The following is a 142,182-nucleotide window of genomic DNA, read 5'->3' on the forward strand; positions in this document are numbered from 1 at the left end:
AGCAAGGAGATTCTCTTCCCTTCCCAGAAGGCTGTATCCTGTTGGAGGCTTCATCCTTCATACTGACCAGGGAACACGCTGCTCAGATGAAAAGCCCATCTTCCCACAGCAGCCAAAGAAAACGAACGCAGAGAAAAAGCCACCGAAAACCGAGAGGAAGTAGCATTCTGCATCCTGGCTGATAACATCCACAAAATCTAAGCCACGAAGACACGCGGCCCTGGCCTGGCCACTGGGGGGCCTGGGGGCCTTGGGGGACACTCAGGACCAGACTGGCCGGACATGAGGAGGGCCCTGGTCCTCAGTGTCACTGGCCCAACTCCACAGCTTTGCTCTTGACCTCAAAGGGACCAGTGTCCTTGACCTCAAAAGGATCAGTGTCCTTCCTGTATACAGGTAGAGGACAGCGGACTGTTTGGGTCATCTCTGCGTATGTCCCCCTGAGATACACAGGCGGACGGACAGTCCCAGCTGGGGGAAGGCCACCTCACTAGAAGCGATGTGGGAAACATTAGACGTCCGTTTAACCTGCGGCCCGTTGACAAATACTGGAGGCAGACAGAGTGTAACCTTCCTCCAGGAAGCTCCTAACTGTCTCAGCGTTAATGCCTTGCTAGAGGGAAAACCAACCTTCGTTTGACAACAGCAAGGCCTCCCGCATCCAGTGAGTCTTCTTTAAAAGAGGAAAATCCTTTTGGAACTTCCCTTGTCTTTACTCCCCCCCCCACACCCCAAAGTACAGAATCAGTTGCCCCCACAATGCTGGGGACGGCGGGGAGCCGCAGGGAGCAGAAGGCAACAGCTCTTTTCTGTCCTCAGGTCCCGTCCCCATGGCTTAATGAAATCACCGCCATTTTGCACCGAAGACGTCTCAAGAATTTTTCTTGGCCGTGGCTCTGGACGCGCTCCACCAAACCTCACTTATGTTCCAGAACTACATCAGGAGGACTTCTGCTGAGACAGGCACATCTCAGCTTCTTTCCTGAGGCCCCACCTTTCTTGTGGGCAGGAATGGTGGGGGCACATGTTCGTGGCACCCTATCTTCCTGCGGACTGGAAGTCTGTCCTCCTCTTCCTCTCCACCAAGGAAAGTGTGCGGAAACCACCACCATGGGGACCTGCTTCTTTCTTGCTGGGTGGGTGCTCTTAGGGGAGGGAGACAAGAGACCCTGAGCGTCTTGGCTAATGCAGGAATAGAGCCCTTTTCCTACTTTTGACCAGGAACGCTATAAGGACCCAATAGCATTCTGTGTCCGACAAAGGTTTATGGACTGCAAAGCAGTATTCAAATGTCTGGGGTAATACAGAGTGTGGGTCTGTTTCTCCCCTTCTATTTCGAAATACTTGGCCTGCAACTGGCTCTTAGTCCTGACCCTTGCCTGGGTTGGGCCAAGGGAGGCTGAGCCTTAGGACTTACTCTCCAGGAAGGAAAGGAGGGCCTCCTTCCGAGGCCCGTAGAACCTGCTCCCAGCACTTCCTCCCCGCGCTGCTCTCCAAGACGCTGATCACAGCGCTCCCTGGTGGAACCTCTGGCGGACCCAGGGCAACCCCAAAGACCCAGAGGGCTCAGGTTGGACTGGGGAGCGCAGGGACCGGGGGATGCTGCCTACAGAGACAGGTTCCAGTCAGGTGTCCCCGGCTGCTGTCATGCAGAACACAGACTTCTCATTACCTGATATTTTGATGTTTCAGGACAAGCTAGAAACTGCCCTATTGAAAAACCAAAACCAAAACTGAAAACTGATTCCACAAGCCAAAGAAAACAAGCATTGGGAGGTTTGGGCTGCAAACCAACAGGAAAGCTTGATTTTTGTAGAAGAGACCAAACACTGATAACAGTGAATTCCAACACATAAACAAAGAACACTCTTGGTAATGGAAATATTTTTCATAAAATATAAAAATCACCACTATGAACATATTTGACAAGGAGAAAAAAAGAAGCAAGCTTATTCACTTGCTTCTGAATTTTCCCCTACATTTGCTTGTTATGCCATTTTTTTAAACTTCTTATATTAACCAACAGAAACTAGGAAGTTTCAATAAAAATTATGGGAGGAAAAATACAAAATAGAAAACAAAATTTATAAGTTATTTTTTCCCTGCCATTTGGGAAGAAAAAAACAATTCATCCTAAAGGTACATATTCGCCAGCTTCCAGAATACCAAGGTCTGTGTGGGTTTATTCGAACTTTTTTAGGAAAGAAATTCATACAACGTGCAATTTTTGCACAATTTGGCCTCATCCTGCCTGATGGCTTCACCTGCTACTATTTCCTGTGCTGCTCTGATCATCATGCAAAACTTTTCCTCCAAAACCACTTCAGGGTTTTTTGAGAAGCTTTCTTTCTCTTTGAGGTCTTCTCTTTTCTCTTATTTTTATTTTTTTCTAATTTTTTTTTAAGATTTTACTTATTTATTTGAGAGAGAGAAAGAGAGAGAATGAGAGGGGAGAGGTCAAAGGGAAAAGCCGACTCCAAGCTGAGCAGGAATCCTGATGTGGGACTCGATCCTGGGGCCTCCAGGATCCTGACCTGAGCAGAAGGCAGTTGCTTAACCAACTGAGCCACCCAGGTGCCATCTTTTCTATTTTTTAAAGCTCCTATGCATTCTTCAAAATCCAGTTTACATGTTGCCACCCACCAACACCCAGATTACACCATGTCTCCGCAGGCCTTCAGATGCAGAAATGGATGAACAGGTCATACATCTTCTGACATTGGAAGTCTACCCAAAGGTGGGCTGTGTCTCTGATGAGGCATAAAGCATTGAAAACACCTCATAGGTTAGAAGCTGGTAGGATAGGTTTTCGGTCTGTTTTGCTCCCCCAGAGTTTGGTACACAACCAGACTCATGTAAGTAGGATAATTTAAAAATATACTGTAAAAATACTTTTATTTTTGAATTTTTGGAGCTTTTTTGAGTAAGTATTGATTTTCATGGTTCAGAATGTGGAAGATATAAATGTACATATACGTGAAGTTTCTGTCTCTTCCTTGTTTCCAACCACTCAGTTTCTCTTATCAGTAAATACTAATTTTTAGATATCCTCTGGATGAAGTTCACGTTCTTTTACACAGTGAAATCTTTCTATGACCTGGACTTGTTTATCTTCCCAGACCTCTCCCCACACTTTGCCTTTGCCCTTTACTTTCCAGCCTGTACTAAATTTAGCTGCTCAGAATGCTGTGTTCTGTGACCCGCTCCTGCTACCCTTTCATCAGTTAGCAGAATGTTTCTGGTCAGTCCGGCCCCAGCTTCTCTGTCGCAGTGGGGACCCGCTGTCCAGAGGCTCCAAGAGCCCTCCATCCCACCCCGCCCCCCGTTCTCCTGATCGCCCCATTCCTGAGGTACAGTCCTAGTAGGCTCCCGCTTCCCGGAGATCTGAGGCTCCTTAATCATCATTAAAGGCTAAAGACCAGAGGCCAACACACAGCAGGGCTGGATGAAAGCTGCTGTCTCCTGGACAACACTTGGCCATTGTCCTTGTTCTCGAAACTGCAGCCTCAGGAAGTCCTGGGACTGGTGATTGGAAACTGAGGCTTCACCTTCCTGGTATGCGTCCCCAACCCCACCTCTAACAAAGGGGACGTGTCTCCTCCTGGCAGCCTGAAGGAGGTGCTCGGCTCACACACAAATTACCCCTGGAGCTGGTGGTTCCCCTCCTTCCATTCTCCCTGGGCACGGTTGGTCACACTGGTGTGCACGCTTGTGGGTGTGAGGCGGTATTTCTTACTATGAATGAGTGAAACAGCATTTTTGTTTCATTTCATTATCAGTCTCCTGTGACTTTTACTAGCAGAGGTTAGTGTCCCTGAGTCCAGTCAACACGCAGACACTGAAAAGCTAGATTTTCTCCTCTAAACCCTTAAAGGTCGATTCTGAACCATGATGAATTTGCCTTGATCCGTCCTCTCAGCGGGGCTTTATAGACCACCGGCCCCTACCTACGCCTGGACTCTTCGCCGCCCCCCCCCCCCCCCGGCCCTCCCAGGGCCACGTGCCGCTGTCTCTCAGACTTCAGCCCCTACCTCACTGGATGCCAAATCATTCTGTAAATCGTGAAGTCCTATAAAATGCAAGGTGTTGTAAACATTAGCATTTTTATAATTATTACTCAGATTCTTACTGACACAAAATTCACATATAGTGACTCCAGGGTGTCACAAATGCCCACTATGTATGTATCTTGAACAAGAACCCAAAGGCCCTAAAAGAGGCTACTTTTTTTTTTTTTTAAAGATTTTATTTATTTGATAGAGAGAGCACAAGCCATGGGAATGGCAGAGAGAGGGAGAAGCAGGCTCCCCGCTGAGCAGGGAGCCTGATTGCGGGGGAGCTCCATCCCAGGACCCCGGGATCATGACCTGAGCTGAAGCAAATGCTTAACTGACTCAGCCACCCAGGCACCCCTACTTTTTTTAAATCATTTTATTTACTTAAGTTTCAAGTTCAAAAATCTCCTTAAACTTTTTAGAAGATTTTACTTTCTTTTTTTTTTTTTTAAAGATTTTATTCATCTATTTTGAGATAGAGCAAGATAGAGGTAGAGGGAGCAAGATAGAGAGATAGAGCACGAGCAGTGGGGAGCAACACAGGCAGAGAGAGAAGCAGGCTCTCCACTGAGTGGGGAGCCTGATGCACAGCCTGATCCCAGGACCCTGGGATGAGGACCTGAGCCAAAGGCAGACGCTCAACCAAGCCCCCCAGGTGCCCCAAGATTTTTTACTTTTAAGTAATCCCTATATCCAATGTGGGGCTTGAACTCACAACTCGGAGATCAAGAGTCACAGGGGTGCCTGGGTGTCTCAGTGGGTTGAGTGTCAAGACTATCGGTTTAGGCTCAGATTGTGATCTCAGGCCAAACCACCCCTGCCCTTAGGCTCTGTGCTCAGTGGGGAGTCTACAGGAGTTTTTCTCTCTCTCCCTCTCCCTCTGCAGTTCCCCTGTCTCCCCTCACATTTGTGCTCTTTCTCTCTCTCAAAATAAATAAATAAAACTTAAAAAAAAAAGTCACGTTTCCTCCTCTGAGCCAGCTAGGCACCCTTAAAAAATCTCCTTTTATACTCATTTTACATAGTTTCTTCTTCTTCTTTTATTTTTTTATTTTTAAGATTTTATTTATTTATTTGACAGACAGAAATCACAATTAGGCAGAGGCAGGCGGGGGGTGGGGGAGAAGGCTCCCCGCTGAGCAGAGAGCCTGATGCGGGGCTCGATCCCAGGATGCTGGGATCAGGACCTGAGCCGAAGGCAGAGGCTTTAACCCACTGAGCCACCCAGGCACCCCTTCTTTTATTTTTTTGGATTTTATTTATTTATTTGATAGAGGGAGAGAGAGAGACACAGTAGAAGCAGCGGCAGCAGGGCAGCAGCAGGCAGAGGGAGGGAGAGAGGGAGAAGCAGTTGGGAAGCTCCATCCCAGGACCCTGGAATCATGACCTGAGCTGAAGGCAGGTAACTGAGTCATTTTTAAGTTTTTTTAAAAACTTAAAAAAAAAAAAAAAAAAAAAAACGTTGGACAAATATTTTGCTTGAGATCGGCGCTCTGGAGCTATGGACACTCCAAAAGATTTTTCTTACCCCTGGACTAGCAGGTGGAGGGAGCCCTTTTTACCAGCTATTATGCCAATAAAGAACTTCAAGTCCACGTCTTATTACTGGGGTAGCCTCTCCCTTATTCCACAGGGTTCAAGGTCTGTAATAGCTCATTCTTACTACTGATGATTTTGCAGTTTCAGCCAGGTTGTCACAGGGCTTGGCTGAGCTCAAGCCGTCAGTATACTGCTTCATTCCATTATTCTATTCTTTTTTTTTTTTTAAGATTTTATTTATTTATTTGACAGAAAGAGAGATCACAAGTAGGCAGAGAGGCAGGCAGAGGTGGGGGGGAAGCTGGCTCCCCGCTGAGCAGGGATCCCAATGTGGGGCTCGATCCCAGGACCCTGAGATCATGACCTGAGCAGAAAACAAAGGCTTAACCCACTGAGCCACCCAGGCGCCCCCCATTATTCTATTCTTTTAGGGGCGCCTCGCTTGCTCAGTCAGTAGAGTATGTGACTCTTACTCTCGGGTTATAAGTTTTTTTTTTTTTTTAAGTTTTATTTATTCATTTGACAGAGAGAGAGATCACAAGTAGGCAGAGCAGCAGGTAGAAAGAGTGGGGGAAGCAGGCTTCCCACCGAGCAGAGAGCCCAATGCAGGGCTCGATCCCAGGACCCTGAGACCGTGACCCGAGCTGAAGGCAGAGGCCCAACCTACTGAGCCACTCAGGTGCCCCTCGGCTTATAAGTCTGAGCCTCACATTTAGGTGTAGTGAATACTTAAAAATAAGTAAAATCTTAGGGGCACCTGGGTGTGCCCCTAAAAGCGTCTGACTCTTGATCTTGGCTCAAGGTCAGTGTGCACAACAGACCTCATCATCTTTCTCCCCGGATCATCTCCTTCCCTTGAGTATTTTTTTTATCTCAGAGAATGACACACCCTACCTGTCCCCAGCCAAGCGGGAGAGCTGGGATTCATGGCAGACTCCTTCCCTCCTTCTCTCCCTCCCTCTCTCCCTCTCTCCCTCCGTCTGTCACCACCTCTTGCTAAGTGTCTCCCCACCATCTCTCATGTCTGCACCCCCATCTCATCTCCACTGTTATTTCCCCCAATTCAGGATCATTTTGGCCCAAACTACAGCCTTTGCTTCTCATCAACTCACCTTTGGGGTTACCCCTTCTCGAAGTGGTCAGTGTCGCCTTCCAGCACCCACGTCTGACCATGTCTCCTGCTGTTCAGAATTCCGATGTGTCTCCATATGAAGGTGAGACACGGAGCATCTCGATTTGGCCCCTGCCCAGCTGTCCTGCCTCAACTCCCAGCCCCAGCTGCATGGGAGGTACCTGCTCAAGTTGTTGAACAGCTGCTCATCGCCACATCCTCACGACCCTTGCATTTCTCCGAGCGTGGTGCGAGCTTCTGCTCTGGCCCAGAATCCCCTCTTCTGTCCCCTCCCAACCCTTCATGTGTTCCAGGCTCAGCCCAAAAGCTCCCTCCTCTGAAGACACCACTGTCGGGAGGTAGAACTCCTTTTCTGTCTCCACTGCATCTTGTCCATGCCTCCTCTTCTGAGCAGTCTGCCAGGGGCTCCCTAAGCTCCTGGATGGGCAGCTTCTTCGAAACTTTACATGGTCAGTGCCAGTCTAGGGCAAAGCCTGGCGAATGACCTATAAATGTGCGTTAAGGAACAGATGTTTTAATAAGGAACCTTTTCCCTGTCGGGGAGCTCCCATCTAGCGAGGAGGATGGACTCACAGACAACCTCCACCTGACAGCAGGCTCCGGTTGGGGAAGGGCTCTGGCTGTCTTCTAGAGTCTGGGGAGGAAAAGGAATCAGGGCACTCCTCATTCACAACAGCGTGCTCGACACAGATATCCAAGACTTGCTGCTGAGCGTGATGAGACTGTGTAGTTCCTGAAGAGGCTAATTCTGCTGTCGGGTTTCCAGCAGGGGCTGTTTGTGGTGGTGGTTGGCGGGGGGGGGGGGGGGGGGGGGGGGGGGGGGGGGGGGGGGTTGGAATTCAGGTGGGTTTTGACTTTCACTTTTTCACAAGGAGCCCTGGAAGGGAGCTTGCCTCTTCTGGCTCCTTCCTCCAGGCCCTTCCGGCCCTGGAGGGTGACCCTCCTCTCCAGAGGGTGATTGATTCATATTTGGGCGGTGGCCCACTGGTTGCCTTAACGTTCCCAGAACAGTGCCCCGATTTAAAGAACTTTTCTTTTTTCTTTTCTTTTTGTCTTTTTTTTTTCTTTTGCAAAATAAACTTTAAACCTGAACTTGTCTAAGAAAATGCCCTGTTCACCACAAAGCCTATGTGAATGGAGCCAGCCGGTCCAGATGAACAAAGCTGCAAATTGAAGCGGTGAAAACAAATTTTATTTAGTAACTAGTGACAGGAAGGGAAAGAGCTAAGCTCCAGTCCCATTTGTGCAGAGGTGACTGGACCCGTTAAAGGGACAATGGTGTGCCGGTGGGGAGCTCAAGTGAAAAATGACCAAAGTTGGCCGGTGGAAACGTGGTCAGGCCCTTGAACCTGCTAGGGGCAATTACGGAAGGTAGGATCCCATCCTCCCGCAGAGACAAGGACACAAGCCCTTTTCCTCCTTGAAGGAACGGCTCTCAGGTCCTTGAACTAGAACTGTCCTGGAACTAGTTCTAGTCGCCGAAGATACATAAACACATCTCAGAGGTTCCAGAGGAAGGCTGGTAATCGTGAGCCCTGCTGAGAGCATGCTCTAAGAGGAGGTCGGGGGCTCAAGCCCCAGATGATGGCAGGAGCAAGCCCTGAAGTGTCCCGGCAGCGGCGAGCTCGCCCAGGCAGGTGTTTCAGGGGAGTTGTGGCGGGGGTGGGAGAGGGGCTGCGGTCATCCCGGGGACCCGGCCAGAAGCGACGCTGGCCTTGGGTCTTCTCTTAGTGCAGATGTTTCCATCGCGCGGCTTATGGGCCCCCAGTGCTGCGGGTCTCAGCGGGATCTGCCGGAGCGAGGAGTTCCCGAACACCTCCCACCCTGCAGCCCGTGATCCGCTTCCCGGTTCGGTTCGGAACGCGCGATCCGGCAGCCGGGGGGGCTGCGTCAGAATCGGGGCGTAGGGGGAGCGGCGGGGGAGATGTGGGGGGCAGAGGGTGGTCCCGCGAGGGGGATGCCGGCGCGGGGCCCACGACCAACCGGGAGAAGGCGGGCGGTGCGGGGGCGGTGGGCCCGGGCGCTCTCCGCCCCACATCCGGTGACCGCGTGGCCGTAGGCCTTGCGCGCGCGGGCCGCAGGGAGGGCAGGGCCGCAGGGACGACAGGGTCAGCCCCGAGCCGCCGCGCCTCTTCCCGCCCGCCGCCAGCCTTGAGCGCCCCCGCGCCCCCGCGCCCCCCGCCGCCCGGGCCGCCACGCGGGGGCTGCCGCCGCCGCCCTCGTCTCCGCCGGCTGGGCCATGGGCGCCGCCGGCTCGTCCGCTCTGGACCGCCTCGGCCTCCCCACGCCGCGCCTCCCCGCGCCGTCCCGGCCCGCCTGGCTCGGGGCGGCCGCGCTGGGACTGGCCGCCGTGGCGCTGGGGACGGTCGCCTGGCGCCGCGGGCGCTGCAGGCGGCGCCGGCGGCTGCAGCAGGTGGGCACCGTGGCGCAGCTCTGGATCTACCCGGTCAAGTCGTGCAAGGGGGTGCCGGTGAGCGCGGCGGAGTGCACGGCCTTGGGGCTGCGCTGCGGCCACCTGCGGGACAGGTAGGGCCCGGCCGGGGCTGCGCGGGACCTGACCGGGACGGGGTGTGGGGGGGTGCTCGCGGGAAGGAGTAGGTTTGCATGTTGCGTTTCCTGGGTTGTTGGTTGGACGCTTTGCCTTTGATCCTTTAGCTGGGAAGGTCAGTTCGTGTCTGGTTGCTATTTGGAAAGGTAGGTAGGGTGAAGGACGGGGTCTGACCGGGTTATCGCCAAGTCTCCTGCTAGTTCTACACTTTCTGATTCTTAGTCTACGGCACAATAGTAGAAAATAAAATGCTGTGGAGGAGCACACGTGGGCAGAAGGCGGCAACGCTGAAACCAAATCTCCTTCAAGGACACTGGCTTTGGTCTCCTGAAGTTTGCCCCTCCCACGTCGCCCGTCCTGGAGCAAGTGCCTGGGAGACCCGGGAAGGGAGCGGGGGAGACTTGATCCACTTTCATAAGTAATGAGCCGGTGAAGGTTTCTGTTGGGAAGAGGGGGTATCTAGGGCATTACAAATGTAGTATTCGCTGTGAAGAGAATACTGTGCCCCTCTCCCCAAAGGCAGAGTGGTCCTCGATGAAGAATTCTGGGTAAATAAAGTCTGTACTCACATAAGGACCAGCATATGGAAGTTCCATTCACTTCCCTTAGAGAAGAATGGGTGTCCTGTCGTTGAACTCATCCCAGTCTGAGGCGGCAGACACTCTCAGAATGATGCAGCTGGGTGTCTGGAAGGCTCACTTGGTGGTGCGGCCGGCAACACTGCAGAAGAGTGAGCAAGGAAGAACAGAATCCCCTTCTTTGCCTTCCTGTCCGGCTAGGGGGCTCTTGCTGTGGTCCTCTGTATACAGAGGGTGGGGACGTTTGCAAGTTGGTCATTCAAAGAATCTTCTAGGAGGCTATCTGCTGCCCTGAGTTCACTCTGGGACACATGCATTCGCTCTTCTCGGCTGTCTTCTTTTAAAAATGTGGACTCTCACAGCTTTGAAAAACTTCAGCTTGTTTTAGAGAAATGTTGTGTATGCAGACTATGTAACTGTTGGGGATTTTCCATCCTCCTCCACTCCGGATTTCTAATCCTGGAGAGACTTTCATGTTTTGTGTTTGTTTTTAGTAATCTCTACCCGCCCCCCCCCCCCCCCCCGCCGTGGGGCTAGAACTCAGGACCCTGACATCAAGAGTCCCATGCTCAACCAATGAAGCCAGCCAGGCACCCCTAATCCTAGAGAGGATGGATGGATGGATGGATGGATTGATACCTGTACTTTATTCAGATTTTCATGGTTTTCCCGTAACAGCCTTCTTTTTCTATCCTAAGATCCCCACCAGGATACATTTATAATTACATTTGGATGTTGTGACTTCTTGGGCTTCTCTAGACTGTAATAGTTTCTCAAGCTCCTACTGTTTTTTGATGATCTTGAGAGTTTCGAGGACTCCTGAGTGGGCATTTTGTAGAGTGTCTTTGAGTTTGGGTTTGTGTGGTATTTTCCTTATGGTTGACAGGGATTATGGATTTTTAGGAGGAAGAGCACAGAAGTAAAGTTCCATTCTCCTTGTATATCAAGGGTACACAACTTATCAACAGAACTTTTAAGTTTTTATTTACATTCCAGTTAGTTAACATACAGTGGAATATTAGTTTCAGGTGTACAATATAGTGATTGAACACTTCCATGGGGACATCCCGTGGTCATCACAACAAGTGTTCTCCTTAATCCCCATCACCTATATAACCCATCCAACTTCCCCCCTCCCCTCTGGTGACCATCAGTTCTCTATAGTTAAGAGTCTGTTTCTTGGGGTGCCTTGGTGATTCAGTCAGTTAGGCATCTGCCTTTGGCTAGGGTCATGATCCAGGGGTCCTGGGATCAAGCCCCACATCAGGCTCCCTGCTCAGCAGGGAGCCTGCTTCTCCCTCTCTGCCTGCCACACCCCTGCCCCTGTCTGTGCATGTTCTCTCTCTGTCTGTGGCAAATGAATAAACAAAATAAATAAAATCTTTAAAAAAATTTCTGTTTCTTGGTTTGTCTGTCTCTTTTTCTCTTTGCTCATTTGTTTTGTTTCTTCAATCCCACATATGAGTAAATCATGTGGAATTTGTCTTTCTTTGACTGACTTGTTTTAGGAGAGGAGTGAGTGACCAGAGGAACTGTAACATTTAATGAGCCACTAGAGAGATTTTTTAAAAACTTTAATTTCCTGAGAGTCCTATCCCAGACCTGTGGAATCAGAGACACCCAGAGGGAAGCCACCTCATGTAGTGTTAAGATCTCCCCGGGTGAACCTGATGCTATCATTAAAGGGTGGTATCTGGGGCATTAAGAAGGAAAAGAGCATGTTTAGAGCTTATTCAAGTATGAAGGATTAGAAAAGCCTTCCTACTGCTGGGAAAACTTTAGGTGTAGGAGTACTAGACACCCTCCCCAAACGGGGAGAAGCAAACAGAGAGATTTCCAGTTCTTACCTGTGTCTCTTCAGATCATCTGAATGACTATTTTCCTGCTTCTCATTGTCACTACTTTGCTGTGATTATTGCTTTTGTGGGAAGAAAGGATGTGTCCTTTGCTTTTCTGCTTCAGTGGGTATCAGAACAGAAATGGAACTGTGTCCACTTCCCCTTGTGTTGAACAACACATGCTTGGTGGGGGGTGGGGTGAGGAGACTTGGAGGAGGCAGGGAGAGGCAGTGGGATGACCGTGGGTTCGGTGCCACGTGTGCCTCATACACAGTGACCTTACACAAGTGCTTCAGCACCGTCCTGTGGCCTAGACGTTATCTCCACTTTGCAAATAAAACCCAGCAGGATCAGAAAGGGTGAGTGTCTCACCTAAAGCAGCTGTGTGCTGGGGTGTGAACGCGGATCCCTGTGGGTCCAGCAGTCATGCACTTTCTGTGAAGCCAGTGTGATTTGCAAGGGCGAGGATTGCACGGATGGGGAGACCTGCGCATGGTCATCGAAACTTTCTGAGCCTCATTTTTTGTTCTTATTTACCGAAGGAAGGGCTTGGACTTGGTGAGCTCAAAGACACTATTTAGTCTAGGTTTTATTTATTAAAGGATAGTTGAAACTCGGAAACAAACTAGAAAGAACTCTGCTGAATGACTGCTAGTCTCTCAATGATAACGAAACTGAAAACAGCCTGGAATGCAGGAAAAGCCCTTTCAGATTTATTTATTTATTTTAAGGTTTTATTCATTTGACAGAGACACAGAGAGAGTACACAGGCAGGGGGAAAGGCAGAGAGAGAGGGAGAAGCAGGCTTTCTTCTGAGCCAGCCAGGAGCCCGATGTGGGGCTCGATCGCAGGACGTGGAGATCATGACGTGAGCTGCAGGCAGACACCCAACCATCCGAGCCGCCCGGGCGCCCCTAGGCCTCTTGGAGTTAATTCCATTTTGAACCATTCTTAGAAGCTGGGCTCTTCCTCCATAAGGGTTCTGTCCTCAGATTTCTAGAACTATTTTGTTCAAAGCTCTTGACAAATTTGTGAATGTTTGGTTTGGGCACCCTGGACTTTGAGCTGGTTCAGAGTCCGTCTAGCAGAACGAACTGATTGCCTGATTGGCACAGAAAGTGGGAGGGTTGGCTGCCCTCCTTGACTTTGTAAATCCTGCTCTCCGTAGTGGGTGTATATGACTCCATCGGTCCTAAATCTGCCCTACCCTTCCGAAGCTAGCCCTTGATGCTCTCTGCACAGACTGTGACCTCCTGGAAAAACGAGTTCTCTGAGTTTATCATCCTGAGCGTCACCGCCCTGTGACTGTCTGTGGCTGGGCCCTGCTCCCCCTCCCCCACCTCCCTTCAGGCTCAGGCACTTCTGCTCGCCAGACCAGTTTCGAAGTTTAGACATGAGGTTTTCCAGCTGCCTTGGGCTCTGCTCCGCCACCCCTGTGATCACCCCGGTCACTGTTGTTCTTTTGGAGAATCTGAGCTCTGGCTTCTGCACCCATCCTCACACTGCACACTCCTGCTTTAGGCGTAAAAGAAGGTGTTAGTTTGGGGACCCCTTGGTCGTGAATAACTTTCTTTCAGATCTGGCAGGACAGAGATAATTATTCATTCACTGGGCATCGTTTGTATGCAAGAGAGGACAAAGGCTGTGACCCCTAACCCCTGGGCAGGGCGTGTGAGCCCCAGTGAAGGGCTGAGGCGGAGGTGGACAGGGGACAAGGAGACTCAGCTCAGGGAGGGACTGACATGTCAGAACTCAACATGCGGACTCCTGCTGGCACGTGCGTCTGGCTGGGTGCAGATCTCCGAGGGAGTCCTGTCGGGTGCTGGGGCATGTCGGAAGTTGAGGGTGCAGGCTTTGGCAGGATTAGCCAAAGCAGGGTCATCCAGAACTCTGCACGCGGGATGAGGCTGCAAATAGGAACAGGGCCCAGCCCTAAGGGAATGAAGCAAAGTAGCAGGAATGCCCTTGGTCGCAGAACCCCATAGTGAGCAGGCCAGACAACCCCGGGAGCCCAAGACGCTGGGAAGGAAAAAGATGGCTTCTCGGGGATGGAGGTTTGGAAAGCCCTTGTTTTCAGCAGCTGCTCGGAAGCCAGTGCCTTCCTCATGCACTGCCCTGTGCTCTGTGTCGATGGCGTTGGAACTTACTTTCTCCAGGGGGAGCAACGCTTTTTAAATATCTTTTAGTCATCAGATCCTTTGTGTGGTGTAACTCCGGAATGTAGATAAAAGCGTAGCGGACTTCCCCAGGCCAGGCTCCCTTCCCCTTCCCAGGAAGGCTTAGTTCTCCCCCTAGATGTGATGTGGTGTGAAGGCAGAGCCTAGAACAGCGGAGGTAAGTGGCTTCTGACCCAGCCCCTGGTTTGTGGGGGGCTTCCTGCTCTGCATCAGAAGATGCACATGGAGAGGGGAAGAGGTTTTTCTGACTTGTTCCTGTGTGTTCCTTGGCAGGTTTTGGCTGGTGATTAAGGAAGATGGGCACATGGTCACTGCCCGGCAGGAGCCTCGCCTGGTGCTGGTGTCCATCACCTATGAGGGCGACCGCCTGATCCTCAAGGCCCCTGGCATGGACCAGCTGGCTTTGCCGAGCAAGCTGCCTTCCTCAAACAAGCTCCGGGACTGCAGGTGCTCTTTCTGGGGTTTTCTGTAGGCTCCTCCCTGCACCTGTCCAGCCGCAGTGTGCATAGTAGGTGATGAGTTTGCTGAAGGAAATACTGAAGAGAAGTCCGGCCAGGGCTGGGATCGATCCAGTGGTCAGGGCTAGTGGGCGAGGCAGAGTACTGTTTTCAGGTCCCTGGGATTTCTTTTCCTCCGGTGTAGTGAGGCAGGCAGAGGTGCAAATGACTGTGATGAAGAAAGACCTTTCCCGTGGTCAGGGGTCCTTGGGAACAGGAGGCTTGGCCTGTCATGCGGGGCTGCCCAGAGGAGTGGCGGTGTTAGTCAGGAGGGGGCTGATTTGATTTATTTATTTGAGAGCGAGCAGGGAGAGAGAGCACATGCACATGTGCAGTGGGGAGGGGCAGAGGGAGAGGGAGAAGTGGACTCCCTGCTGAACTGGGGGCGGGCCGATGGGAGACTCGATCCCAGGACCCCAATATCATGACCTGAGCTGAAGGCAAATACTTAACGGACTGAGCCACCCACGTGTCCCTAGGAGACAGGAAGTACCAGGCGAGGCGAGGTAAAGAGCCTCGGGGTCGGCTATTTGAGTCATTTCAGTGGGCTCTGGGGCCTAGAGACTGTCTGTGGGTGGCTGGTACCTGGCCCTGGGTGGCTAGGGCCGGGGGACAGTGGCCTGGGCTGAAAGAGCCCAGAGTGGAGGTGGTTGGACTGGTTGGCACCATGGGAAAGGTAAGTTTCCTACCTGTCAACTAGCCCTGGGGGGGTGGGGTGGTTCCTTCCACATCAGCAAGGCCCCAGGATACAAAGCATTAAGAATGTGGGAAACAGGGGCGCCTGGGTGGCTCAGTGGGTTAGGCCGCTGCCTTCGGCTCAGGTCTTGATCTCAGGATCCTGGGATCGAGTCCTGCATCGGGCTCTCTGCTCAGCGGGGAGCCTGCTTCCCTCTCTCTCTCTCTCTCTCTGCCTGCTTCTCTGTCTACTTGTATCTCTCTCTGTCAAATAAATAAATAAATAAAATCTTTAAAAAAAAAAGAATGTGGGAAACACCCCCCCCCCAAAAAAAAGAATGTGGGAAACAGGGGCACCTGGGTGGCTCAGTGGGTTAAAGCCTCTGCCTTTGGCTCAGGTCATGATCTCAGGGTCCTGGGATCGAGCCCCATGTGGGGCTCCTTGCTCAGCAGGGCTTCTGATTCTCCCTGTCTCCCTGCTGTTCCCCCTGCTCGTGTGCATCACTCTGTCAAATAAATGAAATAAAATCTTTTTAAAAATGTGGGAAAAGGTGGGTTTTGCATAACATTCTGAGAGAGTGGAAGAAGCTGGGGTGGTGGAGGGGAAGGTGGCCCCTGTTGCCGGGATGAGGGAGTAAGGACTAGTCGGGGGGCGGCGTCCAGGAGTGGGAAGGGCGCTGCAGACTTAGCATTCCCTTACCCACTGGCTGCTTTCTGGTTTTCAGAGTGCCAACAGGAGGCTCACCTGGCAGACGGAAGCTGGGAGCAGAAGTGTGTGCCCTAGAACGGGTGTTGTTGTGAGGGGTTGAGGAATGTTCTGGACCCGGGAGCGGGTGCTTCAGGAACTCGTGAACAGTGGGGTCGAGTCTGTCCCAAGTAGTCGGTTGTGTGACGAGACTCCTAGAGGAAAAGCTGAAGGCCAGGAGGGACCATGGGGAGGCTTTGGGACTGAGCAGGGAATAAGTCAGGGGTTAAGCAGGGGCTCCACAAAGAGGGTTTAGAGAGAAGGAAGAGGCCCAAGACACTTGAGGGCAGTGTTGAGATTTGACAGGAGATGGGAGAGGCCATCCCCAAAGGAGGCGAGTCTAAGGGTCAGAGCGGGCCTGGGGGCATCGGGGAGCCCAGGGCTTCATCTGGTCCAGAGTACCTCGTAAGCGCACATCGATTCCCTCCCATATGTCGCCCCGGGAGGTCTCAAACTGGGGTAGCACTAGAGGAGGTGCAGACCCTCTCATGGTATGTGAGGGTCTCTGCGGGCAGGATGCTTGGAGAGAATCAGATCCTCCAATCCCATAAATGCTTGTCTCTCACTGCAGTCTGAGTTGCACCCACAGTGCAAGCCTCCTCCTCTCCCACCTCCCCTCTGTACGCACAAAAGGCTTGTCCACCCGCGTCTTAATGGGGAGCATTGCTCTGGGGGAGGAAACCTGTGGGCCCAAATAATGGGGAGCGTTGGTGCTGATGAAGAGAAGGACTCTAATGACAGGGACGATCATTCTACGAGTCGGGGGTTCCACACGCTACAGCGAAGGGGCCACTGATCAGACTGTCACTCACAAGGAATAAAGTTGATGCTGAACCTTATCTTATTCCGGCAATAAGTAAGAGTCATGCACAGACATATTCATATACTATAGGAATTATTAAGAAATTAATTTTAAACAAAATTTTACTTTTTATGCTAATCAAATTCTTGTTCATAATTACTTTTTTTTTCAAAGTAGACTCCATGCCTAAGATGGAGCCCAGTGTGGGGCCTGAACTCATGACCCTGAGATCAAGACCAGAGCTGAGACCAAGAGTTGGACTCTTAACTGGCTGAGCCACCCAGGTGCCCCCAAAATACTTTTTGATGAATGGTTACTGTGTAGCAAATACTGCTTCTGAAGCAGAGTCTGCATTTTACCCAGATCTCAGTCATTGGTAGGCATGTTAGGGTTTGCAAGGCCTTTCCCTGGGGCACGTTCTGCTGCCTCCCCTTCTGTTTCTGTCGGCCTCACGCTCTCGGCCTGAGGACCACGTCCTGGCGCTCCAGGATGGGCAGGTCGCAGTGGTCCGGCGGTCCCATCGTTGAGGCCATCTCTCAGCGTGCTGCGGCAAGACGGTGACCTTGGCTCTCTGGTGACCCTTCCAGGCTTTTTGGTATGGACATCAAGGGCAGGGACTGCGGCGACCAGGCGGCTCAGTGGTTCACCAGCTTCTTGAAAACAGAGGCTTTCCGGCTGGTCCAGTTTGAGAAGCACATGAAGGGAAGACCGTCCAAGGACATTTTCTCTACTTCAGTGCCGGATTTCCAGGTGAGCTTTCAGGGAACGGCCCTTTCCTTCCACCAGTCCCCCCCTCTGTGTCCGGCGTCCTTCTTACCCCCCAGGACCGCCTTTTTTGGGGCCCCGGTTAGGAAAGTGTAGGAATGCCCAGGTGAGGGGGTCTGAGGGTGCGTCCCGGGCAGGTATGGGGGTGGAGGGGAAGCGGCTCCGAGCTGAGCTGGCTCTCCAGCACTCGTGGAGGATGGATCGTGTCCCGTACTGTGGAGGCAGAAGCCGGGGTGACCCCCGGTGAGATGGGGACTCAGGAGACACGTTGGGAAGGGAAGTGAAAAGTTCGTTTGGGACCGAACGAACGTTCCTAAAATTACCGAGGCCGACTTTCTCCTGGGGTTCCCCTGGCCGTCTCGCTGGTGTGGTTATTCCAGGCACCAAAAAGCCACCTTTGGAGCGAGCCGGCTGCAGCCCAAAGGCCAGAGCCTTGGATTCCGTAGCGAGCTAGGGTTTAAGATGCAGGCTCCTGGGGCGCCTGGCTGGCCCGGTTGTTAAGTGTCTGCCTGCGGCTCAGGTCATGATCCCAGGGTCCTGGGATCCAGCCCCATGTAGGGCTCCCTGCTCGGCGGGAAGCCTGCTTCTCCCTCCCCCACTCCCCCTGCTTGTGTTCCCTCTTGCTAGGTCTCTGTCAAATAAATAAATCAATTGAAAAAAATATATAAAAAAAAAAAAAATCAACAACAAAGTGCAAGCTCCTTGGGCAGCTCTCTCTTTCCTCCCCGAGCCACAAGCTGTTTGAATGCGGGGATGACACCCCTGGCCCTCCCCGCACAGCCCTTCTGGCCTTTGCTTCCCTTCCAGCTGGGCCAGGGCGTCTCACGGGGCAGGGAGGACTGAGGGTGCCACGTTCCTGGTGCAGGTGGCCTACCCGGACTGCTGCCCGATCATGATCCTGTCGGAAGCCTCGCTGGCGGACCTGAATACCAGGCTGGAGAAGAAAGTGAAAATGGACCAGTTCAGACCCAATATCGTGGTGACAGGCTGCGATGCTTTTGAGGAGGTAAGAGGCTCCCCGCTTTTGTGCTCGAAGCTCAGATGTGCTGTTCAAGGTGCTCACTGACGGCTGCCCCCTTACCCAGCCCCAGCTCAGACCCGCTACTGTCAGCTGTGAGGGACACTTGTCTTCCCCGAGTCCCCTTAAGCTGGCGGAGCAGGCTGCTTGGTGTGGCCGCCGTCCCCTCGCTGGCCCCAGGAGGGCGCCGCTCACCCTTTCCATCAAGTCTGGAACTAGGCCAGACTGTCCTTCTGGCTCAGAGATAACTGAAGGGAAATGGAGAGAACAGCCACGTGTGCATAAGGATTTGAGACTTCTGGAAGGCCCAGACCCTAAAGCGGTGGCCTAGAGGTACAGGAGCTCTGCCTGTGAACAGGGCCCCAGAGACAGTCCCTGCTGTGGCCGAGTTCTGTCCCGGAGGACCCACGTGCTCTCCTGTGTGACCAGTGGCTGGGATTTCCACCCTCTCCAGCCACAGCCCCCGGTAGCCCTAACAGGACACCCACATTAAACCCCAGTTGTCCTGCGATCTGTATAGAAAGACATAACTGGGCGTTGCTTTGTGCTAAGAAACATGGAGAGCTCTAGTGAACGTTGGGGGTGGGTTAAACTCTATGAGCCCTGGAAGCAACCACAGCAAATCCATGGACGCGTGTTTGCTGGGCATCAGGCACCGAACTAATGTATTACTTCATACAGATTGTTCTATTTGATCCCGATGACAACCCTGTGAATTCTTGTATGACTGTCTCCTTTTTGAAAGGAAATTGAAGCTGGAGAGGGGGGAGGCTTACGCACCTGTTGGACATATGATTGGCCGTTTGTGGGATTAGAACCTCCAGCTTCTGAGGGGGTGAGGATATGCCTCCAATTTAGAAATTCCAAGTAGCTAAGGCCGAGGGGAGAATCTCCCCATTCTTTGCTCCCTCGTGTGGCCACATTTCCTTTTGTGTGAGTAAAATGTGCCCCTATTTGCAGAGAAGTGTCATCCTTTAGAGGAAACCTTTGCGGGGGCCCCCTGTGTGGCTTAGTCAGTTAAGCATCAGCTCAGGTTGTGACCTTGGGGTCGTGGAATTGAGCCCCGCATGCTGGCCGTGCCTGAAGGAGCACTGACTGAGGAGGGGGCAGCACAGGCAGGGGCCCTGACATTCTCAGGCAGTCAGCACCTTGAGGAAAAGGCTCGATTTTTCTCCCCAGGAATAAATCCAGATTTGGTGGGACTTAGCGTTTATACAAGGTTGCAAGGGCTCCTTCAGAAAAGACAGTAACACAGTCAGGTGCAGGGCCTAGAAGGGGTCGGGTGGAAGAGAGGGGACTATCCTGTCCCCCCACCGTGTGGTCTACTAGTGTGCATAAGCGTGCAGTCCTCAGACACTCGCTAAAGACAGAAGAAATCGATACTTTGTGTTACTGATGCAAGTGGTTGAGATTCGGATTAGAAATTAGTCCGTGAAGCAAATACACTTCACAGGAATCCTGTAACTGCTCCAGTATTTTCTGAATAATTTTCTTTTAGGAAATACAGTTTTTCTTGATTTGTCTCCATGGAAGGGCCTAATTTAATAAGATTTTGAGCCAAGAGGAGTAAGAAGAAAAGCTACTCCTTAACCAGATTCCTGGCAAAAGAATTTTTGCTTTCCTGGAATTTGCCGAGTACAAGTTTTTGCTCCCCTGTAACTTGCCAAAGTGAACCTGAGGCTAAGGTGAGCTGAATTGTATTCTCTTAGGTAATTTGAGTGGGTGGAGTCTTTTTTTTTTTAATTGAAAAATGTTCAGTCACCTTGAGCTCTCTGTTTTAATTCCTGCATCATGATGGGCTTAATGAAATAGTAATGTAAGTAAGGCAGAATGCTCTTATTTTTCTAGAAAAGTCCCCTGTTTGTATACATTAAAAAAAAAATCCTTCTATAAAACGATGCTAATGTTGCTGATTTATCCTCCTTGAACTTGGGACGGCCAGTCGTTAAGGGCTTGATACTATGAACCTGTCTGCCTGGCATTGTTGCCCAACTTTGACCTTTTCAATTAGTGGGACTTTATTAAATATTGATGTAAAATGCTAATGTATGTAAATATTTAATAGACCCACTAATAATAAAAAAAATAGCAAATCTAAGCATGGTGCAGAGAGGCCATCTGTTTATTGCAAAAATGTGGAGCGATAGTAGAACGCCTTGTGTCACGTTTGCTCTTTGTGACCAGAGTACTCGGTCCTTTTTCCAGGTAACCCAGAATGTTAAGCAAGTTTTAAAAGCTGGTTTCCCTCGGGCCGGTGTGGTGTGTGTGAGTTCGGGGAGCGCAGAGCAGTGGAGTTTAAAAATAATCCAGTTGACAATGCTTCTTGTCAGTGTGCTTGGCGTTGCAGGAGTCAGGGATCTGGTGTTTCCCGAATTTTGCTCATTTTCCTGGTACGCAGGACTTGACTTCTTCTTTTTTTTTTTTCTGGGCATATCTTGTTTGTATCGTTTCTCACTCCACAGTATGAAAGAAGAAGTATGTGGAGAAGCTTGCAGAACACCTTGGGTGTGTTATCTGTCCCTCACTCAGGAAGTGATGGTGGGTCTTGAAGCCAGGCAGCTGTGGTTGGACTCCCAGGCCCATCACTAACTGGCTGGGTGAACTGGATCCTTTCAGTCCTATCCTTTGCACCTTTCGAGAAGCAAAGTTTTTGCAAACCATTATCACCATGGTCTCAGTCCCCCAAATTGGAGTGGGGACGAGTTCGGATTTTACTTGGGTGTATACATGAGTAGAAGTCTCTGTCCTAGAATAAGAACATCATCTCTGCCGGGCTGCAGGGACTTCTGAAGAAGCAGGGCCAACAACAGCATATAAAACAATAACAAAGTAACAGTAACAGCCGGGGCTCCTGGTTGATGAATGTGCGTTATATCCCAGGCACTGTGCCAGGCATTTCTTGTGCAGGATCTGACTTTATCCTCCTACTCACCCTTTCCCAGCTGCAGCTCGTAACCCATTATGGGGTTAGAATTTCAGTTCTGTGGGTCCTGACCAGCATTAAAAAACAAAACAAAACAAAACAAACTGGAATAAAAAGTACTAGAATAGACTATAGGTAATATGGTGAAGGCTTGCTCTGTGGGCTCGTGGCTTCAGCAGTTCTTGTCATCCTCTGTGCTCACCGTGAGAAGCGGGATCACCATCGGTCACCATACAGCACTATGACTATCTTTTTTTTTTTTTTAAGACTTTATTTATTTGAGAGAGAGAGTGAGTATGAACGGGGGGGAGGCAGAGGGAGAAGCAGAGGGAGAAGTAGACTCCTCACTGAGCAGGGAGCCCGATGTGGGGCTCTATCCCCACATGACCTGAGCTGAAAGGCAGAAGCTTATCCAACTGAGCCCCCCAGGCGCCCGCATTATGACCATCTTCTTGACTGTATTGCCTATGCCTTACTGTAATCACTTCATAACTGGAGTTTGTACCTCTTAACTGCCTTCACCTGTTTCCTCCATCTCCCGCGCCCCCCACCTCCCTTCTGCCAACTACCAGTTTGTTCTCTGTATTTAAGAGTCTGTTTTTTTGTTTGTTCACTTATTTTGTTTTTTAGATTCCACATGTAAGTAAAATCGTATGTATTTGTCTTTCTCTGTTTGACTTACCTCGCTTAGCATAATACCCTGTAGGTCCATCCATGGTGTGGCAAATGGCAAGATCTCATTCTTTTTTATGACTGGGTGGTATCCCGTTGTGGATGTGTACCATGTCTTCTCTGTCCTCTTTCCCATTCGTGGATGGGCATTTGGGCGGCTTCCATATCTTGGCTATCGTAAATCATGCGGCAACAAACACGGGGTACTTATGTCTTCTTGAATTAGTGTTTTCGTATTCTTTGGGTCGATACACAGGAGTGTGATTAGGGGATCGTATGGTAATTCTATTTGAATTTTTAAAGGGATCTCCATATTGCTTTCCACGGTGGCTGCACCCGTTTGCTTTCCCACCAGTGGTGCAGGTGTGTTCCTTTTTCTCACGTCCTGGAAGAGTGGCCTTTTGCTTTCCAAAGCTGCCCTAGGGATTAGCACATCAGATAAAGATGTTGAAATCTTGATGGAAGAGTAGCAGAGATAGGAGTCGTGTGTGGGGAAACCCCCCACCCCACCCCCAGCTCTCTCATTGTCTTCTGGAGGACTGTGATTCTCAGCCAAGGGTACCGGAGAGCAGCCCAGAGCAACCCAGACTGCTGCCTTTGGGAACTGACTTGACGGCTGCTTCTCCCAGACTCTGGCCTTGGTGGGTGTGGGACTCCTTCGCATCTCAGTCAGGAGCTGACGCCCAGGGGAGCCTGGGATCTCTGTTCACGAGGCTCCAGATTCCTCGTGGCTCCAACTTCCCTGTGAGTAGCCCGGGAGAAATTCAGCCACCTCAGCCCCACAAAGAACCCAGCTCCGTGAATACACATCAGAGATGGAGAAATGGGAGAAATGGTTCAAGGTCTCTTTTTACCCTTTTTGTAGCCTGATCCTGGAGTTCTTCACCGCAGGTGGCCTCCAGGGACCGGAAGCAGCTTTGCAGAAAGCCCAAGGTTTCTGTCCTTCCCTTCTGCCTGATTTTCCCCAAACACCCAATTCCTCCTGGCACATTTATTATGCACTTAGGTTTACAGAAACAAGTCTCCTGTGATTCTGTAGAAACATACACCAGCCACTGTGTAATGGGACGAGACTTCGGCTTTACAGAGGAAGTATACAGCGTCTCCACACAGTGCTGTTAGCACAGAAGCAAGAGAAAGACTCAAGAGAGAATCTGGGACCAGGGCTCAGGGATATGGCAAGCTTTTTAATGATTCAATTCAAGAATCTTTCAGATAGTTCATTTTTTATTATAAAAGTAATTTTTAAGAAAAGATTTTATTTATTTAAGAGAGAGAGTGAGAGAGCAAGAGAGAGAGAGAGCGAGAGCGTGCACAAGCCGGCAGTGGCTGGGGCTCAGGGGAGAGGCAGAGGGAGAAGTAGATTCCCTGTTGATCGGGGAACCCGATGGGAGACTCCACCCCAGGGGGCTGAGATCCTAACCTGAGCCAAAGGCAGATGCTTAACCAACTGAGCCACCTAGGCACCACTAAAAGTAATTTTTTTTTAAAGATTTTATTTATTTACTTGACAGACAGAGATCACAAGTAGGCAGAGAGAGAGGAGGAAGCAGGCTCCCCGCTGAGCAGAGAGCCCAATGCGGGAGCTTGATCCCAAGACGCTGGAATCATGACCCAAGCTGAAGGCAGAGGCTTTAACGCACTGAGCTACCCAGGTGCCCCAAAAGTAATTTTTTTAAAGTACCACTTCTGTGTGAAGAAAAACTTGAAGGAATAAAACTCCTTCCCTATCCTACCATCAAAAAGTAGCCTGTGGTAACATTTTATTGTGTTTCCCGTATTATTTATGTGATGTTGTACAGGTAGTATTGAATTCCTCCATTTTCACTTAATGGTAGATGGCACACAGCTCTGTCTGTACAGATTCTTCATTAGCATAGTTTTTATGGTCCGTATTCGTCCATCTTTGAGCTGTGCCTTTACTTACTTAGCCATTTCCTTATAATTGAGCGTGTAGGCTATTTTCCATTTTCCCTTACATAAGTAATGAACAGCTTTGTAAAACAGTCTTTATCTACATTTCTCAACTTATTCTTAAGAAATGCAAAGTCAGAATTTTAAGGGCTTTTCATATTGTCAAATGGATTTGCAGAAATCTTGTACCAATTTGTGTTCCCATGAGTTGAGCAGAAGTGCGCCCTTCCTCTCCGACCCCGGACAGCATTGATGCCCATAATCTTTCCTCAGTCTGATAAGTGCAGAGTCCTGTCTCCTGTAAGTTGGTAATTCTTAATGTAAGGAATCTTGCGTTAGTTGATCTGTGAGGGAAGTTTGGCCTCAGGTAGAGTTTTACTTCGGTTAAGGAAACTTAATTGCAGCGTATCAGCAAGGTTCTAGAACACTCACGCTTGCAACAGATGTTTATTGCGAGTTTTCTGGGTGCTGGACTTACAGAAATGAACTCGCTGTGTCCGCCTGCAAACGTCCCAGGATGAAGCAGGACCAAGGGCTCAGTAGCCAGAGGGTTGAGGGACGTAACCTCACTGGTGGGAGCCTGGAGAAAGGAACACTTAGCACAGGGTATGTGTGTGTCTTTGGGAAGAATGCCACGGGTTTCTAGAAAGGGAGCACATTTAAATTTTGGAATTTTGCATGTATATCTTAAAAACAGAAAAAGTTTTTGATCTGAGATAGTTGAACTGTGTGGTGTCATGGGAAATACATATTTGGTGTTTGTCCCTTAAAACAGCTCCAAAAACCCTTGGAGTTTCCTGAGTGACAGGAGCGATAGGGACACTTTTTATTATTAATAACAGGCTCCTTTCATAGCATGAGTTATGCTGATGAGGCCAGTGGTTGGGGGTGGGGTGGGGTAAGTAGTTTCAGGTTGGAGGTAGGTCACCAGCAAGACCGTGCCTTGACGGGAAATTTGGAACTTTTAGCCCCACTCCCTGGGCTCCAGGGAGGGGAGAGGGGCTGGAGGTTGAGTTCAGTTGCAAGTAGACAGTGATGTGATCTTCCGATAATAAAACCTCCACTAAAAACCCTTTAATGGGGGCGCCTGGGTGGCTCAGTGGGTTAACGCCTCTGCCTTCAGCTCAGGTCATGATTCCAGGGTCCTGGGATCAAGCCCCTCATCGGGCTTTCTGCTCAGTGGGGAGCCTGCTTCCCTTCCTCTCTCTGCTTGCCTCTATGTCTACTTGTGATCTCTGTCAAATAAATAAATAAAATCTTTTAAAAAAAACAAAACAAAAAAACCCCCAAGAAACCCCTCTTAAACTTCTGGTTTTGGAGCGCTCCCGGGTTGGTGAAGACATGGAGGAGGGGGAGCTGGGACCGTGGTTTGGCAGCTCTGTGCTCCTTCCCCCTTACCTTTCCCCTGCATCTCTTCCACCTGACTGCCCCGAGTTGTATCCTTTATAATGAACTGGTAATAGTAATTTCCTGAGTTCTGTGAGCTCTCCTGGCAAAATACCCACCCTGCGGAGGGGTCCCGGGAATCCTCGATTTATAGCTGGTCGACCAGAAGTGTGGGAGGGCTGTACCCTTGGCATCTGAAGTGAGGAGCGAGGGAAAGTCTGTGGGGCCGAGCCCCTTAACCCAAGGGGTCTGTGCTCACGAACTATGGCTGGTTAGCGTCAGAACCGGGTTAAATCACAAGACCCCGGGGCGCCTGGGTGGCTCAGTGGGTTGAGCCGCTGCCTTCGGCTTGGGTCATGATCTCAGGGTCCTGGGATTGGGCCCCGCATCGGGCTCTCTGCTCAGCGGGGAGCCTGCTTCCTCCTCTCTCTTTCTGCCTGCCTCTCTGCCTGCTTATGATCTCTGTCTGTCAAATAAATAAATAAAATCTTAAAAAAAAAAAAAAATCACAAGACCTCTCCTGGTGTCAGGGAATTGCAGAACTGGTGTTGGAAACACACCATGTGTTTGCTGTTGGAAAGCATCTGAGAAATTTCCTAGACCAAGATGATCTTAAAAATGTGTTGTTGACATGATATGTTTCTTCTTCTTCTTCTTCTTTTTTTTTTTTGAAAGATTTTATTATTTATTTGAGAGAGAGAGAGAGAACATGAGAGGGGAGAAGGTCAGAGGGAGAAGCAGATTCCCCACGGAGCTGGGAGCCCGATGCAGGACTCCATCCTGAGACTCCGGGACCATAACCCGAGCCGAAGGTAGCTGCCCAACCAACTAAGCTACCCAGGTGCCCCGAGATGATATGCTTCTGATTAAAAAAAAAGATACACAAAAAAGGAAAACAAAAAAATAAAATTATTATAAAAATACTGTTTAAACTTGAGGAGCCTTCCAAATATATTGCTCTCAATATATACACAGAGTTGCATGTACAGGTCGTTGGTTTTTTTATTTTTTTTACATGAACAGCCTTATCCTACATATCGTGTATATATAGATGTGCTTTCTTCACTTAGCAACATCTTGAACCTTATTCAGTCGATAAATAAAGACTCACATCCTCCTTTCTGCTGCTTGAACAGTAATCCCTCTCTGTATGGGCCACGTGTAGTTACCAGCCCTAGTTCATGGCTTCTCACACTCACTGGAATCTTATGGCATCATTGATGCCAAACCAGAAAAATAGCAAAGGATTTCTAAGCAACAAACTTGTTTATTTACCTGTTCATCCCCTCAGTGTGTGTGTGTGTACAGAGAGCGAGAGAGAAGGGGACGGTGGTGGGGGGGGAATCTCCTGTCATGCATTTAATTTGTTGCCTCTCTGGACTCTAGTGACGGTCTCAAAGAAGCAGACACCTTCGTCTGCACTGTGCTGTGTGCTCCACAATAATTGCCCCAGACTCTTAATTTATGTCTGTCTTTGGACGCTCCTTGTCACGTGAAACAACGTAATCTTAATGTAATGTTTGCCAATATAAATGGTAAATTCATCGTAATTTCTCAGGCTGATTCCGTAGAGTTGAGCCCATTGTGTACAATGCTGTCTCCTTTCTTGTTGCTTTGCTTTCTTCCTGCCCCTCAAAAACTGCATGGTTTTATCCCATCGCGGTAAATGTAGGTCTTGGGGGCCTGGATTTTGCCCGACTGCAGAGCGGCTGCGGGCCAGCAGGGGGAGCAGTCAGCTCTTCCGCTGTTTCCTGGGTTTACGGAAGGCTCTGGAACTTCACGTGTGTCTGATAGAACCTAGTGGAAAATTTAATTTCGTGCTTTCTTAATTCAAATGAACTTTTAATAACTTAAGGTATTTTATTATTTTCTTCTAATAACTGAATTAATAATTACATTTAAACGTAATTCATATTCATGTAGTGGTTTTTTGTTTTTGTTTTTGTTTTTGCTGCCAATAACACTCTGCACCAAAATGCCAACTGTGATCAGATTAGGGTGAGTGACATTATTATATAAAGTGATTAATATTTTCGGAGGTCATTAGAGCTGCCATTTGGGGAGCTTGAGACAATTTCTATGTACGCAGACAATTTGTTTCTCTAAACTGGGTGCTGTCCAGAGAACGGCAGTATCCAGTTTAGAGAAACAAACTTGTCTACAGAATAAATCTGTGTTGTTAAGCTAGGACACCTAATTGAACTTTTCAGACTTTCCTGCTTCATGCCACAGTCACAAGGCAGCATTTTCACAGATCTGTGGCTTTGAAGTATGAAATTCATCATCATTTGCGCAAAGACCGTGAAAGGAAGGGAGTTGGAGAGCGGCGGGGCGCTGATGGGCTCACATTCCTGTGGCCGCAGCGCCCTCGTGTGGCAAAATGCATCAGCCTTTTCTGCCGGCCCCAGGCCAAGGCTGCAGGTGGCCGACCTGTCACTTCCCCTTGCGGGATCCCAGTTACATTCCGCCAGCTGAGCCACCTGCTCTGGTTATCTTGCATATTTTTCCTGTTTGCACAAAGCTTGTAATAAGTTCTGGCTGGGATATAGAAATCCCACTTGTTACATGGGGGTCCTTGCCTTTTGCAAGGACAACGTGATTTGTCTGTCAACTGGCTGTTTGGAAAGAGCAGTGTTCTCCTAAGTGGTGGCTGGGAACCCCGGGCATCCACAGAGACCTTTACTGCGGCTATGCGCCTGTTCCGGAGCAGATTTGTGAGCTGGGAAGACCCAGTTAGGAACGGGAGTACCTTTCCTGTGTTTGTTAAGTCACCGCTGTAGGCCCTGGGGGTTCGGGCACCCCTGGAAGAGAAGTGGGGCTGGTCATCGGAGGTGGAAGGGGAAACATGATGTGTTAGTGTCCCCCCTCCTTCCCCCCCCCAATCCTGCCTCCCTCTCCTGTCCCCGAAGTGGTGGTGGGAGGGGGGAGTCCAGGACCACGTGAGAGGAGTAGATGTTTCATTTCCTCTCTTGGGGACTGACTACTCCTCAAACCCCTTAGACCCTCGGCCTCCAAACCTCACTTGAGTTGAGATCAGGTTCAGTGGCTCTGGCACGCGAGGTCACTCCCCCCGCCCCCTGCCCCAGGCTGCCTCTCTGTGGAGCTGGGAGTGATTGTTGAATGTGTCTATCTCATACCTGACTTCCCCGTGGGTGAAGACATTCAACAAAGAACTATCAGATTTGAACTTGGCTTCCATTGTAACTTAGCTCTAAGGACAAAGTGGGCTTGTCTTGCAAGCTGTGCGTTTCTCATTATATGTCAATAAATTGGCCTCGTAGTTAATGTATGATTCTCACGACAAACGGCCCCGCAGAGGAAGTCTGTTCTTGATGTGCTGACGGGACGTGGGTTTTGGAGACACTGCATCAAGAGTGGCTGGATCCTGGCCTCGCCCATGTGCCATCTCCCTTTGGTCCCTTTGGGAGATGCTTCTGGGTGACTGTCTCTGCTTTCCTATGCTAGCTTCATAGTTAGGACTAGCTGAAGAGTAAACTGCTTTAGAGATGAATGAAGCCTTGATTCAAAAGGTAACTTCTTTCCTCCTAGGATACTTGGGATGAACTCCTGATTGGCAACGTAGAAATGAAAAAGGTTTTGTCTTGTCCCAGGTAAGGATTCTGTGAGAGTCAGCCTTTTGGGGGGTGGGGGGAGGTGGCCCGTTCGATGGTTCCTAACCACCGCCTAATCGTTGGTTCTTGAATAACAGGTGCATTTTGACCACTGTAGACCCAGATACCGGAGTGATAGACAGGAAGGAGCCACTGGAAACCCTGAAGAGGTAAACAGCCATGTGTCCGCTGTGTTTATAATATTATCCCCATCCCAGAGCTACCTGTGGGGGTAGGTGCCCCTCCTGAGCACCTTTCCCTCTGCCTTCTGGTTGGCATGTGTGTGGGTTAATTGCTTCCTCTTTTTTTGTGGATGGATCTTCGAGTGCTTTTGACAGATTTTTCATTGTCTAATGCTGTGTTTGGAAATTTTCAGATCTCTCATGTCAATTTTCAGTACGTCACGTGGGCATGTCCAAATGAAGACCCCAAATGCTGTGGTTATTTTTATTGTACCTTGGATCTCTTTATTAGATGCAACATCAAGGATTATGAGGCTAATTGAAGTTGCATAATGAAATATGAGAAAAGCAGAAATGGAACGAGTTGTCAGAGTTTATCTGGGACCACCTTTTGGGCCCGGGTGTTGTGTTTTCTTATTAGCTGACTTTAGTTATCAATAGAGAATGTGTTTTTAACACGAAGTCAACATTTTTGGGAGATAATTCTATTTTATTTTCTTTTTCTCTGTCTTGTTATTGGTCTCCCGTGGTTTTGAGTTAGAGAAGAGGTTATTTCTTTCTTTCTTTTTTTTTTTTTTCTTTTAAGATTTTATTTGTTTATTCGACAGAGAGATCACAAGTAGGCAGAGAGGCAGGCAGAGAGAGAGGAAGGGAAGCAGGCTGCTTGCTGAGCAGAGCCTGATATGGGGCTCGGTCCCAGGACCCTAAGATCATGACCTGAGCCGAAGGCAGAGGCTTTAACCCACTGAGCCACCCAGGTGTCCCGAGGTTATTTCTTGAAGCCTTCAGATATGCAATTGTGTTTTGTTTTTTGACTTTTGAGATGAGGTGAAGTTAATTTTTTTCTGTTTAGACAGGGCTTCTAAAAAAAGATTAACTTCGTCAGTCGTCCTGCTTCATGCCTGTTGCATCTGTATCTTTATTTTTGTTCACCAAAGAGCCTCAGCTTTGGGCTGATAAACCTGGGGGGGGGAAGCGTATTATCTACAAGCATTGAACAGAAGGTTTGGAGGGCGCCTGAGTGGCTTAGTGAGTTAAGCATCTGACTCTATTTCAGCTCAGGTCGCCATCTCAGGGTCCTGGGATCAAGTCCCGCATTGGGCTCTGCACTCAGCAGGGAGCCTGCTTCTCTCCTGCCCCCAAATAAATCAATTAACTGATTAAAGAAAAAAGAACTTGGCGAGTACAGGCAGTTCCATTTCGAGACCGTGTGGGCATTTGTTTCCGGGAGTTGTGAAGTCCGAGCTGCACATGCGAACATACCACTTACTATCTTTTTTAAACATACCACTTATTTTGAGTAACAAAGTTTTTTCAAACTAAAACCATGGAAAAATTGTATAGACCCTCAGGATGCTTCAAGGGAAACAGGCTCCTGGCCCACAGACTTCTCTGTCCACGCTGCGGAAGAGGCTTGCTACTTATGTATAGGTCATCTGGGAATGAAAACTTGAATTCCCTTTTTTTTGAAAAATTTTAAAGATTTTATTCATTTATTTATTTGACACGGAGATGGGGGAGTGGGGAGCAGGCTCCCCATTGAGCAGAAAGCCCGATGCAGGGCTCGATCCCAGGATCCTGAGATCATGACCTGAGCTGAAGGCAGAGGCTTGACCCACCGAGCCACCCAGGCGCCCCTTGAATTCTCTCGAGAGCACCTAGATTCTGACTTCCTTTTTGTACCTGATGATGAATTTTTGCTTCTTTCAGCTACCGTCTGTGTGATCCTTCCGAGAAGCCAACATACAAGTCGTCCCCACTTTTGGGGGTCTATTATTCAGTGGAGAAAATTGGCAGCCTGAAAGTCGGTGACCCCGTGTACCAGCTGGTTCAGTGACATGGTAGGTGAAGGGCCAGCTTTGGCGCTGGAATGCATTGCCTCGAGACTAGGGCCACATTTTCTTGTGTTGAGATGTTTTTACGTTTTGCTGCTTTAACTCTTGGGAGAAAGAGTGGTTTGTGTTCTGTTCTTTGAAGTTGGAAAATGGCTTTTATTTTTCTTCCCTCCACAATCTGATTTATTTCGCCCAGGCGGCTCTCCCACTTCCCCGGGCGGTTATAAAATGCTGATGCAGGGGCCCCAGCAAAAGACAGGGAGGTGTTCTCAGATCGTGGAAGGAATAAGGAAATGAAGGTGAGCAGGTCTCGAGTTCTAGGTTGATTTTTTTCTGTCTCTGATAGAAAAGTGAGGGGAGGGGCGCCTGGGTGGCTCAGTGGGTTAAAGCCTCTGCCTTCGGCTCAGGTCATGATCCCAGGGTCCTGGGATCAAGCCCCGCATTGGGCTCTCTGCTCAGCAGGGAGCCTGCTTCCTCCTTTCTCTCTGCCTGCCTCTCTGCCTACTTGTGATCTTTCTCTGTCAAATAAATAAATAAATCTTAAAAAAAAAAAAAAGAAAAAAGAAAAGTGAGGGGAAATGTTTAAGTTATGCAAAATCAACTTGAAGAAAACGTTAAATACTTTTTATAAAATTTATTTTTAAAATGTGATTTAAAGTTTGAAAAATATTAGTGCATCAGGGTGCCTGGATTCTGAATAATAAGGTAGAAAATAATGCTCTTACCTGATTTCATCGGCCAAATGCAACCTGACACTTGGAGCATAATGTCCACCCCCCAAATTATAGAAATAAAATCATTTGGAAGACTTCGAACTGAGGTTTTTAAGCAACTCTTTTTTTTTTTTTTTTAAGATTTTATTTATTTATTTGACAGAGAGAGACGCAGCGAGAGAGGGAACACAAGCAGGGGGGTTGGAGAGGAAGAAGCAGGCTTCCCACTGAGCAGGGAGCCCACTGCGGGGCTCGATCCCAGGACCTTGGGATCATGACTTGAGCTGAAGGCGGACACTTAACCACTGAGCCACCCAGGCGACCCTTAAGCAACTCTTTTCATAAAATCTATAACCCAGTTCCGAAAGTCACCTCATGTCAAATTCTTGACTGACTTCTTTCTTCACCTTCTCACTTGAGCAGCCTTGAGGACAACATGGGATACCAGTCCAGACTGCCTAGATCCAGCACCTGGGACATGGGTCCCAATCCTAGCAGATCCTTTTCCTAACTTGGTTGAGTTATTTAACCTCTCAGCCTAGTACCCTCTCTACAAAGTAGAAATACGGCGGTACTCAACAAAACAGTCATCGTAGTTATTTTGAGGATTAATTTAGATAAAGTTGCCGCATTGCCAGAGAAATGTGAGGTGTCCCGATTGGGTGGGGGCGGGAAGCATGGGCGGAGAAAGAATTCACCCAGGGCAGAGCAAAGGAGGTGGTTTATTGACTACACTGCCGGGGAGCAGTGGGCAGCACAGAGAAGAGAGACTGTCTGTTAGGAGGCGGTGGTGAGGGGCTATAGTTATAGGGCAGAGTGAGGGGCTTATGGAGACTTGGGGAATTTTCCCATTTTTGGTAATATTAGAACTCTCCCTGGTTATAAGTAGCCCACTGATTAGGTAGGGCCTGTGGATTAATGAGCCTGTTTGCGCTCAGCTCTCTGGTCACTGTGGGCCATTTTGTCTTGCCCAAGCTTCCGTAGCTCAAGCCTATTGCCTAAGAACAGCCTCTACAACCAACACAGAAAATGCTCAGTAAATATTGGCCACGATTTTTGTTGTCACCATTGCAGAGTGGCTCCTAGGAAAACTGGTGGAAACCAGCAAAAGGTAAACATTCTTACCAGAATCAACTCTTGCAAATCTCTGGCTGTCGTACCCAGTTGAGAGAGAAAAATGGAAGTCCACGTCGTCCCTTCCTTTCCAAATCCAAATGCATTACTTACGGATTCTTTCTTTCCCAGAGGGAGCTGTTGCTTTTGCTTGTCTCATTTTGCATAACTGGGCTTGGCTTTCCGGCTGTCTGGAACTCACAGGTTCTTGGTTCATTCTTCTGGCTTGTTCTTCTGGCTGTCTTCGGGAGTGACACCAGCCTTGAGGACGTTAAGATCCTTTGCACCCTCGTTGAGGACCTGTCTTATGTCCAAGGGGAGGTTATTCAGTATTGCCAAAAATATTTAAAATCGGGGGTGCCTGGATGGCTCAGTTGGTTGAGCGTCTGTTAATTTTGGCTCAGGTCACGATCCCTGGGTCCTGGAATGGAGGCCCTCTACGGGCTCTGTGCTGAGCTCAGAGTCTACTTGAGATTCTCTTTCCCTCTGTGTCTCCACAGTGGCCCTCCTCCCTGCCCCTGCTCATGCATTTTCGCTCTAAAATAAAATAAATAATAAGATCTTTTTTAAAAAAGAGAAACATTTAAAATTTGAACCATATACCAGGAGGGAAAGAAGCAAATTGAGGATAATACCTTTGGACGGGTGGGTCAACCCAGAATCTAAATTTTTTGAAGAATGTAGAACTACTGTCCTTATCTGACAGATTTTTTGCAAAACAAAAGTCAGCTCTTGAGGCAATTCACAACTCATCTGTTCCTTTAGCAAACACCAAACTTCCCTTATCTGTCTGCAAAGGCTTGATTGGCCTTAGGAAACAAAAGCCCTTCTGGGAGGAGCTTCCATTCTTTCTGTGTCCCTTAGTTGTGCATCTTATCATGTCTTTGAAGTTTCAACACAGCTCACAATCCAGTATCTGAGACTAAGGGAAAAAAGGAAAAGAGGCTTTTAAAAATACGAACTACTGTTAAGGGCATTTGTGCCCAGCCACCTGCCTGCAAGTCTTCTTCATTCCAGAGACAAATGCAAGTCTTCAAAATCTTCTCCAGCAATACGAGTAACTATAAGGTTTTCACATCTGTGTGTTTATGTGTTTGTTAGAAGTGTGAGGCATTTTTCTCACTCTGGATGGTATTGCTAAAAGTAATTCGTGAAAGAGCTCTGTTTAGTTGGTTGGAAGACAAGCATTTGTGGGTTTTTAAAAAAAAATTTTTTTTTCTAATTTCTTTTTTAAGATTTTATTTATTTATAGGCAGAGAGACCGGCAGAGAGAGGGGGGGAAGCAGGCTCCCTGCTGAGCAGAGAGCCTGATGCAGGGCTTGATCCCAGGACTCTGGGATCATGACCTGAGCCAAAGGCAGAGACTGAACGCACTGAGCCACCCAGGCGCCCCGGAAGACAAACATTTGTAAGGCTTGGACATTCTAGAACTCTGGAAAAGATAGAAATTAACCCAAATGTTTTCCAGCTTCATGAGATCTGAGGAAATGTTTTGTGTTAAAGCTAATTTAAGTTCGTTGATTTAGGGCGTCTGGGTGGCTCAGTCAGTTAAGCATCTACCTTATCAGGTCTTGATCCTGGAGTCCTGGATTGAATCTGGCGTGGAGCAGGGAGTCCGCTTCTCCCTCTCCCTCTCTCCCTTCCCCAGCCTGTGCGCGTGCTCTCTCTCCCTCACTCTCTTTCAAGTAAATATATAAAATCTTAGAAAAAAGTTTGTTAGTTTAATTAAAATAGACACATTGTTGGGCCCCCCAATAATGGGTCCATGGTCAAAGGAACGAGACTGATACAAAGCGAAGGTCAAGCAAAGCTTTATTTTGTGCCAAGCATCAAGAATCAAACCGATCGTCAAACAGACCAGTCGGGGCCGCTCCTTACAGAGAGGGCCACCCCTCCCTGCCCCACAGACCAGCCTTTAAAGGCAAAGGCCATGTGGCTGGGCCTGGCCACACACAAGTGGCCAATGAGATTGTAGCACACAGAGAAAGCTGCACAGTCACGTTAGGTCACACGTAAGTGACCAATTGAATTACAATTCACCCTAGTAGATATTTGAACTAGCCTATCACCTTGGCCAGAATTGGGGCCCAAAAGGCATCCAAAGGGCGGGGCCCACACTCCTTGGTAGCTAGGGAGACAGTATGCGCCCCCCCCCACTGATTGGATGTCTCCCCCTGGCCTGACCCACCCTTGTATTTGGGCTTTGTTACCTGGGACTGGTTTCCTGGACTTGATTTTAAGCAAGTTCCCGTGGGGGGCGGGCAGGGTCAATTTAAGTTCTACTGCATAAACAACAAAATGGCTGTTCAACCGAGGTGGGGCTGCTCTGGCTAAATAGGCCCTTACAACATCTTTAGAGTTATCAATATTAAACGTAAAACTTTTATTCTACTTGAGTTTACTAGCAAATAAGTATTTGCTATCTCTTGCAATTTATATATATGCTCCACACACACACACACGCACGCACACACATACACACACACACACACACACACACACACATATGTATATATGTAGACTACACACCCAGTGTGGAGCCCCGTGTGGGGTTTGAGCTCACTGAGATCAAGACCGGAGCCAAGATCAGGAGTTGGATGCCCAACTGGCTGAGCCATCCAGGTGCCCCCTTCTAAGAAAAAAATAATAGCTTGGGAGAATGACTCTGCCTAAGTTCTCACAGTTTTTTTGGTTAATCTATACATCATTGTTGGGAGCTGTTAAAACACAAAATTCAAATAAATTTGAAGATATAACTGGCTCTAGTTAGCAGTTCCTGAATCTGGCAGCAAACCAGCCAGCCAGTAGCGGGGAGCTTTGAGGAGTTGTACGAGGTTTTTCTAGAAATAAGGGTGGGCAAGAAGGTTGTCAGCAAAAGAAAAGGATTGTTCCAGGCAGGATCACCTTCCTTTAGGGAAGGGGGGGGGGGGCGTCTCACCATGCAGATTACACCATCTTCCTTTGGGAGATGGAGAAGGCCCCGGTGGCCATCTCATTGGTGCCCATCAGAAAATTCTTGACTTCGGGCACCTGGGTGGCTCAGTCAGTTAAGCATCTGCCTTTGGCTCAGATCATGATCCCAGGGTCCTGGCATCGAGCCTCACCTTGGGCTCCCTGCTCAGTGGGGTGTCTGCTTCTCCCTCTCCCACTGCCTCCCCCCTGCTCATACTCTTTCTCTCTCTCTCAAGTAAATAAATCAAATCTTTAAAAAAGAATAATAAGTTGTAGAAGGTTTGTGGAAAAGAATCCTTGAAAAGGAATTTTAATGTGTGGTCGAGCTGGCTAAGATTAAAATGAATAGAATTAAAAATAAGTTTTAATATCAAAAGTAAGCTGGTGAAAATTATAATTTGGGTTTCTCTATTAAAAAGACAAAGTGGGTTTTCTTGTTTTTGTTTTTCTTGCACTTTTGGTCTGTTAACTCTTTTTGACCTTGAACATTCCAAAAGATTTGTTGAACTCATTAGGCTTATTCGGTATATCAAATTACATGAGAAGCATCGTCAGACAAGGGGTAATACCAAGCCTTCTTTTTGTTGCGTTGTAAAATTGTGGCAAGTGGATTAAGTCCATTCTTCTGAGAAAAAAAAAAAGGCTGCTCGTTGCCAGGCCTTTGCCATATGGATGTCCTCCCACCGTGGCCACAGTCACGCAGGTGGGTGAACAAGTCCTGTAAACGAAATGAACCGCCGGGGTTAGAGGAACCCCAAGAAAGCCACCTGGTTCTCCCTGGCGAACCCCATTTTTCAGGTTTTGCCTTTTTTCACGCACCACGGTACACTTAAGATGACTCAAGTTACGAACAGACACAGACAGAGAGACGTTTGTAAGATCGCTGAAACAGTCTACCAGCAACGCCTGACGTGTCAGGTCCATAATCCCGAGACAAAACAAAACAAAATAAAACTGTTTTTATGCCCAGAGTCCTCAGACCTCCCTCTCCCTAGACCCTTTGATCACCTACACCTGGAATTCATTCAATGGCAGTTAGTACTGGTTCTCAGTATGTTCCTGTGGTTGTAGCCTACTTTCCCGATGGGCTGAAGCCTTTCCCTACTGCAAGGCTGATGCCCCCCCATAGTAGCAAAGACCCTGTTAAAGAGTGTGTTTCCCACTTGGGGTCTACCTTCATGATTTCCAGTGATCAAGCACCACGTCACTAGACAGACCATACGAGCCTTAACAATAACCTTGAAAAATTTTTAGAATTCTAGTGGCAGAGAATGAAACAACCTTCTTCTTTTATTTTTTAATAAAGATTTTATTTATTTATTTGACAGACAGAGATTACAAGTAGGCAGAAAGGCAGGTGGGGGGTGGGGAGCAGACTCCCCGCTGAGCAGAGACCCCCCCCCCGATATGGGGCTTGATCCCAGGACCCTGAGATCATGACCTGAGCCGAAGGCAGAGGATTAACCCATTGAGCCACCCAGGCGCCCCGAAGCAACCTTCTTCTGATCGTCATGAGGTTGAAGATGCTTACAAGATCCCAGTTCGAAGAATCCTGTGGGTCGCAGCGTAGAGCCTGGTGACTAGGTACCCTGGAAGTGTCATCAGAGGAAGACAGCCATTCTAGCCCCATCAAAAGAGACGTTTCCTGGTGCTCCTGACCATGGACACTGCTGCAAATCTAGAAGGTGTTAAGTCTGGGTACACATCACAAAGCAGGAGAAGGGCTGTCCATGACACCTGGTCCTATGCAGACCGTGAAGACCTAGAAATTAAATTGAGGGGGAAGAGAAATCATGGACTTGATGTCAGCTGCTTCCACCCAAGACCAAATCAAGACTTTATACTATGTACATCCTTCTCCTTTTCCTTCTTTTCCTTTCCTTTACTCTACTCTGGTCTTAGCTTGGAAAGACAACACACTCGTTCTATGTTGCAGGCCATTGCTAAGGCTAAATTTACCTTGTTGAGTTAAAAGGGACCTACCAGTGTGGGGATTCACTCCTTTTGACAGATTCCCTATTTCCCCAGTTAGGAATAAATGTTGATGAGGCTAATTTTCGGGGCGCCTGGGCGGCTTGGTCAGTTAAGCATCTGATTCTTGATTTCAGCTCATGTCATGATCTCTGCATTGTGAGATTGAGCCCTGTGTCCGGCTCTGTGCTGAGCGTGGACCCTGCTTGGGATTCTCTCCCTCTGCGCCCCACCACACCCTGGGTTCATGCACAGAGACAAACACACTTTCTGTCTCTAAAAAAAAAATGGGGCTAATTTCTGAATTTTTTTTTTAAATATTTTATTTATTTATTTGACAGAAATCACAAGTAGGCAGAGAGGCAGGCAGAGAGAGAGGGGGAGGCAGGCTCCCTGCTGAGCAGAGAGCCCAATGCAGGGCTCCATCCCAGGACCCTGAGATCATGACCTGAGCCGAAGGCAGAGGCTTTAACCCACTGAGCCACCCAGGCGCCCCTAATTTCTGAATTCTTATAATGATTACAGAGGCTGCTGCTGAAGCAGTAGCTGCTCAGGGCAGATCCGCAGAGTCTCTGCCAGAGTAGTTCTTGATAAAAGGACCCCTCTTGATTACCTTTGAGCTGAGCAAGGAGGTATTTGTGCTGTGGCCAACACCACCTGTTGTACCTGGATTGACACTTCTGGGGAAACTAAAACTCACCTAAGATCACTGAGCAAGCCACTTGGCCTAAAGGATGACCCCTTCCGTGGAGAGGTCTGTCTTTGATCAATTTGACTTGATTGGTTTGGGTCTTGGGTACCAAGGCTTCAAAGTGAACTCCAGACACCGGGGATTATCCTGCTTATAGTGATTATAATAATCTTCCTACTGCTTTGTATCCTCTCAAAACCTTTTTCTATTTCTTTCTTTCTTTTCTTTTTTCTTTTTTTTTTTTTTTAGATTTTTATTTGAGAGAGAGTGAGAGAGGGAAAGTGAGGGAGGAGCAGAGGGAGAGGGAGAAGCAGAGTCCCTGCTGAGCAGGGCGCCTGATGTGGGGCTCGATCCCGGGACCCCGGGATCGTGACCTGAGCTGAAGGCAGGCACTTAACCGACTGAGCCACCCAGGTGCCCCTGTATCCTTTGAAAAACTTTAAATGTCTGATCCTAACCACTAGCCACCAAGCACATGATCTCCCTAAGACGACGATGAAAGGAGAAAAGGAACAGAGAACAGACTTAGCGAATGCAGACCTTGAGTCGTAACCTGTGAATTTCACAGAGATAAAGCAGAAGCAGCAGGACCTGGGAATGCCACACAGACGATCAGGAGAAGCTGCAAGCCCCACACAGCAGAGCTGAGACTGATGCCAGTGCCTTCGATTTTGAGCACAACTCTGTTTAGCTGAGAGTCTGGTCCAGAGGGAGGAATTACTAACAAGAAAAGTGTCTTCACTCAGTTAAGGCTTCAAGCCAGTAAACCAAGACTTCCTATCTGACCTGACTGCGGTTCCCGTTCCCCTAGAATGTACCCTTTGACCAGGCAACATGGAGCTTTCTGGTGAGAAAGTAGGAAGCCCACTAGCAGACCATTCTCCCGAGGGCAGCCTTGCCTCAACAGTGCGTTCCTTGCTAATGAAGTCCGTTCTTCTTTTTATGTCTTTTCTCTGCCTTGAAAAACTTTTGTTTAGCTCAGTGGAGCTCCCCTGTCCTTGCTAGAAGGGATGCCGTGTGACTCATGAACTGGTTAATAAAGTCAATTAGGTCACACCTGCATGGGATACTGGAGCTGGGAGGGGCCGTGAGAGGCCAGGTGCGGGTGGCAACACGGGTCTTAAGCGAGGTGCCAGCTGTGGCACGGCGAGGGATGCCTGAGTGCCCAGACGGTGCACGTGGCTGAGATGCTGTTGGCCACTGGGCCCGGAGCAACTCTTAGCCTTATCATCCAGAAGTCCCCCATCCAAACCCAGGACGCTTGCCCCGAGGCCCACCCCCTAGAAGCATGGAGAAGTTTCCTTTCTGGCCCGCATTGCTGCTGGGCTTTAAAAATCACGGTGATGTTACTCATCTCCATTGTGAGCCTAGTCTGGTTTCTGCATTCTGGATTCTCTATATCAGGTTGGTTAAAGCCGTGCAAAGGTAGCAGTTAATATTTGCACGGGGGTCACTTATTCGTTTAAATTTCATTCTGTAAGAGTTCATCTGTTCCACTGTTGATGCAGTACACGTTCCTCACGGTGAGTTTAGAAAATACCAGCGAGGTTGGGGAAAGAAATTACCCACTGTCACTGTTAAAGATTGTATTCTGGTTGCTTTTTTGTTTGCTTAATGTAGCCATGATCTGTGTGACATATGTAATATGTACATGTGTATATCATATGTACCATATCCAGATAGATGTTGTGTATCATGTGATATATATGGGATCTGTGTCATCTATATATCAGATACATATACGCAGAAGTATGTATCATACACACTTTTGTAGCCCTCCCGGCTTCTCAAACGTCATTTCTGATGGGATAGCTTCATAACATCACATGTAGAAATACACACCGTGTTCTAAACACCATTTTATAGTATTTGACACTTGGAATATATCCAATTTTGTTGCAAATAATAGTATAACATATATCTTTGTATGCAGAATCATGTTATTTTATTATTTTTTAAAGATTTTATTTATTCATTTGAGAGAGAGAGAGCACACACGCACAGGCAGGGGGAGGGGCACAGGGAAAGGAACAGGCAGCCTTCCTGCCGAGTGGGGAGCCCGTGGTGGGGCTCGATCCCGGGACCCCGAGATCACAACCCCAGCTGAAGTCAGACCTTTAACAGATGGAGCCACCCAGGTGCTCCCAGGGCCGTTTTACAATAAAGTGTTTTCTGTCAGTTAGATCGCTAAAGTGGAATTATTGATGTGCGGGATAAAGACATATATTTCAGCATCTTGACCAACGGCTTTCCAAGCGTTCTTCCCCTGGGCCCCCCTCATGCCCCGTGGGAGAGATCCTGGCTCTGGGCTCTTGCCAGACCTGGGTGGGCCTCTCAGTCTTGATGGGCTGCTTTTTCCCGTGGAGGTAATTTGGCGCAGGACGTAGTTTATGTGTCCTGCATTTTATCCTCATCGAGGCACCGTTTTGTGAGTGTTGGAGGTATTTATGACCTGTAGGAGAAATAACCAAATAATCAGAGGTCCTTGTCGTTGATTCAGGTTTCAGGGTCCGGGAGGCCTCCATAGGATTTCACCCACAGCAGCGACAGCACCGCCCCGGGCCATCCTCAGCTGGAAATGAATCCCCATTTTCAGCTTTTTGAAGTTACGCGTGCTCTGAGTGAATGCAGGAAAAGTATTAAAGGCCGATTCAGAAATAAGAAGATAAGTAGATTTAACGTAATGAGGACTTTTGAAATAAATCACACGGTCTGTGGAATTGTTTTGAATGTTACTATGGTGATTACGCTTCTGGATCCCTGATGTTAATATTGATGAGTGTTTAAGAAAGCTCGAAGAATCGTGTTTTAGGGGGAATGGGAAATGAGATCACCGTTTTCTGAGGTGCCTTTTACATGTTAACACAAATTCCTGTTGTCGGTCTTTACGTGGCTGTTGAATCCTGTCAGCCTTTTGCTCACGGGTTTTGGAATCGGGTTGTACGTGAGTATGGAAGTTAATTTATAGATCTTGTTTTTATTTTCAATTAAGCCTCTGTGAAGCCATCTGGAAGTAATGTGTGTGTAACTGCCAGATACACTGCCTGGAATTCCAAGTATGATGAAGAAAAGATGGGATTTTAAAAAGAATGGAATTTTGAGAGCAGGAGAGAGAGGAGGAAAGCATGAGCAGGTTTTTTTTAGGTGCAAATCATTTTTTTTGTAACAGAGAAATGAACTATTTTGGTATGACTAACCAAAAATCCTCACCGAAGAAATATGTGAACAAATTAACCAACTTATAATTTTGTGGTTTCTTTAATATTAATAAATGTGAATCTTAGTTGTACTTTTTCTCTGGTATTTATGAGTGTGCTTTAGGGCTTCTCTCATTTTATATTAGAATGTTGTTACTGGCATTTATTTTTCTTTACTCTTTTCTAGTAGCCTAGCAAGAGGGCTTCCTTCCAGAGTTAGGAGTGGACTCCGAAAACATTACCTCCCCTGGTGGGTGGGTGGCGGGGGTGGGCATCATGCACGACACAGAAGGCCCACTGAGACAGGATGGCCAGTGACCTTGAGGAGACTGTCAAAGGAAACTTTGAAGTCAGCCATTGAAATAGAGAAGCAGATTCTTTCCTTTTAAATTTCTGAAGAGAGCAGCTCCTGGCTGGCTTAGAAGAGCATGCGACTCTCGATATCGGGGTCGTGAGTTCAAGTCCCACGCTGGGTGTCGAGATGACATAAATGAATAAATAAAAACTAAATTTCTGAAGAGAAATTACAGAAGGAGATAAACACAAAGACCGAGAGCCCAGGAGCTGTCTTTCTGTGGAGAACATGGAGAATACGTAGCTCAAGTCCTCTGTCCTGCTGAGGTGTATCGCTCTCTGCTCTGTTCCCAGGGCACACATCACCATCGATCAACGTTTGTCTGTGAGAAGCTAGGTTTCTCCTGTTTCACCTGTGAGAAGCTAGATTTACCCAAGCCCCTTCTCTCTCCAGCTTATTCCTGAAAGAGGGGGTCACTGATGTACTAGGACAGTGGAAGTAACCTTGACCCCTGTGTTCTGAACACAGTTCTTGGCTTTCACAGGACAGGGGCAGGGAAAGGGGGACCTGGGGTTGGATGAGAGAATAGAACAGATTATATATACATATATATATATATATATATATATATAAAAATCACACATATATATTATATTATATATTATATATATATATATAAAACACATAATATATATATATTCTATACATTCACAACACAGCACATAGTTAACACATGTTAACTATAGTCAACATGCTGTACATTACGTCCCTAGAAACTTTTTCTCTTACAACTGGAAGTTTGGGTCTTTTGACCACCTTTATTTATTTTGCTCACCACTCACCTACTGCCCCTGGCAAACTTGTCTCTTCTCTGTATCTATGGGTTGTTTGTACTTCCATTTTTGTTCTAGATTCCGCATATAAATGAGATCATACAGTATTTATCTTTCTCTGACTTATGTCACTTAGCATAATGCCCTCAAGATCTATCCACTTTATCTTGAATGTCAGGATTTCATTTTTTTTCTTAAATAAAGCTGAATAATATTACATTGTAGGTAGACACCACATTTTCTTTATCTGTTCATCTGTCCAGTGGACGCTGAGGTTGTCTCCATGTCTTGGCTGTTGGAAATAATGCTTCAGTGAACATGGGGTGCATAAATCTTTTTAAGTGAGTGTTTTTCTTTGGATAAATACCCAGAAGTGGAATTGCTGAATCCTATGGCAGTTCTGTTTTTAATTTTTTTATTTTAAAGATTTTATTTATTTATTTGACAGAGAGATAGAGAGTACAAGCAGGCAGAGCGGCAGAGGGAGAGGGAGAAGCAGGCTCTCTGCTGAGCAGGGAGCCCAATGTGGTGCTCAATGCCAGGACCCTGGGATTATGACCAGAGCCGAAGGCAGATGCTTAGCTGACTGAGCCACCCAGGCGCCCTTGTTTTTAAATTTTTCTTTTTTAAATATTTTATTTATTTATTTGACAGAGAGAGATCACAAGTAGGCAGAGAGGCAGGCAGAGAGAGAGAGAGAGGGAAGCAGGCTCCCTGCTAAGCAGGGAGCCCGATGCGGGACTCGATCCCAGGACCCTGAGATCATGACCTGAGCTGAAGGCAGCGGCTTAACCCACTGAGCCACCCAGGCGCTGTTTTTAAATTTTTGAGGAACCTCCATACTGTTTTCCATAGTGGCTGCACCAATTTACATTCCCACCAACAGTGTACAAGGGTTCCCTTTTCTCCACATCCTCCCCAACACTATTCACGGTTCCATACAAATTTTAGGAAATTTTTTCTTCCTTTTTTTTAATTTTTAAAGATTTTATTTTTAAGTGATCTCCACACCCAACATGGGCTTGAACTCACAGCTCCAAGATCAAGAGTCACACACGTTCCACCAACTAAGCCAGCCGGATAACCTAAGATTGTTTTTTCCTATTTCTTTGAAAAATGCCATTGGAATTTTGATAGAAATTGCATTGACTCTGTAGCTTTCTTTGTGTTCTGTGGCTATTTTAACAATATTAATTCTTCCAATCCATGAGCACGGAACAATTTTGCATTTATTTCTGTGTTCTTTAATTCCTTTGATTAATATCTTCTAATTTTCAGTGTACAGATCCATCATCTCCTTGGTTGAATTTATTCCCAGATATTTTCTTCTTTTTTATATATATGGGATTATTTTTCTTAATTTCCCCTTCTGATGGTTTGTTGTTCTGTATAGAAATGCAACTGATTTTTGTATATTTTTTTTACTGACTTCAGTTATTCTAATAGTTTTTGGTGGTATCTTTTGGGTTTTCCAAATATATGATCATGTTATCTGCAACACAGAGATTTCCTTCTTCCTTTCTGATTTGGATGCCTTTTATTTTTTTTCTTTCCTAATTGCTCTGCTAGGGCTTCCAGCACCCTGTCGAGTAAAGTGAGAGGGTGGACATCCTCGTCTTGCTCCTAATCTTAGATGAGCAGTAGTCTCAAGAGAAGTCTTCCTTACATTTTAACAAGTGTCCGAGTAATTTTTTAAGTCTGGCCCATGAAACCGGAGCCCAAGACTCTTAAACCACCCTGATCCTGATGGTTGACCCTGTTCTTTAAAACATGACCCGATTGAAAGAGACACGTGACTGAGGTCAGTGCCTGCCGCTTTGGTGGACGTTCCCTTCTGCCCTGAAGAAACCTCGGGACTTGGGGCCAGGACCCACCTCCCAAATCCCGAGTGCGGGGAAGGCGGCCGGGCGCGCCCTATGCCCCAAACCCAGCAGAGGGCGCTTTTCGCCGCTCAGTGCTGCTCAGACCCTGGAGCCCCGGCGGCCGCTGGCTCCCCTCCAGGCTCGGTTCGCTGGCCCTGGGCGGCTGCGTCCGTCCGCCCGGATTCCCACTCCCGCAAGCTCCCTGGTCCCGCGTGGCGGGTGGGAGGGCGGCGGAGGGCAGCGGGACGCTCCGTGCCGGCCGCGTTGTGCCCATTGGCGCCCCATTCTCCGCACGGCAGGGACCCCCAGGCCGCCGGATTTCTGACTTAGAAATCACGCTTTGTCCCGCAAGTTTGGTATCTCGGACCACTTGACGTTTCGTAAAACCGCACCAACACCTAAAGAAAGTGGTCGCTTGCCGCGATCGTGGGGGAGGGCCACGCGGGCCGCGGAAGGCGGAAGAGGCTGCGGGCCGAGCACCCGCCGAAGCGGAGCCACCACCTCCCACCGCCGGCGCCCCAGGGGCCACTCCTCAGGCGAAGGCCGCGGTACCCGGAGCGCCCGGAAGGGGTTCGGGAGCGGCCTGCCCTTTCGGCTCCGGGCCAAGGGCCGCGCCTCCCTCCCAGCCCCAGCGGCGGCCGCGCTCTGACCGGGTGACCGCTGGGCGTCCGCGGAGGGCCCCGCCGGAGCTGCTGCCACCGCCCGCGCTCCCGCCCGCTCGGCCATGGGCGCCGCGGGTTCGTCGGCTCTGGGCCGCCTCGGCCTCCCTGCGCCGTCCCGGCCCGCCTGGCTCGGGGTGGCCGCGCTGGGACTGGCCGCCGTGGCGCTGGGGACGGTCGCCTGGCGCCGCGGGCGCTGCAGGCGGCGCCGGCGGCTGCAGCAGGTGGGCACCGTGGCGCAGCTCTGGATCTACCCGGTCAAGTCGTGCAAGGGGGTGCCGGTGAGCGCGGCGGAGTGCACGGCCTTGGGGCTGCGCTGCGGCCACCTTCGGGACAGGTAAGGCTGGGCCGGGGCTGCGCGGGGTGGGCTTCCGCCACGGGCGGGAGCGGGTGGTCTGCAGAGTCTGCCGGCAGGTCCTTCCTTCCCTTACAATGGGGCAAGGACAAAGAGCGAGGGGCACTACCTCCCGACAGCGGACCCCGGCAGCCCGGGACCCTGGGCCTCTGTGTCCCGACCTAGTTCACGGAGACAGCTGTCTCTCCGCCTCCCCCCTGCGCTTTTCCTTCTGCGCTCCTGCCCGGGACTGGTTTTGGCGCCCAGGTGGCTGCCAGTGTGCAAGCGGACTTCAGCTCCGTCTAGCGGAGGCGACGAGCGTCCAGGGATTGGTCCCGCCACATTAGTTTTATTCATTGTCTCTGGAGAACTTGGGGAGACTTGGGGCCGCGAAGCCCAGCCCTCCTGCAGCGCACCCAGGTGGGGCGCATAGTCCAGATGACAGCTGTTGCAGTTTAAGCTTTAGAAGTGCTGTTGCGCTGCCTTTTCCCGAATTCTCGCAAGGCCTCCTGCAGTGATGAAGAAACCGAGCTCCCGCGCCCCCCGAGCCGGGGAACCAGGACTCTCCTTCTCTTGAGCACGCGGGTGCTTTGTGAGGTCCTGTTAGTAAAGCCCTGTGTGGGTGCTCACGATCTGCGTGAAGCCTCGGGGTGCAGGGAAGGCTGCAGAGGCCCCGAACGAGCGGCTTTCTTCTCCTCTGGGCTGGGCGTCAGGCCAGCCGCGAGCCTCGTTGTGAGGCTGCGCTTCAAGCGCGGTCCTCCCAGCCCAGCCCTCCCAGCTCCTGCAGGGAGCGCAGAGCGGAGCGGGGCTGTAGCCTTCCCGCCTTGCGGCCCCCCTGACAGAGGCAACTCACAGCATCAGTGAAGGGTGAGCTCTGCGGCTTTGCTACAGGAAGGAAGCCAAGAGTCCTAGATATTTCATGGTTTGTACGGAGCTCCCCAACTCTGCAAGATGGTCGAATTTATTGAATTCGTTTTGTAGGCCCCAGAGGCAAAGGGCATTATTTTACTGTATGGACTGGGAATAGTTACTGAGCTCATATATTAATAAGTAACAATCAGAGCCTGCATTGTGGCCGACCCTATTTTTGTCCACCCACTACCACCAAGTATGATCGGGAGAGGTCAACAAAGGCTTACTGTACTCAGTGTGACAAGTGCCAGGGAGCGCCAGAAACCGCCTGCGGTGGGCAGGAATGACTTCGTCACTTGAACTGAAAATTTACGAATTTTCAAATAATTATGAACTTTCCAGGCAAGTAAATTGGGAGAGGAACATTCTAGAGAGAGAGACACCGAGGAAGCTGGGTAAAGACCCGGATTTGGAGGGAAAGTATGCTGGGGGAAAGGTGAGTGAGTTTTTAGAGGATTATCGGAAGGAATTGAAACCGGGCAGATATGTCTACACCACGTGGCCAAAAGGTGGAATCAACCCAAATACCCACCCGCAGATGAGTGGATAAACAACATCTCTGCACAATGGAATATTGTTTGGCCACAGAAAGGAATGGAGTTCTGATATACTCTACAACGTAGATAAATCTTTTTTTTTTTTTTAAAGATTTTATTTACTTATTTGACAGAGAAATCACAAGTAGGCAGAGAAGCAGGCAGAGAGGGGGAAGCAGGCTCCCCGCTGAGCAGAGAGCCAGAGGTGGGGCTTGATCCTAGGACCCTGAGATCATGACCTGAGCTGAAGGCAGAGGCTTAAGGCACTGAGTCACCCACGTGCCCCCAGCGTAGATAAATCTTGAAAACATTATGTTAAGTGAAATAAACCAAACACAAAAGGACAGATGCATGATCCTAATTATATGAAATAGCTGAAGTGGGCAAATTCCCAGAGACAGGAAGTGGATTCGAGTTTACTAGGGGCTCAGGGGGAGGGGGGAATGGGGAGTTATTGCTTAATGGGGTTAAAGTTTCTATTTGGGATGATGAAAAGTTTTTGAAATTGATGGTGATGGTTGCATAACATTGTGAAGGTGCTTAATGCCCCAGAATTGTGCACCTAAAATGGTTAAAAACACATTAAAAAAAATACCCATTTTCTGTCTTGGGTTGTTTCAACGTTTCAATGTTGTGGGTAATGCTGCTGTGAACATCAGTGTGCAAGGATCGGTGTGAGGCCCTGTTTTCAATCCTTTTGGACATACCCAAGAGCATGCCGGGCATTTTATGTTATATATACTTTACAATAAAAAAAAAAGGAAAAGGCTGGCCTGCGTGAGGGCACAGCGAGTTGTGAATGGCTGAGGGGGCAGCTGGGTTACATAGGGCCTTGCTTGCCTGGCCAAAGAGTTCGGGTTTTATCCTGAAAGCGGGAGCCATGAAGGGACTTTTCACGAGGGGGTGACACGATTAGATTGGTGGTTGGGAAAGATCAGATTGCAGGATGCCCGGCTGGCTCCGTGGGAGGAGCCTCAGGCCCTTGATCTTGGGGTTGTGAGTTCAGGCCCCCCCGTTGGGCATAGAGATTACTTCAAAATAGTAAAAAGAAAGGAAAGATCAGGCTGCCATCGTTACCTGGAAGAATTATGACATCAGAAGAATATTCATGTGCTGGTACGAAGGATTGGAACAGGGCAGAACTCCAGCTGGGTCCAGGATGAGGACCCGTAAATGGGCAGTTCAGGAAAGGGCTCCCACTCACCTTGTTTTCTCGTGTAGCTGAAGGATCTCAACCATGATGACCCACTAAAGTGATGCAAGGAAGCTCTTAACAACCTCCCCTATTTACTAGCAAGTTCTGTTTATGGATTCCGCAGGCACAAGCGGACTTTTGTAACTGTGATCGCTTGATCCAGCGTGAACTGAAATTATCAGCGTGTCCGTATGTTTAGCTCCCATACGTGCAGCTGAGGAGTGACCTGTACAAAGGACTCCCCACCGCCCACCCCAGAACAGTTTCTAATTGCTCTTCTTCTTTTATCTTTTTTCTGGCAGGTACCTCTAGATCAGGAGTTTTGTGCCAGAAAAAATTTTGTCCATGGTATCAATAAACCTTGGAGCAAACTGCAGAATTCACCTCCCTGAATACTGAAACATTAATTTTTTTAAGAAGGTAGGGGTGGATTTGCCAAGGTGTAAGTGGTGTCTTATGCGCCCCCCTGCCGGACTCCATGCTCTGAGAACAAGAGAGCAACCGTCCTGTTAGGCGCTGCTGGAGCCTGGGGCCTAGTGTGTGCCAGGCACGGTACCTCCTGGTGCCGTTAGCCTCTCTCTGGGAAATAGTTTGTTGTCATCTCTTTGGGGCATGTTTAATGAAACGGGTCAGAATTTTTGGCAGTTGAAATGAAAATATGATAACATCTTTGATTTCTGTGCCATCCTGGAGCTCAGAATGTTCTGAAGATCTTAGAGATATCGGATGCTTGACCGGTTCCTAAACCCTTTGAAATTAACCGACAGACTCAGTCGTGCTGTGCTGCTGAGTTGATGTTTAGGATGGACACACAGATACACACACACAGACACACAGAATCTCACACTAGGCTGACAGGGAGGAAATCCAAGAGGACAGAGTATGCCTGAAGCTCCCACGTGCAGATCTTGTGTTTTTTTTGTTTGTTTGTTTTTTTAAGATTTTATTTTATTTATTTGACAGAGAGAGAGATATCACAAGTAAGCGGAGAGGCAGACAGAGAGAGAGAGGAGGAAGCAGGCTCTCCATTGAGCAGAGAGCCCGATGTGGGGCTCGATCCCAGGACCCTGGGATCATGACCTGAGCCGAAGGCAGAGGCTTTAACCCACTGAGCCACCCAGGCGCCCCAGATCTTGTGTTTTGAACACGGCAGGTTTTGGCTGGTGATCAACGAGAAGGGGAACATGGTGACGGCCCGGCAGGAGCCTCGGCTGGTCCTGATTTCCCTGACTTGTGAGGGTGATGCCCTGACCCTCAGTGCAGCCTACACGCAGGACTTGCAGTTGCCTCTCAAGACACCGGCCACGAATGCGATGTACAAGTGCAGGTAAGGAAGGCGTAGAGAAAGTCACTCCACCAGAGGATGAAGGACAGGGATGGGGTGGGAGTGACAGCAGACGATGTCCGGAAGAGGTGAGATGAGACCTGCGTATCGCCGTCAGACTTGGCCTGTTATGCCTGGGGAGACTGGGAACCTTCCAAATCTGAGTTAGGAAGGGAGTGGCAAATGTTTTGGAGTTCCTAAATATTAATATATTTATTATATATATTAATATATTATCTGTAATATATTATATATTATATATCTGTAATATATTAATATATCTATAATATATGTTTCTTTACAGGATATGTAGTGAGTTCATTTACATACATCTTCAGTAGTGAACTATCAAAGGCTTTTAATTCTATAAGAAATGTGTATCTCGGGGCGCCTGGGGGATCAGTGGGTTAAGTGTCTGCCTTTAAGGCTCAGGTTGTGATCCCGGGTCCTAGGATGGAGTCCCACATCGGGCTTCCTGCTCAGCGGGGAGTCTGCTTCTCCCTCTGCCTGCTGCTCCCCCTGCTTGTGTGCTTTCTCTCTCGTTCTTTCTCTCTCTGACGAATAAATAAATAGAATCTTAAAAAAAAAAAAAAAAAAGAAGCGTGCCTCTCATGCACTAATACTGGATTTAATAGGCGTAAGATAGACTATCAGCATAACTTGAATCAGCTTTTCTAAAGCACATTCTGGAATTCTGGGGAACAACAGGCATTAGGATATTAAATTTAGAAAGGTTTTAGTAGGGACACCTGGGTGGCTCAGTGGGTTAAAGCCTCTGCCTTCGGCTCAGTGGGTTAAAGCCGCTGCCTTCATATCAGGTCATGATCTCAGGGTCCTGGGATCGAGTCCCACATCGGGCTCTCTGCTCAGCAGGGAGCCTGCCTCCCTCTCTCTGCCTACTGTGATCTCTGTCTGTCAAATAAATAAATAAGATCTTTAAAAAAAAAAAAAAGGAAGATTTTAGTAGATTCTGGCAGGTAATCATGCGGGCAGGTCCTAAACCCCTGGTTCCTTCAATTCTGCAGGTGGTGCTTATTGTGCCTGTGGCTGTCCCAGGCTGAGCCCCCTCCCCACGGAGTGGTGCCTGTCTCCTAAATCCTGGGAACAGCCCCCTCCTCCTTTTTTCCTTCTCTGCTTGGGGCTTCTTATTCTCTGCAAATGGTCTTCAGCTCTGTACCTGTTCATTAGCCGTGGGTTTCTCTTCTCAGATGGACACATGTTATTTCTTCATAGAAATTAGATTATTGCCTTGTATATATTTGCTGTTCTGAACATGATTTAAAATTCTAATCCCAGATTAAAAGTTTTTTTTTTTTTTTTTTTTAATATTTTGTTTATTTGACAGAGAGAAATCACAACTAGGCAGAGAGGCAGGAGGAAGCAGGCTCCCTGTGGGGCAGAGAGCCTGATGCGGGGCTCGATCCCAGGACCCTGAGAACACCACCTGAGCCGAAGGCAGAGGCCCCAACCCACCGAGCCACCCAGGCGCCCCTAAAGGTTTTTTTTTTTTTTAATGTTGAGTTCATTTACTTATAGTACAGTTAATTAGTTAATTTGATGTCATGAGGATGAAAGTGCTTTTCCCTTCCCTGCTGAACAGGAATCCGTGATTTGTAGGACTTGATGAAAGGAACTAATTTGGTGAAGAGGTGAATTTAGATTTTCTTCCTTTTTCTCTAATGAATGGTGCCATAGACAGCTGAGAAACATGTTCCTATTTTAAATGAGACTGATGAAGAACGAAGTTGCTGTATTTCTACTAATTTTACCCTAAAATATAGGCTGGGCATAATTTCCTGTTCTGTGGACAGACCCCTAAAGGAAGGATCCTTTATTTTTTTATTTCAAAATTAAGATGTGTAAAATTTTACTGTTTTGGAGCAGCGTGGGTTCAGCATGAGATACTTTTTTCTTTATTCTTTTTGCTGCTTCTGCTGCTTGAAATGGATTTTTATTTTGTTTTGTGGTGATTTTGCCTCTACTTTCTGTCATCTTACAGAAAGGACAATTTTTTTTAAAGGTTTTATTTATTTATTTGACAGACAGAAATCACAAGTAGGCAGAGAGGCAGGCAGAGAGAGGGGGGGGTAGTCAGGCTTCCCACTGAGCAGACAGCCCGATGCGGGGCTCGATCCCAGGATCCTGGGATCATGACCTAAGCTGAAGGCAGAGGCTTAACCCACTGAGCCATCCAGGCGCCCCCAGAAAGGACAATCTTAAAGGCATTTATTTAAAAAGGAAACCTGGGAAGTTCCTGGGTGGCTCACTCAGTTAAGTGTCCGACTCTTAATATCAGCTCAGGTCTTGATCTCAGGGTTGTGAGTTCAAGCCCCACATTCTGCTCTGGGCATGGAGCCTACTTAAAAAAAAAAAAAAATAAGGAAACGTTATATGGGTACCTAAACAATTTGCCAGGTAGAGAAGGTAATTGAAATCATAAATATGCTATAAATGGAATGTTACCCAATTCTAGCTAGAAATATTGCCTACAGAGAGGTCTCTGGACCTGAGGTCTTTCTTTCTTTTTTTTTTTTTTTTTTTAAGATTTTATTTATTCATTTGACAGAGATCACAAGTAGGCAGAGATGCAGGCAGAGAGAGAGAGGAGGAGGCAGGCTCCCCGCTGAGCAGAGAGCCCGATGCGGGGCTCGATCCCAGGACCCCGGGACCATGACCCGAGCCGAAGGCAGAGGCTTTAACCCACTGAGCCACCCAGGCGCCCCCTGAGGTCTTTCTTTTTAAAAAGAGATGAATATCATGTGTTGCTAGAAGTTAAAGCCGTGCTATCATGAAACTGAACAGAAATCACATTCTCTCTGTGCAATTCACCCTTCTTTCCTGTTGTACCCAAGTCCCAGTCTTACCTTGAATACCCACAGTAGTATTGATCCTATAGCTCCCACGCAGTCCCGCATCCTGGATGTCTGGGGCTGGGACAGGGGTGGGGGAGGGGTAGACTTCAATGGTATGCTGATTGCTAGCAGTCAAATCAAATTGGATTATTATTGTTGTCTATAATGTTTTAGATTTTATAGGACATTTCGCATACATGGCTGCCTCTAGTTTCATTATCTTCAAACTGGTAACGTTTAGCTGGGCCTGTTAGTAGAGATTTTTGGTTGCTCTCCAGCTGGGGGAGCCAGCTTTTGCTTTAATGACAAGTTTACTTTATACTGACACTTTCGTTTTCTTCCGGAGAACACCATATCTTTTCAAACCTATGACCTTATTTTATTTTCCCGTGCATGCCTTACAAATAGGGAGGCACAGGTATGCATCACTCTGTTATGAAACTGGGGAAAGCAAAGCTTGAAACGGACTTCACTGAGCCTCACACAGGGGTTTGGAGGCAGGGCCAGGCTAAAATCATGTTTCCTGGTAAGTAAGGCGTCACAGTGACATCCCGGCTTTTCGGATGTGTGTAGGACACGCTAGGTATCCAGATTTTCAAACCCATGGCCGTTCTCTGCTCCTGTCCCCCCGTCCCCCCTGCAGAGTGCACGGCCTGGAGATCGAGGGTAGGGACTGTGGGGAGGCTGCGGCCCAGTGGATTACGGGCTTCTTGAAGACGCAGCCCTACCGCCTGGTGCACTTCGAGCCTCACCTGCGACCGAGAAATTCTCACCAAATATTGGACGCGTTCCGGCCCACCGACCAGGTCAGAGGAGCATCCCTTGGCTTTGGCCCTTGTTGTGTTCTGTGGAAGGCAGCTTCCTCGGGGGTGCAGAGCCCATCAGGAGGGGCAGCCTGTCTGCTGAGCTCTGCTCTGTTGGTTTGCCAGGCAGGCCCCCCCCCCCACCCCCCGCCACAAGCTTGGCCCGAGCCGTGGCTGGAGATTATAAACGACAGGCAAAACAAAGCCCTTCCTTTGGAAGCTTCATCTGTGTTTCTTGATTTGGGGGACTCTTGCATTTTTCCAATGGCCATCTCCCTTCCTATCTATGGAAGCATCCCAGTGCCAGCAGGGTTTCAAAACTGTTCCATATCCGGATCTTTTCCACTCTGTTTCTGTAGTTGTATGTGGAGTCCAGCCTTTTTACCGTGTGATTGCAACGGTCCGATCACTGTTGGGCAAATGCGTATGAGGGTGTGGAGATCCACAGGCTTAAAGTGACCAGGTTGGCCCTTTCAGGAATAAGGCTGCGAGGATTCATCAAAAGGAGGGTTGGTAGCCCGATGCTACGGTAGCACAATTATTATGGCTGTTAAAAAAATTATATAAATAGAAAATGGACTTGATGTTGATTTGCAGGTTGCATAAAAAATAGGTATCCAGGGAATCAATTAATTTTTTTTTTCAACCGTGTTGAGGTCATCAAACTCATCAACATTGGGGAAGTTGAGGCTTGGAAAGGTGGAGTGACTTCCTTAAAGGCACTTGGCCCGTGGCAACTCTTGATCCCGAGGCCACGTTCTCTTCATTCCATCCTGTAATTCCTGTTATCTGTAAGGCTGCTTAAGAGTTCTGAACCACTGTGACTTTTCTACAGAAAGAACTGAAGAAATACGTAGAAATATCATGTGCGTGCACACGCAGATGTGCGTGTGCACACGGGGTGGGGGAGCTGGGGAGGAGAGGGTTCCAGGAACTAGGCACATGGGACACATGTGACCTCTGTGTGCCACATTCTAACCATTTCTATTTCCTTACCAGATTGCGTACTCCGATGCCAGCCCATTCTTGATCCTGTCTGAGGCATCGTTGGCAGATCTCAACTCCAGGCTGGAGAAGAAAGTTAAAGTGATGAACTTCAGGCCCAATATCGTAATTTCAGGCTGTGGTGTCTATGCCGAGGTAACAGGATACCTTCCTTGTCCCTCTCCTTGGATTTAACTTTTTTTTTTTAGGGTATAGGAGTCTCTAACGTTGCATTTGATTATTGAAGAATTCATTAATTATTGGTTGTATGCTAGACAATTCAGAGTTTTGATTTCTGGAGCATCTGATCAGGACAGACTTCCGCAGGGAGGGCGGAAATACAAATGTACAAATGACATGCTGGTGTCAGGGGGCTGTTCTGGGTCTGAGACCTCTAATGACAGTTCCCGGTAGGTAGAGTAGTTTTCCTACAGCTTTATGTGGTGTAAAATACATGACGTGTGTGGGCCATGGATCAGAAGCAGGTGTGTTCATGTCTTGTCGAAGCTGGCTTTCCTGTCAGTCGATGGCCCCAGGAGAAGACCCGCATTTACAGTATGGCTGCTGCGGGGGTGGGGGGGTGGGAGCAGAGCCCCCAGGCTGGATGGCGCTGCCCTAAAATTCTTCCAGTGTCACCGTTGACCTGCGCTCGCATGTCTATGCTGTGGCTTAGCGTGGAGGGTTCCCACCACGTGACATGATTCTGGTGGCAGACTTACCTTTGTCGTTGTCTTTGGACATTTCGTTGGGTTCTCTCCCTCGTCAGCCATGAAGGCAGAGGTTGGTGGCCTGGGGGTTTGGGGAGTGACGACCACCCATCTGTGGGTACTCGACAGGCACTAGTTCTCAGATGGGAATTCTAGAGTTCGGATGGTGCATGTTTCTAGATGGAAAGCGGAGGGGACGGGAAGGGGGCAGAACCGAATCCACGTGACTGAGTTCTAATCCCTTCTACTCAAGGGAACGGATTCTGGCTTTCTGTCATGTTGTGAGGAGGCAGCTACGTGTGCTGCTCAAAGAAGCAGTCTAGGAATTTGAGGCTCACACGCAAACCCGAGGCTTTGAGGTGGGCCATCAGCTTCCTCGCTGGCCTCTGTAGGACCCTATGCGCTCCCTCTAAGGCTCCTTTAACTGCATGGAGAATGAGGTGATCCTTTCTGCCCAGGATTACCTTGCAGGTTTATTAAAGGACCAATTTGGGGGTGCCTGGATGGCTCAATGATGCCTTCAGCTCACGTCATGATCTCAGGATCCTGGGATCGAGTCCCGCATCGGGCTCTGTGCTCAGTGGGGAGCCTGCTTCCTCCTCTCTCTGTCTGCCTCTCTGCCTACTTGTGATCTTTCTCTCTGTGTCAAATAAATAAATAAAACCTTAAAAAAAAAAAAGGACTAATTTGACTAGGGTAACTTATGAAAAGTATAAATGCTGTGTCAGGCATTGGAGGGCCCCCCAGACCCCGTCCTTATGTAAAGCGCTCCGAGCACATCAAGTCTTCCAAAGATGGCAGGTCAGCTCCTAGTGTGAGGCCGGACACGCGCTCTCCCCCCGGGAGCCGGGACTGGGCTGTCTCTCCGTGGTCCGCTGTGACGAGGGAGCTCGTCGGCCCTTGCTCACGTCCAGCACAGTTCAGCCGGGCTCAGCAAGAGGGAAAAATCAGTGTGGGCTGCCTTTGACCATCTCATTGATACTCATCTCGCCCCAGCTGTGGCCAGTAAAGCAGTTTCTCTGGAGGGTTTTCCTTCTCGGGGAAGAGAAGGGAGCAGGGAGGGTTTCCATTTAATGCTCACACTGTGCTTTGCAGCCCAGGGAGTTGAAGTCATCATTCTCGTTTTATTAGGGGGCGTGGGGAGGAGAGGCCCGGGGAGGTGAGCTGGCTCACCCCAGGCTACCCCATGGCAAGAAGTGGAGGAGCTGGGTCTTGAACCCAGACTGAACCCAGGGGCCAAAGGAACTCTGAGCATTGCAGGGGGTATGCATGAGGTTGGGGCACCAGATGTGAATCCACCTGCTTCACTAAGTGGCGGTGTGACCCTGGACAGGTCCTTGTACCGCTGAGGCCTCTGCTTCCTGCACGTGTTAAATGCTGATGATTTCAGCTGGCCCGTCCCCTGAGGGCTGCTGTCAGAATCAAGGTCAGAAATCTGCGGAAAAGCTCATAGGCACAGAGAGTGTCACAGAGAGGTGGGGGAGGGTTTCTGTCCAGCAGTCAGAGCGAAGGGGCCTGGCTCAGGCGTTCCCCGAGCTATGACCGACTTAAGCTTCTTTCCCCCCTGCGATCCCTGAGCCCTGGGTCTTGTTGATGATGTTTTCTACCCCAGAGTTCCGAGATGGTCAGTTGTCGATGAAACTGAGTGCGGAGGAGATGGCCCAGAGTAGGACCTCTGGTTTGGATTCGTTTGAACTGAATCTTGTTCTGGAAGCCTTCATTTCCTTCCAACTCTGAGCGCTCCCTCACAGGGAACATTTCGCAGTTTAAGTCAGATGTTAACATGACACTGGCTGAGCTCATTTTGTCCTAGTGTGTCCGTCATCACACTGTGAGCTGGCACCCCCGTGTCCGGTGCACTGTATATAGACACGTGGAAAAACAGGGTTGAAGAAACACGCTGCTTCTTCCAAGGAGATCACAGTCCCAGGTGAACAGATTGTGAGCAGGCCAGGAGGATGGTGAGTGCAGGGTGGTAGGTGACCCTGGGGTGTGACTGACCCAGACTGGATGGGACATGCTGGCCCCCAACGGTCTGCTCAGGCTCCAACCATCCCAAGGCTCAGGCCTTAGACCCATTTACATCTCTGGCTTTCTTTATGGGGGACTTTTTTTTTTTTTAACCTTATTTATCAGTGACTCAGCCCTCAGCCATTTCTGGTGTACCTGAAAGGGGCTCAGGAAATACTTCTTTGATGGGTAATAAATGAACCCACATTTCTCTTTTTGGATCTTTTATGTTTTTTAATAACCACAGTGCCCCCTGGTGGACAGACACACACAGAACAGGCTGGGGTTGCTCCAGTTCGGGTGCGGTTTTTTTGGACCCTTGTGACACCAACAGTTCAAAGCCCCACTTTATGATTAAAAACTGTAATACATAGGGGGCCCCTGGGTGGCTCAGTGGGTTAAAGCCTCTACCTTTGGCTCGGGTCATGATCCCCGGGGCCCGGGGTCCTGGGATCAAGCCCCGCATCGGGCTCTCTGCTCAGCAGGGGGCCTGCTTCCTCCTCTCTCTCTGCCTGCCTCTCTGCCTACTTGTGATCTCTGTCAAATAAATAAATAAAATCTTAAAAAAAATAAAAACTGGGGACGCCTGGGTGGCTCAGTTGGTTAAGCAGCTGCCTTCGGCTCAGGTCATGATCCCAGTGTCCTGGGATCGAGTCCCACATCGGGCTCCTTGCTCATCAGGGAGCCTGCTTCTCCCTCTGCCTCTGCCTGCCATTCTGTCTGCCTGTGCTCGCTCTCTCTCCCTCTCTCTCTCTCTGACAAATAAATAAATAAAATCTTAAAAAAAATAAAAACTGTAATACATAATAGCAAGAATGATACACACTCTTAGAGTTAAAATTCTGAGTCTGCAAGTCTCTTTCTGGCTTGTGACCAATAAAGGCCTGAGCAGGTTGGTTTTAGTTTAGGAATTTTTGTCTTCAGGCAGCCTGCGACTCTCTGCCAGGGTAAGAAGTTCAGGGCTATGATCAGATGTCCTTTGTCTCCTCAGTGTCTTCCTTCTAATCGTTCCCTGAGTCTCCTGACCCTTCTTTTGTGCCTTCCAAAATCTCTGTTCTGGAAGGTTCTATTCAAATCCTATCTTTTCCATAAAACCTCTGCCAGGGGAGATGCAAGGTAAACCTACCAGTGCCCTCAGGGTCTAAATCCCCAGAGGAGGAGGACAAGAACAGGTTAGGGCGATCCCCCTCCAAGCCCTTTCTCTCTGTCTCCCATGCCCTCTGGGGGCCCCAAGCCTTCCATTCCCACCTCCTCGAGCCCAGTGGCATCTGTCGGGGGTGGGAGACGTTTCCATCACAGTGTGACCAGTGGGAGCAGAGAGAGCCTTTCACGTCAGGAGGATGAACAGACATGTCACAGGCTGAGAGGGGACAGGAGGGTGTGTGGCTTCTCAGGGTTGACATAAACGTCTGCCATCTTGGGTGTACGTGACTCCATTGGGCGGCATGTCATGTGAAGTCCCTACATGGTCAGGGCGAGGTCTCAGAAGGGCTCAAAGGAATTTTGTGCTTTGTCCCCTAGGATTCGTGGGATGAGCTGCTTATTGGTGAGGTGATAATGAAAAGGATAATGGCTTGTTCCAGGTAAAGCTCCTCCAGCCCTGGCCAGGAGAGGGAGGGGCGGGCCAAGGTTAGTCCTCTCTGCCCCTTGTATGATGTTATGTGTGCGTGTGTGTGTCCAGGTGCATTTTAACGACGGTGGACCCAGACACCGGCGTCATGAGCAGGAAGGAGCCGCTGGAGACCCTGAAAAGGTAGGAGTAGGCAGCATGATCTCTCTAGAAGCTGTGAAAATCCCACCAACATGCAGTCTTCAAGCTGCAGGGGGTCCCAGTGACTGGGTAACTTGGGCAGTATTCCTGGGGGCTGTGGTTCCTAGAGGGCCTGCTGGCACAGATCATTTTATTTCTCATTTCGAGTTCACAATTCAAGCGAACCCATTAAGAAATGCATTGTTTATATTTTGGCAAATTATATTATGAAGTGAGTATTAGATGATACTAAAAACCTGTTGGGTGTGATAATGGCATTGTGATGGAAGAATTTCCCCCATATATTTTGGGGAGGGGTGTTGAAATAAGTAGGGAAGTGTCTGGGATGTGCTGTATATTATTCTAACAACAACAACAAACAAAGGTCACGTGGAAAAATATGTCAAACCTTGATTAATAGAATCTGGGCGATAATTACAGGAGGATTCATTGCAGCATTTCTACTTTTATGTTTACTCTAAAATACTCATAATAAAAAATAAAAGAAATTTTAAGTGAAAGATACAATTACAGAGAACAAGTTTAGATTGCATAGAAAGATAGTTAAAGTAATGTGGATTTTTATTTTATTTTATTTATTTATTTTTTAAAGGGTTTTAATTATTTATTTGTCAGAGAGAAAGGAGAGGGCACAGGCAGGCAGAGTGGCAGGCAGAGGCAGAGTGAGAAGCAGGCTCCCTGCTGAGCAAGGACTCGATCCAGGATGCTGGGATCATGACCTGAGCTGAAGGCAGCTGCTTAACTGACTGAGCCTCCCAGGCGTCCCAGTAACTTGGATTTTTAAAAGCTGATTACAAAATAGCATATATAGTATTTTTTTAATTTGATTTTGCTTTTTAGTTTTTTTTTTTATTAAAGATTTACTTATTTATTTGAGAGAGAGCGAGCGAGCAGAGGACAGGGCAAAAGGAGAGGGAGAGAGAATCTCAAGCAGGCTCCACGCCTAGCACGGGGCTGGACTTAGGTCTCGATCCCATGACCCTGAGATCATGACCTGAGCCTAAACCAAGAGTCAGATGCTCAACTGACTGAGCCCCCAGGCACCCCCTGATTTTATTTTTTAAAATATACGAATGCACATGAGTGATATAGGTCTGACAGTTTATAAACCAAAATGTTAATGGAGATGCTCTTGTGGTAATGGAATGATGGGCAAATCTGTATATTCTTATACGTAGTCTTTAGACTTTCTGCAGTCAACTGTGTTACTTTTGCTAAAATGTCAGTTCAGGACCTGAGCGCTGCAGTGGTGGTATCTACCCACTGTGGGGCTGGAGGGGTGCTGTCAGGTCTCATCTCTGCAGCTCCCGAGCCCCTCCGCTTTGACCCTGACCTGTGTCCCCGGAAGCTCTAAGAGAGGGGGAGGGGAAGGCATAGAGCGCGGTGGCGGCTGCTTCAGGCAAAGCCCCAGAAGACTTGGGACAGGAACGCAGTTGGTGCCATCTGGCTCCAAAACCGTCGTGGGAGAGCACAGTGAGGGGTTTGTGTGACCAGACTCACTGCCCTGGAATGTGAGTCCTGCTGCCTGCCCCCGCCCCAGCACTCACCCCCACGCCCCCCACCCTCTCTCACAAACCTCGTAGCCTTCTTTGGCCCAATACCAATCTTTTTCTGCCAATCTTGCTGTTCCAAAAGCTACTATCTGGCCATTCCTGGGCCGGCTGAAGCCCTGGCGTAGATGGCTGTTGTCCCAGCCAGCAAATCACCCCAGGCATGAGGCTCTGGGCCTGCCCCTAGAAGCCAGCACCCATAGTCTGGGAAGACAGGTGTCCTTCATGAGGGCCAGGCCACAAGGTAGAGAAGCTGGTCAGGAGTAAAGTCAGACAAGCTGGGTGAGCTTAAGGAGAGGCATTCTTGAACTGAAAAGCAAATGGCTGCTTTCCATTTGGGTCCCTACCACTCAGCGTGGATTTGCCAGAACATTCCAAGAGACAGTGCAGACCAGCCCAAGGCAAATCTCATCATTTTCAGGGGTGCTGTCTATTTCTCAATCCTCAAAACAATGTGAATTCACTTTCTTGTTTTCACTTAATTTTATTACTTCATATTAAGAACTTATTATGATAAAACATTTGAGTTTTGTACATTTCACTCCATGAACATCTCCCCCATCAAAAAAAAAGTATGGAAAATTTTAACTCTAGGGGGATGATGTACCAGCTGAACTGTTTAGAGATGAAGTCCACGGATGTCTGTGAGTTATTTGGAAATGCCAAAAAATTATAATGCATTGATGGATGGATACAAATGTGATCAAGGAAGTGTTGTAAAGTGTTATGGGTAGTGGGGTGCGTGGGTGGCTCAGTCAGTTAAGCGACTGCCTTCAGCTCAGACCATGTTCCCAGGGTGCTGGGACTGAGCCCCACATCAGGCTCCTGGCTCAGCAGGAAGCCTGCTTCTCCCCCTGCTTGTGCTCTCTCTCTCTCTCTCTCTCTCTCTGTGTCACATAAATAAAGAAATAAATAATCTTTCAAAAAAAAGTATTATGGGTAGAGTCTAGGGGGTTGGTAAATGGGTGTTTGCTATAAAATTCTTCTAACTTGTTCGCGTGTCTGGGAATTGTAACACTCCTATGTGTGTTGAAACATTAGTCAGGGGAGCAGGGTTTTGAGAAGCGGCGATGACAGACGAGCTATTCCTCAAACGCTCTCACTCACCGTTGGAACAAAGCAGAATGTGGTCTTCCTACCTCCTTCCTACCTCCTGTTGCCACAGAGGAGCTGCAGGGAGAAGGGCAGGTTGGGGGGAGCCCCGTCCTGGGAGTCAGGAACCCCGAGCTCACCAGCCGCATCCCCTCTCGCAGGCCAGGGTGTTCTTCCCTCCGACATAAGCTGGGTTGGACAGATCTAGATGATTCTGTGTGCAAACCCGCTGAGTGGTTTTGGGACCTGACCTGTTTCTCCCCACAAAATGCTACTCGGTTACCCTGGACTTAGTGTCTCTGCAGGAACCCGCCCTTGAAAGCACTCGGGTGTTCAGATCCATCCCCTGAATCTTTTGTGCTCACGTCCATCGGGAAGCTGTGTTTCTAGAACAAGGATCATGGACCCAAACACAGAGCAAAGGCAAGCAGGTGGGGGTCACTGGAAGCCAACACAGCACCCCGATAACCCGCAGGCTTTCCGCCGTCCAGCAGTCACGCCTTACTGGCTCCTAATAGCCCAGGAGACAGGGCGGCCAGGCTAGGAGTCTCCTCCGATCTCTTATGGAGGTGGAAATGGCCATAGATGTAGTGATTTATGCTCTCCCCAGGACGGGTAGCCTTAAATCCGGAAGAGAAAGGCTGGGTCTCGCGGCGTAAATCATGGGAAGCGAAGCAAACAGTGTGCAGAACACCTCTCCTCTCTCAGGCAAGGGGCTTCTGGGCCACACTGCTTTCCATTTTCCTGTGTCCTCAGGTGCCACGGGGCTGTGCTGCTTCGAGAACGCAAGAGAGACCTCTGCCGGCCTTATCCACTGAAGCCTCTTGCAGGCAAAGTGCGGGAAGGCAGAGCAATGAGAGAAAAAGTGATAACGTCTGCGATTGCTGAACGTCTGCAGGCGGGAGGCTCCAGGGAGCCTTTGTCTGTAAGGTCCTCGCAGTGGGCAGCACCGGGGAGGCCTGCTGGCTCCTGGGAAAATAGGAAGATGGAATGATTCTTTCTTTCCTTCCTTTCCCCCTCCCTCCCTTCCTCCCTCCCTCCTTCTTTTCTTTCTTCCTTCCCTCCTTCCTTTTTGTCTTTCAAGATTTTGTTTGTTTATTTTATTTTAGAGAGGGGGAGAGAGAAGGACGGGGAGAGAGAATACCAAGCAGACCCCACTCTGAGTGCAGAGCCCGACACGGAACTCAATCCCATGACCCTGAGATCGTGACCTGAGCTGAAACCAAGAGTTGTATGCTCAACCGACTGAGCCACCCAGGCGCCCCCAGTCTTTTCCTTAATAAGGGAGAGTGATTTCCACACTGTTCACTAGGGCTTAGGAGTGGTGGGAGCCTGTCACTGCTGCTTCCCCAACTTCTGGTTCCTAATAGAAAGAGGAGAGCACATTTGCTTTGTAGATGCAAAAATTTTGTTGGACACATGAACACTTTGACATGAAGGACATTGGCCCCTTGTGTTAGGCTGTGTTGAGCTAAAGACAGAAAGCTGTAGTGGTACTCCTGGGGGAGGAGACAGACACCCCCAGCCCCGTCTGGCTCTGTCACCAGCTGCTTGGGTGACCTCAGCAAGCCGCTTAACTTCTTGATGCTTCAGTTTCCTTAATGGTAAACACTGGGCTAATAATACCTCTCCTGCCTGATCAGAATAAGGCAATAAATACGATTTTTAAAAATAGGTGATAAAATATTGTATACAATGCCCACGTAGGCTCTGGTTGTTGATAATCTTGGTCTATGAACTTGATACCATCTGGGAGAGGGAGAAGCCGGAAGCCACTTCTCTCTGTTTTCTGAAATTAGACCCAACCCAGATCTGCTCAGCCTCTAGGGCTTCTCTCCCCTGAGCTGCCTTCACAGGACTGTTTCATTCTTAACCTGGCCATCAGGTTAGTGGGTTTGTGAGGCCTCAGAAGTCGCCTGTGCCCCCAGGTGGGGACCCAGCGGTGACCAGAGAGAGACCCTGCTTGTCGTCATGGCCTCGGGCTTTGACCAGTAACCAAGCAGACCAGGCAGAGTAGATGACGAGCAGCCCTCCTGGTGGGCAGGACTTTACAGGTGGTGTTTCCGCTCCCACCGCACCCTTCCAGGCTGGAGACCCCTGCTTAAGTGCTGCGAAGTGGCTGGGACCTCCTGCTCATTAGAGTAGTTGTATGTTTCCTATTCATTGAAAAGGAAAATGCATTAAGAAAGTAGATTTTAAATGAGTTCGTAATTTATTAATTATCTTTGAACAAAATCGTAGATGATCCTGGGAAGATAGTACTGTTTGCAGTCTGTCGAACAAAGAGCTTGGTGTGCACGGGCATTCGCAGAGCCCTCGCAGTACCCGCTTATCCCCACGAGGGGTCACCGATGATCTCGTTAATGGGGCCTTCCGAGAGCCTGCAGAGGGGGCGAGGGCTGGGGAGGCTTGTAGGGGAAGGCGGGCCTCGCAGACAGCTGGCTCCCCGCAGCCACAGAGCTTACCAGAGTTTCTCTTCCTAGGCCGAGAAATGGCCTGCCACCTGCGAACCAGGTGACCAAGTCTGCGCTCCTACAAACCAACTTGTTCGCCCCACTTTGCACTGATTAAGGGGCTGGGCTGGAAGGGGCCCTCCCCTCTCAGTCACCTGCTGGGGGAGTCTCTGTGAGCGGTTGATGGGAACAGGCAGGTGGAACCCACGAGTGGCCTGCCCCCGTGTACAAGAACTAATAGTAACCTGCTCGGTTCTTCTCAGGTCTGTGCGTGTCCCCAGGTGGTACGGAGATGGCCAGGGATAAATCACATCCCTGATCAGAATAAGGCATATAAATATGCCAGAAGCCGGTGACTGTGGGTGCAGTGGCCAGACCCCGCCTGACCACTGAGATCTGTGCTCTGGGGCATGCTGGTTCCTCCTCTGAGACTCAGCTGTGAAATGGAGAGAAATCACATTCTCACCTAGGCTTGTTGTAAGGATTAGGAGATTGCTGTGTGAGTCCTTCAGAACGTTCAGGGCCCCCTCCGACCCCCTCCCCCGATAATCGGGGTTGGGGAATCAGGCTACAGGACTCCGATCCTCTCTGACAGACACAGACCCTAAAATGTCGCTGGCGTTGTGTGCTGATGGGAGAGGCAGGTGAGGGAGGCACCTGGGCTCCTGGGATCCAAGGTCATTGCAGGGACCTGACCCCTGAGCTTGGGGCAGCGGGCAGGGGGGAGTAGCGGGGAGTACTCAGGCAAGGCAGGGCAGCCTGGAGCAGCAGCTCCTGGCCCTCACCCACCTGCCCATTGCTCATTTGTTTGTTCAGCTGACCTTGTAGCAGAGGCCACAGTGGGCCAGGCTCTGTAGCAGGCTCAGGGAGGCCACAGGGACTAGGGACCGGGACCTGGCAGGGCACCTGCATCCTGGCGAGGAGCCAAGGGTCCCGGAAGAAGCCTCTGGATTTGATCAGCTCCGGTTTCTGATGCGAAGAACAAAATAAGGACCCGGATGCCACACAAGCTTTCTTTTCTTTTCTTTCTTTTTTCTTTTAAAGCATTGTAGAATGAAATGAAGACTTTCTATAAAAGTATTTGAAATAGAAAGATGATATTATGTTGGAGCTTGCTTCCTTGAGATACTGAAGGAAAACTTTCTCCTGGATGGGGGTGGGGGGCTGGGGGGTGGGGCGGGGGGATGAATGTCGCCATGTTGTTTCCACTCACTGTATCTGGGGCTGCTGGTGTTTTCTGCTGGACTAAGATGTTTGTGCTAATTCTGCTAGAGGCTTTTAGTCACTCACGCATTCATCCATTGACGAATGGTTGTGGGTCACTGGGGACGTGTGGGGCCCAGCGCTGGGTGTGAGCAGTGCTACAGAGTTTGTCACAGCTGCTGCTCTCCAGGGACCCTCTGTCTTGCAGACAGATAGACGTGTGCCCTGACTACAGGACAGGGCATGGGAGTGTTCCGGGGCTAGGCAGGGACACCCTGAGGATGGGAAAATTACTCCTGGCTGGGGGCTCCCAGGCTTCCTTTCTACGAAATGGGGCATTTGAGTTGGACCTGGAGGGCGAGGTGGAATTTGAACACACGGGGAAATGAAAGAGGGGCATCTCACGGGAGCCAGCCAAGTACAAAGCAAGATAAAGGACTTTGAGGGATCCAGTGGAGAGCGGCACAGGTGCAGGTAAGGGGCAGAGGGTGACAGGTTTGAAAAAGCTGCTGGGGCCAGGTTGCGAGCCTTGCACGCCCTTCTGAAGGGCTGGAATGTTATTCTGTAGGCGCTGGGGAGCCATCGAAAGTGTCCGAGCTTAGGCATGATTAAGACCAGAGCAAAACTAAGAACATCATATAGTGTAGCACCAACAGTGAACTGGGAGCCGGGGAGCGGAGAATGAGGAGAAGAGGTTGGTTCAGAAGTTGTCACAGCGGTCCGAGCGTGCTGGAAGCAAGGTGGTGGCTGTGGGAGAAACCGTGAGCAGATCCAGTGATGCGGGGCGGGACTTGGTAACTGTGGACAAGTGGTGGAGAGTGAGGGGGAGGGGGTACTGCAGGCCTCCAGGGCTCCAAGCCTGGGGCACTGGTGGGGATGCTGGTCCTAGTGAGGAGGGATGTCTAGGAAGAAGAAAGGTGGTAACATGTGTCTAAACCTCTCAAGTACCTTATCGCTTAATGCTGCAAACGGGAACATTCCATGGAGGAAAGATGTGGGCGTCTGGCCATGGGGGGCTCTTCTGTAGTTTGTGCCCGCGGGCAGGCTGCTCCTGCACAACCCCAGGAGGTGCTCCTCTGTTAGACTTTGGTGGGAATGGTGCCCCCTGGTGGCCCTGTAGGGGGTGGACACTTACCTTAGCCGGGAAGGAATCGTGGCTGTTTGAGCTCTTGCTCCTGTCTGTTCTGCTGTGACTCATGGCGATCTTTCTCCTACTGCAGCTATCGTCTGTGTGACCCTTCTGAGCAGAAGCTGTATGGAAAATCACCTCTCTTCGGGCAGTATTTTGTTCTGGAAAGCACAGGGACCATCAAAGTGGGAGACCCTGTGTACCTGTTGGGCCAGGAGTAGGAATCGTGTTCTGGAATGTCAGATACCTTTGAAAAAATGTCCTCAAAAATTGCCAACACCGGAGGCCTAGTTCTGGAACTGACGCCTCAGCATTTTCTTTAGGTCTGTGACTTCCAAGCATTTTGTCTTTTGGACTTCCTGGTGCCTCAGTGCCCCCCACCCAGTGCCTTTGTGTAAAGCAAAGAAACACAGTCATGATAACTTAAGAGGACTTCAGTAAGTAGCTTAAATGACGAGAAAATTCTGAAAACCCCTTTTGTAACGGTGACTGTGGGATCTGTGCTCCTCCTTTTCCATTTATCTATCCAGAGGGCTAACCTCCATCATCTCATTACCGGTCCGTAGAGAAAGAGAAGAGAAGAGCAAGAGGAAGAGTGGGCAGGTGAGGGGAATGTTCTGGAAAAATGCGATGGACACAGACTAGCTCCCCAGATAAGGCTGGAGGGTCACATCGCTTTTCTCCTCAAGCCCTAGACTAGTTTTTGGGAAGGCAGAAAGAGCCTGACCTTTGGGAAACAATTGAGATATTAATTTTCCGTGGGTCATCTTGGACCTTGCTCCTCAGACAATGTCTGCACAGCTTTGATGGGTCCTTCATAGCATGGGGTGTCTCTGGGCTGGAGAACAACAGGCATGTTAGGGTAGGAAGTCAGCTCAGAGCAGCATTACTGTCAGACTCTGATACGGAACATGTGAAAAGCAAGACAAAAACTTCCTCGCCTTGCAACAAAATATCAAATACATCTCATTAGTAATCCCAAAGTTTTCCCAACATAGGAGAGTAGACAGTAGCACTAGAGGGGGAAAGACCCCTAGTTTGATGTTGTTCGAGAGGCTGTTTAATGTTGCCCAGGGAAATGATGGTGTCACCTATTAGCAGAAGAGCCAAAAGAAGGGGCCAGGAGAGGATGCCACCTAGTGGTGGTGAATGGTAGCTCAGCCCATGCTGTGGAAAACATTGAAAAAATACCCGTGGATGGGTTTTAATTTTACATCTCTGAACTTTTTTTTTTTTTTTAAAGGAAGTGGGGGTACCCTCCAGGTGCTCTCTCCTTCTCAGCTGTAAATATTTGATTTCTTAAAAGCTCTCAGGAGGATGGCTGTGCTGTCACAAAGCCCTCTGGGATCCTTGCTTGTCCCATCAACTCATGACTGGTACGCCACCTTAGCTCATGACCAGCTACACGTCCTCAAATTCAAGGTGAGAAAGTTCTGGAGGCCACGGATGAGAAGAAATGTGATTTTGTGATTTGAAATAAACCACTGAAAACCTTTCAAAGGAGAAAAAGAAAGGATGTTCTAGTTCATTAAAAAAACAACATCTAGGGCGCCTGGGTGGCTCAGTGGGTTAAGCCTCTGCCTTTGGCTTAGGTCATGATCTCAGGGTCCTGGGATCGAGTCCCGTATCGGGCTCTCTGCTCGGCAGGGAGCCTGCTTCCCCCTCTCTGTCTGCCTGCCTCTCTGCCTACTTGTGATCTCTCTCTGTGTATCAAATAAATAAATAAAATCTTAAAAAAAAAAACAACCAAAAAAAAAATCTAATCTTTCTACTGATCCAATGATTTAACTCTAAGTTGGTGAACCATTTCTTTCACTGGCATTTTGTCCTTAGGAGCTGACCAAATCATGAAAAAATGTCCCCAAACTGTAAGTAAATGGAAGCTACTTTGACTAGTTTTGGATCTTACTAACTTCTTGGCACATAAATCAGACTCTGAAGCTGACTGATGTGAATGGGCAAAGCCAACAATTCTGCCACCTGACCAGACCTGGGTCTCTTACAAACGGACCTGCTCACACGCGGCTTCCCCAGGCGAACACTCATCTTTGACGGGCTGTCAAGGGAACATGCTTTTTACCAAAAGCTGTGCATTTTCCACGTCGGTTTTGTAAAAGAGGTTAGTAATCATTGGAATCTAGCCTAGTTCTGAGGTAACATTAGAAGCAAACAGGTGCATGTGTCTATGTTTTCTGGTTGGTGAATTCTTGCAGTTTGTGTTTTGCACACTTGGCGTGATGTGGAGAATGAAAACAATCCATCAGGTCATCTGGCCCATCACCTTCCCCGATAAATCCACTTTATGCTGAAACTACAGAGAGAGGCAAAAATCAGAGTTCAGCAAGTCACATTCCCAAGGGGACCTTGGGACCCCGTGGCAGAACGCACACAGGATTTAGGAAACCAGGTGAGTATGAACTCAGGGCAACCAAGAGAGAGACAGCAGTGAGAAGCTCAGGGTTGGTTTGGTGGCAGTTCCTGGAGATTTATCATTGGCGGCAAGCTGAATGCCTTCAACCTGAATTCCTAACCCTTTGTAAATAGTAATGTCCGATTCCCCAGTGACCCGTTCTGTGTCACAGGCCATGCTTCTCGCAGACTCTGTCCTTGTCTGCAGTACAGAGCGTGTCTCAAATTGGGAGGCGGGGGTACCGGGATACCATCATTTGTCAGGAGTCCCCTTCTGCCTCTCAGAGTGTGAGGAAGATTCCCATTTGGAGAGAGAAGTTCCAATGACCCCCAGAATCTCCGGGTAGTTGCCAAGCTTTCTGTCAGGGAGATTTAAAAGCCATTTACTTGTGTTTATTTTATATTTAATGAGTTGGTTCATGCCAAAGGCTGGGCTGATGTCTCGTTTATTTTGGATTCTGAACATTAGCACACAGTTTCCACTTGAAATAGCGGACCGGGAATATAGACGATCACAGACCCTCAGAAAGATCTTAACAGCTATGGGTGATGGACATTCGAGGTCAGGCCGAAATGTCCACTCTTGGTGGGGGTCGTGTTTCATTCTGGGTGGCGACTTTGTGCTGTGGTCACAGTAGAGGGTTACTAGCCCAGAGCTGGAGATCCTGAAACAAAGAGGTAGGGAAGGCTCCACTGGGCAGACGGCTCGAAGGCTAACTTTCATGGCTGTTCGAGAGAAAAAGTCGGAGCTTCACAACCAGGAGACAGAGCAGCGACTTATCCACACAAGGGCAGAAAAGAATCAGGTTCGGCCTGATAGAAACCAGGCAGTTGTCTGACAATGAGAGATCCTCCTCCTGTCTTTCTGCCCTTGGAGGTGTGGGGGGCAGGGTGAGGAGGTGTGCGTGTTGGGGGCTACCCCTTTGGTAGAACAGGCCAGCTTGTGACTTTGGGAAACTATCTGTGAGGCTGTCCCCAGCAGTGATGGCAGGCTGGAGCTCCTAGCCTGTGTCCCCAGAACTCTGATAGTGTGACAAATTGGAGCTCTAACCAGGGCATTGTGTTAGAGCTAACACTACACTTCCCTAGGTTTTGTTGGCCCATGAAATTCTGGAACTTTGCCTGGAGGGATGCTCGTATGAAAGAATTCCATGGACCAATAACTCTGGGAAATCCTGCATGCCTCCTTTAGGATTTCTTCAAAGGCCTAGCAACTCACTGGAGTCTTGGGACCTGCATCAAAGAATTCTGTCTCCTCCAATCCTCCTCCAAACTCCTAACTGACCCCCTCCTGAGAAACCCGTTCTGACCTCCAGCTCTCCCGAGGGAGCACCAGCCAGGAGCAAGGAATCACGATGAGCGGGAGTCGTGCACTCATGAGAAGGCTGAGGAAGTTAGAAGAGCCCCCAGTCACATGAAGGAGGCCTCTCGTGGGATGCTTCCTCTTGTCTTCTCCCTTGTCCCCGGACTGAGGCATAAAAGGTTGAAGGAGGTATGGAGAGAATACCTTAGACCAGCTCTCCTAATACGGGCCTTGGGGAGATGCATTCCTTTTCTTTGGACTCATTTTCCAAATCTGCATTCATGGATGGAGTGGGTGGATCAGGGTTGAGGGGGGTGAACACAGAGTCTAGTCTTGGCATTACAACAATACCATGCGAGTTCTCCAAGATGCTTGATGCACCAGGGAGGGGCACTGTCTTCCCACCTGCTAGCTTTACCTTTCCTCACATCTTGTTACCTAGAGCTGCCTCCCACTGTATCAAGAAGAACTACCCCAGGGATCCTATTGCCCCTGGCCATACTTATATTCTCACTTTATCCCATGATCTTCTATCCACAAGAACACTGTTTTTACCACTTTCTTAGACGTGGACAAGTAAGTTACGATAGGGTCTGAAGTTGCCCAGTGTCAAGCAAGGGGAAGAATCTGGTTGAAGGATTCAACAAAGGCTCTTGGAATTGGGATAATAGAAGGGCACCGGAGGTATCCCTTTGCTTTGACTGCATTGTCTTCGGAGGGAGAGGCCCCTGCAACAGCTTTGACTATGATTCTGTTCTCCCTCAAAACACAGCTGATAGGGGACTGTGGGGCCATCTGGTCCCGTCCTCTTTGGCCTAGCTCAGGAAGAGGAGTTGCCCTAATCCTATTATTAGTCTTCCTGGACAGGCTGTAGTAACAACAGGGGCTGAGAAGTATCTTCTCATCTAACTTCTCCCAAGGCTGATTTTGATGGGTGCGTCAAGCTCACTCATGTTTGGCTGTTGACCAACCTAATCTACGTACTCTTGGTGGTCCTCCGTCGTGCTCCTTTCCCGTCACAGAACATTCTAGACGGCTCTTCCTCCTACCTCCCTCCTGAAGCCCACAGCCTCTGATTCCTTCCCTTCATTTCCTGCTCTATGCTGTCTACCAACCCTGACCTGTATCTCCAGTAGTCCAGACTCCAGTCCTGGGGCAGCCCTGTGGGATGTAAGTCAAGGCTAACTTCTCTCTCTCTCTTTGGGATTTGCTGGGAGTATTGTAAATAAAGTATTGTCATAATTATTACCGATTAACATTTTTATGCCTAATGAAGTCTCGAAGGGATGGTGTTTACTTGGTCTAGGGGAGGGGCACCTTCCAGATGACTTGCCCAGCAATTAAAGCAGCTTGTTAGTTGGAGGCCCGGGATGGCTGAGGACAGCTGGAGAGCTCTTCTTTGCAAGCAGCTCTGGTTAACATCAACCGGGAAAGCTCTTTGTAAACACATGAATAATTGATTGTCCCGCGCTCCCATAGCTACCGCGGATCTGAGCCTGTATGACTCATTTGCAAGCCATCCCTGTCGTCTGGATGCCATAACATTGGAGGAATGATGATCGTTTCTTGGAGATTCTTCTGTGGCCAGAGTTGCCAAGACCAAGGCTGTAATGGTTTGTTATGATGACCTTTGTTATTCCATTAGGCTCAATTGCTTTAAAAAATGATGTGTGCATACTTTAGGAACGTTTTTACCCTTTACGTTGACCTGACATCATAGTTTATATTACAAAATGTATTAATGACAGAGGAGTGTTTTCATGTCCCAAGGACAAATTTTAACAACCATAATCTGCCCTTAGTCATCATAAATATAAATGTATTGGTCAAACAGATCTCGTTAATGTGGCCAAGATAAATGCAAGTCTATATTTTAAGGCAGTTGAAGTTCTAGAGGATATTTGGAGCTTTTTGTGGGGCTAAGAGATCTTGTATACGTGCTATCAAAAGGCTGAGAAAATTAACATGTTTCCCCCTCTGGTTTCTCGTCGGACAGATATAAACGTCCTGGGGATGTCAAGAAAGATTGTTCACATAGTTTCTGGACTCCGTTAATGCCTGGTGGGGTGAAGCTTAGTTCTTAAAGCTGTATTCTTTTCATTATGCTCACAGTGCTTCTGCAAAGGAACAAAATAAGGATTTCAAGACTCAGCAAATGCGTTGCTCAACCCCACGCTTTGCCTGGTAGTTTTAATTATTTGAGTGCCCCCTGCCCCACCAGCTTGCTTCCTGTAGGAGGATCCCCTTTTCAACAGATGCACAGCTGACATTTTGCAGTCTATATGCTGGGCACAGGCTGGGTCGAACACCTCGTCGTCTTCTCTGTTACGCAGCCCTCAGAAGCATTGGCCGTTGCTGGTGGTGTCCACATTTTAAGCTTCTCAGGCAGAAAATAAATGCTTGTTTAGAATCCTTTTTAGTTGTGAGCTTAGTCTGAGCCATGAACATGTGTTTAAGGCAGTAATGTCTCTGACAGAGCAGACCATTTCCAGGGGGAGTTGGTCTTCCCTGAATATAGCAGACATGGTCCCATGATGAAAATCTGTGTGGCTTATGGTCACCTGGCAATGACTGATGAGCACTTCAAATAAAACCATTTTCCATTCTTCCCTTAGAAGAGTCTTCTAAGGGGAACCTTCCTTCCACATCTGCTGTTATCTTCTCTAGTATCACCCAGTGGGCTTTGGAGTCATGATTTTGCCTGGATACCCTCTCTGGGATTGGGGGTTGACTTACTTTCTTAATTTGATGATGTGGCGATAGTTCTGTGATAATCTCCTCTGTGGTTGAAACCTTTTGATTAATTTAGAGAGAGAGGCACATACACCCAGGGTCACAGCAGCACCGTTCACTCTAGCCAACAGGTGGGAGCAACCCAAGGGTTTGATGAGAGTTAAACAGAATAAAGAAAATGTTGTATCTGTATAGAATGGAATGTTATTCAGCCTTAAAAAGGAAGGGAATTCTGGCACATGCGATAACATGGATGAAACTTGAGGACATGATGCTGATTGAAATATGTAGGTCGCAAAGGGACCAATACTGTATGACTCCAGTCATAAGAGATATGGTGCATAGTCAGACTCAGAAGCAGACAGTAGAATGGTGGCTGCTGGGAACCAGGGGAGGACGAATGGGAATTACTGTTTACTGGGAACAGAGTTTCAGTTTTGTAGGATAGAAAGAGTTCTGGATATGGATGGTGGTGATGGTTGCACAGTAGTGTGAATGTATTTAACTCCACTGAACTGTAGGGACACCCACGGCTCAGTCAGTTAAGTGTCTGCCTTTAGCTCAGGTCATGATCTCAGGGTTCTGGGATTGAGCCCTGTACTGGGATCCTTGCTCAGTGGGGAGCCTGCCTCTCCCTCTCCCTCTGCCTACTGCTCCCCCTGCTTGTCTCTCTCTGACAAATAAATAAATAAAATCTTCAAAAAAAAATACCACTGAACTGTACACTTCAAAGTGGCTAAGAGAGTACATTTTAAGTGATGTGTATTTTACCACAATTAAAAAATAGTAATAAAAAATAAAAAAAAAGTGGGGCACATCAGAGACTTGGCATTAGCTTAATTCAAACTCCAAGGCCCCTTTTCTGGAAACAGCCTGACTCTAGCCCCTGAGAGAACCCCACCCCCACCCAGAATACCAAGAACTCCTCTTGCTGAGACTAAAGAGACTTAGAAATTGAAATGTGATAACTTTAAACTTAACCTTGATCGTGGGTGAGATAACTTTAAACTTTAATGTTTTGTTTTAACTTCTTTGGACCTTAACTTGTTCTTGTTGTTGTTTTAAACAACAAATTAATTTATTTATTTTAGAGAGAGCGAGCGCAAGTGGGGAGAGGGACCGAGGGAGACAGAGAGAAAGAATCTCAAGCAGGCTCACTCCACTGAGAACAGAGCCTGAAGTCGGTCTCGATCTCATGACCCTGAGATCATGACCTGAGCTGAAATCAAGAGTTGGATGCTCATCAGACTCAACCACCCCAAGCGCCCCGGACCTTTGCTTGTAAGGGGATTTTGAGCTTTGGAGATCCTGGTAGTTCGATATTTTGAGAGGAGTTAAGTTCAAATGTAGAACAGCCTACGGTTGGCCTTTTATTGTTGGGGTGCCTCTATGATATCATCGGATCATTGCCTAATTTCTAATAGGTTATGTTGGTCAATGAGGCTGGAAATAGATCTCAGTCTATTTGAGGAAATAGAAGAGAATCTACATTTTCTGTCTTGACTACAGAAAGGCCATGAAGAACATAATGTCCTGTACTGATCCATCTCAGGAACTTTTGGGGCGAAAATCTCCACTGCCTGTCCCAAAAGGTCCCTAATGGAGCTGTAGCGGGTGTTAGGGGTGTTGAAGACAACCACTGCTGGTTGACCACAGGCATCATGGGTAAACACAGTGGGAACAGAGAACAACAACAACAAAAAATACTGAGGAATTTTGGGGCAGAGATGGTAAGTAACTTCCCTGTAATAAACTGCTTCGGGATTGAGATGGCACGTATCCCTAATATACCCACATGAAGGGACGTTAATTCGTCTTGGCCCCTCTCTGCCTCTCCACACTCTTCTTCTCGGGGGACACCTGACTAGTAAATTTGGGGGCAGCCACTGAGCTCTGTGCCTCCTCCTCCATCTTTCTTCTTGGGCTCTGCTCATCTTCTAACTGCAGGATCCCAGGTCTCTTTGAGCTGAGTGGTGAGCTGGGCAGAAAAACCCTGCTCTTGTTGGGGGAAGCCTACAGTTTTGTGTCATGCTGCCTGGGGTTCAGCTCCGGGATTCTGCATGAGAAATCCCACTGCTTCTATATTTCTAAACCACATCCTGGATCCAAGCTAACTTTTATCAGTAATACAATAGATATTTTGATGTAAAACAGGATTTTTCTTTGCTCTAAAACCACATCCACATTCTCATTATGCCTTCACGTTTGTAGCATGTCACGAAGTCTTCAGATCACTGTCGCCCACACACGCTGTTTGATCGCTGGCACTCCAGTGAGCTCGGATGGATGTGCAAGCTTTTTGGAAGCTGCTGCAGTGTTATAATCACACTTGTCCCTAATTGCCTAAGTCCTGTCGGTGAGGTTTGAAGAGGTGAACTAACCTGCCTATGTTGTAGGTGAGGGCTAGAATGAGAACTCCAGGCTTCTGGCTTTGGGTCGTGGGCTCCTAAAGAACCAGTTATCAAGGGTTATCTCAAAGAGTGTTAGTATCTTCAGCTGGAAACTGGTTTGATCCCACAGTTTTGTTTTGAAACATCTGCTGATGACGTCACGAAGGGACCTTTCAGATCAGGGTCCGTAAGTTCCAGTGTGGATGGGACTGTGGGAACCTTGAGGCGAGGGCTGCTCCTGCGTCTGACACCCAGCTATGCTGATGGGGGACTGAGGCGGGCTTAGGGAGTCTCATTTTTATAAAAACCCAGCTGTTCTAAAGTCTTCCCTGATTTTCCATAAACCAAGTTCTCACAATCCTAACCCGTTTTAATGTGGGCGTGCTCCCTCATGGTGGGTAGAGTGACAAATCCTGGCTTTCTTTGAAAAAGGGAACTCAGAAATACATCATGGTTAGCCACGGACGCACACATTTTGGATGATGGGCTTACACTCATGTGAACACACACAGAGGCCCCTGGCGCCCTCAGGGGACCACAGCACCCCCTTCTGGATGCAGGGGTCGGGAAAGACACCAAACCTACCCCACAAACATCCAAGCAGCCGAGTTGCCGGCTACATCATTAACTAATCCTGAATTAATTCTCCAGGAGGGAGAACACCTGGGGCTTAGCTTTGCCTGTGTGTGCATGTATGTGTGGGGGGAACGAATGAGGAAGTGATTTGTAAAAATATTTGCTTCTTTTTTAAAACAACTAGTGCCTTTCATTGAATCAACAAATAAGGAGGAGGCCCCAAATACAGCGTTAATAACGTAAAGAGTATGGGAGCTGATGGATGGTTTAAAAAAATATTTATTTATTTTTTAAGTTTTCTAAAAAAATTTTATTTATTTATTTGACACAGAGAGCGAGATCACAAGTAGGCAGAGAGGCAGACAGAGAGAGAGGAGGAAGCAGACTCCCCGCTGAGCAGAGAGCCCGATGCCGGGCTCGATCCTAGGACCCTGAGATCATGACCCGAGCCAAAGGCAGAGGCTTAACCCACTGAGCCACCCAGGCGCCCCTAAAAAAAATATTTAAAGCCAAGGTAAGGATTAGGACCTCTGATGAGTAATTGCTACATGCTCTGAGGGCTCAGGGAGAAGCTGTGAGCCTACTGGTTTTTCTCTATTTATACCTCCCAGCCAAGCTTCAGAGGAAACTCCACGTGAGCTGGAAAAGATGAATTTCAAGCTTCATTGAGAACTCTAAAACCTTAAATCTTTCTTGAAAATAACCTGCCTCTCAGGAATCTTTGTTCCCCCCCGCCCCCGCCCAATTATAAAGCTCTTCTTCAGGCTGTGGAATGGCTGCATTATTAACTATGATTACTTAAGTCTCTGAACAGAAGGATGCAATAAATCTGAAAGTATTTGTTCTGGTTTGTGACAAAGCAAAACTGTATAATATTAAATCAGATGTTGTTATAAACTGAGGTGTTTATAAAATCACACATTTTTTTCCCAACTTGGGGCATGGTGGCATGAAGCTTCTGGGAATCTAAAAAAAATGTTTTTACATTCTTGGATCCTGAGGCCGGTTTCTGCTAGGTTTTCTTCTTTCTGCGCATGGATGCTAACGGAGAGTGCTTCTGTTTAGGTCTCTCTGTTTTCCCGGTGAGTTAGCAAGGTTAAGTAGAAGTATTCTTACTTCTTTACAGGCTGTTCTCTGGGGTGGAGCTGGTGACCCAGGCCGTGTGTGTCTGTGTGTGTGTGTGTCTGTGTGGCTGTCGAGTGGGGAAGATGAATGGCACCCGAGTACCCTGGAATGTTTGCATTGGAAGGGCTCTTAGAAACACACTAGTTCACCAACCTCCTCGTTGCTCAGGTCATGTTTTCAAACTTAGGTTCGAATGTGTGGGAGAGTGAAAGCCATACAAATCTGGAGGTGGGGAGGAATTTTGAAATTCAAGTCCAAGTTTCTAGGTTAGGCCTCTGTGCCCTCTGGCTTAGTTAGAGGAATGGCAGGGTTGTCAGTCACGTGACAAACCTGCCACTGTCCTTGGGGGTCAACCCCAGGCCTCGGTAAGGACAGATAATCATGACCCTGCGTAAAGCTTCACGTCTGCCTCTGGACAGTGGTCAGGTTGGCCTTCATTTCCCTCCCTCAAAGGAGTGGCCTTGCCTCTGCATGGTATACACAGTCATGAGCAAAGAGCCACAAAGAAGTCAACGGAGGGAGTGTTAAGAAGTGATTTCAGGTTTACTTGTGTTGGCACTTATGGACAATTTTTGTCTCCAAATATATTATTTTTTATCATTGAGTTGATACATTTATATTAAAAATAAAACTATAGCCTCAGAATATTGTGTATTTAATAATCGCCTTTTACGAAGATGATTTAGGATATTAACAGCATTCTACAAATTACTTAGAACTGCACTATCCAAGATGGTAGCCGTTCGGGGTAATTGACATATGGTTGGTCCAAATGGCGTTAACGCTGTGCGTGTGAAATACATATGAGATCGCAAAGACTCAGTCAAAATGGAAGAGTGTAATGTGTCTCTGCAAGCATTCTTTTTTTTTTTTTTTTAAGATTTTATTTATTTACTTGAGAGAGAGAGAGAGAGCATGAGCGAGGCAGAGGGAGAGGGAGGAGCAGACTCCCCGCTGAGCAGGGAGCCCACATGGGGTTCGATCCATCATGAACTGAGTCAAAGTCAGATGCTTAACCACCTGAGCCACCCAGGTGTCCCTGCAACCATTCTTACAATGATTACGTGTTGAAATGATAACAGTGTGGATAAACAGGGTTAAGTAAATTATTAGAATTAATTTTTTAATGTGGCTACTAGATTAATTAACTAATTAATTAATATTTTCTTAAAGTCATCTCTACGCCCAAAGTGGGACTTGAACTCATAACCCCAAGATCCGGAGTTGAATGTTCTACTAACTGAGCCAGTCAGGTGCCCCGCTACTAGAAAATATAAAATTACATGCGTGGGTGCTGTATGAAGGAGAGAAGCTTAGCCTTCTCCTTGACAAGGACAGAGGCCTTTGGGCCTGTACAACACACATAGAGTTAAGGCAGTGTCACTTACTTGGTGGCATGTAAACATTGTTTTGAGGGAGAAGAGTGACTGCTGAATGGGTACAAGGTATCCCTTTGGGGTAGTGAACTGTTCTGGATAGACAGGGCGGTTGGTGGCATAGTATTATGTACGAATGTACTAAATGTCACTGATGATAAATTTTGTTATGTGTGTCTTACCACTATAAAAAATTGCAGGGGCACCTGGGTGGCTCAGTTGAGGGTCCCATTCTTGATTTTGGCTCAGGTCATGATCTTAGGTTAGGGTCATGGGATGGGGCCCCACCTCAGGCTCTGTGCTCAGCTTGGAGGTCTGCTTGGGATTCTCTCTCTCCTTCTGCCCCTCCTCCAGCTCATGCTCTCTCACTCTCTCTTTCTTTAATGATAAATAAATAAATCTTTTTAAAAATGGCATATGTGGCTCACGTTATACTTGTGTTTTCAATGCTCGTTTAAAGTAAAGAGGTGGGGGTGTGTGGCTTTGCTGAAAACAGTGTCTTTAGAAACAGAGAAAAAAGTTAGAAGAGGCAAAGAGGGTCTGAAATCTGTCGGGAGAGGTCCGAATACTTTTCCTCCCGGGGGCTCCTGTCTCTTCATAATGCCTTTCTCTTATCTCATTCCACTGTCTTCCCCGCTTGGCCTTCTGCCCGCTGCTAGGTTGCTCATGAAGATGACTCTTTCCCTAAAATTCCTCCCAGTTTATGAGGCGTTAAGGAGTTAGGAATCTTGAGGGTCGGAAATAAAATACGACACCCAGATCAGGTTCGATAAGTCCCTCCCCTTCCCAGATAGTGTTGATTAAGAAAAAATAAAATCTTTTCTGCACATCTCTGGAATCCAGCTTCTTCAAAGTACAACCCATGAGGCAAACTGATGTGTGATGTTGGAAGTCAGGACAGCGGCTGGGGGGCTCGGGGTCGGGAGGAGGCAGGGGGTGGGCAGGTTGGGGCCTCAGAGAGGGCTGTGGGGAATAATCTGGTATTGATCTGGTGGCTCTTGATCTCAGTGTATCCGTTTGGTGAAACGCTATTGAACTTCTGACTTGGGTACTTTTCCGAATGCCTTCATACATCAGTAAAAAGTTAAAAAAAAAACAAACAAACCAAAAAACAAAACTCAAACCATCCTGAGAGGTGCACACTTTTTTTGAGTGGAAAGCTAACAGCTCTGGAAGGAGTGAATACAGAAGGCCTGGTGTGTATTCTGTGAGCGTGGACACCAGCAGACGCTGTATTCCCTTCCATATGGGACCCGGACTGGCCCCACAGGTCATGGAGGCCCAAATGGGGTGGCCCCTGGAGGTCCTTCTCCAGACTAGTGTTCTGTGAGTGACCCACCTCGGAAAATTTGTCTTCTACCTTATCTCTTGTTTCTCCCTCTGGGGCATCCACACACAAGGTCAGAGGTGTTGCTTACCAAGAGGCGGGCTAGTTTGTGTAGGTGAGTTAGCTACGGACAGTCACATCCCTGCGGGAGACTGGAGTTTCTCCTCTGCTTACTCAGCCATCTAAAGGATGACATCTTGCCTTTTGCTATGACGTGGTTGGAACTAGAGGGTGTTATGCTAAGCGAAATAAGTCAGTGGAATTTAAGAAACAAAACAGATGAGCAACGAAAGAGAAGGAAAAATAAAATAAGATGAAAAGTGAGAGGGAAGCAAACCATAAAAGACTCTTAACTCTAGGGGAGAAACTGAGGGTTGCTGGAAGGGAGGAGGGTGGGAGGATGGGGTGAATGGGGTGATGGGCATTAAGGAGGGCATGTGATATAATGAGCACTGGGTATTGTATGCAATTGGTGAATCACTAAATTCTACCCCTGAAACTAGTAATACAGTATATGTCAATTAAATTGAATTTAAATAAAAAATAAAAAAAAAAAAAAAGAATTCTCCGCCTGCTGTGAACAGTCGCCAGCAAGGACAGGAGGGACCACTCCGGGGTGAGCGGAGTTATCACCTACGGAAATCCTGTGTGCTGGTAAATTCCACGCTCGGCGAAGCCAGGAGAAGGGATGACAGGGAGCAGAGGGGCCGGGAATGCTAATGGGGGAGCTTGTTAGCAGATAGTGGCTGGGGAGAGGCACGGGGGACATGGGTTGGAGGAGCATATGTGGAAACAGGGAAGGGAAAATAAATAAATGAGATAAGCAACTTCATTTGCTTTCTCCTTTATGACTCTTTTACTTTGTGATGGGAACTGTGGTGTCCCCTGGATCTCCTTTTCTGGGGACAATAGCCTGGCGACTGATTTTGAAAAGCAGGTCTGGACCCTCTCTCCTTGCCCCGTGTCCACCCCTCTGCAGTGAGTTTCAACACCACTGGCTGGACGGGCTTCCCGGAGCCACACCCCTCCCCAACACACACAAGCTCAGACCCCAGCCCCAACCTCTAAAGTGCAAAGGACACACGGCTACACAGCCAGCTGGACCCCCTCGGCACTCCCCCACACCAGAGAGACCTAATGCTGGGATCACTATGAGGTGGTCAGTTCAATAGAGCTTAATAACAATGTTGTTGACCTGTGGAGAGGTTTCTCTTTTGTTGGAGCACAACCGGAAATGGTCACATTGGCCCCAGGCTAAGTGCTGAGGTCCAGGTCTGCTGCCTGCTAGAAGGCCAAGCTCCAGGTTCCAACATCAACAGCAACTGGTTCCCTTGGAAAAACTTTCGACCTCATGTAATGGGCAAGAGGGAACAGGCAAGGGGCTGGGAGAGCAACCTGTCCACGCCTGTCCACCGCTCTGGTTCCATTGACTGGATGACTAGGGCTTTGCCAACCTCTGTAGGACATCTGTAGTGTAGGTATGATGATGATAACACAGCATACATCATATGACGATGATAATACCTCACACATACGTAAGGGTCTGATAACACGTATGTAAAACCACTTTGCAAAGTGTAGAGTGCCTAAACATTAGCTCTCTGGCATGGACTGCCAAGCAGCTCGTTGTGGGATGTATGGAGAGTGCCTTGTTGCCAAGAACTCAAAGAATTCCAGTTTGCAAATGGTTAACTTTTACTTTACAGAATCTTTAAGAGAGAATCGTGATTCCAGTGAAATCTGTTAAGCCCTACCTCTCGCCAAGAGCTCATGCTGTCTAGTGACCCAAGAGAGAAACAGTTCAATGGAAAAGCAAGTCATGTAATTCTGAGGAACTGGCTTTGGGATGGCTCTTTGGGGCTCGCATCTGAAACCACTGTTTCCTCAGTCTGCCTCTGGACCATTACTATCCTGCTCACCTCAGCAGGGAGGGTATGCCTGCTCCCAACTCACTTCTACTGCAGCTGAAGCCTTGAGAAGTTTTCTACATTGCTTGTTTAAGCCCAGGCCAATGGACTCCCCCTCTGCTAGACCAGCCTCCTCAAACACATTCCTCCGGTTGGAGACGAGATGGGCCAGGGTCAAGTTGAGAAGGAGGGGAAACCAGGAGCCACCATGCTGAAAGTCCATGTACCGCTTAGCTGGCGTTTGAATGTTTTCCATAAGGATTGTGAGGTCTTAGAGGCAGGCAAGAGATCTTAAAGCCATTCACTAAATGCTTACAGAGCCCCTACGATGGGCTAGGCACCATTCTTCATGAGCAAAACAGACACATGCTCTTAACTAAGCTTACTGTGCCTGGCGTTACACAACTAATGACACAAATGATTAATTGCAAGTGTGATGAGTTCTCTGAAGGGGAAGTGCGGGGTGCTGAGGGAATGTTTCAGTTGAGTCCTGAAGAATAGTGAACTCAACCCAGTGAAGGGTGTGATGATGATGAGGGTCAGAAGTGGGTCAAGCCTTCCCAGCTAAGGGAACATATGTATATGTACATTTTCTTCCATGAGAAGGGGCAAAACGCCATATATAGTCTGCCTATCCCCTCCCCCACTTGTAGCCTCTCATCTCAACACTTCTAGAACTCCGCAAATGTCGTTTCTTAATTAGACACAGAGACACTATGCTTAGTTACAAAACCAGCCCAATTTGTACATTTTCATATTATACACATGAAGCTTGCTATTCCTTTTTGCTGCCCCCTCCCTGTCCCTTACATAACTGACCAAAAGAGAAAGCCGAAGAAAACACACACTCCCAGAGTTTATTATAGTTATTATGACTCAGATTTGAAGACTAGAATTTAATGTAGTTTTTTTTTTTTTCTAACATTCCTTGGGGACTTGAAGGACTTTTTTTCCCACCAGCCAATGAAATAAGATTCTAAAAACACATTTCTTTCTTAAAAGAAAAAAAAAACCTCTTCTGACTTCAAAGTCAATTATCCTAGAAGCACAACACTTGCCCCATATTTTCACGTCCCTCCATACCTGCCTCTTCCCTCTCCTTTCCTCTTTATTTCTCTGGTGTGGTAAGAAGCGAAATAGAGAAGCTGGTTTCAGTCTTGGCTCTTGACCTTGCTGTGTGACTTTGGTTAACCCACTTCCCCCTGTCTCAACCTCAGCTTCTTCAAATGTACAACACAGGGATGGATCCTAGGACTCGGAACCCTAACATTCCTTGTTTCTTGGGAGAAACACAATGGAGAGACATTTCACCCAGCCGCTCTAGGCTCCATATTGAAAAGTCAGAATCGACTGACTATCTCCTTTCTCAGGAGGGAAACTGGAGCCAAGGCCTTCCTTGTCTTCAAGGATCACTTTGCTGGAGCCAAAGTAAGCAGGAGTTCCTCTTGTCCAGGCCAGCCGCCCTCTCTCCAGCTTTCCTTGTCTCCACATCCATCTGTCTGCACTTCTACAGGCCTTTCGAACTCCACAAATCTTTCCTTAGCTTTCCCAGCTAAACCTGCTGTTTCCCACATGGATCTCCACCCCTGGGACTGTCCAGACCAAGAGTTAAATGCCTCCAGGATCCTGGTCTGTAACACAAATGAGAGAAGATGGCCAGGTGAGGTGCACAAGCCCACACATTATGATTGGTAGAGACACGAACATCTCTGGTCTCATGCTCCGTTGAAGGGGATCTAAGTTCCACTCAGCTCTGACCAGTTGGCCTCATTCTGGAATAAGTGTGCAGTATTGCTAGATATTCTGCTGATCTTTTAAGATATTTTTAAGTCAAATGTGGCTCAATTTCTGCAAATCATGACATGGGCCAAAGACAAAAATCTGTGGATCAGATTTAACCTGTGGCTGCTGGTTTGCTACTTGTGTGTGTAGACACAGTATTGGGTCCTTTATACATTCCACCTGATATTTACAAACCCTATAATACTTACCTGTGCATTCATTCATGTAATAAATATTTGCCACCTATGGTGAGAAGTAAATAAAATAAATATTTTTATTTTAAATATAATATTTAAATATTTAAATAAATATTTCCCACCTACATAGGAAGCTAGGGAGCATAGATTAACTGAGACACAATGCACTGAAAATTAGGAATGACAGTGTGACCTTGAGTTTGAGCTGGGCCCAAACTAGCCCACTGATTGTATGTCATTCAGGGCTATGAAAGCAAGGGAGGGTCTTCTTGTACCCTATCTCTCTCTCAATCTCAGCTTTAGAAAATACTTCTGTCCAAAAAAAAAAAAAAAAAAAGACTAGTCAAATTGTTTCAAATCAGGTTACTTTATTTATTTCTACCCTTTACCCACTCCCTGAGCTGTCCCCCTCCAATATGAAGAAGCAAAATCATAGAAACAAATAAGAATAAAAGTTTTAGCTCTGAGAGCCAAGGCCATTCATCCCTTCAGGATGAGAAACCTAACCATTTAACAGATGAGAGCTTTGAAGGGCAGATTTTAACAATCAGTATTAGTGGAAAAACCATTGGTTAGGAGTCAGATCACCTAGCTTCTAGTCCACTGCTGCAACTGAGAGACCTTGAGCAGACTGCTGACTCCATCTGGCCTCGGTTCCTCTCCATCCCACTACGCCCCACCCTTCCACCTCAACTGCCCCAGGGTTAAATGAAAAATGAGTAGAGGATTTCCAACCTGAGTTCTTTCTGACCTGAATCCTGGCGACTTCGTGGAAGGAAAACATAAAGGAAAATGAGCAGGTTTGCCTGGGTGGCTCAGTCGGTGTGAGCGCCAGACACTTGATTTTGGCTCAGCTCATGATCTCAGGGTAGGGGGGCAGATCTCCGCATTAGGCTCTGTGTTAGGGGTAGAGACTGCTTGAGATTCTCCCTCTCCCTCTGCCCCTTTTCCCCTTTTCTCTTTTTCTCTCCCTCTCTCCCCCTCTAAAAAAAAAAGAAATAAGAGCAAACCTAAGCATGTCTCTCTCTACGAGAGTGGCCAGAGTCCTGCTCTTCATAAGACAGAACGAGGGATGGAGCAGTTGAAATCTCACCTCCTCCCCTCTTCCTCAAGAACTAAGAGACTGGTTACAAACATGTTGAAAATGAACTTTTGGGACTTTATCACGCTAAAAAGCTTCTGCACAGCAAAGGAAACAGTCAACAAAACAAAGAGGCAACCCACGGAATGGGAGAAGATATTCACAAATGACACTACAGACAAATGGCTGATGTCCAAGATCTATAAAGAACTTCTCAAACTCAATACCCAAAAAACAAATAATCAAGTCAAAAAATGGGCAGAAGACATTGAACAGACACTTCTCAAAAGAAAACATACACATGGCTAACAGACACATGAAAAAATGTTCATCATTGTTAGCCACCAGGGAAATTCAAATCAAAACCACATTGAGATACCACCTTACACCAGTTAGAATGGCAAAAATTAACAAGACAGGAAACAACAAATGTTGGAGAGGATGTGGAGAAAGGGGAACCCTCTTACACTGTTGGTGGGAATGCAAGCTGGTGTAGCCACTTTGAAAAACAGTGTGGAGGTTCCTCAAAAAATTAAAAACAGAGCTACCCTATGACCCAGCACTTGTTCTACTGGGTATTTACCCTAAAGATACAGATGTAGTGAAAAGAAGGTCCATATGCACCCCAATGTTCATAACAGCAATCTCCACAATAGCCAAACTGTGGAAGGAGCCGAGATGGCCTTCAGCAGATGAATGGATAAAGAAGATGTGGTCCATACATACAATGGAATATTACTCAGCCATCAGAAAGGACGAATACCCAACTTTTGCATCAGCATGGTTGGGACAGGAGATTATGTTAAGTGAAATAAGTTAAGCAGAGAAAATCAACTATCCTATGGTTTCACTCATATGTGGAACATAAGGAATAGCACGGAGGACCTTAGGAGAAAGAAGGGAAAAATGAAGGCAGGGCAATCTGAGGGGGAGATGAACTATGAGAGACGATGGACTCTGAGAAACTGAGGGTTTTAGAGGGGAGGGAGGTGGGCAGATGGGTTAGCCCAGGGGCTTTAAGGAGGGCAAGTTTTGCATGGCACATTGGGTGATATACGTAAGCAATAAATCATGGAACACTACATCAAAAACTAATGATGTACTGTATGGTAACTAACATAACATCATAACAAAAAAGCATATTGAAATGCAGCATAAAACAGGCCACACCAGCATCCAGGCCAAGGGTTTAACAACACTTCGATACTTGGCATATTTATTTGGATTTCAGGCTTTTTAGGCCAAAGCTCTGCACCTCTCCATTCACCCAGAAGCAAAGCATTCCCTAACTGGGGCTTTGGAGCCTAGTTCCCTTTCCTTAGGAAAAGGAGCATGGGGGAGCAATAGGAGGTTTGGATGGAGAGCCAGGAAATGCTTCCTTGGGGGAAAGGGAAATCTGGTACTATCAATAAGGTTGAGTCTATAAAATCATTTTCCTCTGGGATTGAATCTTGCTAGATGTACTGTATATATCAGTCAACAACTCTCATCCACTGCCTTTTTCAGAAATTCCACTTCCTATAGCTAACTTCTTTTGGCCCCTGACCTGTCCTATTTCCTGTATGGCTAACATACTAAATTTCAACTATCAGAACTCGCTAAAAACAAAGCACAGAAACTCAGCCAAACAAACCTTGGTTAAGAGCAAGTTTGTTAATTAAACATCAGAGAAGTTTCAAGAAAGTTGCTCTTGAGGCTTTCACAGCTTTTAAAGAAATGCCTTAGAACAGACCCACAATCAGGGGTGTTTAAATAAGGTGGAAATTAAACACTTTGAGAGCTTCCTGTTCCACAGAAGATGGCAAACGAGCACAGGGTGCTGGTTTCCTCCCAGAGCCCAGTCTTAGAGACTCTCTTAAACAGGGAGTTGGTGGATCCTGGAACCTAAGAGAAAAACTTTAGGGATTGTGGTGAGGGTGGGAGATGGGAATGCATAGCAGGAGGGGGCCAAGTGTTACAGACAGGGCATGACGATTACCTTTAGAGGTCAACTTGACCAGGCCATGGGGTGCCCAGACATTTGGTCAAACATTGCTCTGAGTGTGTCTGTGAGGGTGTCTGGATGAGATTAATATCTGAATCTGTAGACTGATTGAAGCAGATTGCCCTCCCTAATTGAATGGGCCCCAATCAAAGACCTGAACAGAACAAAAAAGTCTGAATTGGAGGAGACTACTTCTGCCTTACTGCTGAGCTGGGACATCAGTCTTTTCTGGCCTTTAGACTTGAACTGAAATATAGTTCTTCTCAGGTCTTGAGCTGCCCACTTTTGGACTGAAGCTTACACCATTAGCTCTTCTGGTTCTCAGACCTTCAGACTTGGGCTAGATTGACACAGTGGCTTTCCTGGATCCCCATCTTGTTGACTATAGGTGTTGGGACTTACTAGCTTCCATAATTGCATGAGTCGATTCCTTAAAATCTATCAGTCGATTGATTGGTCTATCTCCCATTGGTTCTGTATCTCAGGAGAACCCTAAGGCACAGAGGTTGTGCCTGGAAAGTTCTTCCCAGTTTGGACTCTTTTCTCTCTTTCATATTTATCTAAATGAATCACACCCACCACATGGGCCTTATAGAAAAACAAAAAATGTGTGCATCGCAGAGGCAGAAGAATATGATCTTAGATTTTTCCTAGGATGGTAAGTGGAGGTTAGCTGGCCTCCTCTGAGTACTCCCTCATCAAAACATTCCTGCTGATGCTTTGGGTTTGGTAATTACCACAGAGAAAGATCATCTCTGAAAAAGAGTAGTGCCAGCGTAGGTCTTCCATGCATTTCCTTGAGGGTGATTACATAGGTAGTGGTTATAGTGAAATTGTAATGTCCTCCTCAAGTACTTGGAGAGATTCTCACTCTCCCAACTCACTTGGAAGTCATGAAATCTAAGGCTTTGGGAGTGCCCAGTGGACTTAAATGAAGAAAGAAAAAAAATGAGAACTCCAAGGAACACAAGTATCACCAAAGAAGGGCCCCAACTGAACAACAGATCATATACTAGAGGAAGAAGAATTAATGAACTGGGAAGAATAGGAATGTAAAATAAACTTAATGAACATCTTCAAAGCCCTAATGAAGAAAATTGAAAACATAAAGCAGGAATAAGACTTACGAATATTAGCTATATTTCCATTTGGCAATACTGAACTTGAAAATAATAATAGTTGAAATAGAGAACTCAGTGGTTAAGTTGAAAGTACCCTTTTTTTCCTTTTAATTTTGTGGAAGCATATGACTATATAAAGCAAAAGTTATAATATTGTATTTGGGGATGTATAATATATAGGATGTAATATGTATATACTAATAACACAAAGGCTGGGGCTAAGTAAATAGAACCCTATTGTTAATGCTGTTCTTATATTTCATGTTACATTTTATATTAACTTACATTTTCATATTAACTCTAAGTGATTAGTTAAGGATCTCTAAAAACAACCACTGAACAACAACAACAAAAAAACAAATAAAGGAGAAAAAGTTTAAGAGCCAGTAGAGGACTGAAATGTTAAAAAAAATTCAACCACAAAGACAGAAAAATAAAAACAGAGAAATAAAAAACAAAATGGAAGAAATAAAAAAACAAAGAGCAAATGGTAGAGGTGGATCCAAGAATTAATAATTAAATTGACTGTAATTGGATCAATTTCATAGGGTTTGTAGGAATGGATGAAAAAGCAAGACTGAACTTATTTTCTGTCTACAAGAAAGGTACTTTAAATATAAGAACGCAGGTAAATTGAAAGTAAAAGAACAGGTAGTGATTTACAATGTAAACAGGAGACATAAGAAAATTTGAATGACTGTGTTAAAATCAGGCACAATAGACTTCAAAGCATAGTATCAGAGATAAGAGAGGCATTCATAATCATAAAATGGTGAATTCATCAGGAAAACCTAACAACCAGAAACATGTATGTGTGTAATAACAGATCTACATAATACATTGGGCAAAAATTGATTGAACTAAAGGGAGAAGCAATCCCACAATCACAATTAAAGATACTCTTACATCTCTTTCAGAAATTGATAGAACAACTACACAAAAATAACATCAAGGAGATGGAAGATCTGAATAATATTATTAACACGCCTTGATCTAAATGACATTTATAGAACATTATAACCAACATCTGTAGATTACACATTCTTTGCAAGTGCACACGAAGCATTTACTAAGATAGACTACATGCTGGGCTATATAATAAGTCTGAATACATTTCAAAAGATTGAAATCTTACAGAGTATATTTTCTGTAATTAGATTATAAACCATTGTCAGTTATATAATAAACAATTATGTATATATTATACATATATCATTTATATATAAAGATGTACATAGGACTCCCCAGAAGGAAAGGCTGATTCCAGGGCTCGGGCAGGAAATATGTAAGACGAGTCCAGAGCATCTTATTGTGACAGAAAGTCAGGAAGCATTTGAGCCCCAATAATGGGGCTACGTCAAAATGATATTGACACTGGTTTGAAGTGGTTGTCAGCATCCAAATATGTGACAATTTTGTAATCAAACAAGGAGTAACATTAAAGGATAGAACTCATTAAATAAGATGAGAATCCACCAATCCATATTGATAGAAACAAACAAACAAATAAATAAATACATGGGGATAAAGAGCGAAATCTTTCTTACAATGGAAGGAACAATGGAATGGAATTAGAAAATACTCAACAGCTATTAAAACTAATGTGAAGGTTTGGAGAGGAACAGAATATTTACATGGTCTTAAGGGATCTTCCAATATATTACTTATTTTTTATGAAGGAAAAAAATACTACTGATAAACAGTGGAGAAATATGGCAGGCACCACCTTATATCAAGAAACCTTAGACAAGCCCAGACCGAAGAACGTTCTACAAAATTCCTCTTCTTCTTTTGAAGAGTCTGCATTCTTCGAAAATGTGGTGGTTGAGAAAAGGGCTAAAGAAATAGTCCTGATAAAAGGAGATGAAACAGTGGGTGCCTGGCCGGCTGCATTGGTGGAGCATGAGACTCTGGATCTGGTGGTTGTTGAGTTTGAGCCCAAAGCTGGATGTAGAGATGACTTTAGGGAAAAAAAAAAAAAAAGGTTGGTTAAGTGAATGGCATTTGGTTTTGGCTTGGGTTGTGATCTCAGGGCTGTGATGTCAGGATAGTGGGATTGAGCTCTCCCCTCATCCCCAGATCCTTGAATAGTGCAGAGTCTGCTTGGGACTTTCTCTCCCTCTCCCTCTGCCCCCCCACCTCACACTCATGTGCACATTCTCTCTCTCTCTTTCTCTCTCTCTTAAATAAAATAAATAAATCTTTTTTTTTAAAGGAGATTAAAGAGATGCAAAATATATCACCCTGGATAAGGAAAGTGCAATAGCTCTATGCCATTAATAGGACAACTAATGAGATTTGAATATGCACTCTGAATTAGATAATGGCACGATATCAATGTTTATATCCTGATTTTGATCATAGAACTGTGATACCCAAGATTATGTTCTTGCTCTTAAGGAAAAAGATACTAAAATACTCAGGGATAAAGGGGCCTGATGACATGTCCAAACTTATCTTAAATGCTTAAAAAAAAAAACACCCCACAGGTATAGAGATAATAGATAAAGCAAATGGGACAAAATGTAAATAATTGGTGAATGTGGGTAGACTGTCTGGGAGGGCCTTGTGCTCCTCTTCTAGTTTTTCTGTAAGCTTGAAATTATGTCAGAATTAGAAATTATCAACAAAGCCAGCGGGGAAAGAGTTGGCTAGTATGAGTAACTGAAAGAGTGGAGAGCAAAAGGCAATCATCCGTCCATTCTTAAGGGAACAGGAAGTCTAAGATGATGGTATGTATACACAAAGAATGGAAGACAATGTTGCAGTCAATTAAAAATCCACACATGTGTAAAATAACGTGACTAGATCTGTATCACATACCATCGCCGGACAGGAGAAATAGGATGAGATCCACAGCAAAATACTATTCACTTTTGGCTGAGTGTGTACTAGCCAAAAGTCGATGTTTTTGGCGAAATGTGAATGGATCCCAGGGACTAACCTTTCATTCCTTCTCAGTTTATGCTTCCTTGCCATCTGCTGTATTTTCTCTTAATTCCTGGTGTCTACAATGTATGATCAGTTTTTGTTTTTGTTTTTTGTTTTTTGTTTTTTATTAATTTGATCTGTAAAACCAACCCCATGTATGTTAAGAATGACGTACAGAATTATGAGGCCCAAGTTGGGTCTAAAATCCACTTGAACGTCACACTCTGTGCCCCCACCATTCATTGCCCCTGTTGCTATTACTCTAGAGTCTGGTGGACGTGTCTAGCCCTCCCATGAGAATGTAGGCTCTTTCCACTCTTCTCGCACCAAACATAAGGCTCAGTTACACTGAATTAATAATTAAACAAAGATGTTCTAACATGAAGTCTGGACTAATTTATGAGAGACCTCTGACCCTTGGTGTCCACTGACGCCCTCAGTGAGGTCTAATCAGTGCTATTGTATATTACAGTAGACAAAAATAGAGTTTACAACATTTTGACAAATGTCAGCATGAATTACTATATCGTTTTGTCTGTCATAGCAGTTCAGGATGCAACTGATGAGAGAATTACATTTTCCCACAGAATGTCTGGAATGCAAAACACATTGTTCGTACTTTTGGGAAAAAAAAGAGAAATAATAAAAATAAGATTTTGTGAGAGCTTTGAAGTGCCTGGGGCACAATGACAGGTTCCTTTGTTGAACAGCGGATTTTCCTAATGCCACTTGGTGAGATTCTTATCAAACGTTTCTGAGCAGGAGACAATGAGAAGGAGCCTGCGTGAATAAAAGAACAGATGAGGAATGTGCTGTGATAAAGGCAGAAAGGAGGTGGGTGAGTGGGTGAGCGCCTAGGTCCTCATTGAAAACAAATACCTCGAGGTGGGGAGAGAGGCACGCTTTATCTTTGGCATTCTTTTTATAGCTCCGATCCAGAACTGTTTTGCCTTTAAAATGAATGGAGTGCCGGGAGAGTGGCTCGGCCTTGTTCTTTGGCCTCTGTGTCGCACCACGCAGCCATTTTAATGAGTTATTTCCCTGAGTCGTCCTCCTAGGCAGGTCGTCATCAATATTCCCGCGTTGGAAGCAGAGCTTAAGTGAAATAAGGGTTGAGGAGTGACTCAGTAATAGGCCTTAAATATGTGAGGGTCATGTGGCCGAGGATGGGGAGCAGCTGTCTTGAGAGTCTCTCCTGAGTTCAGAGGAGAGGATGTGAGCAGACCGTTAGCAGGGAGGGAGGGACGGATAGGGAGAGAGTTTCGAGTCTTGGGGAGAAGCGTTCTCTGTGACATCAAGAAGCTTTCTGGGGGCAGGGATCTGTCTCCTACCTCCTACTTCTGGGCTTGCACCATCACAGCATCTCCTAGATGTATATTCCCAGAAATAAATGCTCGATTGGTTGATTAATGAATGGTATGGACAGCTACTTATGTCAGGATCTGTCAACCAAGACTAGAGACCCATTGATCTTGGCTGACTCAATTACCAAGAAGCAAAGACCAGATGATCCTACAAGGTCACCACTGTTTCTTGGTTTCCATAATTAGCTCCTATCTGATACTGGCTCTGTTCAATTCTATTGCAAATTCAATCAAGTCACTATTTCTTGATCATCTGCTATGTGGAAGGCCACGGGCAAAGCTTTGTGTGCATTGCAGAAATGAATTAGTCATGGCTCCTGCCCTTGAAAAAAAAGAAGGTAGAATGGGAGAGAAAGAAAAGCATACAACTTATTACATTACATGTGTTGCAGAATATGAGAAGGGCTAGCTTAGCCATCAGTCCGAGTTCATGAGATAATGGTGTAGGAAACAATGCACTCCAGTTTGGGAACCAGGAGAAGAGTGAGAGTAAGAACACTAACATTACTGTGTGCCGGGCAAGTGATGAGTGTGTCCCTTAGATTATTTTCTTGAATTCTTCCAATACCACCCATGTACAAAAAGTACTAATGCTATTTTCATTTTGCTCATGATAATTAGGAAGCAGAAAGTTAATTGACTTACCAGCAGGCAGCAGAGGCAGGATCAAAGCTGGCAGCCCAACAGAGCTTAGGCTGTCTTGGTGAAAATTAACTTATTTAGCACATGTGGGCGTCCAGTCTCTGGACCAGGGGTTTCATATAGATCTTTCATTTACTGCTCATGATAACCTTGGAAATTATATTATTGTCTTTATGTTACAAGTCTGAGACTTAATGAGATTAAATACCTTGCCTGAGTTATGTGGCTCATAAACACCAAATGGGGCATTTAAACCCAGGCAAGCGTGGTCTCACAAAATGCCATTTCCCCCCACTAGCCAGAGTGCTGCCTCGAGAGAAAAAAAAAAGTGGCCAATATTCCCTCAGGGCCTCAGGAGCTCCAGGAAGGCAGTTACATGCCACTGAAGGCAATCGGGAGATCTCAGGCATGGACCCCATCCATGTCTCCTGCTCACTACCGGTGCCTCCTATGGAGGAACTGCCACTGGTAGGACTATAGCAATAGCAGATTTCAGGTAGAACTTCCACCATTTAAAAACTGGCCGAGCTGTCTGTAGGGCAGTTGTATTAGTCATATACTGCTGAGTAACAAATTACCAAAAATTTAGCGGCTTAAAGCAATACCCATTACTACCTCACAGCTGCTTTGTGTCAGGAGTTTGGACACGGGTTAGCTGGATCCTCTGCTTAAGGTCTCCCAAGGCTACGTTCAAAGTATTGGACAATGCACGGACAATGCAACAACATTACAGGCTGAGGCTTGCTCCTCTTTTGAACTCGTTCAGACTGTGGGCAGAATTCAGTTCGTCCTAGTTGTAGGCCTCCTCAGCTCCTAGATGCTGTCCCTCTCCACAGGCAGTTCACAGTATAGCTTTTTGCTTCTTCAAGGCCAGTAGCATATCTGCTGAGGAGCATATCTCTCTTCTGAGGAAGGAGGAGGCTTCTTTTTAAAAGGCATTCTCTTGTTAAGTCATATCCACTTAAGACAATCTCTCTTTTGATTAACTGGAAACTGACTGATTTGAGATCTCAATTACATTTGCAAAATCTCTTCATCTTTGCCAGGATATTTACCTTAATCACAAGAGTGATACCCCACCCTTCATACAGTTTCTGTCCACAAATCAGGGGGAGGGGATTATTGGACAAGTACACCCAGGAAGTGAAGTTTGGGGGCCATCTTAGAATTCTGCCTGGTGCATGGAACTCATTCCTGGTGCCTAAGGTTGTGTTGGCCTCCTTCAGGTTAAAAGAAGAATCCATTCCATTATGTAGGCAGGGCCAGAGCAGAGTCTCTTGGTAAGCTGCATGGGCTTTGGAATTCTGCATGTCCATTTCCTCTCATGCAGGGTTCACCTACCACCCATCACTTTGGTGGGTCAGCATTTCCAATGAAAGATTCCATGGGAAAACAGCAAGATTTATGTCTAAAGTTGATTTGGTGATTAGCTTTGGTGATTACTTTTTAATGATCTCTGCTTCCCCTCTCCCCCATTGTTGTCAACAGTCAGGACTTAGTTGTACATACTATTTATTGAAAGAGCTTAAGAGGAAAAGGCCAAGGCTAAGGCCAAATAATCGAAAGGAAACAACATGTCTGAGGACATCTAAATGTCAATTGATGGAATCAGCTTCTAGACTTGAAGATTTTATCTTTAAATGGTCTTGGGAAACTGCTATTCAATGAAGGAATTCTTATAAATGAAATCAGATTGCCTTTTCAAGGGCTGTCTATTGAGACCCCACCTTAAGGCTGTTTCGTTTTGTTTTGGTTTTGGATTTATTTTGTTTTGTTCAACCATTTTCACGTATACACACTCAGCCTAAAAAGGATTGGACAATGAAAAAAAAGGCCAAGACTGTGACACTAAGCACATATGTAAGAAAGCAATTTAGGGCTTTCAGTATCATTTAAAAATGTCCAAGGCTTCTATATCCTTAGACAGTTCACCTAATAGTACTGCCAAAATAGAGACAACTTTTGCTCCAAAGTCATCTCTGGTGGTGAGCCAGCTTTTACTGAATGAAAGCAAAGACAAAAACCCAACAACACCCCTACCATTCTGACCAAAGGCGGATCCTTCCAATGTCCTCAAGACTGAAGAGGAGGTTATTCCTACCCATCCTCCTTGGCTTCAGGGATTAAGTCTGCTGAGAACACATTTAGCTCACAAAGGCTCAGTTCCTACAGCTGGGTTAGATATCGGGGCAGAGTGACTTTTGCGGACTTGATATCTGGGCCCAGACTAGGATCAGGGTGAGTCTGGAATTGGCTTTCAGGCCTCATCTCCTCCTCAACACCCACCCATTCCAAATTCAGCCTTGAGGGCCTTGGTGACTTTAAATATCTTTCTGGGTCTGTAATGAAGATGCTTATAAATATTACAAGAGATTTATCACTTCAGTGTGAAATTCTCTGATACCAGCAGGGAGTTTTTAAACACAACTGGCAACAAGAAGCATATGGTCAGAGATTCAAGTTACAGCTTTTTAAAAAATTTTTATTGTTGTCTGCCAAGGACAATATATTTTTTTCCCTTCTTCAAAATAAACATTGTGCAGGAATGTGCCTCAGCAAATGGCTGGGGTTCTATTATATTTCATGCAGCTTTCTAAACAATTTCCAACCCTGGGCTGGCCTGGTGTCAAACAGAAGGCAACCAACAATAGCAAAATCCCATTAAAGCCGAGAAGGTTCCTTCCTGAGGTGAGCCTGGCCAGAAATAGTCATCTTGGCTCATTCTCCAGTTTGGCACCGGGGACTAATAATGCACGGTCTTCTAATGGAAATTATCTAATTTCATCCAAAAGCTCCTCCAGAGAGAGCCGGGCTGACGCACTAACAGTCAATATAACAACATTCTTCTTGAAGTGCTGAACAATGGGCCTTTGGAGAGACTGTGATAAACCACGTCAGACTCCGGACAAACATGAGTGTAAAAATAGGCATCAGAGGCATTGACCCAGCCACCTAATTTCTCAGGAGGGAGGCCCACAGAGGAGGGTTTGTTCAGAGGGCTTTCTGGGAATACATCAGACCGGGTGGGAGAAGGATAGTGGGGAAAGAAAGGAAGGGGAGTGGGAGACAGAGAAAGAAAAGATAGAACAAGTCTTATAAGAATGGGAGGAAAATGAAGAAAGTGGTAAATGAATGAGAGAAGAGTTCGTTGTCCATCTGTGGTCCAAAGTATCAGCCACTGTGTACAGTTGGTGAATAGACATCATGCTTTGGGTGTGATTCCCATAAAAATCAGGGAGTTGTTTTTCAAATGTTCTGTGCAAGGAACAGCCACCAGGAATAATACTCCATTTAAAGATGTACATTGGAGTCCTGTGAAATCTGTCTACACACACATAGGAGTTCTATAACACTGTAGAGTATATATTATATATAGAATGTACCTGTAACTATGTGCAATTAACTATATCTAAATCTGTTTGTCCATCTATCTAACACCTATCTATCATCTACCTATCAGTTATGTAAACTATCCCAATAGCACTTTTCTCAAACCAATAGGATCACCCTGAGGCAGAGAGCTGGTTTTATGTTTTCCATGTTATTACTTGTTTCATGAATATTTTTAGCTCCATGTAAATTTTAAGCTCTCCAAGGGTAGGAAATAACTTGTGTCTATAATGGTTATTTACATCAAGACAATAAGCATCAGTCGAAACCGGTTGATTGATCCGTTCAGTACGGAGTCCCATAGTCTTGAAATGTCAGGAAGTCGCTCATGTGTGAGCATTTCAAGAAAAACTGGAAAAAGTTCTTCAAGATGAGTTAAGTCAAGGCTAAAACCTATGTCAACTTTTCTACACCTATGGTCCCTTCCTCTCTCTCCTCCCACCAACAGATTAAAGAACAGTCTAGGTTCTGGAATAAAGAAAGAGTGCTCTAGGCCAGAAAGCCTTGAGGTAGAGAGGTCACAAGAAATTCTCTTTGGATCTGATGTGAGAATTTACAATTCCAGACTGATACAAGACAATACTGGGGCTGCATTCACAGCACTGAAATTATATTCAGAGACTGAATCAAGATGGCAGCTTGAGCTTGTGAGTTGGCCTTTCCTGCTTCTTCCCAAATCTGGATATATATTTAATACACTGATAACACTTGTGTCTGGGGAAGGAAACTCTGTGGCTGGGGAAAACCAGAGTGAAAAGGCAACTTCTCCGCATATGCTTTTATTTCTTTTCAAGTTTGAAATATGTGAATATAACACTATCATTTTTTTTTTAAGAGAGGGAGGATGAGCTGGGGCAGGAAGAAGGAGAGAGAGAGAGAGAGAGAGAGAATCTTAAGCAAGTTCCACACCCAGCATGGAGCCTGGTGCAGAACTTGATATCACAACCCCAAGATCATGATCTGAGCCAAAATCGAGTTGGATGCTTAACTGACTGAGCCACCCAGATGCACCTACACTCTAAAACTTCTTAAATTAAATTTAAATTAGAGCTTTTCTATGAGATAAAATGGACTTTAAGACCAAAGTTTAAAAGGAAAAGGAAGGGAATTTATATTGAACCAACGTACAGTCCATCAAGAAGTTGTTAACCTCAGCATCTAACAACAACTTCAAAAAAATACAAAGTAAAACCAATAGAAAAGGGAAGAGAAACTGATGAAGATACAGAAAAAAATCAGTTTAAATACACAAAATAAGTAATGACATAATAATAGCTTTTGAATAACATGTATATACCCAACAGATATGTGTAAAACTTGGTGTTCACCAGAGATGACAATGGATTATTTTTTAAAACATGACAAAAATGAGATCATATGTTGAACCACAGAGAAGGTACCAACATGTCCCCAAATAAATGGAATCATATAGGTTGTATTTGCTGTGTGTAATGCAATAAAAAGAAAAATGAATAAAAATGACCATCACACACACATACTAATTTTTCCACTTGGAAAAATCTTTTCCAAATTTGGAAATTTTTAAATGTCTTTCTAAGTTTTGGGGGTTAAAACTACATCAAAATCATTTGGAAGTATATGATAAGATGAAAGTTATCAAAAAATTTTTTATGGCTAAAGCAATACTTGGGAAGCTTTGGAGTTTTAAAATGTATAACTTTTAGGAGATAAAAGGTTAAAAAATGAAGCATTCAACTTGGGACTAATAATCACAAAGTTAAATATAAAAGAAGAAAATAAGGACATTGGGGAGGGTATGTGCTATGGTGAGGGCTGTGAATTGTGTTAAGACTGATGATTCACAGACCTGTATCCCTGAAGCAAATAATACATAATATGCTAATAAAAAAAGAAATATTAGTGTGCAAATACATATTTGATCATTCTAAAAGGAAACTATTGTGTTTTGAGGGGATTTCTTCTGTTGAATATAATAAAATGGACACTGTCAAATATCTATTTAAAGAAAGTATTTCTTTATGTCTGTTTAAAGAAAGTATGATTTCTATTAGAAATCAGCTGTTTATCCTGAAAATTCCTTATGTATGTTGAATACTTCTCTCTCGCTGCTTTCCAGATTTATTTATTTATTAATTTATTTATTTTTATTTATTTATTTTTTTGTCTTTCAACATCCTTATTATGATTGGTCTGGGTATAGATCTCTTTACATTTATCCTACTTTGAACTGGTGGAGCTTTTTGGGTGTGTACATAAATGTATGTTGTGTTTTTTTTTAAAGCTAATTTGGAACATTTTCAGACATTATTTCTTCAAATATTTTTTCTGCTGTTCCTTCTCCTTCTCAGACTCTCATTATGTGTATGTTAGTACAGTTGGTGATGTCCCACAAGTTTCTGAATTTCTGTTCATTTTCCTTCATTCATTTTTGTTTCTGTTCCTCAGACAGGTAACCTCATTGACCTACTGTCAAGTTCACTATTTTTTTATTTTTGCAACTCAAATCTATTGTTGAAATGCTGTAGTAAATTTTATTTTCTAATTATTATTATTATTATTATTAGTAGTAGTATTTGAGAGAGAGAGAGTGAGTGCAAGTGAGAGGGAGAGGGGGCTGATGGAGAAGGACAGAGAGAATCCCAATCAGGTTTCATGCTTAGCATGGAGCCCAGGCTGGGACTCAGTCCCATGACTCTGAGGTGATGAGCTGAGTTGAAATCAAGGGTTGGACACTTAACCTACTGAGCCACCCATGTGTCCTATGAAACTTTGTAGTGAATTGAAAAAATATTTCAGTTCTTTCATTTTTCAATTCTAGAATTTCCATTCAACTCTTTTTTACTTCAAGATTTTATTTATTTATTTGAGAGAGAGACAGAGAGCACAAGTAGGGGGAGTAGCAGAGGGAAAGCAATAAGCTGAGCAGGGAGCCTGATGTGGGGCTTGATTCCATGACATGACACCTGTCACACCTGACACCATGATATGAGCCAAAGGCAGATGCATAACTGACTGAGCCACCCAGGCACCCCACGAAACTCAAGTGAATTTTTAAAATGTCAGTTATTTTATTCCTCAACTCCAGAATTTCCATTCAACTCTTTAAAATAATTTCTATTTTGTTATTGACATTCCTTATTTTGTGACACCCCATTCTCATACTTTTCTTCTGTCCTTTAAACATGGTTTCCTTTAGTTCTTTGAACACATTCGTAATAGCCCATTTTGAGTTTTTGTCTAGTAAGTCCAAAGTATGAAGCTTCTCTGAGACGGTTTCTCTTGACTGCTTGTTTTGCTTGAGTATGAGACATACTTTTCTCTTTCTTCACATATCTTGTAATTTTTTTAAGTTGACATTTAAAGAAGATATAACGTAGCAACTCTGGATTTCAGATTCCACTCCTCAAAAGGCTTTGCTCTTTTTATGTTTGTTGTTGTAATTGTTAGTATTTAGTGACTTTCCTGATTAATTATATAAAGTCTTTATTCTTCATCATGTATAGTCACTGAAGTTTCTGCTCGGTTAGCTTAATGGTCAACTAATGATTGCACGGAGATTTCTTTAATGCATTAGACCAGTAAGTCTTCCTGCCTTTACCAAGAGGCTCTGTGTACGTATTGGGGTTGCATCTTCAATGCCGTGGCAAGCAATTCACAATCATATCTTAGCTTTCATTTCCTGCTTTTGCATATCCTAAGGTTCAGCCAGAGATGAGAGATTAGGGCCTCAGATTTTCCTGAGCATGTGCCAGCCCTTGCGAGAGTACATGACCTTATGGATTCTCAGGACTGTCAGAGTTCTACAAAGCCCCCGGTAAACCTCTCATTCCCCAAAGTTTTTAAAACATTTTTTAGTCGGGTGCCTGGGTAGCTCAGTGGGTTAAGCCGCTGCCTTCAGCTCAGGTCATGATCTCGGGGTCCTGGGATCGAGTCCCGCATGGGGCTCTCTGCTTGGCAGGGAGCCTGCTTCCCTCTCTCTCTCTCTCTCTGCCTGCCTCTCTGTCTACTTGTGATCTCTCTGTCAAATAAATAAAATCTTAAAAAAATTTTTTTTTAGTCAAGGTTCTTGTTTGTCCTGTTATTGCAGACTCAGGTAGCTGAGATGTTAAACAGTTGTTGCTGATTGTTTTGGTAAATGCTCCCAGGAAAAGGCTGTTCACAGTGAGTAAACTCTGAATCAGGTGAAATAAAGTTTATCCCTGTAAGTGGAATTTTCTAGTGAACTTCCAGAGAGGTCAAATTCTGACCGTTCTCTGGGGATGGGACTTTTGAGCAGATCCAAAGTTAATCAGCTTGCTGTAATGACTGCTAGGCTGCTGGTTTTCATGGTACTATAATTGTGAAGTTGTCGGTTTTCACGGCTACTCCATAACTGAGGAGAGGGGGATCAGAAAGGGGCAAGCTGAAGTGCCATAGAGCTCATTGTTATTAACAAGATTCAGCCATTTTATTTTATTTTATTATTTTTTTAAAATTTCAATTCCAGTATAGTTAACATACAGTGTTATATTAATTTCAGACATAAAATGTGGTGATTCAACAATTCCATACATCACCCAGTGCTCTTCACGACAAATGCACTCTTTTTTTTTTTTTTTTTAGATTTTATTTATTTATTTAACAGAGAGAGAGAGATCATAAGGAGGCAGAGCAGTAGGTAGGGGGTGGAAGAAGGCTCCCTGCTGAGCAGAGAGCCCGATGTGGTGCTCGATCCCAGAACCCTGAGATCATGACCTGAGCCCAAGGCAGAGGCTTAACCCACTGAGCCACACAGGCACCCCCACAAATGCACCCTTTTTAGAAAAAAAATATTTATTTTTATTTTTTTTTATAAACATATAATATATTTTTATCCCCAGGGGTACAGGTCTGTGAATCGCCAGGTTTACACACTTCACAGAACTCACCATAGCACATACCCTCCCCAATGTCCATAACCCCACCCCCCTTCTCCCAACCCCCCTCCCCCCATCAACCCTCAGTTTGTTTTGTGAGATTAAGAGTCACTTATAGTTTGTCTCCCTCCCAATCCCATCTTGTTTCAACAAATGCACCCTTTAATCATCATCCCCTAGTTCACTCATCCCCTCATCCACCTCCCCTCTGGTAACCATCAGTTTGTTCTCTATAGTTATGAGCCGGCTTTCTTGGTTTTTCTCTCTCCTTTTTCTTTCCTTTGCTCGTTTGTTTTCTTTCTTAAATCCCACATATGAGTGAAGTCGTATAGTATTGGTCTTTCTCTGACTTATTTCACTTAGCATAATACTCTGTAGCTCCACCTAAGACTCAGTCAGTTTTCTCAAATAAACACTTCTCAAATTGTTGTGAGGTTTTGCTTAGTCTCTAGAATTCTGAAAAAAAATTGATTTTGACCATTTTTGCCAATGTTCTTGTTGTTTTTATAAAGGGGTGGATTTGGGGGCATCTAGGTGGCTCAGTCAGTTAAGAGACTGAATCTTGATTTCGGCTCAGGTCATGATCTCAGGTCCTGGGATCGAGCCCCGCACTGGGCTTCCCACTCAACAGGGGAGTCTACTTGAGGATTTTTTCTCTCCCTCTGCTCCTCCTCCAGTTTGTGCGTGCTCTCTCTCTAAAATAAATAAAACAAATCTTTAAAAAAATAAAGGGGTGAATTTTCAGAGGTCCTTATACCATCATTTTGCCCTCTTTTGGTTTTTCCATTGGTTTTGTCTGATTGTTCTTTTTAGCTTTCCTGCACTGCGTATTTGGTAAGGTGCATTCTACAGTCTAAGTCCTAGATACTGGTGTGGATCAGGACTGGGCCGGAAACAGTCTGAGGCATATTCCTCAGCCAACCTGTGTGTGTCTATGTCAACCACTGGGTGTCAGGGTTGGAGAATTCAATCAACTAGCATCACATCAGCAATTCACATTTCACTGTCTTGTCCTAAAGTATATTACACAGCTGCTGCTGAATGTTTGCTTATATCACAATGTAGTTTTTCAGTGTTATTCCTCTTACTTATTATCCCTTTATCCTGCTTTATCTTTCTCCACAGCGTATATCCCCATTAACATATTCATTGTTCTATTTACTTTTTGCCAGCTTCACCTCTACAATGTGTACTTCTAGAAAGCAAGGACATGGGACGCCCGGCTGGCTCCGTCGGCTAAACGTCAGGCTTTGGCTCAGGTCATGATCTCAGGGTCCTGGTGTGGAGTCCCACAGCAGTCTCCTTGCTCAGCAGGGGACCTGCTTCTCCCTCCGCCTGCCACTCCCTCTGCTTGTGTGCTCTCTCTCTCTCTGACAAATAAATAAATAAAATCTTACAAAAAGATAGAAAGCAAGGACATGTCTATTTTGTTCTGCCAGGTTGTGTGCTAAAGTTATCTTGTTGTCTAGCAGAGTTCCTGACACATAGGATCTGACTTAATAAATATTTGTGAATGAATTGAATTAAGTATTTATCAGCTTAGGAAAGATAAATGTCATTAGTTTGACACATTAGTTTGTTCTTTAAAAAATCCATTTGCGAATCTTGCCATTTGCAACAACATGGATGGAACTAGAGGGTATTATGCTAAGCAAAATAAGTCAGTCAGAGAAAGACAAATACCATATGATCTCACTCACATGTGGAATTTAAGAAATGAAACAGATGAACATAGCAGAAGGGAAGGAAAAATAAGATGAAAATCGAGAGGCAGGCAAGCTGTACGAGATGCTTAATTCTAGGAATAAACCTGAGGGTTGCTGGAGGGGAGTAGGGTGGGGGGATGGGGTAACTGGGTGATGGGCATTTAAGGAGGGCACTTGACGTAATGAGCACTGGGTGTTCTGTGCAACTGATGAATCACTAAATTCTACCCCTGAAACTAATAATACAGTAATATTAACTAAATTGAATTTAAATAAAGAATTAAGAAAAATGCATTTATTTTAAAGGAATCCTATATGTTTTTCAAAAAATCAGACAAATTATCTGGTTAATATTCCAGTCCAGGATTTCTAGAGAATAATATCATACTTAATAGTCTGAAGTTTAAAAATCCTTTACAATTTGGCTTAGTTTTGGCCTCTTGCATTTGGAACCTGTCCCATTCCTCACAAATTCCCCCAAATACCTTTTTTTTTTTTTTTAAAGATTTGTATTTATTTGACAGAGAGAGAGCACACAAGTAGGGGGAGCAGCAGGCAGAGGGAGAGAAGGAGAAGCAGACTCCCCGCTGAGCAGAGAGCCTGATGTGGCGCTCGATCCTAGGACCCTGGGATCATGACCTGAGCTGAAGACAGAAGCTTAACAGACTGAGCCACCCAGTTTCCCCTCCCAAAATTATCTTTAACAATTAATCTAAGATTATACCTGAATGTTTTTTCAACACTTTGGGACATAGAGAATCTGATCTCAAACACTGAATCTATTTAAAGTAACTACTTTTTGTTTTAGAATCTTTGATATTAAAGGGGATATAGAGGAGCCTATTTTATTAGAACTCCAAATCTGCATTAGGTGTTTAAAAATTATTTGCTATTTGAAAACCATTCTTGCTTAGAAGACTTGAATAAAGCATTGGATCACTGATTTGTCTGGTGTCAGCTGATATCACACAATTTTCACTGAAGCCTCATGCTTTTCCAGCCTTCTTTTCAGACATAGATTTTAGAAGTCTTATTTGTTATCAATCATGCATTTTAGAAAGTTTCCATGGACTCTAGGTATTCCGAAGCTACTCTTAGATATTCCTGCTACTCTTTTGGACTTGATCTTAGTGACTTGATGATTTTTTTTTTTTTTTAATTAAAGCCTATTGGAGAGCCCTCACTTCTCTGTGCAGTCATGCTGGCTTCTTCAGACACCTTCCTTTCTTCCACTGGGGTTATGTACAGTTGTTAAGTCTGGAATCTGAGAATCTTCTATCCTCTCTGAGACATATTTCTTCTTACAGTCTCTTTCCATATGATGGAAGTTGCATTGCTCACACCATAGTTCCATAAACACCTACATGTTTTTCTAGTTATTAGGTAATGCCCAAGTTAACAAAGCACCGAGATAATGCTGCTTCAAACAAAGAAACAGATAGTCCCGCACTATGGAACTTATAGTGGAAGTATTAAGAAGAGCAATTTCTTGAAAGTAATTTGGTAAACAAAATTATGAATAACGTTACAACCAAATTCCCTACACAATTATAGCAAACATATTTCAAAGCAAGCTCGAATGAGTTGTGACTTATTCTGCTCATCCTTGCTCATCGTAGGTTTGCTGTTGAGGGGCACTTGGGGGTTCAGTTGGTTAAGTGTCCACCTTTGGCTCAGGCCATGTTCTCCGGGTCCTGAGATTGAGCCCTGCATGGGGGTCCCCATTCATTGTGGCATTTGCTTCTCCCTCACTCTCTGCTGCTCTGCCCACTTGTGCTCTCTCTCTCCCAAATAAAATCTTAAGAAGAAAAGAAAAAAAGGACTGGCTATGGACTTTTGCTTGGGCACATGTGATGTGTCACTGCCCCCCTCTCTCTTTTTTCGAATTCTTGGTGTGTTTAGCCTTGAGAGGGTTAAGTGAGGAGAACTGAAACAGAAAGTAGGCAGTCTCGGCTGCCAGGAAAGCTAGGTGGGCAAGTAGACAAGGCCGCCGTTGCTGCACGCACAAGTTGTGACCTTGGACTCCTGGTGGTAGCACAGGAAATCAGACGTCACTGGAGACAGGCTTACTTGGGGGGAGGGGCTTTCCCCCAGACGTAGGGAGTCCAGCAGTGGCTGAAAGGAGGACGGGACACTTGGACATCCAGGCCTGTATTGCAAGGCCCCAAGTTCTCCTGGAAGTTTAGGGACAGAGCCCAGACAAGTCAAGGCAAGCCATAAACGGAGAAAAAGGAAGTATGACCCAAAGTCATGATACATCTTCAATATATAAAAGTTCATAGCTATTATCAGGAAAACATGAAAATTTCCTCAGAAAGAAACAAGTGAGGACTAAGAAGAGGTAATTTTGATAAAGGGAATGCAGAACAATCCAAACCATGTGAACATGTCAATTATACGCAAGGCCAAATACAGAATCAAAATAGTGGCCTTGAGAAACATCTTTCCTTTAATAAGCCATGTTTTGTTTTAAATCACTAAATTTGTGGTAATTCATTACTCAGTATAGAGAACTGACACACCATAGATTCATGGGCAATCTCAAGTAGGCTCTGGGCAAATACAGGGAGAAAACCAGATCTGACTTCATTAGTTCATATTTATGATCTAATTAATAACTGAACCAAGCTGAGGCATACACTATGGAGTATGTGACACAGAGCCTGACTTATCTGTGGATCCTAAGTTCAGCATTACCATTTACCCCATCATCCCTCATTCTCAGCTCTGTACTTACAGATTTCCCCCAGGAAGTACTGAGAGCTCATTTAACTGTTGTCTACTTCTTGGTAAAATAACAAAGCTGGTTAGGGGAGGACAGCTGTCTTCCCCATGTTTCACTACCTCAATATAATCCCTTAGATTTTGGAATTACCTGCTAGTCACACTGGTTACCATGTAGGACCAGTGACACTGGGGCCTTCTGCTTGTCCTGAATATTCTCTACCAAAGACGGAGAATCACAGTCTTCATAGGAACTGGGGGAGGGCCAGGCCATTAGGATAGACTAAAATCCTGTGACTCTCATCTATCACATAAAGGGCTAAGGCTGACAGTGTTTCTTGAAGTTTGGATTCAAAGCTGTGGACAAACCGCTTTGATGACTACACGACTACACTTAATATTTTCCTGTTGCACTGCCTGATGTGACTCATCTTGGAATATTGGAGAAAAAGCACTGACAGAAATAGAATGCATGAGACAAACAGCGGCATATATGGAATGCCATCAGAAAAGCAATGAGACACAAGGAAAGTAATGAGTGTGAAATGAGAGAGCTTCTGTAAGATTTTCAGAAAAGGGACACCGGGGGCTCCTGGGTGGCTCAGTTAGTTAGGCGTCCAACTCCTGATTTCGGCTCAGATCATGATCTCAGGGTTCTGGGTTGGAGCCCTGGTTCGAGCTCCACACTTCCTGCAGAGTCTACTTGTCCCTCTCCCTCTGCTCTCCATCACCCCCTTGCTCTCTCTCCCTCTTAAATAAACACAAATAAATAAATAAATAAATAAATCTTGAAAAAGAAAAAGAAAAAGAACATTGAACAGATAATCAGTTCCTAGGAGGAGCTCATCGAGATGACCTTCACAGTGTAAGTGAGCTCAGTTTGAATTGTGAAAAAAAAAAAAAACTATGTAAATTATGATTCCATTAAAAATTAAAATATCCTGCATAAGTATATATATAATTCTTTATGTTAGTGAAAATATAGAAAAACCATGGAACAAAAACCAGTCCAGCCTGTTAACTTTAGTTATAGTGGGATTGAAGGGGTTGAGGAATACCACTGACTTTCTAAAAATTGTATGCCTCTGTATTATGTAAAATTGAATGTAAATATGTGTTTCTAATAAAGTAAAATTTAGTTTTAAAGAAAAAAAATAGAAATGGCAGATGTGGGTTTGGCAGGATAGAACTATTTCAGCAGGGATGACAAAAGGAATGACATGCTAAGACGAATTCTGGTTCTCCATCAAACCAACAGTGACCATTTACTATGTGACTGGTGGAGTTTAGGGGAGAGACGGTGGTGAGCCTGCAGAGAAAGACTTGGTCTCAGAGACTTCCCAGCCTGGTGGGGACAGACAGACAATAGTCACGTCTGGAAAAGGAATCCCATAGCTCCAGGTATCCATAAACACTCTGAAGAAAGTGAAATAGGGTGGTGTTATAGAGAGGAACAGGTGGGGTTCAGGGACGGTCTCTTTTGAAAAAGGGCATCTCAGTTGAACGCCGAGTGACCCAAAGTAGAGAGCCGTACAAAACTTGGGGAAGGGTGTTCTAAGCAGAAGGAAAAGCAAGTGCAAAGCCCCTGAGCTCAGTCAGTCTGTTGTAGGGACAGGAAGAAGGCCAGGGAGGCTGAAGTGCCATGAATCATAGAGAATGAAGGGAAATGAGGTCAGAGAGCCAGGCAGGAGGGAGCAGAGCGGAGAGCAGACTTGATTAGGTAGAGGGGATCAGGCTGAGTCAATGAAGACGGAGAACGTCAGATACAAAAGGCTGGAAAGGATAGACTCTTGATCTCTGGATACTACTGTCCAAGGGGCAATGGTGCCTGGGAGGGAAAATTCTGGCTCCTTCTCTAAAGAAAGAGCAAGAGCAAGGGATCTCTAGAAAAATGATGAGCCAGCGCCCCAGTGGCTGAAAAAGCCATTTCGAGTCCAGTGGGCACCACTTCCTAACGGTGACTTTCAGGCAAGTTACCTAGCCTTTTAAAACTCCGCTTTTTCAAGTACATGGAAATAGTAAGCAACCTCCTTTCTAGGGTCGTTTCTAAAATCAACTGTGATAGTGTTGTTCAGAGCGTAGCAGGGTGTGGAGCCCTCATACTCACTATTTTTTATCGATCTAAGCATAAAGCAAGGAGCCTCTGAACCAAGGAGGTTGGCAAAAGGTTTGGAAACTTTTAAGAGAAATTTCAGAAGAGTCTCCGGGACCTTAAAGACTAAATTGTATGTGTTATAGGGGACAGGAAAGAACGGCAGGAGAAAGAAGACGGTAGCTAAAACCTTTTTACCTCCCTGCTGAGTGGGTGCCAGGAGCCTCCTTGCCATCCAGGACGCCTGTTTCTGGGCATCCAGAGAAGCCCCCTAAATTCCACTCAGACTTCTTGGGATCCTGCCTCTGGAGCACCTCAGATGCCACCTTTCCAGAGGGATTCTCCACGGGCTGTTGGGGGAAGTAGGGGGTGGGGGAGGTGGGCACTTAGAGAGAGGAGGACATGTTTGAAGCTGAGAGGCATTTTGGGGTCCAGAGGGTCATGGAACTCAAGTTGTTTGTCAGAGAGAGAGAGCAAGAGCGAGAGAGAGGCACAAGCAGGGAGAGCGGCAGGCAGAGGGAGAAGCAGGCTCCCGCTGAGTAAGGAGCCTGATGCAGGACTCCATACCAGGACCCTGGGATCATGACCTGAGCCCAAGGCAGACGCTTAACTGACTGAGCCACCCAGGCGCCCCAGGCTTTGTCCTTTTGAGGGTAAGATGGGCATCCAGGCATATGTTTTCCTCAGAACCAATACTTCCAGGGAGACAGAGAGATCCTCTCATTCACCTTATCCACCAGTCTTGGAAAAGGGGTATGACGGGCTGCGCTCCAGGCTCATACCTCTGGTTGCATGTCTACTTGCAGCATACTAGTCCCGTGCGGGGTCCCACGATTTACCACCTGCAGCTCTGGGAAGGCAGGTGAGTGGTTCCCGAAAGCTGAAGGTGCTGAGCAGATCAGAAAGATAACAGGTGTCTGCGATATCTGCTTAATCCTTTCTCTATGTACATGTGTGTATAAACATAATTCAGCTTACGTTGTTAACAAAAAGATTCTAACGTGTAAAGCACATTCCTATACAGATCATAAAGCTTCTCCTAACCTTCAATTTTTCATGATACTGATTGCATGGAGAAAAGGGGATCTTACTTACTGCTTTCCATTTTTCTGCTTTATATTGATACATATTGATACTATATTTACATACTACTATATAAAACCAAGCATCTCAGAGAAGGGGAAGACCCACGTTTGAGAAAGCAGGCTCGCCCAGTAAATAAACAGCCCCATTCAGTGGTTGGAATTAAGGACATTGTCAAATCACAAGTATAAGGAGTGGAGGGAACATTGTTCCCCATCTCTCTGTTGATTTGGTTGTTTATGTGGCCCATGGAAGATAGGCAGCCAAAGATGAAGACATCAGATGGGAGACAGTAAAACAAACCAACCTAGAGAGGAAAGCAATGAGCCAATCCGTTATGTCAACCATTAATTGCTCCATACGTGTTTCCTGAGCCCCTAACATGTATTTGGCACTTTACTAACTTCACAGACATAGGCCCTGTCCTTCTAAAGTTCAGAGTGTGTTGTGGATTGGTGGAGGACAGGTAGTAAACAAATGATGGCAAACGTGATGGGGACTAATTCAAAAAAGGTGCTTAGAACTACGGGGGGCAGCAAAGAAGGTGCAGACTTCACTTAGTTGGAACCAAAAGGGGCTTCTTTAGGACATGTCATGTAAAAGCTGGAAGAGAAGTGGGAGTCAGCTAGACAGAAGGGGAATGGAAGGGGAGGCCGCTCCAGCATCAGGAGACGGTGCCCACAAGGGCCCCACGGCAGAGAGAGGGGCGGTGTGCTCAGAGTCTAGAGAAGGCCGACTCAGGTGTCAGAGTGTAGACTGGAGTTGGTTGGGGGTCGGCAAGGGGACAAGGTCTTAATCATGCAGAACGTTGTAGGTAACGTGTAGGGTGAAGGCGTGTGTGCTGAGGCTGGTGGGAAGCCACTGCAGGATTGGGGACAGAGGAGTGATACGACTGTAAGGGAGTTGTTAAGAGAACACTGGGTTTGTAGAATATGGAACTATGGAAGAGAGGCACGGGTGGCTGCAGGGAGGCGGGTGGGAAAGCTGCCAGGGTGGTTCAAAGGAGGGATGATGGTGGCCTGGGCTGAGGTGGTGACCAGGTGATAGAGCAACATGGAAAGATCTTAATGTCCTTGAGAGCTGGAAGGATGTAGGGAATGAGAGAAAGAGTCCAGGATGATGATCAGGTTTTGGTCTGAAAAAAAAAAAAGCCAAACCATACCAGACCAAAAAAAAAAAAAAAAAAAAAGTACCTTTTGGCATCCAACTCTTGATTTTGACTCAGGTCATAATCTCAGGGTTGTGAGATGGAGTCCTGAGTTGGGCTTCGAGCTCCATGGAGAATCTGCTTCTCTCTCTCCCCCTCTGCCCTCTCCCGCTGCACATGCACACACGAGCTCTCTCTCTCTTTCTCAAACAAATAAAATCTTAAAAAAAAAAAAGATTTTATTTATTTATTTGACACAGAGAGAGAGAGATCACAAGAAGGCAGAGAGGCAGAGAACGGGGGTGGGGAGCAGGCTCCCCGCTGAGCAGAGAGCCTGATGTGGGACTCAGTCCCAGGACCCTGAGATCATGAAGGCAGAGGCTTAACCCACTGAGCCACCCAGATGCCCAGCAAATAAATAAATCTTAAAAACAACAACAACAACAAAAAGTGCCTTTACCAAGAATCCTGGAGGAGAAACATTTCGGAGCAGTAAATGGTAAGCTCAGCTTAGGATAAGTTGAGTGTGAGGTACAAATGAGACAGACAGGTGGAAATTTTAAATAGATAGCTAGATAGACATGGAGAAGTCAGGGTATCATTCACGTGAACTCATCACATCAAACCAACTTTTTCTGAGAGTTTGGACTTGAATTACGTGGATATTGTCAAACCATTCATACTATCCCATGTGTGAAGAGTCACCTGCGTGTGTCGGCTTAATTTTTGCTTCCTGCTCACATGATTTCTTAGCTAAGATAAGTCCTCACTTAGCAGTGTAAGTCTTTATTGAGATGTTAGTATTTTGGAAATAAAACTTCTTTATTTTGGAGATTTTGAAAGACACAATGAACAAACAATCCACTGAGGCCCAATTAGGGGATTGAAGGGAAGGAACTAATGTCCTAAATAGCAGCTGGTCTATTTATTTTTATTATTTTTATTTATTATTATTTTATTTAGTATTATTTTATTATTATCTATTATTTTTTAAAAATAATTTTCTTTTCTTTTTTATTTGATTTTTTTAAAAGATTTTATTCATTTGACAGACAGAGATCACAAGTAGGCAGAGAGGCAGGCAGAGAGGGAGAGGGAGAAGCAGGCTCCCTGCTGAGCAGAGAGCCCAATGCGAGGCTCAATCCCAGGACCCTGAGATCATGACCTGAGCTGAAGGCAGAGGCTTTAACCCACTGAGCCACCCAGGTGTCCCTTGTTTTCTTTTTTAAAAAAGATTTTATTTATTAACTTGAGAGAGAGAGGGCACAAGCTGGGAGAGGGGCAGAGGGAGAAGCAGGCTCTCTGCTGAATAGGGAGCCTGATGTGGGGCTTGATCCCAGGACCCTGAGATCATGACCTGAGGAGAATGCAGACCCTTAACTGGCTGAGCCACGTAGGCGCCCCCTATAACGTTTTAGATTAAATACCTTACTTGTGTTTTATTTTCTAACAAGTGAGGGTCTTGAAATACTATTATGTGCCAAACTTTGCCTTCCTTACCAGGCTAATGGCCTTCTCCACTCACCAAACCATGCTTCTGTAAATATTTCTGTTTCGTAAATACTTTCTCTGTTTTGTAAATACTTTGGAACCTAAGAGCTTATTTAAGTGTGCCTCATTACGAAGAAACACAACAATCAGCCCTGAGTTCGGAGGGACAAACTCACACACAACGGATCACGTTGAAGAATGAGGAGTATTTTGTGGGAGGTTCCCCATTAAGGAAGCAGCCCTCAAGGGAAAAACCATAAAGCGGGTGTTCAATTAGCCTCGGGCTCTTCCTCTCCGAATTTGTGACTAAACATGATGATGTTTGTGCTCCAGTACAACGGGTAACAGGAACTGATTAAAGATGGTTTTTCCTACCTCCTAAGCATCTGTCACTTCTTCCCCTGATCTCCATCAATACCTACCACCTCCGCTTTAGTTTAGGCTATCTCTGTGTGTGGTGGGACCGAAGTTCTGCAGCCAGGCTGAGCTAGGTCCACACCGGTTAGTAGGAGGATCCCAGGTCAACTGAAGTCTTTTGTAAACCCAAGCTCGCCTTTCTGCTTCTCTAAGACCCCAATTCTCTTTCAAGACCCCTAAAGGCTAGTATTATAAGCCTTTGTAATACCTATGGCTCAGCCTGTATCTAAAAGAAATGACTGTATAATGCAGTTACACTCTTTGTAGAACTGAGAGCTTTGAAAGTGAGAGATTATTCTTATTGGGTAGTTCGACAGGGCATGGAAATCCTACAGAACTATTTGGTGCTGGTGGGAGAAAGTGTGTGGATACCCATTTAGAGCAGCTGTAGACAGAGATCAGACTCTGGAAAAACCAAAACGCCATCCTCTCATCCCCCTCTTTAGTGTCCGGCAAGGAGCCTGTGTCCAATGCTCCCATGCTGCTCCCTGGGCACCCCCCGCCCCCCAAGCAAAGGCCTGTGTCCTTGCTTGAATCTCATGCCCAGAACCTCCTCCGGCCTTCTGGTGAAAATGATTCCTTGTCCTCAGGTATTAGCACCATAAGAATGGTCAGACACATGAATTCATAGAATGCCTCCTCTCCAAAGAAGGAATCCTCCAGGAGCAGAATTTCAGCTACCTCGAGAGGAAGGGGAGAAAAACATGGTGAACCTAGGCTCCTCCTGATACACGTGGTCACAAATTCATGGTGCGGTCACCGGTCTGCCCTTGCTCAACAGTGTTCCCGTGCCAGCCTCCGGGTTAGACCCAGTTCCATCCTTCAGCCTCTGCCTGACCCAGTGCACGTTCTGCTTGAGGGCAGGAGTCTTCCTTCTGAATGAAGGGTTTCCCCTAAAGAAATTGGCTGAGTGGTATGTCTCCCACCAATGAGTCAGAAAATGTAGCCTCTGATCCCTGCAACACCGTTTCCTAACTACATAACCTCAGGCAAGCCACTTAACCTCTCTGAGGAGCCACATCCTAGATTCAAATCAGGATAATAATACCTTCTCTGCATCCGTACGACTGGTTATTTCAAAGAACGAGTGAGATAATAAATGGGAACTGGCCTTGAGATTTGTAAAATGTAAGATATTAGTACTGAAGGGTGACAGCTTCCCTCACCCCGTCCAGTTATTTTAAACACATAATACAAGATCTTTCCATATTGCTGGCAATATGGAAGGAAACAGCTGCTGGTCCAAGCCAATTTTAGAAACACGCGTTTTCGCAAAAGGAAGAATCAACTTCATCACAACAACTTTGCTGGCACAGGACAGGCATTGCAGACCACGATGTAGAGATGGCCCAGCAGGTGTCAGCAGAGAACCAAGTTTTGGTACTCCGCAGGCTCGCCGAGGGGTGGAGGGGACACTGGGGCCTGGCGGCTGGGACAGTGCTGGCAGGAGTCTGCCCGGTCCAATCCTGCTGGGCTGCGGGTGGGCAGACTGGGACCAAGAGGTGGAGACAACCCTCCAGCCCTACCTACGGAGCTCTGGTTGGCTCCCTTCCAGGAGTCCCTCCCATTCCTGAATTGGACAATTCCGTGCCCCTCTTCCGTCTTCAGGACGTGTGCTATCACTTGGAAAACTTGTGTCAAAGGAACAAAAGGTTTTGTTTCTTTACAGAAACATAACTTTGGAAGTGATTTCCCCTTTCCCTCTCAACACCAGAATTGTTTTGAATGTATGATTTTTCACCTACACTTCCTTCTCCTTCTTTATCATTCAGCTCACTCACTGGAAACCAATCCCCAGCTATTCAGATGCGGTAACTCAGATAAACAATGCAGCTTTCACAAGGCTAATGCATTGAGCGTGGCAAGCGCTGTTTCAGAAACCAAACAGAGCCTGTTGAATGAAGTACCAAATCTTATGTGTTAAAGATGGCCTCTCGTAGTTTACTCTTATGGGGACATGATTTCAATGCAAATATATGTGAGTCTACGTTACAGTGTGCCATGTTGAAATGGGTCCTACTATTAGGTTTTATGAGGTCTGAGGTCTTTCCTGGCTGGGTTTGGTGAAGGTGACTTGGAGAGACGGAGAGACAGCTCTTTGCAGTAGGATAAAACCCCAAACTGCTTGCTTGCCCTTCTCCCTAGTCTCTAAGACCGCCAGTGAGTCCACAAGTGTGTGTGTATATTGTGTATGTGGTGGGGGGCAGTGGTACATATGTGTGCAGTCGTACCTCTTAGTGATGGAAGGAAGGACGTGTGTGAAAAACTCTGTAAGAGGGAATGGCAAATGATCAGGCCCAGAAGGTTATCTGAGGCTCTGAAGCCAGATCTGTGGGCAGGAGGTCAGGGGCACGGCCATGATTACATAAAGAGATGGCCATCTACCAGTCTCCCACACCTGGGCAATGAGAAAAAGGCAAAGGAAGAAATTAGTGGTTATGGACCTTTTGGTCCTATTGCATTGTTATCTGCCTTTCCTACCCCATATCAAAGTCTAACTATCTTCAGAAAAACTCAGGAACTCTAGTTCTGGAAGAACTAAAGTCTCCAGGAAAAGGGATTAGGGGCTGCTTAGAATAATACAAAGTGTGTGTGTGTGTGTGTGTGTGTGTGTGTGTGGTCTCTAGAGTCCTAATCTCCAGTATGTAGCATCCACAAGGAACAGAGCTCCCATACCCACAGCTTAATGTGAGCACTGAGCCCCACAGTCTATAAATCTTGAGTTGGAAGAATGAAGGCAGAATACAAGCAGATTCCCGCATTACTGGTAATCTCTCTATCCTCAGCTGGGTAGCTATGTTTCCTTCTCTTTCCGGACTGTGAATATTTAATTATTTCCTTCTTTGTCTTTGAAACCAGGAGGTACCGTGATTGAAATAACATTCAAAATAAAGGGGTGTGGAAGAGTCCCAAGTCCACAGAGCAACTGCCTTGCACATTATTTTGCCTAGCATGTACAAAAAGAAGAAGAAGAAGGGAAAGGAGAAGGAGGAGGAGGAGGAAGAGGAGGGGGCAGAGGGTGAGGAGAAAGGAAAAACAAAAGGGGATAGCAGATCTGGACAGCTCAAGCCCTCACAGAGTTAGGTTACTTCAATAAACAAAGGTCAACAGTCACTCTCTTTGAGCTTCTATGCTCAGTTGGTGTGTATTTGCGTCCTGGGGTTTAGGACAAGAATTTGCACTGGTGATTTCAATATGGGGGGTGTAAAGACAGGGACAACTAAAGGGTAAGGGGACCCATCTCTTACTCCCATCAATGCATTGACCTCTGATTTAGGTCCCTTCTTTCAATCCTAGGTCCCTATAAGCAAAAGTGTTCCATTACAAAAGGGGCCTTATCTGGCATTGTCCACTCCCAGTATGTGAAATCGTTTTTTGTTGTTGTTGTTGTTGTTTTTTGGCTGTGCGTCTACCCAGCAGAAGAGAAGGGGAGAGTTGAATGCATTAAAGACAGCCATCAGAACTGATCAAAACCCCCTGCTCTTGTGGTCTTTTAGTATCAACAACTACTTCTTTTGCTCTATTTTCAATTGTAATTGGCCAGCACAGCTTTGCATCCTCTGACGAAATTGTCTTTACAGATGAGCTTCCTCAAAGACAGCGCGGCCCCATTTAAGCTCAAGTTGATGCGGCGAAGTGAGGCGCTCTCGGCTCCTGTTGGAGAGGGGAGCCTCGCGGCTACCAGGCCCCGGGAAGCCCTAGCCTCTCTGCCCCCAGAGCGTCCCCGCCCGTCTCAATTGCTCTGGACCAGTTCATTTCGCCACAGCTCGGAGCCGCTCGGAAAGCAAAGATTAAAGGGGAAAGTCGCAGCTGTATATTTATATTTTCATTGCTAGAAGGGAATTGATTTCCGTGCATTTATTTTGGTAGTTGTAATACACAAGGGCGGATTTGCGTCACCCGAGCAACTTGTCGGTGGAGATAAAGTTGCACAAATATTGAAAGGGGAAGTGCTAGGAGTCATTATAGAGTTTTTCTCCGGAAGAAATAAGGATTTCTGCAGTATCCTAAAATACTAACGCCGCTTCTATTTTGAGACCAATCTCGCAGGCACATCCGCTCATTTAGTACGAGTTTGAGCCCATCAAAAAAACAGGAGATGACCTGAACTCCGGCGAGCCCGGGGTTTCCTGCTGCTTTCTTGGTTCTGGGGGGTGGGTAGTCAGGAGGAGGGGAGTCAGCGGGCTCCGAAGAGGGCGAGGGGCCCACAGCCTTGAGACCTGATCCTGGGGAAGGGGTGTGTGTCGGGGGTGAGGGGCGGTGGGGGAAGCAGAGGGTCCTTCCACAGGTTTCCTTTTTGGCCTTTCCCTCCAGGTGGCCCGGGTGGTGCCGGCACGGTTGCAAAGGACCCGAGGGCCTGGAAGAGCAGGGGCGCGCGCAAGAAGTTGCAATTTAGAACCAAGCCGCGGCCTTTCGGGGACACAGAGGAGGAGCGCGCAGCCGGGCTAGGAGTCCGCAGGAGAACCCTGCTCCAGGGTCTCGGCTCCGCCCCGCCTGCCCCTGGCTCCGGGCCTTGAAATGCTACAGAAGCGGGTCGTGGATGCCTCGGGACACCCAGAGGGTCCACGTTCCGCCTAGACTGCACGCAGCGCCCACCCCGAGAGTCTTATTGGGGGCTGAAGGCAGGGGTGAGGCCTAAATATGCCTCCTTTAGAACCTTGAGTTTGAACTTAGGCGCTGCTGATTGAATGTTTGCAGTCAAACTGGAATTAGAAGTGACACTAGAAAAAAGAAGAAAAGGGGGTTTATGCCCGTTCTCACACACACTGGCGCTGGTGACTGTCCCTGGGATCTGTGAAGGCCTCACTCTTCCAGCGGAGTCCCCCAACAGTCCCTGCCCCTGTCTGCAACACCCCCACTGGGGCACTTGAAGAAGGATCCAATGCCCCAAGCGGCCTTATACCTGTCACTCCTTTGCCTCTGGCTAGAAAGGGGTCTGGTCTTCCTGGATCTCTTGCCCCAGATGCCAGTGTCCTCAGGCGATCCAACCACTTCATATCATCTCTGGAAATAACATCTTTGTCCCTGCAAGTCACGAAAACCCTTCAGTAAAAAAGCGACCTAGAGACGGAGAAAGACAGGGAGCTGATGGAGGCACAGGTAGGGGACAGGCGTGTCCCAGGGCTGCCTCGAAGAAGGGATTGATCACTTTCCTGGAGAAAGTCAAAAGCTTAAAATGACAGCATCTGCCACAAGAGGCCAGAAATGACTAGAAATAAATTTAAGCAGCCCAAATCCTGAATTTGACCTAGGTATGGCAAATTCAGTTGCCTTCCTGGGTTGATTTGGAAAGACCTCTTTGGGACGAAGTGAAATAAGAAATGTCACAGAAGCTTTAATGCAATTGTATTAAAAGTCTTTTGGGGGGAGGGAGACATGCGACAGAAGCACAGAAGTTCAATTAAGAGATGCTTATTAGGGCAATCGAAAACAAAAGATTACGTGGTTTCATTATTGTTATTATTTTATTTTCTTCCTGAAAATGTGCAGGAAGAGCTCATCTGGGTGGCCTGTGGTTTGTTTGGGAGAGGGGTGGGGAAATCCATTCTGACCGTAATTTAAAAGAGAACGAATTCTTAAAACAGAGATGTTGATGTTGCAGAAAACCCCACTACATCCACTCTGCGCTCTAAAGACCCAAAGCACGAATGGACGGCGTTGGTCTCCACTGCAACTTCTTCTGCGACCAGGCCCAAGGGGTTCCTGGGGAAACAGTCACTGAATTGAAAGTAGTATTTAACCCCAAGGAAATGTGCACTTGCAAAACAATGGACCCCACGTGATCTGGGGATGTGGTGGAGCTGGGAGGGTGACATTTCCCACAAGGTGCAGCAGAGAAGGGGACGCGCGTGCCGCTTTCCCGGGTATCGGAGGGCGGCCTGTTTGGTTGTAGCTTGAGGCTCGGGAGAGGGTTTGGCTGCGTCCAAGGGAGAGGTTCGGAGACATCCATCTTATTTTGTTTGAAAAGTTACTCGTCCAAATTGTCACTGAAGCTAATTGGCGATCGCCCCTCCCCTCCTCCGTGAGGATCTCCGAGGCTGCGAGGCGGCCGCAGGGCTAAACTGGGCGGGGACTTCGGACCCCAGCTTTCCCGCGCCAGAGCTCAGAGCGGAGCCGCTCGGCAGCGGGAGCCCACGAAGGAAGAGGACGGAGAACGGCAGAGCGAAGACAAATCAGGCCCGAGTGAAGTCAGGAGGAGGGAACCTAGGGGGCCGCCCCCGTGCTCCAGGAGGCGGGCTTTGCACCCGTGAAAATACACGGGAGCACCAGCCACTCTGGGTAAAAGCTAGCGCTGGGACCAGCTCTCTACGTCCGATATCGGTCTGGAGCTGCAGACGTTAGCGGAGGGTCAGAATTCCTTGGAGGCGCCGCCCGGGCCGTTACGCGCGGGACCGCGCTTAGCCCACGCAGCAGCAGCAAACACTTTGGCGTGGCCGGGGCGTGGCCGAGGCGGTGGGCCACGCCCCCTTTCCCAATTCCCCCCACTCCCCGCTCCCATTGGTCACGAGGATGGCCAATGAGCGCTCGGTTCGAGGTCCTACCCTGGGTCTGACTCCAAAGCTCCTGCCAAAACTTTGGGAGTTTTTAGAGAGGAGTTTTTTTTTTTTTTTTTTTCCTTTTTTTTCTTTTTTTTTTTTTTTTTAAACTAACGGATTATTATTGTTGTTGTTTTAAATTTAGCTCTTAGGGCTTAGCTGTTTGGGTTTTCTTTCGGTGCCGGCCCCTGTCTCCCCGGCTTCCCCGGCGTGTGCGGAGCCGCGGCCCCCGCCGCCCAGCCGCTCCAGCGCCCCTCGCTCGCCTCCAGCCCGCGGGGAGCGCGGGCGCCGCGCTGCCTTTAAAGTGAGACCAGGGGCCGCGGCTGTGACCGGCCGGGATCCGGGCCTCGCCTCTTCCCTCGGCGCTAGGGCTCCCTGGCCTGTGTTCGGTGCGGACAGAGAAGCGAAAGCGGATCGTCCCCGGCTGGACCGCCGCTGGCCCCGGGACTCAGCGCTCTCCCTCCGCGCACCCACCCACCCACTCGGCCGGGCCCGGCCCGGCCGCGGCGGCAGCTCGGCGCACCCAGCCAGAATGTTCGCCGCCGGGCTGGCTCCCTTCTACGCCTCCAACTTCAGCCTCTGGTCGGCCGCCTACTGCTCCTCGGCCGGCCCGGGCGGCTGCGCCTTCCCCTTGGACCCCGCCGCGGTCAAGAAACCCTCCTTCTGCATCGCAGACATCCTGCACGCCGGCGTGGGGGAGCCAGGGGCGGCCGCGGAGGGTCTGGCGGGGGCCTCGGCCGCCGCCCTCACCGCGCATTTGGGCTCGGCTCACCCGCACGCCTCTTTCCAAGCGGCCGCCAGATCCCCGCTTCGACCCACCCCCGTGGTGGCGCCCTCCGAAGTCCCGGCTGGCTTCCCGCAGCGGCTGTCTCCGCTCTCAGCCGCCTACCACCACCATCACCCGCAGCAACAGCAGCAGCAACAGCCGCCTCAGCAGCAGCAGCCTCCGCCTCCACCCCGGGCTGGCGCCTTGCAGCCACCGGTCTCCGGGGCGCGGGTGGCTCCAAACCCCCCGCACAGCGGCTCGGCCCCGGCCCCCTCTAGTAAGGACCTCAAATTTGGAATTGATCGCATTTTGTCTGCAGAATTTGACCCCAAAGTCAAGGAAGGCAACACGCTGAGAGGTAGGTCTTGGGCGAGAGGCTGCAGGCCTCTTACCACGGCCCTGGCGCACTCACTCCCCGGTCCCAGGGCCATTTGGGATGCCTTCGAGTATTTGCACAATTAAGGACAAACGGGTAAAATGAGGGACAAGTGAGTGAACTGTAAGAAGACTGTGAAACGATAGGTTTAAAACTCACCTGCTCCGCGTTAAAAAAAAAAAAAAAAGATTCCAGGGATACTTTAAAAACGCACGTTCCGGAATCATTACTCATAAAAATCGTTGGTCTAAATATTTGCTGAAATGACTATCATCTGTCTCTTGAATCTCGTATGGAGAGAGAGAACTATATTAATTTGAGAGGGAAAGCCCTTTTGGGGAACACTTTCTCTTGCATTTATCTGATTTCTAGTGAAATTCCACTCAAGGAATGTAGATAAACAAAATAGAGTCTCGGCTCCCAAGAGAAGGCAGAGTTGGGGCTCCTTCACGGGGGAGGGGGCAGGTCTGTGGAATTCTCGCCAGGCACCTGGAAGTGACTTCCTTTTGGCCGTTTTATGCAAAGCCCTTCCTTGCTGTACGTGTGGACTGTGGACGTAGACCTATGGGCTACACGCAGGAACACTTTGCGCATCGCCCCTTGGCCACTGTCGGGAGAGAGGGGTTTTGGCGCGGAGACAAGGGTCTCTCGTGACTTTGCTCCAGGAAAACCCAGTCGAGGGGGATGGGAGGAACAACTCAGCCCGAGAGTGTGATTTTGCCCGAGGTGTAACCGGCTCTTCTTTTCCCTCCTCTCCAGACCTCACCTCCCTGCTAACCAGCGGGCGGCCCGCAGGGGTGCACCTCCCCGGCCTGCAGCCCTCCGCCGGGCAGTTCTTCGCGTCTCTAGATCCCATTAACGAGGCTTCTGCCATCCTGAGTCCCTTAAGCTCGAACCCGAGGAATTCAGTTCAGCATCAGTTTCAAGACACGTTTCCAGGTACGGAAACCCTCCCAAGCGACGGCTTAATGGGGCAAGTCGACTGACTCAGGAGTGACGCCTCACGTGGCCCCGTCTGTGCCCCAATCCCGGAGTTGGTGCAGGAGGCTACCAAGTCCGGAGACAGAAACCGAAAGAGTTCTCAGATAGCTAGCTCGCTCTTCCGTCGGCTCCCTGGGGGCAGGGAGGTGGGGGGCCTGGGGGTGCAGAGAAGGTGTGTGCGTGGGCGGGCGGGGTGGGGTGAAGGGGCTTTCCCTAGTCTTTTCGCCAGAGAGTGGCTTGAAAATGCAGCAAGAGGTGTTGCTTTTTAACATACACAGAGTTAGGAGTGACCTCGGACACTTTGTCCAAGGAGGTTCCGTCTTGCAAGAACACGTTGGCAAGAACGTGTACATACACACACGTACACACACGAGAGTCAAAGCTGTCATCTCCCCATCCTTCAGGCCCAAGGGACATTTTCGCATGCCCCAAAGGCCACGTGTTAGGTTTATGTTTTTTCTTTGGAATTAATCGACAAAGCGCGGGACTTCTCCACACCACCCTCGCTTTCGGCCTTGAGCCTGAAGTCTTAAGAGCTGTAGGATTCCTTTTTAGAAAGGCCATTCCAGGTCTGCGTGAAGGGCTCTCTGAATGGGGGCCGCTGTTCACGCAAAACAGTCTAAAGCAGCACGGCGAGTCCCGGGCCCGCAGAGCACGGACGGGGGCACTGACGGGGCCCCCTGTCTTTCTCTTGCTCCCGCTACCGCCGGGCGGCAGGTCCCTACGCCGTGCTTACGAAGGACACCATGCCGCAGACCTACAAAAGGAAGCGCTCCTGGTCGCGGGCGGTCTTCTCCAACCTGCAGAGGAAAGGCCTGGAGAAGAGGTTTGAGATCCAGAAGTACGTGACGAAACCCGACCGAAAGCAACTGGCCGCGATGCTAGGCCTCACGGACGCCCAGGTAAGCCGGCTCGGGCTCCCGCGCCCAGCCCCCTCGCGGGGTGGGGGGCAGCAGCAGCGCGGCCTGGCCCCAGGCCTCCCTCCACCCCGGCCCACTCCGCGTTTGCCGGGGAAACGCATGATCTTGGATTTCTGGAGACATTGTAGGCATCGAAACTTGAGTCTGGAAGAGGGGGGGATGGGAGGGAAAGAAGGACGGAAAGAATAGCCCATCCCCAAAGATGTATGTCAACAAGTACAGCCTGTTTATTTTGGCCAACAGGCGAAAGAACCGCGGAGAAAGCAAATAGGCCGCGGGAGATAATTATGTACTCGACTGTAGTGCCATTCGCTGTAGGAGGCAGTTTATTTCGGAAGAGATAAAAATCCAAAGTCAAGAGATTGTTGGTTTCTTTCTTTTTTTTTTTTTCTCCTCCCGTCCTTCCTCCCTCCTCCTCCTGCTGCTGCCGCTGGATTGTGAAATCCCCATTTGTGAGGAAGTGAAAACATCATTTCAAACGGAATGACTTAGCCCCAGCAGGGCCAGGAGTGCACACAGCAGCAGCCACAGTCCCGCCGACTTTCTAACGGCATAAGCTCTCAAGAAAAATCTGGGGGGGGGGGGGGGGGGAGAGAGAGAGAAAGAAAGAAAGAAAGAAAGAAAGATTTTCTTAAAACACCCAAGAGCGTTTCAGCAGGTTCTGTCTCCTTGAATTTTTTTTTCAGGACAATGGCGAATCTGCCGTGTTGGAGTTCAATTTCTGAATTCAATTTTTTTTCTTTTCTCCAAGAACTGGACTTTTTTGGGGGGGTGGTTTGAAAATAGAAGAGTCACCATTCTTCCAAACCCCACAGCGGTGACCTTTGCTCCCTGGGGGTTCAATGTTCTGAGTAGGGCAGAAGTCAAAGGCAGGTACCTTTTCATAGCTCCTTTAGGGTCCCCCTCGCCCCCCCCCCCACCTTGTCTTTCTGTCCTCCATTACACAGCTCCCCTCCCCAACACACGGTGGAAGAGCCCAGCCGTTTTCCACCAGCTGTGGATGTTATTTTTAAAAGGGAAGCTGGGACTTGTGTGAACAGCACTGGGTCCCCCAGGGGACTGTATATATTTATATAGATTATCCACCCCATCCCTACCCCCTTCCTTCACTTTGCACAGGTTTAATGCGGGCATATTCTAAGGCTGCAGAAGGAGGAGTTCATCCCAGCCAGGGGCAGGGTCCTTATCAGCTTCTGAGTACACACATGCCAAGGAAATGCTCCTCTACTGATGGTCCGGCAATGCCCCCACCCCAGTGGGATTAACTCTTTGAACCCACTTTTCCCTCTGTGTTTCCCACGGTTTCTCTTTAAGAATTGCTTTTGTAGAAACTTGTCTTGGGTGCTGGCAGTCGAGGAGGGGACCAGCTTTGCAGGAATTCTTAACATTGGTTCACCAAACCCTTAAAATCCTGGGTATTTTTTTTTTTTTTTCTGGGCCAAGGGTCCATAACTTAATCAGATTCTTGGGGAGTCCTGGCTCAAGTGGGGTTAAGAAGCATTGATTTAGAACAGAAATCGCTTCGTTTGAGGGCGAGGTGCAGGACTCCGCCTTTCGGAAAGCATCCAAGTTATTTCAGGACCCGGTCTGGAGGGCTACATTTTGAGAAACAGTTCTCGTGGGTTCCCTAGGCGAGGGTCCCCGGCGATGTCGTTGTTTTCCTGGGCTGCCTCCCGGCGCCGGAGCCGAGCCCAGTGCCCAGTGGCAGAGGTACTGGGGCCCCGGGCTCCAGGCTGCGCGCGAGCCGAGCGTCGCGAGCCCACGTCTCATCTCGGTGTCCCTTCTTGTCTTCGCACGTGCTGCGGCGCAGGTGAAGGTGTGGTTCCAGAACCGGCGAATGAAGTGGCGGCACTCCAAGGAGGCCCAGGCCCAGAAGGACAAGGACAAAGAGGCGGGCGAGAAGCCGTCGGGCGGAGGAGCGGCTGCGGACGGCGAGCAGGAGGAGCGGAGCCTCAGCCGCTCGGAGGGCGAGGCCGAGAGCGAGAGCAGCGACTCCGAGTCTCTGGACATGGCCCCCAGCGACACGGAGCGGACTGACGGGGCCGAGCGGTCTCTGCACCAGACCACGGTCATCAAGGCCTCGGCAGCGGGCGCCCTCCTCCCGGCCAGCGGCTGTGGGAGCGCGGGAAGCGGCGGCGGCAGTGGCGGCTTCAGCTTCGCCAGCCTCGGCGGCGGCGGCGGCGGCGGCGGTGGCGCGGGGAGCGGGGGCGGCGGCGCCTCGGAGCTGCTGCCGGCGCCCCAGCCCACCCTCAGCGGCGCTCCGCAGAGCCCCGAGCCCTCCCAGGCACCGCTGGGCGGCCCGTAGACTGCACGAGGCAGGGCCCCGGGGCCCGCGTGCCGCCCCCAGCCTCCCAGGGTGGGCTGGATTTTGCGCCTGCTTTGTGTTGGCGGTGGGGCTGGGACCGGAGACGCCGCAGCGGAGCTACCTTGCCCAAGGTCCCAGCTGCCCATCGCTGTCGCGCTGGTGCCCAGAGCCCAGGGGGCCCCGCCCGAGGACCCGGCGCCGGCCAAAACTTCTCCCCGGCAGCGAGCAGTTCATACTGTGAAGTGTCGGACGAAACAGCTTCTCCCCGCACTCCGGGGGGTTGTGGCGCAAAGACGAGCTGCACTTAGGACGCCATGAACTTGTAAATAAAATGTTTACTACGGTTTGTAAAGGCCGCTTGGTTTGCTGGGGCCGCGCAGTCGTGAAAGCCGTGGATTAGCCGCGCTGGGGGCACAGCAGGTCACAGCAGCTGGAGGTGGGGGACTAGGGCTTTTGGGATTGGCGGAAGTCCTGCAACCTCAGAGTCACCTTGCTGCCCAGATAGGCTTCAAGTTCAGAGGCCTCCTTGGCCATAAACTTTGCTTCCCCGCCACTGAACCGGTGTTCCATGACCCTGAGTGTGGCCAGAAGGCAGAGGTGGTCACAGAAATGGTTAGTCCCGTGGGGCAGATGGCCTCCCCACCCTGAGTCAGGACACTGAGTGGGCCCCTGGCCTTTCCTTTGCTAGCGAGTATCCAGACTTGGAGCGGAGAAGATGGTGAGGCAGGTGGCCAGTTTAGCCACGGTGGGTGCTTACAAAGACGGCCACTCAAAGTCCTAAGTCCACAGCGGAACTTTTAGGCAGTTCCAACACAAACCGCCCCTTGCTCAGGATGTCTAAGTGGAGGAGGTAGTGTCCTGGAGAAAAGACAGACAAATCACAGTCCTTGGAGCTGAAAAGGCTGGGCCTGAGAAAGTTTTAAAGGTGCCCAAACAACCGTGGGGCAGGGAGGTGACTTGTTCAAGGTCACACCCAGGCAATAACCCGAACCAGAGCTCAGACCTCCTGGCTCTCAAAACTGCATCTCAACCCCCTCCTCAGGCACACAGTCTTCCTTGCAGTTAAGCCCCTGGTGACGCCCAGTGAGTCTCTCCGCAGCCCCCAACCCCCAAGCAGCCAGGAGACCAGCGCCCCGTTTCCCAACCATATTGCCACTGAAATACCAGTTTTGCTTCCACACTGCAACTGGAACGGGCCATTTAAGGGTTTTCGTTTTGTTTTTCAAAGGCTGAAGACCTGTCCTCTCTTGGCTCTCCTTTCCTCAAAATGAAATGTCCGGAGTTGGTATAGAGTCCTTTTGCGAGATTTAAAAACAGACTGCCAACAAACCTGACCACGCGGGGCTGTTTGGCACTGAACTCTGGCCAGGGAACAAGGCTTCTCACAGGCCCACCATCCAGGTTAAGAGTTGGTTCTCTGGTAGGATGTCTTTCTGTAGAGAGTGGGATGCTCAGGTCAGCTAGCCCGGGACACATCTCAGTCCCCTGGCTGGAGTGAGGAGGCTCCTAGTGGCTCCCAGATCCGGCTAGCTTCTTCCCCATTTTAACTCACTGACTTGCGCACATTAGAAGACCTCCATTTTAGAGTAGAGGCCCCAGATTTAGCCTTTGCTGACCTGGCACGGCACAGGGGTGCAAGGCTGGCCATTCCCTGCCCCAATCAACCTCCCAGCCTCCAAATGAAGCTGAACTCCTAGAGGAATGTGTGTAGTGGGGAGGGAAGTGGGAGCGATCAGGGTGGTCCAGTGGAGGAAGGAGAAAAGAGAGGTAGAGGGCTCTAGAAGGGACCTCGAGTTAAAAGGGAATGTGAGCCAGCTATTGTCTTTAAATATGCCCCCAGTTTCCCAGCAGAGCAGCCTCCACACCTGCTTGGGTTCTAGACTTTGGGGGGGGGCGTTCTTCCACCATTCCACAAACTCCGCTGCCCAAACAGCAGGATTCTCCCCATACCTCAGTTTTGCCTTCACTATCGAGATTACTTTCCTTTGACCCCCGAAATATTGAAATTCTGTAACCAGGACATCCCAAGGTCGTGGAATTTTGAGACACTTAAATCCGGAGCTGGCATTCAGGAGAATCTAGTACGGGAGCTCAGCTGGGAAGGAGAACTGGGGAGGAGTTGGTGCTTTAGGCACTGGGCAGCTACTCTGCCTCTCACAAGGCCCTCGAGGTGCCCGCTGCTCCAATCCCCCCTCACATTTCTCCTCCTGGGGCCCAGGTTTAAAAAGTGAAGGAAATAATCGCCCAGGACCGTAATGCTGTGATTTCAAGTACCGTTCCACTGCCAGGATCCGCTAGACCAGAGGGCGCAGCAAAGGTGGGGTACCGGAGGGAAATGCGCTGGGCGGGGAGCTCCTTGGGGTGGCACTGGGGATGCTCCTAGAGGGCTCCCAGGAGGCGCCCCTTTCTCCACCACCCCCGACCTCTCCTTGAATATCTTCCCCGTGAAACTCTAGCTGGGCTTTACCCTGGGCAGTGGAGTCCTTCCACCTTTTCATCAGGAACATGGTATCACGAGTCCAGGAGAAGTTTAAAGTTCATTTGCAAGAGGAGCAGCGGAAGGACGAAGAGCCCTCTCGAGGCCAGCCTGGTGGTGGGGAGCAAAAACCGCTTTTCGGGCCGGGTCCACTCATCCCGGGACTGCTCGCTTGGCCCAGGGATCGGGAATTTTCCCGCTGGTGTTGAGTGCTTGCAAGAGCGGCCAGGAAAGCTAGAAATTCTTGAACAAAGACAGAGATTTCTAATGCGCCCAAGAGAAAGCCGTGCGCGCTAGCTCCGCACACTCCAGGCCCGCCGAGGCCCGCCCGGCTGGGGCTCGGAGGGGGCAGCGGGTGCGCGCGGGCCGCGGATCTGAGCTGAGCTGCCACCCCCGCTTCCGACGCTCGCGGCCGGAGACTTGCCCTTACCGAAAAGCAGCAAGAACTCTGTCCGAGCCGGGTTCTGCCTCCCAACCGCAGTGGCCCCCGCGGCGCCCAGCCCTCGGAGCCAGGTTACCGAGGCGCAGCTCGGGGGGTGCCGAGGGCTGGCTGCCGCGGGTCTCTCTGGGACGGGAGGGGGTCTAATACCCTCCGGGGGCACGCGCGCGCACACCACAATTACACGCGTAGGCCACACATCCACACGTTTCCAGAGGTGCCCAGCCACGCAGACTCAGACACACACGGGGGAGACGAGGTACTGGCCATTTCAGACTCTTCTGATCAAAACCACACAAATAAAGTTTTCCCTTCTCCAGACGGCAAAGCAGAGCGAGAAGTCTCACGCCGCCTTCTTCTGCCAGGGTCGGTGCGTGGGGCGCTGGGCTCCAGAAAAGTCTGCCTGAGCCAAGCCTCGCCGACCAAAGCACTGAGAGCGGGCGCCGCAGTCCAGAGCTGGCAGGGACCCGGAGGTCCCCAGTTGCTGGGAACGCGTGGCCCTCGCTGCCCTGTGCCCCCCCACCACCTCCTTTCCCCGGAACCAAAGCTTTCCGGCCCCGTGGCACTTCAAGGCTAAATCCTGTCTCCAAGGGAGGCTCTGGCCCGCAGACCAGCCAAGGAGATCGCCCTCTGTTCTTACCCCACTACCACGCAAGGATTCGTGGGTACCATGTGTGTGCTGGGGTTGGGGGGCTTGCTCAGACTCCGGTTGTCACCAATTCCTCTGACTCCCTCCGCACCTCAGAGGGGACCAGTGGCTCTGGGATCTTTCCTGTGGCTGCTCCCTCTAGCTGGGGTCCTAAGGAGGGTGTTGGCGGGGGTTCTGGCCTGAGGCCATCGCCAAGCAGGTGATCTCCGAGTGTCCAGCCCTCTGGTCCCCCCTGTTCTAGGTGACCCCAGATTCCACTGCCGTGGGTCGGTCCCAGTCTCAGGGAACTTAAGGTCCTCAGGGTGGGGCAGGAACCAGGACCTGCGAGGGGGTGGGTCGGGGTTATTATGGGGGCGTTTCAGAATTGAGCTTTAACCCGTGTGGCTTTAACCTGTTGAGTTCGAATCTATTCCCGCATCAGACTCCAATTCCCCTCAAGCCCCTGCGGACCTCAAACCGACCCGGGTAGGCGGGGCTGGGATTGGTGGGTGGTGGTGGTAGGGGGGCTGGGGCAGCTCTGGAGCAAGAAATGGGGAAGAGAGGCAGGGGGCTGAGGTGGGTGCACCAATCTCCGGGTTGCCCAAGGGTCTCCTCCACCTTCATTCTTCTTTGAGAAGGAAGAGCTGGTTGAAGGAGTGAGAATTCGGCCTTCCCTACAGGACCGTGTGACCCTACTTTAAAGAGGGTGGAGAGGACTCTAAACATGAAGGGCCCTTGCATTCCCCCTTCTTTAGCCTTTGGGAAGGAGGCTGCACACTCCATGGTCTTTGTGAAGCCCCACCTATTGGGTTTCCGAGGGCTTTAACTGCAGGTATTAGGGCTGGGGGAGATATGTCCCGATTTAATTGTGCTCACGTACGCATCTGGCTCAGCGTCTTCCCTTCGAGGTTGTGAGGGTATTGGCCAGTGTCCTAAAGATAAATGAATGATGCAGGTTCTCCCCACGAATGCGGGTATTAAAACCTGCACTACACCCCCCCACCCCAGCAGCTCTTTGGACTTTCTGACTGCTACGCAAGGCGGTGTGTGTGTGTGTGTGTGTACTTTCTAAGCTATTCCCTCCTCCTCCCCCACCTGGGTTCCAACAGGCCCAGGCTCTGCAGCTCAGACAGGTAAGCTCAGATAACTGCTGGCCCTGGGGTCCCTTGGATGTGCTGCCTTCCATCATTTTATGAACAAGCATAGGAGTCCTGACAGGTGTGATTACTTCTGACTTCTTCATTTTAAGGATGGGGTAATGGAGTCTGGGTTCTTGACACTTGCCCAGTGTCCCTTGGAGGGTGATGCCAGGACTCGGATAAGGCTGTGGGGTTAGTGCTTCCTAAGGAGCAAAAGGAGAGGCGTCCTCTGGGATGCACTTGACCAACCAGATCCTGATCTGGATTGATACAACTCAGTGGCTTTTTAAAAAGGGCATAAGAGGTGTTGAGTCTTCGAGGGGAACTGTGAGTTCCCATTGGCCTACTTGGTCTTTGTCTGGGTAGTCCCTGAGAGATGACCCTCCAGGAGTCGAGGGGCATTGATACCCCACCCTTTAGCTTGTGCCACCATAGGTTTTGTTAATGTGTCTAAGGTCTGGACCACACCCTGCTCATGGGATAGTGCATCATCCTTGGTGATTTTCTAATCGCATCGGTGGTTGCTGACACATGGGTTTCTGGACAACACAAGGGGTTCGAGGCCTCATCGCTCTTGTCAGGCAGCCACTGCGCTAGCTCCTTCTCTCTCCCCCTGCCCTTGGACCTCGTCCCAGCCGGCAGATATGAGCCTCCTCCTTTTGCACAGTGTTCTGTGGGTGACAGACCAGAAATAGAAGGCCATGGAGGGGACAGCGGCTATACTACCTGACCTATGCCCAGAGCTCAAGGCTTTGGTGACTCCAACGACTCTTTCTGGGGGCTGGGTATGAGGAAAGGCCGGCAGGTGGAGCTCGGAGTTGAGGGTGTCAAAAGGAACACGCTTGACCCCAACCCAAGGAACGCAAGAAGCGTTCATTCATTCACCAATTACTAAATGTGAGACCATGGGAAATATAACCATTTGGCTTCAGTTTCTTCAACTCTATGGTAGGAAATAATCAAAGTCGCCTAACTTCAATTTTTGGAAACTGCTGTGAGAATTAATGGCAATATAAATTGTGAAATGAGAAAGTGGATGTCATACACCATAAGCTTATTATATTCCTCCTCCCTTTGTTTGTTAATGGCAATTGTTAATGGTATTTATTACCTTATTAGTATTTGCACAGTTGAAAAAAGTACAAGAAAATCCTTACTCTCCCAGAAATTAAATCCTTAGGTGGAGGCTCATGAATTCAGGGCAGTCACAATGTCCCCAGGGAAACTTTTATTTATTGATTTATTATTATTTTAAAAGATTTTATTTATTTATTTGGCAGAGAGAGACACAGCGAGAGAGGGAATATAGCAGAGGGAGTGGGAGAGGTAGAAGCAGGCAGGGAGCCTGATGGGGGGCTTGATCCCAGGACTCTGGGATCATGACCTGAGCCGAAGGCAGATGCCCAATGACTGAGACTCCCAGGCGCCCCTCCAGGGAAACCTTTTAAAGAGTAGACCGGAGTGTTTGGAGAGCGTGTCCATGGAGGTTGAGCTTAGACCCGCTGACTCCATGAGAAGCCCAGCGGCACTCCTTCCTCTCCATCCTCCGGACACTTCAGCTAAGACCCAGTGCACACAGCAGGTGCTCAAGACCGTCCTGGTAGATGTGGCTGGGAGTTTTCCTTAGGAGTTGGAAGGGGAAGGAGCCGGAGTTTTCTGACACTTCAGATTTGAGGAAAACCTAAGCAAGTATCTGGGGCCACAGGAGGAAAAAATATGTGCCCACTGTTGAGATCACACCAAGACAAATGGCATTTTGAGATTTTATTAACTAATTACATAGAGGGAGAGACTTCAAAACGGAAACACGATATCAAGGGTCCATTTAGCTGGGAAAAGGCACCCCCTGCTTCTCGAGGGCAGGGTTGGGCTCTGCTTCACCACGGGAGTAATTCTAGCACCTAGCCCAGCGCTTGATGCACGGAAGGCACCTCAAGAAGTGTTGATTGAATAAATGCGTGGTCCTTGTGGTTATTTGTAGTCCCAGTGAATCCTCAGGAACAGTGGGATCGGGTGATTGCCGTTGTAAACATCAGAAGAAGTCGAGCCGCAAGGCATGGGAGCTGCTGAGGGGTGACCCAGGAGGAGCCGACTTGGAAGTCCCAAATCATCTGGACGAGGATACACAAGGGTCCCCGATACTAAGTCCATTGCTGAGCAAGGAAATGAGTTCCCAAGCAGCGCCCCATACAGATGACGGGCGCGCTCGTTCGCTCACGCTCATCTGTAGAACGTCGCGCGCCCACGGGCCTCATTTTGTGTCTCGAGTGACTCGTCCATGGTCATCTCGCTAGCAATCAACGTGAGGACCAACGCGGAAGCCAGACGCTCTGTGTGCTTCTCCGGGCGTCGGGAACGGCGGGAATGTCTCTCCGCAGCGCGGAGGGCGGCAAGTCGGCCGCAGTGAATCTGCACCTTGCCTTCTCCCTCTGCTGCACGAACGCGTCGGGGACCGTCGGGGACTTTCGCTGACTTCCGAAGCTACCCTCAGCCCCGCTGGCTTCCGACGACTTCAGCGTCCGCAAATTTCAGCCGCGCTTTGATTTGTCAGGGCTGTTTATTTCTGTTAGTAGGAATGGGGTGCAGAGTGCACCCCGCACTTTCCAGCACGTGATGCGAGCTCAGGAAATGAGCCAGTGAACGAACGAATGAACGAATGAATGAACAACGGAATAGGATTCCTTATCTCGCAATCCCCACGGGCATCCGTTGATCATCAGGCCATTTTCTGGATCCTTCTATGGAGAGAATCACAGGCCTCGCGTGCCCTCCAAAGGAGTGTCCCCAGACGCGGTGCGGTCGGGATCTCCCTGCTCCCGCGCAGACCGCGCACGAAGCCTCAAGCCTTTTTTGGGAGGGAAGGAGCCTGTTCTGCGCCCCGTTCAACACTCGTTTGGGTGGTGAACGCTCCCAAGACCTCTGTCTTCTCGGATCCCCAACCCGCCGGCCCAGCGCCCCGTCCAGGGTCAGCGAGGGCCCTCAGGCCACCACCTCTCTCGGGTTGGTCTCCACGTGGGCCCCGCACGGATGGAAGGCGCCCAGAAAATCGCCCCGCGAGGCTGCTTAAGGTCCTCCGCAGTGATCTAAGCCAAATCCCTTTGTTCTCATCTCCGGCAAGGTCCCTGCCTCCGCCATTGACTTTTCTCCCTGAAAATGCTGTTTTGGTGGTTGAACAAGGGGGTGAAACACTAGAAAAAAGTGAAACAAAAGACTTTCTGAGGCACACAATTTTAAAATTGAATGTCGACTGTAATGTAAATGTTTCCATTTCCTTCACTCTCCATTCTCCCCTGTCCTCCTTCTTGCTCTGGGGATCCCTGCCCCTTCCCTTTTTTTTTTTTTTGTTTCCCCTCTCCACTCCTCTGCCGGGCTCTTCCTTTCATCCTGAGATGGTGAAAGCTTCCGCTGTAGGATTTTAAGAGGAGCTGGGCCAGGACGGCGGTGTTCTGGGGGAACCAGGGCAAGCGATTAGATATGGTGCCTGTCAGTGAGGCGTGTGACTTTAGTTATCCTGCAGCCAGGGTGCTCGTGACTGTGGACTCCAGACTCCTCCATGACCCAAAATGAAATGTAAGGCAGTTTTTAAAAACTTATTATTAAAAAACTGAATGGTTCCCTAAGATTAAGCAAAACAAAACAAAACAAACCAGGAGCAAAGATGCCATCCTCATCAGAAGCATTGTTCAGGAGCCAAGGGTGATGTCCCGGCGCAAAGGGGCCACCCACAGCCTCAGTGTCACACCGGTATACACCATCTGAGCCCCTACTATGTGCTGGAGGGTTCCGAGTTAGAGACCGTTAGCGGCTCCTGTCGGAAGCTAGAGGAACCCGCCCTAAGGTGCATGGTCCGAACCAACAATTTTACCTACTGGAACCTTTCTTTCTCACTCCTTTCCCCCTCTTTTGATTTTCCCATCGCAGAGGAATGGTGGGGAGGACACTCATTCTGCTTTCTGAGTTCTCTCCAGCTCTCCCACTATGGTTTCCCATTTTCTTCCCATCAGTTTGCAACCTGGAGGCAGTTCTATGTCCGGTCTGCATGGGTAAGGGGAGCGCATCTGGGACAGCGAGCAGTCACAGACGCAGGCACAGCCTCGGGCACCTTTACCCCAGCAAACAGAAGGCACTCACTAAGTGAGAATGGTTATTAAACTATCACCACTGATACCACCATTACGTAGCTAATTTCTTCTGTCCCGGACTCATCTTTACTTGGAAATCACCCAAGGCGAGGTGTGGGGGGCGCATGCAAATGAAGACGGAGGAAACAGACTCAGTTGTTGCCCACTTTAAAGCAAGAATTGAAAGTCTTGTATCTCATTTAACCTTCCCCCCAATGCTGGGCGAGAAGATACTGTTCTTCCAATCTGTCAGATACACAGTTTGAGAAGCCGAGAGGTTGGATAATTTGATCAGGGTACTGGTTGGCAAGGGGCGTGGCCATGCCTCAGACCCTGAAGCCCACCAGTTTCTTGTCCCAGTCCTAAACTGGAGGACTTCCCTGACTTTCTCTTCAAAGAAAACGAAAAGTTCAGAGTTCAAAGAAAAGCTCTGCTCTCTTTTTAAGTGAATTACTCCATTCATTATTTCCGATATCCTCTTTACATTGACGGAGTAGACACCACCCCAGAGAAATCCATTAAGAATCTTCTTGCTCCCCCACCCCTCAAAGCGCATTCCTGGTGGGCCCTGGCTGGTGTACAAGGTTGACAATCCAAGGAGGGGAGAGTTCACTACAAAAGCATCTGTAAGTTAGTGGTCGCCAGGAGCAATTACTGTCCCCCTCCACTTCAAGATGGAAAAAGACGAGTAGTCTAGAGGCACAGAAGCTTCCCCCTCTGTGCTCCTAGTCACTCCTTTCCCTTTCCATCCTCACCGGGCCTCCCCCAGGCCTCGCCTGCCTCCACCTCCTCCCACGCAGCGGCCCGGAGCTTCGGGCGGGCTGTGACCCGAGTCCTAACGCTGCTCTGGTGCCCGTGCAGCGGGGGGGACGGAATGCGACCGGCCTGGAGCTGCGGCCGTCCCAGCAGCGCTTTGCCACCCGCCGCAGAATCCAGGGCCGGAGCGAGGGGCCCGGCGCCCGGCGGGGCGGGAAATTTATGGTCTGTGTACAATTTCTGGCTCCAGAGCCCCGCGCACCGGAAGGATGGGGCCCCGCGAGTCCCCGAGGCGGAGAGCTGGGGCCGTAGGCGCCACGGCCAAGTATGGTGCCCATGAGTCTCTCCTTTCTACTGCGCTCAGGCCATAAACTTCCCGGGGAGGGCGCGGCTGAAAATGAAAGTCCTGCGGGGAGGTGGGTGCCGGCTGCGCCGCCCTGACCCAGGCAGGCAAGCCTAGGGTACTGACTCCGAGGCCTGTGTTCCATAGTCCTGGGAGGGAGGCGCGTCTATACCGACAGTGTGGTCTCGGTACAGAGGGTACAGGGTGGGATTCCAGGCCCGGTGTAGGACTACGTGGCCCCAAGCGCGGACAGGTAACGCGCCGCGGTGTCCCCAAGACGCGGCTTCCTCCCAGCTTCACGTCGAGGCCTGGGTTCGGTCCTCCGCCTGTGGGCCCAGACTTCATTCTGTTTCTGGAGCGGGACCGTGGCCGATAAAAGGGCCCATGAAAAAGTCGGAACAAACTGAGAAAATTTCTTGCGCCTTGGGTAGTGGGGGAGGCGGGAAGCTGGTCGGGGCAGAGGGCCAAAGCAGGTCAAGACCAGAGGTTTGCGTGCTCGTGCCTCATTCCTGCCAGGTTAGCACAAAGCTGTCCACACTGTCTTTCCGAGGCGGGGTCACACCGGAGCACATGAGCTGTGAGTGAAGCCTTGCTTCACAGGTCCCTTTATTCATGGTGTCACCAGGACCGGTGTCGTGGGGTGTGCCCGCCTAGGACCTCAGAGGATGGTTTAGCGTGACTCCGTTTAACGGATAATATCGGGCATGACTTTTAATTCACACGTAGCGGATTGCTGCGTGCCTCTGTGCCAGGCACTGTTGTAAAAACTGAACTTACTTGCTTTTTACCAAATTCCAGTCAGGTGATGACCTTCAGTGTCCCCATTTTACAGATGAATAAACCATGGCAAAGAAAGGTTAATTAAGTCCCTGAAGGACAGGCAGTTCGCAAATGGAGTTGGGAATAATTTACATCTCTCTCCACCGCCTACGTTATCTAAATCGCGGAACTGGTGACACCGCTACTTATCTCGAATATATTAAGAGTCACGCAGTCAAGGGCGGGCTGATTGCCACAGAAAGCCCCAGGGGATCTGTTTACCCACTCTGTGTCCCCCTCGGAAGGGGCCAGACACTCTCCCCCTCCCTGGGAGCTGTCAAGGTCAGGCAAGCGGGGTGGCCCAGTCCATAAATTCGGGCCATTGAGCAGTTACCCTCGGGGCGTGTTAATTGCACTCGGCGGTGGTCATTGTGAGTCTCTCTGACACCGGCTTCTCACCTTCTGCTTTCTTTTGATTTACAGTTGGCGGGGGCTCTTGTCCCGTAGCTTTTCAGAAACCCAGGGTTGGCGAAAACGCGTGTTCTCTGATGCACCGGGCCACTCGGGCAAGCGGAGCCGGGCCCGCGCAGTTACTGCTTCTCTCCGGGGACATCTAATGACACGTGTGGGTGTCCTCACTTTGCACGGGGGACTTGGGAGCTCCTTAGGTGCATCCATGTATGGAAGTGGCGATTTATTTGAAAATAGGAGGAGAGTTAGAAGTAAAAAATGGAGCAGAGTGAATTAGGAAAGAACGGAGTGAATAAAGAAGAAGAAGTAGGAGAGAGAAGGTGGAGATCACGAAAACGAGTGGAATTTTGAAGCACTTCTCACTTTATTTTTTTTTAAAGGCGGTGGGCGGAGTTGACACAACTGGTTTGGGGCCGGGCCATAAATTAATAGATTTATTCCTCAATCAGGAAAAAGCCATTAAGATATTCTTGGCTTCGTCTGTGGGAAAATAATTTCTTTGATTGAGTTGCCCCAGAAGACCCTCCGAAGCCCTCTCCTCTCCCCCTCCAACGGCCTCCTCTTTCCTGCCTGCCGGAAGGAGGGGAGAAGCGGGAGACCCCAGGGAGAAGAGGCCTTTCCATCTTTTCCAGCATCTTGAATTTCACTTTGCAAGTTTCTTTCTACTTCTTGATTTGATCCCCACTGCCTTGGAAACTTGGAGCCTCTGAGGGAGAAAGCTCCCGCAGCAAGCCTTACCGCCATTGCCAAGGGTGCAATGGAGTTTCCCAAAGGTCACATTAGGCTTGGTGATGTCATGGCTCTGATGCCTATGGAATGTGGGCATATTCTAGTACATTCCAAAAATATGTTTTGGTTTCCCATGTGGACCCGTGCCGTATGGCTATTTACACTCAAATTAATTAGATGAAATGAAATATTTCTTTCTTCAGCCACATGTGACCAGTGGATGTCCCATTGTACAGTGCCAATGTACAGATGTTCCTTCACCATAGAAAGTTCTCCTGGACAGTGTTAATTGGAGGTAAATGTAAATGCGTGGAATCACACAAATACATGTTCTTTAGCTCCCTCAATACTTGTTAAGATTATAAAGGATTTTGAGGCCAATAACGTTTGAGATTTTCTCCTGAGAGTATCTTCAAGTTTACGGCTCAGACATAGAACTTGGAACGAGAGAGGCTAAATTTGTGTCTGGACTCTGTGCTTGCTATCTTCATGGTGATCGACCATTTTCTTCACTCTGAGTGTCAGTTTCCGCTTCTGTGAAATGAGGGCAATAGTTTCTGATAATAAACTTTGGAAAGGCAGCATGACTGATGGTGGGGCGCTTATACTCAGGAGAAACTGAATGGGCTTGTATCTCAGCTCAGATGACTCTGGGTTAGTGTTGGAACTTCTCCAACATTGGCTCAGTTTCCTTATCAGTGAATTGAAATAATAATAGTAATGACAACAGTGCCTTCTTTTTATGATTATTGTGAGGATTAAATTAGATAGCAGAGGTGCCTGGGTGGCTCAGTGGGTTAAGACTCTGCCTTCAGCTCAGGTCATGATCTCAGGGTCCTGGGATAGAGTCCCGCATCAGACTCTGCTCAGCGGGGAGCATGCTTCTCCCTCCCCCCCCACCCCCCCGCCCTTGCCTCTCTGCCTATTTGTGATCTCTCTTTCTGTTAAATAAATAAATAAAATCTTTTAAAAAATTAGATAACAAATGAGCACTTAGGTACTTACGTACTCGCCTATTGAAACCACTAACTACTGTATGCAGTAGATATTATTATTATTATACATACAAATTGCAAGCCTTACTGGGTGACAATAAAATTTAACCCTCCTCTCCTTTCAGATCTATATCTATATCTATCTATTTGTCTGTAAGATTGTGGGTAAAATATCCAAAACCTAAAATTGACCATCTTCACTAGTTTAACTGTACAGTTCAGTAGTGTTAAGATATTCAATCTCCAGAACTTTTTCATCTTACAGCACTGAAATTCTGTATCCATTAAATAATAACTTCCTTCAGCCATATTTTTATGTTGTTGTGAATGGGACTCCAGGTACTAGAATTTTAGTCAATACTTTTGTCTAATATTAACCGTTCCAGTTAAGAAATCAATTAGTCAGGGGCGCCTGGGTGACTCAGTGGGTTAAGCCTCTGCCTTCAGCTCAGGTCATGATCCTGGAGTCCTGGGATCGAGCCCCGCCTCGGGCTCCCTGATCCTCAGGAAGCCTGTTTCCCTCTCTCTCTGCTAACCCTCACTGCTTGTGCTCTGTCTCTGTCAAATAAATGAATAAAATCTAAAAAAAAAAAAAAAAAAAGAAATCAATTAGTCAGTCATTCAAAATAGCTGAACTGGTTGGGAAAAGACAGCCAGAGTCCTGAAAATGTAATCGGGCTCCACCGAATATGCCATTTCCACTGATTCTTCTGTCTCTAGCCCCTTGGATCTGAACAGCCTGCTGCTGACAGAGCCCTGGGTGTCCCCTGGGCTTGAAGACAGTGTGATGTCCTCCAAATGAGGGCTCATCACGCATTTAGGGAGTTAACAGTGGCTGGAAACTTTGACATGTTTCCAGTAAGTGCCTGAACGGTTGTTACAATAGCAGATACAGAAAGATAAGCTCCAGATTAGTCTCCTGCTGCATCCCAAACCCTGGTGTTGGTTGGCGCTCTGAGGAGAACAAAAAAGTCAGGATATTTAGTAATATTTTTGTTGAAGTGCGGCAGGAGGAGAGAAAAAAGTATTCCCTAAAATAACTGTAGTTACTGAAAAGAACTCAATGCTTCCTTTTGGTAAAGTTTCTCTTTTTCCAAGAATTTCCTTTTCTGTCACTTTTAATGGAAAAAAAGATAAAATTGTCCATTGGAAATGTTAGATAAATACAATTAAGTGTTCTACCTAGGATGCCTTCAGATGTAAGCAGAAGAACTCAACGCAAGATGACACATCCAGTAAAGGAAATTGATGGGTTTGCATGATCAAAAAGTAGGTGGTGGAGTGAGATTCAACATGGTTTGATCAGGGCTCTGGCTCTTTTTTCTGCAGGCTTCTCCTCTCCCTGTATTCACTTCATGCTCACCTTGGCCTCCCTCCCAGTTGCAAGGCCTCCCTCACATCTCTACACGCTAGTATAGAAGACAGTGCCTGACCATAGCTGGAAAGACACTCACTTGGAGATTTTCTCAAGTCTTGAGATGATGGCTTTCTTCTGACCTCTTTAACACTATTACCCTTGACTACAATTCCCATATGGTGTTCCTATCTTACAGATGCTGTCACCTGTCTAACTCATTTTGGATATTTATTTATTTATTTTTTTAAATTTATTTTTTTATTTCTACTTTTTTTATAAAGATTTAATTTATTCATTTGACAGAGAGAGAGATCACAAGTAGGCAGAGAGGCAGGCAGAGAGAGAAGGGGGGAGTAGGCTCCCTGAGCAGGGAGCCCGATGTGGGGCTTGATCCCAGGACCCCGAGACCACGACCCAAACCAACGGCAGAGGCTCAACCCACTGAGCCACCCAGGCGCCCCCATCCCATCTTAGATATTTATTAAAATCCAGGTTCTTACTGCATTTCGACTAGGTTGTCTCCTTAGTAGGTTTGGATGAGGTGATGATGGGATATTTGGATGTTTAATAAGGTATCCAGGACATTCCTACTGTTAGACTAGTTTAAGAACAAGGAACCTAAACTTGATTATGTCTTTTTTCTTTGCATTGGATGCTGGGGAGCTCCACAGGTCAGTTCCCAAAAAGTGTTCAGGGCTGTATGTGTGCATCGTGGTATGGATTTTGGATATTAATACTCATCTTCACATCATTTCTTTTATCCTTATTTTCTTTTTCTCCCAAATTTTCTCATTAAACAAAATATTAGTGCACCATATATATCTTTTGATATTCTATCTAAATTCTTTTTGAATGAAGTAGAATATATTAGGTAGGATTCTGGCAGGAAACAAAAGCACACTCAGCAGGTTCTTGAAGAGCTTTTCTGAGAAGGACTATTCACTGAGGCGTGGACAGGATTCAGGAAACCCACAAGAGATGTAGAGGGACCAGGAGCAGTTGGAGAAACATTAGCATCCCAGCTGTAGGGGGTTCAGGAAATGCATTTGTTTCCTAGGGCTACTGCCACAATTTACTACAAACTTTGTGACGTAAACATTAGAAATGTATTCTCATACACTTCTACGGGCCAGAAGTCCAGAATGAGTTTCCTTGGGCTAAAGTAGGGGTGTTGGCAGGACTGAAGGGTCAGGACGCTGTAGGGGACAATCTACTCCTTCCCTCTCTCAGCTTCTGGTTGATGCTGGATTCCTTGGCTTATGTCTGTGTCACTCTGCTCTCTGGTTTTCTGGTCACACAGTCTTTCCTTCTATGTCAGATATCCCTCTGTCTTCCTCTTACAAGCAGACCTTGTTGCCTTGAGTGCCCACACAGAGAATCCAGATAACCCTCCATCTCAAGATCCCTAATCACATCTGCAAAGCCCCTATTACCAGAGAAGGTAACCTTCACAGGCTCTGGGATTAAAGACTGGTTATGGTTGGGGGCCATTATTCAGTCTTTCCCACATGGAGCCGTGCTGCTAGAGCCTGGAGCCTGGAGCTGGGGAAGAAGAAGGCACCCAGTTGTGGGTAGAGGGCCTAGTTGTTGACATCGTGGCATCCCCTGTCCCTGTGTGGAGGGAGCAGGAGGAACAAAGGCCCTTACCTCATGCTCCTGGCCCTCATCTCCTGCCAGTGTGTCCCATGAATGAAGCCGACCTCCTAGGAACAGAGCAGGATGAAACAGAGCAGAGCAGGGATGTGAACAGCCAGTGAGAAGGTGCCCGGAAATACTGGAGCACTGCGGAGCGGTGGGCACCGGGGCCGTCCTGGACTCTGAGCTGTGTTTCTCAGAGCAGGGGGTCTTGTGCTTCAGTTAGGGGCTCAGGCTTTGGTTACACACATGCTCCAGCTTTTTCATGGGGTCCTGGGTCTGAGTCCTGCCAGGTAAGAGGACAGAGTCTGAGAGATTTGAGGCTGAGTTTCAGTCCAGGTTTTGGATTTCAATTTGTAGCCTCTGTGCCCGAGTCTAAGTTGGCAAATGGCTGTCTGGTTAACATTAGAGGGATGGGAGCAGTAATGGGATCCCCCTGACACTCAGGAAAGCACACTCTGAAATTGGCACAGTCCCCTCTCTTCCGAAGTTTCCAGGCCCCAGTACTTCTGCTGCATATCTTGTCTTCAGGAACCCCATGCTGTTCTGGAGCTGTGCTGTGGAACTGTGATAACTTGCATACTGTCGCTGGCATCTCCATACGGAAATTTAAAACCCAGCCAGAGGCTGGGGCCAGGCCTGGCCTATGGGGAGTCCGCCCCAGGGGCTGCAGGCCCAGCCATCTGCTCCTTCTAGGCAACCCCTAGCCCACACACCTCTCGGCTCCTCTTCTCCTTCTCCACACACCCCCTTCTTTTCCTCCGCCGGACCCACCTATGGGCCACGTCAGTCCGGCCCTTCTCCATGTCTCTCTCCGGCTGAGACTCGAGATGCCCCCCCCGCCCCCCCCCTCCCCCCCGCCATGCACACCGGCTGGGACTGACATCAGGTGTTGGGACGCTCCCATGTATAGATTCCTGCCTTCTAATGATTGCTCGGATTTTTTTTTCTTTTATTGATATTTGAAACTAAAGACAAAACCAGCTGCTTCTTGAGGGGGAAAAAAACAAAACAAAACATGAAAAGAATCTCCCATATAACCCACTGCCCCCCAAAGCCCAAACCAATAAAATGAGTCTAACTAATAATTCAATCTCCCTGCCTGGTTCCTTGTGAGTAAAGTCAGCAGAGGCAGCCCAGCGGGGGACCCTCATTGACGAGAAATTTATCATTGGTAATTTTATTAGGTTTAATGTAGCCAACAGGGGCTAATGATAGTTTCAGTATACTTTTTCCTGAGAGATTTTTTTTTTTTTCCCAGAAGGGCAACTGTTCTATAGCACTGATATTTGATGGTCTTTCTAATTCAGCGCAGCTCGGTTTGAATGGCAAACTTTGCAAAAAAGTTATCACTAAGAAAAGATGCCAGGGCTTGTGATTTACACAAATTCACCACTTATATCTTTCTTTTAAAAATGTCTCAGGGCTCAGAAGCATATCTACCACAATTATTATAATAATCCTCTCAAGGAGACACTCATCTGTCACGGTTGAAAGAAATTTCTTTCTAGAGGGGATGCTTTAACATATCTTGTTTGGACAGGAATGGCCATCCATTCGTTGGTAATTTAAGCCAGTGACTGAAAGTCAGACAATTAGGTTAATGAGACGGTTTGGCTTATTGAAGTTGAAGGGGATCAGGAATGAGCTCACCACTCCTCCAGAAGACATTAAATCGTGTAAAAGGTGGAGGGACATAGCTCCCTCCTGGAGTTTCGGGGAAAGATCATGCACACACAGATTGAGTTGCAAGCATGAAAATCAGATGGTGGGCCCCGTAGACTTTCTGGCAACCACCACGCTACGGAGGAAGAAGCAGCAGCTGCTCCAGCTATCACTGGGAAAGATGACAGGCCTGGATTAGGCCTTTCGTGGAGGCCGGAAACTCTTGAGGGAGCAGGCCCAGGCCCTGACACGACACAACCATGGACACATGGGATGCCCCGAACTGAGGCAGATGGAATTGCTGATAAATGAGTTGAAACGGTAGAGGTCCGTTCAGTGTGAGCCGGTTGGATTTACAGAGAGCCGCCCGATGGAGGGGCAATTTCAGGGCGGTCTTAGATGTTAATCAGAGGCATTCATATATTCTGTCGTTCACCCTTCAAAGGAAGGTGTCAGATGTCTTGATGAAATGCCTCTCCCGCTTACCAGACATGGGTAACCAGCCACCTTGTTGATAAATGACGCAGGGCAAATCGATCGCGTGAGGGTCAGGCTCGGCCAGCCCCATGGTCACAGGGCAAGAGTAATTATGTCATCATCGGTCTGTGGGGCAGAGTGCAGGCAAGGCCGTGGTCCATGTTGGAAGGCAACTTGCGGACTTGGGGGGAGGGCGGGGATTCAAAGGGATGGGAGCGAGGAAGTTGGGACAACCGCACTCTGATGGTCCTCTTACCGTGCCAGTCCGCAGCCCCGCAGATGGCCTTTTGGATGTAAGAAGTGGCAGAATTGTGAAATGGTAGTGGTGCTTGCAAAGGAAGAAAGATCTAACAGTTTGGGAGGTCTCCTGGCAGAAGTGGGTTATCTATGTCACCCTTAGCTGAAGGGAAGGGCATGGCCTATGGACGGAAAAATGTGAGCGCTGTGAGGTGGAAACAAGGTGGCTTTCCAAGCCCACCAGAAGCCACTATTCTGAGGTTGACTACTCTGTCTCCCCACCTTCCTCTGCCCCTGTCGGGGACCTTTTATGCACGGCAGAGTAACAGAAGAAAGGTACTATCACGCACCCTCAAGATTTGGGAGAGATAGAACCTTTTTCTTCATGATGCCGCTAGGAGGGAATGGTGGGTAGAGACACAGAAAAAACCTAGCCTTCAGGATGTTTCTGGGGTGTCACTATGGACCATGCCAGGCCCTTGTGCAGCTGCCAAGGGGCAGCCGGTGGGAGAGAGGAGGAAGGTACTTTGGTAGCGTGTGTTAGAGATGCCTGGGGTCATGTACAGTGGTTGGTTGATGCTGCCTGCCCTTCGTGGTGGGGCGGGCATCTCTCCCTGCTTCCAATGGCTGCTTCTTTCCAAAGGCTGCCCACATGTGTCTTCTTTCCCACTCCAGGACCATCCAGATGTTTCTCTTGACCCGATGTCCCCTGGAACCTACGGAGGTAGCCATTATGATTGTCTAGGTCTCTGGGCTCTGGGTTGTCCTAGGGTTAGTTCTTCCTGCCTGATCCTTTTGTAGTTTTGTCTTCTTTTTGTTGGAGTTAGAGGATCAGTGTGAGTTCTCCCCTCATTTAAAAAAAA

At 47.8% G+C, this 142,182-nt stretch overlaps 3 protein-coding genes across 3 annotated transcripts; all 3 read left to right on the forward strand.

Annotated features, from left to right (window-relative positions):
- The first annotated feature begins 8,965 nt into the window (after nt 1-8,965).
- LOC111151097 (mitochondrial amidoxime reducing component 2) lies at nt 8,966-41,621 on the forward strand. Its single transcript, XM_022508869.1, has 8 exons — nt 8,966-9,252; nt 14,141-14,314; nt 17,174-17,336; nt 18,217-18,357; nt 28,814-28,875; nt 28,974-29,045; nt 30,768-30,898; nt 40,833-41,621. The coding sequence occupies exons 1-7, from the start codon at nt 8,966-8,968 to the stop codon at nt 30,892-30,894; spliced, it is 1,026 nt and encodes a 341-aa protein (XP_022364577.1). The 3' UTR covers nt 30,895-30,898; nt 40,833-41,621.
- Nucleotides 41,622-45,243: 3,622 nt separating this feature from the next.
- On the forward strand, nt 45,244-66,315 carry LOC111151141 (mitochondrial amidoxime reducing component 1). Its single transcript, XM_022508930.1, has 7 exons — nt 45,244-45,515; nt 49,309-49,482; nt 52,975-53,137; nt 54,134-54,274; nt 58,357-58,418; nt 58,517-58,588; nt 66,125-66,315. The coding sequence occupies exons 1-7, from the start codon at nt 45,244-45,246 to the stop codon at nt 66,252-66,254; spliced, it is 1,014 nt and encodes a 337-aa protein (XP_022364638.1). The 3' UTR covers nt 66,255-66,315.
- A 51,480-nt stretch (nt 66,316-117,795) lies between these two features.
- Nucleotides 117,796-123,428, forward strand: LOC111151082 (H2.0 like homeobox). The gene is made up of 4 exons (XM_022508832.1): nt 117,796-118,868; nt 119,646-119,825; nt 120,585-120,769; nt 122,598-123,428. The coding sequence occupies exons 1-4, from the start codon at nt 118,277-118,279 to the stop codon at nt 123,090-123,092; spliced, it is 1,452 nt and encodes a 483-aa protein (XP_022364540.1). The 5' UTR covers nt 117,796-118,276; the 3' UTR covers nt 123,093-123,428.
- Nucleotides 123,429-142,182: the final 18,754 nt, after the last annotated feature.

The sequence above is a fragment of the Enhydra lutris genome, unplaced genomic scaffold (assembly GCF_002288905.1).
Source record: "Enhydra lutris kenyoni isolate GAN:26980312 unplaced genomic scaffold, ASM228890v2 scaffoldscaffold25, whole genome shotgun sequence".
Taxonomy (NCBI): Eukaryota; Metazoa; Chordata; class Mammalia; order Carnivora; family Mustelidae; genus Enhydra; species Enhydra lutris.

Coding starts and splice junctions, on each gene's coding strand:
- LOC111151097 (XM_022508869.1), top strand. CDS start 8,966: ATGGGCGCCGCCGGCTCGTCCGCTCTGGACCGCCTCGGCCTCCCCACG. Junction 14,315..17,173: donor AACAAGCTCCGGGACTGCAG/GTGCTCTTTCTG, acceptor TGACCCTTCCAG/GCTTTTTGGTATGGACATCA. Junction 18,358..28,813: donor GCTGCGATGCTTTTGAGGAG/GTAAGAGGCTCC, acceptor CTTTCCTCCTAG/GATACTTGGGATGAACTCCT.
- LOC111151141 (XM_022508930.1), top strand. CDS start 45,244: ATGGGCGCCGCGGGTTCGTCGGCTCTGGGCCGCCTCGGCCTCCCTGCG. Junction 54,275..58,356: donor GCTGTGGTGTCTATGCCGAG/GTAACAGGATAC, acceptor TTTGTCCCCTAG/GATTCGTGGGATGAGCTGCT. Junction 58,589..66,124: donor CCGCTGGAGACCCTGAAAAG/GTAGGAGTAGGC, acceptor CTCCTACTGCAG/CTATCGTCTGTGTGACCCTT.
- LOC111151082 (XM_022508832.1), top strand. CDS start 118,277: ATGTTCGCCGCCGGGCTGGCTCCCTTCTACGCCTCCAACTTCAGCCTC. Junction 118,869..119,645: donor GGAAGGCAACACGCTGAGAG/GTAGGTCTTGGG, acceptor CCTCCTCTCCAG/ACCTCACCTCCCTGCTAACC. Junction 119,826..120,584: donor GTTTCAAGACACGTTTCCAG/GTACGGAAACCC, acceptor GCCGGGCGGCAG/GTCCCTACGCCGTGCTTACG.